The 144,179-nt window shown below is 47.0% G+C and overlaps 2 protein-coding genes and 1 pseudogene across 2 annotated transcripts in view; 1 reads left to right on the top strand and 2 right to left on the bottom strand.

Annotated features, from left to right (window-relative positions):
* The window catches only part of LOC147725673 (uncharacterized), a 6,807-nt gene extending 6,469 nt beyond the window's left edge, over positions 1-338 (bottom strand). The window contains exon 1 of the mRNA XM_086964478.1: positions 1-338. This exon is cut by the window's left edge and continues 179 nt beyond it. Coding sequence (XP_086820604.1) covers positions 1-338 — 338 coding nt within the window.
* Positions 339-9,039: 8,701 nt separating this feature from the next.
* Positions 9,040-11,447, top strand: LOC147725672 (uncharacterized; annotated as a pseudogene).
* Positions 11,448-42,218: 30,771 nt separating this feature from the next.
* Positions 42,219-120,763, bottom strand: LOC147725671 (uncharacterized). The gene is made up of 4 exons (XM_086964569.1): positions 120,737-120,763; positions 103,586-103,693; positions 63,025-63,773; positions 42,219-42,505 (listed from the first exon to the last, which is right to left on the bottom strand). Exons 2-3 carry the CDS (start codon positions 103,656-103,658, stop codon positions 63,055-63,057), a joined length of 792 nt encoding a protein of 263 aa, XP_086820695.1. The 5' UTR covers positions 103,659-103,693; positions 120,737-120,763; the 3' UTR covers positions 42,219-42,505; positions 63,025-63,054.
* Between the last annotated feature and the right edge of the window lie 23,416 nt (positions 120,764-144,179).

Below are 144,179 nucleotides of genomic sequence, written 5' to 3'. Positions count from 1 at the left end.
GCGCCACCCCGCCCCCTCACCTTCTTTTCCACACCCCGTTTTTCCCCACGTGTCGCTGCATAGGTATGGCCATTAATAGGAAAAACGTCCCCTTGCAACTCCTCCACGTCCTTGCATTGTCCAACGCCTTCTGGGGCCTGTCCTTGCATTTGAGCCATTGCCAGCTCCCAACCTTCCCAATTATTTGCCTTTGCTATTGCCGCAAAGGTGGCCCACAGCTGTTGTGCATCCTGGCCGCCGTGGTATTCCATCCTCGGGACCACCCCGCTAGGTCCAGCCTCCTCGTTTGCTGCTAGTTTCAATGCACCGCTGTGAAATATTCCCTCCTCTCCCATCATTATCCGGTGCGCCTGGAACAATCCCGTTTCTGTAGCTGACCTTCCGTCACGTCACAACCCCTTATGCTCGTTCCTGACCCTTTGCCTAGTCAGCGACCTCTGCCACTACTGGCACCACTCTGTTTGTTGCTCTGCCCTTCACCGTACACTGTATTCGAACCGTGCTCACTCTCGCACTTTGTCGAGCCCGCACCTCTTCTCCTGCCAAAATTTCCCGGAGAAAGAGGGCCTTGTGCCCAGTGCCCACCCTTAAATAGCCCTTATCTCCATACCACATTCCTACCTTAAATTTATGGCTGAGCTGGCCCAGCCCCAATTCTTGGTGGGCCCGCTCTTTCTCTTTCCCTGCCTTTGCTCCCCTTATCTCCCGCCAATCATTGGTGCTCGGGCTCTGCCTCCCGGGGGTGGCCTCCACTGAGACCCCCGGTCCAGCCTCTGTCCCCCTCCCCCTGGGGAGTGGGGGGCCGAACCAAGGGGCATTCCCGGAGGAACGTGGCTTCAACAGATACGTGCTCGTATCAGGGCAGTGTACTCCAAGGAACCCCAGGGCGGGAAGCCATCTAGAAGGGTGGAGGGAGGCACGCAAAAGCAGGGGCGTTGGAGACACTAAAGCTCTGGGGGGCCAGGGACAACCTTGTGGACGTTCCAGTGACCCTATAGAAATCACTGCCCGTTAAACAAATACAATCGCATACTTTCAAAGTGAAATATTGAAAAAAGCAGGCATGGTGTCACAGTTTTCATGTATGCTTTATTGTTATTTACATTCATATAGTAATCAGACCAAATGTTAAAGAACCATGTATATGAATCTTGCTGCACCAAGCAAACATAGGTCGCTGACTTAGGGTGGGGGCGTTGTGTTTGCAAGTGCATTATGATTTGAAAAGTACCTGCTGCTCCATTACTGGTCTCCAGCAATTTTCAGGCAACAAAAAAAATGTGAAGATAACTTTGGTGATTGATGTTCTTTATTGAGAGAGATCGGAGGCTTGTCTAGTGGAAGTTTTGACTCAGGGGCGGCCTTAGGCATGTGCAAGCTGTGCACCTGCACAGGGCCACCAAACCCCAGGGGCCACCACGCCAATATATATCCTTAATATAATAATCCTCTGAGGATGGATACATATTTGCGTGGCGACCCCTGGCAGGGATTTGGCAGCCTCCGGCTCTGTTCCACTTCCAAACACCCTGATCCCCCCCCCTCTTCACTGGCCTCTGCTCTCCGCCCTGCCCGGACCCCCTCTTCCAGGGCCCCCTACCTACGCTCCCTGCCCAGGGCCGCCATGAGCCTAGAGCCGCCCGTGTTTGACTCTTGGTAAGGTAGACACAGTGGGTTAATATGCCTGCTGCAAAGAATGTGTAGCACGCAGATCACAACATGCATATCATGTAAATTGGTCAGGGATTATTTTGGTACTTGTAGTTTATAATTTAAAATCCTAACATTGAACAGTGAGCTATTAACCGTCATCAAAGAGCTGCATGAAAACTTCAAGGTATAGATTAGAACATTATGATTTTTCCCCAGTCTTTCCTTATCCTAAAGTTGGAAAATGGGTTCAATAGGATAGAAATCAATTCCGATTATTAAAGAGAACCCCCAACCATGGTGTTATGTTTTAAATTCTGAGTTTGTGCTTCTTTAGTGTTGCAAAGCCATCCTGTGCCCTGGGCACTCCCCAACGTTTTGCTGACTGGTACTGGTGGTAAATGACTCTGACTGACCCTGGCCTCTGCCTGAACAGGCACAGGGCCAGTGCTATTCTGAAAGAGACACTTAAAGATACTGTGAAACACCTACCTACATACACTAGGGTGCACTATGGATTAGGGTACCCCTATGATTGGCATGGCCTCCCCAATAAGGCCCTAGTTCATAATAGGGCAGGGAGATTAGAACTACCTTTAAGTCCCTAGAATATAATAGGGCACGGCAGTTTAGAGGCCAGCAGCCCTTTCTGTGTTTGCATGTGTGCACTGCTGAAGCATGAGGTCAGTTTAAAAGTAGCCCTGTGTTGTAGGACTGCTTTTAAAATGCAAATTGTGCCCAAACTCGACTTTTGGGTTTGGGGAACTTATAAATTGATCAACTACAATGCTGGGGCAAAATTAATTTCAGTTAAAAAATGTTTTCCACTTAACTATGGCTGTATCAATTTCAAAATGCTTTATTCGGTATGTATGAATACAACCATATAGCAACAACATAAAATAAAATAAAAACATATTTATATCAATTTTGGTTTGCCAAATGCCATGATTACTTAAATACGGTATACATTTAACACCACATATCCAACAGTCTTTAAAGTGTTTTTTAGTGCATTTGTATACTAATGTATGTGCAAATTTAGCAATATTAAAGTGCAAAATTAAATGAATCATCCTTACATATGTACAAATTACATTGGAGCATACTTCTACTAGTACATGTGCAAAGTGGCAAGATAAAGTGCAAAATGGCAATACCGTTCTTTCTGAACACAGTATACAATAGCAGCACATGTCTGCCATTTAAAGTGCCTATTTAGTGCAAACGTCTGGAAGTAGATGTGCAAACTAGCATAATAAAGTGCAAAGTAACTGTGCCATCCTTCCTAAAGTGCAGTATACATTTAGCTGCACAAAACCGGATGCTCTAGAAATGTTTCTCACTACATTCCAGTAACAAGACATGTGGCAAATTCGCAGTATAAAGTGCTATAAGTGATATAAGTATTGGAAATATTCAATTTCTACATATAAAAAGGGGATGCTAAGCTGTCATAAAAATGCATCATTGGTTGAGTTCATACAATAATTGATTTCCGTGCAAAAATACATTTTAAAATATAAGTGGCCACATAAAAACATACATCTGGGGTCTCTAAATTAAACATCAATTGCATCGCTGTTTTTGTACTACGCTTTTTGTATTTTAAAAAGATGGGATTTAGATAAAATTTCCTAAGAGGAGTATAAAAGTTACAAAATAGCGAAAAGTGACAAGTACTCTGTTTGGATTTACCATCACAGGGACATAAACATGTACCGGGTTTCTTAATTGTAGGAAATGCCACAAGATGGTGCGCAATTCCCAACCGCAAACGTGTTAATACAAAACGGTGGGAACTGGTACTAACAATAGTTAGGTAAATTTGGAAGCCTTCATTGTTGTTATATTCCAGATATAGATTAAACGTACTTTGTTTTACATATCTTTCCGTTCTAATCCTATCTGTATGTTTAAGGAATGAAACTTTGAGCTCCCGCTTCGACAACACGGACCCCGTTGTTAAATCTTCAAAGATGTTGTAGCCGTACAGTGTCTTATACCAGTGTTGTATGTGGCATAACCAGGGGATATTTGAGCGGCGATCAAGCTTTAAACAATCAGAAATTACATCCTGAGTAAATTTTGTCTCTTCCTTTGCCCAGATTGAGCGCCATAGGGAGAGGGGTCATAAAGCAATTAGATCATTAACATAATTCATGCCAAGTTCCCTATGTACTATCTCAGTTGAGGCCATAGCTGGGGCACAAATTAATCGTTTTAAAAACACGTTTTCCTCACGCTGAATCAAGTTAGCGCTCTTGGCACTATAGCCCCATATCCCGGCCCCGTATATGGCTGATGTTATACATCTTGAATTATATATTGACAACATTTCATGTATTCTACGACCCCCTAATTTGGCAGCAAATCTAAAAACGCAGCTTGTGTACCTAGCCATTTTAAAAAGGACACTTTCTTGTTCACTAGTCCATTTCCCATCTCCTGAGAAAGTGATGCCTAGGTAACAAAAACTCCTAACGGATTCCAGTCTCTCCCCATCTAAAAAAAAGGACCTACATTTTCTTGGTTTCTTGCCACATTATTATTATTATTATTATTATTATTAATATTATTATTTATTTTTATAGAGCGCATAGTCACCCTGAAGTATCCCAGCGCTAGGGACCCTAACTCTAAAGTACAGCGGGCCAGGGGCAAAACGGGGGGGGGAACAAGGGGGGGCTCGGGGGGGGGGAAAGCAAGACTCAGGATGAGGGGAAGGCATAAAAACTAGGGAAAAAGATGAGTCTTAAGCTGCTTTCTGAAGCGTAGGTATTGAGTTTCAAGACGCAAGTTGCGAGGGAGCGAGTTCCAGAGGCGGGCCTCTTGGACTGAAAAACGTCTTCCTCCTGATCGGACTTTCCTGAATCTGGGGGTGATGATGAAATTTCATCGTCATTGTGACAGTCTTTCCTTTATTTATTTTCAACTTTCTACTTTCGGTAAAAATGTGGAACCTATTGATCAGATGTTGCAATCCGTTTTGGGTTCTGGGAAGAAGGACCGCGTCATCCGCATATAAGAGGATTGGGATTGGGTTACCGTTAATGATAGGTGCATCTGCGTTAGTTTGCCTTAAAATTTGATCTACTTGATTTATAAAAAGGGAGAATAGAAGTGGGGCAAGTATGCATCCTTGTCGGATTCCTCTCTTGATTTTAAAAAAGGGGGTGCACTATCCATCTGTTCCAAATCTAACTTTGCTGGACAGGTTGTCATACAGCCTGGCAAGGAGATGGATAATTTCAACAGGGGCACCCATTGCCAGCAAGATAGGCCAGAGCAGTGCGTGTTCCACCAGATCGAATGCTGAACTCAAGTCAGCAAAGCACAAGAATAGATTACCGTCTTTATCTTTAGTGTACTTGCTGACTATTAGTTCCAGGTTCACGCACTGCTCCATTGTTCCCATCCCCCTGCGGAACCCATACTGCACTGGGGATAAGATTTCATTTTCCTCGACCCAGGCTTCCATCTCACTAATAGGACACGACTAAGGATTTTAACTGTTGAGTCCAAGAGTGAAATGGGGCGATAGTTTCGTGCTTCAGATCTGGAGCCTTTTTTATAAAGCGGCACAATGATGGACTGCCTCCATGTTATAGGTAAACTATCTTCTACGGCCGCATTAAAATAACGTGTTAATATTGGTGCCCATAGAGTCATTTCGTGTTTATAAAAGTCCATGGGCACCCCATCAGGCCCAGGTGCTTTGCCACCCTTACTATTTTTAATTGCCTCTGTAACTTCATTTAAAGTTAAAAATAACTGCATCTTCTGCTATTTGGGGCATGGTACTGTATCATCACTTAAAATGGACCCATCTGGATTAAAATCAGAATTAAAAATCCCAGTAAAGTGGGCAATCCATGCGTGGCAACTAACATGCGAACTAATTTCAGGGATATTATCGTTCTTTAAAAAAGGACCATTTACAGTTTCCCAGAATAGTTTGTGGTCTTTTGTTTCTGCAGCCATGTCCAATTTCAGCCATGCTTCATTTTGCAACTCTTTTTTTCTAGATGCTAAGGCAGTTTTATAGTTAAGTCGCTCTTCTCGGATTTTATCTTTATCTCTCGGCTTAACATTAAGCGCTGTTTTTAGCTTTTTTAGTGACTGGGCACAGTGCTTATCAAACCATGCAGTTTTATTTCTCTTAGGATTTCTATTTCTTACTACCAGGGAATTCTCAATAGTATTAGTAATTTGCAAAAAATTAGAATGTAAAGTGGACGCGATCACAATAGGTGCTAAGCAATAGCCTACCTCTCTATTACATTTGCGGATAATATCTACCATTAATTTATTGGGGTCTAATTTGATCCACTTGATCCTCATGCCATTTGGACTCTCAGCCACAATCCCTTGGACGGGTCTACCATACACATTTGTTTTTGGGCCCCAGCCCATCAATTCCATTGATATACTGTTGTGATCACTCACTGGCTGTTCTATTACCCAGACATTGGAATAGACAGAACCATTAGACACCAAGATATGGTCAATGTTTGAGTGGGCATCTCTCCCTCTAAATGTTGGGCACTTCTCGTTATTTTTATTCTTAGTACAATCTAGTAGTTCCAGGTCTAATTTAGCTACCAGATTGTTCAGTGCACTACCATAGTTATTGTGGGGGAAATGATTAAAGATAATACTATCACCACCAGGGTACTATGGCTGTATCATATTTGCCATATAATACATCATCTGCTGCATAATCTAACAATTTGACCCAAAACAATTTTGTAGCTCAAACGGATCAACAATTACTAAAAGAAATGTGACTTATGTTCTGTGAAATTCATGGCCCTTTACAAAGGTTGACTGGTCACCTTTCCCTCTACTGCTTTTGTATGTTACACAGGTACTAATGAGGCAAAAGCTTTGCAGAGGCTGTTAGTATGTATAAATATGTTAAAATAATAAAGTATCATAAAATGCACCGCATCACACTGCAGCCTTTTTATTGTTGCATCATTTAGTCAACACTGCAACATAATTTTGACCTCCATAGCTGCATAACTCCAGTGGCCCGAAAGAAGGCTGCACATGTTCAAAGTGTTTGTGCATGAAGCAGAGACCATGTCGTTTGCAAACTTAGGGGCTGATTACGAAGGCAGGCGGACTTCAGTCCAGCCGCCATCGAATCGGGGAATGGGACCGCTGGCCTTCAAGATGGCGGCCCCACGATAGGCATTACAATGCGACCGCCACTATGGCGTTCGCGGTGTCTATCTTTTACATTGCAGCAGGTGCTTCTGGCTGCATCATCTGCCGCAATGTAAAAACTGACATGTTACATATATCACTGCACTACGTGGCAGGCACAATGCGGTGCCTGCCACATGGTGCAGTGATATGTAGGGGGGCTTCTTAGATGCCCCCCAGGTCCCATGTCTGGGGGCAAGGGGCCCGCTATGGGCCTCCAATGTCCCTTTCCACCAAAATTTCATGGTGGGTGAACTGCCATAGATAGGCTGGCGGGTAAGGGTATCGTAATCCTTATTGTGGTGCCTGGTAGGTACCACCAGCATTGTAGGAACCACGAGCCCCTCCGCTGCACTGGCGGGCTCAAGGAGCCAGTCGGTGCATGGCGGTTGGTCTTTCCGACCACCAGGGAACCACCCGCAATGGCGGGTGACTGCATCTACGTCAACCATATTACAATGGTAATATGGTTGGCGTAGATGCAGTCACCAATGGCGGTGGGACCGCCACTGATGGGGTGATGTGGCGGTTCCACCTCCATAATAATCACCCCCTAAGTTTGGTGTGCATGCAAATCCTACATTCCCAACCCCTGGTAAGTTGCACCACTACTGCTGAAAAAGGCCAATGGAGGTACCAATGGATGCGGTGGACTGGCCTTAAGGATCTTGTGACCTCAGTGACAGTCACTGGCAATCTAGGGTGTGCTTCTTCGTATGCCTGCTCGCAAGACTGGAGGTGAACTGCAGTATGGATTGTGGTGGACAGGCCTTCAAGGTTAACTCACACTTGCCACCGTTAGGGTCCACCTACGGGTGCTAAGACACCAGGGCTTTGTAGTTCTGAAAATTCTGGACTCCTGCAACAAACTTTGTCGTAGCACGACGATTTTGGTACCAAAAGACCGATAATGGCTAGTACACTATGCATGAGCATTTTCGTCATAATCGAGTAACGATTTCACCTCGAAATCGCCATTTTCGTTTTTGAACCCTTGGGTTCCATTTTACGCTTGGCAGCCATTTTGTGAGTTGCCCTTCATATAGGCTTGTAACCACAGCTGAATTCGATATCAAAGGACACATACACCTTAATTGACTTTTCTGTGACCTGGGCAAGCTGGAACCATTGCCCCAAGCCAAACCTGTTTGGTCAGTTCCTCTCCCAGTGGCCGAACGAGATAGCATCAAAGCACAACAGGCCATAAACTGTTCCCATCGCACACACACCCCCGCCCAAATCTTGCTCACACCTGTCCCTGCTCTTTTGTTTTCTTTTTGCTTTATGATGAGGAGGAGCCCGGTTTTATTGAGGGTACACCGATATCTTATGAAAATGTTGGGCCTTGCCGGGTAATTGATCACGAACTGGACACACTAAATGTGGACTTGTCATCATGACTCTGCTTTTTCTTTGTAATGAAAATATGTGAATAGCTCACTGTAAATACAAGAATGTTTGCACTGTAAATCTAAGAATGTTTGCCTGAAGCCTAAAATTCTGTATAAAAAGAGAAGCCTGGTTCTGTAATTTTGAGCAGTCTCCTGAGAATATACACACCGTGTTGTTGTACTTCTAGGACGCTTGTTACTTGGTTGCAGCCAATAAATTCGATCTTTGACTTCACCTAGAAGACTCGTGTTTCTGTGGTCTGAATCAGGAAAGTACTCGAGGTCTTTGGGTGTTGCCCCTTACACCGCTGGGTTACCGGATCAGTACCGGTTCTGAAAAACCCAGTACCTCAGTTGGCGCCCCACGTGGGGCGGTATCAGCGGTACCGGTCCAAGCCAGAGGTTCGTGAGGAGCTTCGTGTGAAAATTCCGGAGGACGGCCAGCCACTTCAGCAACCCCTGTACGTCGACGTGGTTCCGAAGGCCTTTGCTGCGAGGTTCCCCGCTTCCCGACGGCTACGAAGGACTGCTGCCCTGACTATCGCCCTGATTTGGACCCTTGATGTTTGGTAGAGCGAAACGATAGACGAGTCTTCTGGTGACGTCATCGATACCTCAGTTAAGTATAAGTGGAGCGTCTCCGAGTCCTTAGTTTGTTTGGTGTCCCCTTTTGGGACCGCTTTGATTTGGAACTTGCAAGCGCCAAAGCCGAAGGACTTGTGTATTCACGAGAATATCGTAACCGATAATCCTTTGAAGTTTGAAGCTAGACTAGAGAGCGAAGATGCCTGGCCTTAGCAGACTTGGAAATTTGTTTTGTCTTGGTTGTAATAATAGGGACTCCCGACTGGAGGACTCGTGTCCGGTTCATCCGATTGGAACTCCAACCTATGAATTATGTGTAAAACATGGAGTAGGCCCCATCACATACAATGAAGAGTGGATAAAATACACCAGAAAAGATGGTGTTTTAAAATGGCCCCAATATGGTAGCTTTGATACAGAAATCCTGGATAACCTCGAAGTTAAACTTTTTAAGAAGAAAGCCCGGCCGGCAATGTTTGACTCCTTCCGCCTAGGGCGTAAGGAGGCCAAACAAAAGGAAATTAAATTAGCGAAGAAAAATAAGAGAGAAAGGGGTATCTCGATAATGCAAGCTGCTATGCAGTATAAAGACAATGAAGAAGAACAGATGAGTGAGCAGTTGCACAGGCAACGTAAAATGGTAATAGATAAATGTTATCCAGTCTTGCCGCCTCTTCAGCAGGAGGCAGCAAAAGAGCTTGAAAAAGATCCCCTAATGTCGCATTTGTTAAGTTCACCACCCCCCTATGCCCAAAATGCTACAGCACCTCCACAACCTTTAGTTGTGCAACCCATGGTTGTTATACCTCCTGTTCCTCCACAGCACCCACCAGCTACTCTTCAGCTGGCTCCTGTTCCTCCGGTGCAGCCTTCCCAAGGGCCATCGGCTTTTACACCTACTCTTCCTATACTTCCTACAACTCTAACTACTGTATCGACTACCACTCCTGGTACTCCTCCTGACGCTGCCTCTGCACCTGCCTCATCTCACCCTGCCTTCCCACTTGTCTTTTCCTCGACTTCTCCGTCTGTCCGCCAGAGAGTGGCAAGCACTGTTTCTAGTCTTCTATATCCTTTGTTTGGAGCGACAAGCCCGACTCATGCCCCTGAACACAAGCAGTTGCGCAGCCAACAGCCTGATTCTAGGGAAAAAGAGACGTTAAGCCATTTGGCGCATAGATGGGTGACTAACCCGACAATATATGACCTAGAATCCGTTATGAATGTTTTCCATCAGTGGGAAGCATCAAAGCAGAGGTACGTTTTCGAGAAAATGTGTGTTTTCCTATGCGAAGATTTAGAGGAGAATGATTTGGACTCTAATCCGCCCGAGTTGAACCATAAGCGGTTTGAATTTTCAAAAGGTACAGTTGTGGGTTCAGATGTTAGGAAAGCCGTTGCGACGTTGTTATCACTTAGGACTGAAGATGTTTCCAAGTCATTGTTTGATTATCATTCCTCTGTCAAGAAAAAGGGAAGACAATATCCCATGAGAGAGGTTCCCCCAGTTTGGAGGGAAGGGGACGCAAATGCTGTTCCCGCCGTTTTGCCACATTTTCAGCATGTGTGGGTACACGTCCCATGGAAGCGAGCTGAAGTCTTGGCCCTTAAACAGACATTGCCTGATCCCCGTAAAAACCCTGCAGGATATTATAAGGAGTTATCACAGACTGCAAGCTCCTGTATCATGAATTTAGCTGACGTAGACATGTTGTTTGGAAATGTTGTTCCACAGCCTTTATGGGGAAAGATTCGTCATACGGATCATGACCAAGAGCTAGGCGACACATGGGTGAATATTGCCGCTGCTGATGCTAGACAAGTCGGTGGTGCTAAACCTGAGCCGTTAGTAGCAGAACTTCCTGGTAGATGCCCGAATTGCGTGTAAATTGGGATAAGTTGTCTGCATGTAAGCAGAAGAAAGATGAAACGGTGTCCGATTTCTTCACCAGGTTTGAAGAAACGTTTGTCGACCACAGTGGTCAAGATATGAGCACAGAAGGTGGTCATCGACTGTTCGTCGATAAATTTGTGCACAATCTGCTTCCAGAGTTGTGTAAGAAGTTGAAGGATTCAGAGAGTTCATGGGCAGTTTCCTCTTCAGCACAGATATTGGCTACTGCACAATATTATGAAAATAGAGACAAAGATGAGAAAGATAGAGCAGAAAAGAAAACTAAAGAGTTGAAAACAAAGGTCCTGTTACAGCAAGCATACCCACCACGTGGTGGTAGTGGCCAGAATAATGGCGGTCAGAATAACTATCAGAATAATTATCAGCAACCTCCACAGTTTCAAAAGCCAAGAGTAGAGTATACTCAGCCACGCGTTCCTGTGGGTCCCAATCAGTGTTCGTATTGCAAGGAAGAGGGTCATTTTAAGTATAGTTGCCCTATCCTGTTACAGCACGCAACTGGTGTGTCAAACACAAGAGGTAGAGGTGTCCAGCAAACACCTAGAGGTAGAGGACGAGGAAACGTCCATCAGAATGCACGCTCCTTTCCGCCTCAGGATTCTATGAATAAGTTTGATCAGCAGAATAACGCATCTGGTAGGACAGCTCAGTACTATGCTGATGATTACTATGCAGAAGGTAATGATTGCTAGGACAGCCATAGACAAAGAGAGGGAGTTGTTTCAGTTCCAGTAGACCAGAGTGGACCATACGTTGAGGTGATTACATCAGGTGTGTCAGAACCTTTTCTGTTGGATACTGGTGCCACAAAGAGTTCTATGATGCACTCAAAACTCCCTGGCGCACCTTTGTCTGGCGAAATGAATGTTTCTGTAGGTTTTTCTGGTGCCCCGGTTAGGAACCCGATTTCATGTCCTATGTCCCTGTCTGTTGGTCCTTGTGAATTTGAAGCACCCCTTATTCTAACAACAGGTTGTGGTGAAAACTTGTTGGGATTGGACCTGTTAAAAAGATTGTATGCGACTTTGTACTGTTCTCCTTCGGGAGTACAACTTACACTAGGTAAGAAAGTGGTTTCTCCAATGTATTTGTCGAGAGATAAAATTCCAACAGAATTGCTGTCACTACCTGATCTTCTTTGGGCTACTGGTCCTAACGATGTGGGTCTCTTGGAAATACCACCATATGTTGTGACATTGAAAGCTAATGTTAGGATGCCACGAATTCCCCAATACAAAATTTCTAGTGAAGGTGAAAAAGCGTTATTAGCGATAATTTACGATTTGGTTGAAAAAGATGTGATTGAAGAGACAAGAGGCAACGTTTGCAACAGTCCTGTTCTGCCTGTTTTGAAACGAACTGACCCGTCCCAGCCACCCATGTACAGATTTGTGATTGACCTTAGAGAGGTGAATAAAATAGTAGTGCCACAATTTCCAGTTGTTCCTGACATTACTGCCCTGCTGACTATGATCCCAGCCTCTGCAACCTGGTTTTCGGTGATTGACTTGAAGAATGCTTTCTTCAGCATCCCAATTGCTGAAGAAAGCAGGGATATTTTTGGCTTCAGTTTAGGAGGACGAAGCTTCCGCTTTAAACGCGCTCCCCAGGGCTACTGTGAAAGTCCATCAATATATAGTCAAGCTCTAAAAACGCAGCTTGATACGATTGTTTTACCTGAAGGCGCTACACTCATTCAGTATGTTGATGACTTGCTTATTGCTGCAGATTCTGAGGAAATCTGTAAAGAAGCCACGTTGTCATTGTTACGTCATTTGTGTGATCTGCATCACAAAGTGTCCCTGTCTAAATTACAATATTGTCAACAAGAAGTGACCTACTTAGGTCATCTCTTATCGAAGGAGGGAAGGAAACAGACCCCAGAAAGAATTCAGGCAATAGCAAAATTAAGTGTGCCAAAAACACAGAGAGAAGTGCGTGCTTTCTTGGGTATTACATCGTACTGTAGACAGTGGATTCCAAATTTTTCTTTACTGGCCAAACCATTGGTGGCATTAACATGTAAAGATACACCCAATCCCGTGCCTTGGTCCGAAGAGTGTCAGAAAAGTTTTTCTGAATTGCGCACAGCATTATGTTCGGCTCCTGTGTTGGGTACCCCGAACTACAGTAAGCCCTTTACATTGTATGTCCATGAGCAGGAAGGTTGCGCATTATCAGTGTTTAAACAGTTGTTTGGAGACAATCAGCGTCCATGCGCATATTTTTTGTCAACTTTGGATCCGTTAGCTAGGGCGTTGCCGAGTTGTCTAAGAGCCACAGCCGCAGCAGCTGTTTCTATCCGACAATCTGCTGGTTTAGTGATGAATAACACGCTAGTGGTCATGGTTCCACATGCAGTGGACACGTTATTGAACAGAACCAAGACACAGCACTTAACTAGTGCTCGATTGTCTGGTTACGAACTAACCTTGTTAGCAAGCCATGTGCACATCAAAAGATGTAGCACATTAAACCCAGCCACGTTGTTGCCAATTTCAGTTGAGACAGAGAGTGCTGAAGAACAGCACGATTGTTTTCTTAGAACAGAAGAAGAAACAAAAGGGAGAATAGACCTCCAAGATACCCCTCTCTCTGAATGTGATGGTACCTTATGGGTGGACGGTTCATGCTTCAAGCTTCCGAATGGTGTCACGACTGCAGCATATGCTGTCACCACTTTGCATACAGTCGTTGAAACTGCACGTATTCCACATAACTCAGCTCAAGCAGCAGAATTGATTGCACTTACAAGAGCGTGTGTGTTGTCAAAAGGAATGAAAGTAAATGTGTACACTGACAGTCAGTATGCCTTCGGTGTGGCTCATAGTTTTGGACGTCTGTGGCGTGAACGTGGGTTTCTGACTTCGCATGGAGTCAAGATCCAGCATGGTCAGTTGGTGAATGAGCTTCTTGAATCACTGACTTTGCCTCTACAAGTTGCGATTGTAAAATGTAGTGCCCACAAGAAGGTGACTGATGATGTTGGTCGTGGGAATGCATTTGCTGATGAAGTTGCAAAAGAAACAGCAAGGAATGTGATGAGCCGAATGTATGTTGCAGGTCCTGCAAGATGGGTTGGTGATGTTGGAATGTGTTAGGACAGGATAGAGATTGTGAAATCGATCCAATCTGAGGCTACAGAGAAAGAGATGAGCATGTGGAGAGAAAGTACGGGCAGAATGGATGCAAACGGTTGTTGGGTTGAATTGTCAGAGCATCAGAGATGGTTGCTACCCGATGCGTACGTGCTTGCAGTGGTTACAATGGCTCATGGAATGGCTCATATCAGCGTGAAAGGGATTTGCAAGTTGTTGGCTCCAGTGTGGCAAAATGCTGGAATTCCTAAGTGTACAGAGAACGTGGTTAAAAATTGCTCGGTGTGTCTGAAACACAATCCTGGTAGGGGAACCCCAACTCCAGCTGGTCATTTTGCACCTCCTACGTATCCGTTTGAGGTTTTGCAGCTAGATTTCATACACATGGAGAGGTGCAACAATTTAAAATACGTACTCGTTGTTGTCTGTGCCTTCTCCAGATGGGTAGAAGCATATCCCCTAAAGGACAATACTGCCTTGTCCACAGCGAAAGCCCTTGTTAAAGAATTCTTCCCTAAGTTTGGAATGCCGAGAATGGTCTGGAGTGATAATGGGAGTGAATTTGTGGGACGAGTGATGAAAGAAGTGTGTGAAGGGCTAGGCATCAGACAAAAGTTCCACGCTGCAAATCACCCCCAATCAGCTGGATTAGTAGAATGCTACAACGGCACCCTAAAACTAAAACTAGCCAAGATTTAAGCGAGCACTGGTCTTAAATGGCCTGACGCTCTGCCTTTAGCACTCCTATCCACCAGAATGACCGTGCATTCCAGAGTGAAACTTAGTCCCTATGAAATTGTTTTCGGCCGTCCGGCCAACATATGGGGGGTGCCCAGACCCACAAAGTTTAGTGAAATAGAGCACCCTGTTTTGCTGGACTATTTGTATGATTTGACGGCTAAATTGTGTGTTTTACACCAACAGGTCCACGACGCTCTGCCTCAGGCCTCTGAAACTCCAGGGCATCCTATCGATCCTGGATCCTGGGTACTGGTCAAGAATTTCCAGCGAACAAAGAATGACCAGCCCCGGTGGACCGGCCCTCATCTAGTCCTCCTCTCGACAAGATCTGCCGTTCGAGTGGAGGGTAAAAAACATTGGGTTCACTGCACCCACTGCAAACGGATCCCTCTGCCTCTGCCCTATGACCGGTGGGTCCAGGAGGGTGTCGCCGACTCAGAGACACAATACCGGGAAAACAACGGTATAATCTGAGGCCGAGAAATACGAACTAATAAAAATGGACTAATACATTTTTTTCCCCCTAAGTACTATTTTTGAAAGCGCAGCCCTCCCACCTGAGAAACTTGCTTATTTTTGTTTTTCGAACCGCCATCCGGGTTCCGCTGCTAGGGCCGCGATTGCATAAAGTCTTTGGGGTGCAGCTGGCGACGTTAGGTCGACAGTTCTGGTTGGTCTAAGGGAGTTGCCCTAAATCAACAGAAGCATTCCTTAGCAGAATCAACCTCCCATCGCGGGCAGCATTATAGAGAGGATAGAGTTTTTCAAAATGGAGAGATCTGCCAAAGCTGTGAACTTTAAAACAAGAATATGTGGATTGATGACAAAGAAACGTTTTTTATTATTATGCATTTTCCTGCTATTAAGTGGAATGATGTTTTTAATAGGATATGTACTGTTTTCTTTACAAGTGACCTTTGCACCGACTACATCGCCCATACCTCCTCCTACTATTTCTGCACATTCTTCTCACCCCCTTCCCGAACATGAGTCAGCTAGGAGATTAGAGTTCATTAATAACTCCTTCATTCAGCTCTTGCACAACACCAACTAGTAATGAACATGACTAACTGTTGGGTGTGTGGTCTTATGCCTCACACAACGGATAAGGGTATCCCTTACCTTGTCCTGCCATTCAGCCACAATGGTTCTGTGTGGGCATACAGAACAATGTTCATCTATGCACACAAAGTCTACCCCCTACGTTTTGTAACAGACAATCCTAAGAATAGTGCTCTAGTTAAGGGTATAGTAGATATGATTAAGGAAGATATTTCCTATGAGACTATCCCGAGAGATGAGACGCTAGTATACATAGGATGGAACGTGACCGGATATGGAGCTACTCTGAGTGAGAAACAGCAATCTAAGAGATCTTCCCCGATTTGGATTGTACCCCATCAGGGTCACCTATGTCTGTAAGGTACTGGCAAGAATCCCAGAGCTCAGCTAGGGAAGAGTGTCTGTACTGAAACGTATGTATTCTCATCTCAGACCTCCCCTTCGTTTTTAGCAGCTAAGGGTACCTATTTCATCTGCCATGATAGAGCCTATACATGGTTGCTCCCTGACTTGTCGGGCACATGTTTTGTTTCATTCCTGTTGCCACCCACCTACACGGCCGCAGCAGATTACCATAGGACAAGGACAGTTAGGGGTGTTGTGAGTAAAGACGACACCGCGGAACAGGAGTTTGGGGATTTCGCAAAAGGTTTTCTGCCGTTTTGGGGGCCCATGGTGAACAGCAGGAACATTCGCCAATTGACGAGGGTAGTTGAATCCGCCGTGATCGAAACGGCTGGTGCCCTTAGTAACTTGACTGCTGAGCTCCAATCGGATCGTCTTATGACCCTTCAGAACAGGGTCGCATTAGATCTCATACTTGCAGACCGAGGTGGGGTATGTAAACTGATCCAATCGAGTTGCTGTGTCTTCATTCCAGATAACGCCCAAACTGTATACCAGGCCATCTCCAAACTGCATAAGATTTCCGAATATATTCATGTGGATAAAGGAGATTGGTCTTTCATGGGATGGTTCTGGGAACTGATAACCGGCTGGGGATGGAAAATTCTGATGGTCATTGGGATGGTCTTGGCCATTCTCTTCCTGTTCTGTCTGTGCGTGCAGTGTGCTCCTGCCTCTGTGTTACATCATGTGTAATGAAGCCTGTGTCAAAAAACGAACTAAGTACCAGAATGATGTTACAGCAACATCTCAATGACTTTAGGAATATAGACCTGGATTAGCATGAGATGAGGTTAAATTGCCTATGTAAGGGCAAAAGGAGGGTTTGTAGTTCTGAAAATTCTGGACTCCTGCAACAAACGTTGTCGTAGCACGACGATTTTGGTACCAAAAGACCGATAATGGCTAGTACACTATGCATGAGCATTTTCGTCATAATCGAGTAACGATTTCACCTCGAAATCGCCATTTTCGTTTTTGAACCCTTGGGTTCCATTTTACGCTTGGCAGCCATTTTGTGAGTTGCCCTTCACATAGGCTTGTAACCACAGCTGAATTCGATATCAAAGGACACATACACCTTAATTGACTTTTCTGTGACCTGGGCAAGCTGGAACCATTGCCCCAAGCCAAACCTGTTTGGTCAGTTCCTCTCCCAGTGGCCGAACGAGATTGCATCAAAGCACAACAGGCCATAAACTGTTCCCATCACACACACACCCCCGTCCAAATCTTGCTCACACCTGTCCCTGCTCTTTTGTTTTCTTTTTGCTTTATGATGAGGAGGAGCCCGGTTTTATTGAGGGTACACCGATATCTGATGAAAATGTTGGGCCTTGCCGGGTAATTGATCACGAACTGGACACACTAAATGTGGACTTGTCATCATGACTCTGCTTTTTCTTTGTAATGAAAATATGTGAATAGCCTACTGTAAATCCAAGAATGTTTGCACTGTAAATCTAAGAATGTTTGCCTGAAGCCTAAAATTCTGTATAAAAAGAGAAGCCTGGTTCTATAATTTTGAGCAGTCTCCTGAGAATATACACACCGTGTTGTTGTACTTCTAGGACGCTTGTTACTTGGTTGCAGCCAATAAATTCGATCTTTGACTTCACCTAGAAGACTCGTGTTTCTGTGGTCTGAATCAGGAAAGTACTCGAGGTCTTTGGGTGTTGCCCCTGACACCGCTGGGTTACCGGATGAGTACCGGTTCTGAAAAACCCAGTACCTCAGCTTCTAATGTCTATCGGTCCTTCCAAGGTGTAGCATCGGAATGAGCTCGGTCAGGAGTGCGGTCTGGTGGATTGGTCATGAAGGCTGAAAATGGTGCGCCAGTTCCAAATTCAGCAGCTCCGGCCAGAGTGCCACATCCTCTCCCACACTGAACACCATAGTGCCTCACTGAGAGAAACTTGCACTGCCTTCAGCTACAACTCAATTGCGCTGCAACTAAATTCAAATTATGCACTAGACAACAGTAAAATGCTGCCTGAAATAAAGTGAAGAACACCCTGAAAAAAGCAAACACTCATAAGGAATGCAAGAATAAGCAAATCATGTTAAATGTATTCAGGAACAACCTGGTTACCTTAACAGTTTATACTCATTATTCAGAAATCAGTAAGTGATTTTTCCTGAAAAATTCAGGACATGGCTACAGGAACAGGAAGGGACCCTTTTCAATGTCCATTGCTTATATCCTTTCAAAATGTAAGCAGTTTGGTTTAGAAAAAAAAATCACATCCCCGAACACAGAGCCGCAGTACACATTTTATAAGCTAAAATAATGAACAGTTGAAAACGATTGTATTAAACATTTCCACTTCACCCATCAACCAGGTATTGCAGTCCCTTTAGGAATGGTTCACTTCCCCACCATGGGAAAACAATGTTGTTCAAAGAAAGAAGAAAAAAAGAAAGCGCTTTCACTGGCAAACTCTGTAAAGTGGTTCTAATATGTGTGGATGCAAATAACAATCTGGCCTGTCTGCTGACCACTCTGTATTGCTTAATTTAGGTATTTCATTTTTTTTCTCTCCGTCCCGAGATTTTTCTTTGGAATTATAAAACGGTAAGTAAATGAGGAAATATGCAGCCAAAGTGTCTGCCTATTTTGGATCCATTTCACAGAGGAACAAATAAAGAAAAGGAGATGCAAGAGAGAGTAAATAAGAGCTCTTGAAATCAGAACTTAAGGAGGATAGAGACAGAAATGGGTATGAAGGAAAAGAGACAGGTTTTTTCCCCTTCTCTGCCCTTCCCAGAACGCCGAGCCTTCCTGCAGCATAACAAAGGGCAGAGGGCGGGTGGCCTCTTTGACTCCAGGCAGGTAAAGTGCAGGGCCATTAGGTAGCGCTTTCACGTGCTAATGGCCCTGCCACAGATAGGAGAGCGAGGGGAAATTCTTTTGTCCCCTCGTCCCCCCCACCCTTGTCCCCCGTGTCCCCCCCACTCCAAAATCTGGGGGGATAAATCCCCCGCGTCTCCCACACTTCCTACGCCCATGCGCAAAAGCCCGGCTAGTGCATAGACACTATTCCCGCTGTTGTGCCTCATTGCGCTAAGATACACGGGTGGCGGATGGTGGTGTGCTCTCTTTTTGTTTCCTTCACTCCCCTCCCCACTTCTCGTTCCGTCTGGACGAATTAAGAAGACTGACAAGAGTATTTCTTTTTTTTGGTGCATCCCCTACCCCCCTTCCCTTCTGTAATGTTGATATTTAGCTGAGGACACTAGGACCTCCTCGGCTGAGGAGGTAGGAGGAAGTGGGGACACGGGAAGAGGAGGGGCGTAGACAGGAAAGGGTCAGTAGTGAGTGAGCAGTGGATGGAGAAAGTCGAGAGTAATAAAACACACCAACAAACCTGATCCCGAGTCCGTGTCTTTTGTAGTTAAGACACTACAACTGGCGACGAGGTGGTCACCGCCCATGCGGCGTGGGTTTGTCCTGGCCTGTGAAGTGGTGAAGGCACTGTGCGAGTGCGAGCAGGGTCTGGCGAGGATCGGCGTGTCACGACTCAGGAGCTCGCCCCGACCGTATCCACTGCAGCGCATCGCGATCTGGGTGCCCACCCCAGTCGCGTCTGGCCCGCCGAGGAGTACGGGGTTGTGAGAGCCCCCCCGGTGTGAAAGCTGCGCAAAAAAGCGCGCAGGGCATCTGTGACCCCTCCTGCGGCGTCGAAGCATCGCGGAGGTCCCGTGGTGCTGTGTCTGCAGAAGCAATCTGGGAGCCCACACCAGTCGCGTGTTGCCGAGCCCAATCCCTGGGTGAGTGTCTCCTCTCCGTTTTCGATTTAATGGGAGAGTCTGGTGGCTGGAGGAGCAGCTACAAGTGCAGAATACGCCAAATCTCGTGGTGCGCGAGAGTTCGTGGCGCCCATCTTTGAGTCAGGCGCCTGCACCAATCCCCTGCGAGGAAGTCCCGGCGGCCATTTTAAAGACAGGCGGAGTATCAAAAAGCATCAAGCACTGGTAAATGCACCAGAAAAACTTAAGAAGCTCAACGAGCATTGGCAAATTCAACTGAATGATAAAAAATCATCAAGCATTGGCAAAATCAATGGAAAATATTTTAAAATCATCAAGCATTGTTAAAATTCAACCAAAAAATGATAACATTGTCAAACGTCAGTAAGTCCAGTTCAAGCACGTCCAGCGGGGATTTGGTGTGTGTTGTGACTGAAGCAATAGAGGGAGCTGTCGTCTCGTCAGTGGTCAAACTTGAGAGAAGACCGCCTCATCACTATGTCTAACTCGCCTCATCATCAAGAGGGGCCGGCGCAAGCCAATGCTGGACAGATGGGGGTGTTTGGAGTGTCGTTTCTGCGTCCACCTGAACCACTGGTTCCCGAAACAGGAGGAGGTATCGGTCTTCGCTGGAAGGAGTGGCTTGAAGATTTTGAAGACTTTATGAAAGGTTCGCATGTGACGTACGCCGGTCAACAGTTGATTGCGCTAAGGAATTTAATAGGTAAGAACGTCAGCCAAATTATAAAGGAACTACCCGTAACCGACGTAACATCTTATGCCAACGTGTGTGCAGCGTTGAACCAGAAATTCTTGCACAAAAGAAATATTGACTATGAGAGATACACTTTTAACCTTGCTACTCAAGAAAAAGAGGAGCCCATGTGTGTTTTCATCACACGTCTCAGACGACTGGCACGGTACTGCGAGTTCGACTCGTTCTCGACGGAAGATGCTCTTCGCCTGATGGTCATCGAAGGCTGTCAGTCCGAATCACTGAGGCGGAAGCTGTTAAAGAAAAGCTACTCACTGGATGAAATTGAGGAGATGACTCGAGTGCATGATCAGGCTGAAGAGCATGCCAAAAAGATGGAAGCCGGGAGAAGTGAAAAGCATGACCAAGCTTTCAGGATTCAATCTGGCAACACACGCCAGTATTCTCCTTCGAAATCGAGATCATCTCGGTCCAAACTGCAACGGCAACCTGAAAACCGACGACGTTGCAGCTCCAGTCGAAACAACAGACGATGTGAGCGACAGCTCAAATGCTACCGCTGTGGATATGACTTTCCTCACACAGATGGATGCCCCGCCATGGGTCAGAAATGCAGGAAGTGTGGTGGGGAGAACCATTTTCAGAACGTGTGTGGAACCTACAGGAAGGACAAACTGAGGGATCATGAAAGGTCTTCTCGACCATCGAGCACGCGTCATCATACCAAAGCAGTATGTGATCACAGAGACTCGTCGACGGGATCATCTCGATCTAGGTGCCAGTCTCGCCGGAGCTACTTATCCCGCCGTACATCTTCCACAGAATCAAGGTCACTGTCTCCCATCTCGCAGGACAGTGATGAATACATATGTATGGTTGCTGATCTTGACCGACTGAAAAAGTATCCTAGACTCAGCATTCAAATTGGCAAACATTGGACGAAATTTGTGATGGACAGTGGTGCATCTCTCAATTACATCCCAGTAGCGGAATATAAGAGGATGAAATCATCACCGCAACTAAGCCCTGCTCATGTGAGACTCTACACGTGGATGTCAAAAAAACACTACCTTGTTTGGGAAAGTTTTCAACGCACCTCATATATCAGGGTTGCACCATTCCTGCATACATTCATGTCATTAAAGGGCCTGAGCCCGACTGTCTTCTGAGTCTCCCCACTACTGAACGGCTGAGACTAGTGGACATTCTGTACAAGGTGGAGACGAACTGGATGTGGTTCAGAAATATCCAAAGTTATTTGCGGGCCTGGAAAAGATGGCACGTTGTCAAATTCGATTACACATCAATGAGCAAATAAACCCAGTGGCCCAATACCATAGGCGGATTCCTTTTCATCTACAACAAGCAGGGGAACAGGAAATACAAGATCTGCTCCAAGCTGATATTATTGAACGGACAGATGGACCTACAGCCTTGGTCTCTCCTGTAGTAGTTGTGCCGAAGAAGGGTGAACCTGACAAAGCCCGCCTATGTGTTGACATGAGGGCACCCAACACTGCCATTGAGAGGATAAGACACCCCGGACCACATATCAGTGATATGATTGCGTCACTCAACGGAGCGAAAATATTCTCTAAATTGGATCTCAACAAGGGCTACCACCAACTAGAACTGCACGAGCAGTCCCGTTACATTACGACGTTTTCAACGCATGTTGGTCTCTTCAGGTACAAGCAAATCAGTTTTGGCGTGTCCTCCTCTGCTGGAATTTTTCAAAAAGCCATTCGAAAAACGATCTATCACATCCCCAATGCCCTGAATTATAGCGATGACATCCTGGTGTATGGGTCCACGACACAAGAGCATGACACCGCCCTCGAACAGGTCTGTCATGCACTAATGGAAGCCAACCTCACGTTAAATAAAGCAAAGTGTGCATTCCATAAGTCCACGCTGAAGTTCTTTGGCCATATCTTCTCACAGGTGGGGATGAGACCGGATCCAGACAAAGTGGCTGCCTTGAACGATACTCCCAGCCCTCTGATGCAGGAGATGTTCGCTCTTTTCTAGGGATGGCCAGTTACTGTGCCCGGTACATCCAGGATTATGCAACCATCAGTCATCCCCTGAGACAACTAACAAAGCAAGGTCACCCGTTCCAATGGTCGAAGGACTGTGAACGAGCATTCAACAACATAAAAGCAGCGATGGAGTCAGCTGACAACATGGCATATTTTGATCCTAAGAATAAAACAGAGATCACCGTTGACCCCAGTCCCGTAGGGCTAGGAGCTATTTTAGCTCAATATGACTCTGAAAGTGACCAGCGGTACATAATTGCCTATGCCAGCAGAAGCCTGACTGAGAGGGAGAAAGCATACACGCAGCCCGAGAAGGAAAGCTTGGCTGTTGTGTGGGCACTCCCAAATTTCCATATATGGAAAACATTTCACACTGATCACCGATCATCAGGCCCTCATTACTATCTTCGGCAACCCCAGAGCTAAAATGCCACCGAGAATAGAACGCTGAGGTCTTCGTCTCCAAGAATACACTTATACGATTGTGCACAAGCCTGGAAAAGCAGAAAACCCTGCTGACTACATGCCAAGACACCCCAAAGAGACAACTAAGTGTAGACCGTCCGTGGCAGAGGAATATATATGTTTTGTGGTAGATCAAGCCCGGCCACGAGCTGTCCCGCTAGAAGTCATCCTGGAAGCCACTCTTAAAGATGCCACTCTGCAAGATGTGAAACGCTGAGTATGCCACAATAACTGGAGGCATTTGGATGTCAACCCTCACGCAAGTTCAATTGACAGACAGGAACTTGCAGCTTTCAAGCACGTTAAGGAGGAACTGTCGGTTGCCACCAATGGTTTGCTTTTACGAGACAATCGAATAGTTATTCCAAAACCTTTACGGCAAGGCATCATTAATTTGGCACATGAAGGCCACCGAGGCATCGTAGCGACCAAAAGAGCACTGAGGGAGAGGGTCTGGTTCCCGGTACTAGACCAAATGGTAGAGCTCACATTAAAAGATGGTCTCCAATGTCAACTGGTCAGTCGACCTGATCCTCCCGCACCACTACAAATGTCCCCGCTGCCGGAGGGTGTGTGGCAGCAAGTTGCGGTAGACTACTTTGGGCCATTCAAATCTGGACAATACATCCTGGTCATCATGGATGAGTATTCTCGTTTTCCCATTGCCCATCTCATCGCATCTACAAAAGCATCCAGCACAATACCTGTTTTGGATGAAGTGTTTGCCGCTTGTGGCATTCCCAAAATAGTAAAGACAGACAATGGGCCTCCGTTCAACAGTCAAGACTTCACAGACTTTGCCAAGCATCTCAACTTCAAGCATCGCAAAATTACACCTCTGTGGCCTCAAGCAAATGGAATGGTAGAAAGATTTATGTCGACCTTAAAGAAAGCCATTCACAGGCTGAGCTGTCGCGGAAAGACACTCAAATGGTTTTAAATGAAGTTCTGCGAGCTTACAGGACCACGCCCCATTCCACTACTGGTAAGTGCCCTGCGACCCTAATGTTGGGCAGGCCGGTGCGCACCAGAATACCAATGATTGACTGGCATGAAAGAGCTGTGTCTCAAGACTCTGATCTAGAAGACATAGCTGTTACTGACCGACTAAAAAAGGAAAAAATGAAGACCTATGCAGATTGCCGTCGGCGAGGGGCAACCTCCCTGATTCAAGAAGGTAACTGGGTACTAGTAAAGCAAGAACAACAAAAGAAACAGACTGTCGCTATCACGAAACTCCACTAGTAGTCACCGAACAAAAAGGAACCATGATCACTGCTGAATCGGTGAGAAGAGAATCACCCGAAATGTGGCGCACTTTCAAAAATGCAGTCCTCAAGTTAAAGAACTGCTCACTGGTCCTGTTGATTGTGAAAAAAGACCCAGTCGGACTGAAATCAGTGACCGGATGTCGAGAGCGACCTCTGATGGAAGAGAGTCTGATGGTCTGGATGTCCCTACCCGTCCCCGCCGAACTATCAAGAGACCGAGCCGTCTTATTGAGGAACTGTAACTAATTGATAATTTCTTGGTTATATGACAAAAATAAGTACTGATTAATTCATTTGTTAAGAAAGGGGGAGATGTAATGTTGGTATTTAGCTGAGGACACTTGGACCTCCTCGGCTGAGGAGGTAGGAGGAAGGGGGGACACGGGAAGAGGAGGGGCGTAGACAGGAAAGGGTCAGTAGTGAGTGAGCAGTGGATGGAGAAAGTCAAGAGTAATAAAACACACCAACAAACCTGATCCAGAGTCTGTGTCTTTTGTAGTTAAGACACTACACCTTCCATGACGATCTCGAGCGGTGTGAAGATCCACAACGGGAACACCTGTCCTCGAAGACTCGCTGATGGAAGTGGCAACTCCCTCATTTGTTTTGACTGTTCCAACTGGCATTGGTCTTTATCTAAAATAAAAAGCACTGAAGCACCTATACTTGCGTATCTCTTCTTTGACTGGCCCACAGTCTGATGCACTGTTAGTACTTCAGCTGTGCTGTCTGCCATCTGGAAGCGCTCCTGTCCAAGTCCCACTCCTCAGAAGGATCTATTGCTGTTATTGTATGTTTCTTAGAAAGTCCTGCAACTTTTCCTTTTATATTTAGTTTTTGACCTGAACCTTTCTCTTCCCTCTTCACTCTGATCTCAGTCTCTTGTTCTGTTTCATCATTTTGCTAGCTATATTCTTCTTTTCTTAAGTAGTCTGTCCGATGCCCACTGTTGGACCTAGGGTATCCTAGTCTACATATGGTAGCCTGGCACAGTAGTGGATACAGCTAAACTCAAGGCGTTGGTTAAGTGCTTACAAGTCTCACTCACAGTAACCCAGTGATTAACCACTAAAATAAAAGACACAACACCAGTCTTAGGAAAATACCAGTACCTTTTATAAAAATAATATACTTTCTTGTTCTGGTTTTAAATAGAAGGAGTATATAAATAATGTATACAGTTCTCATGGATCTCAAATCACATTCAATACTTTTCCCGGTCAGAATATAAGAATCAAGGGTACATTACATTTGTGATAAGTTGCTGTCCATGTTACAATACACTTCTCTACTATGTGGTTACAGAAAGGAAATTGCACTCTACCGTTTCAATATGCCATTTAACAACTCTTAGGCAGGTACATTACCCCTCAGCTCTTAGCCTTCTGCTCAACTCAACAGACCTCTACCACAGGTGTGGATCTTCTCAGCATAAACCACCAGTTATGTGGCTAAAAGGAAGACAAAGTAGAATTAACAAGGCTCCCCCCTGGTCAATTCACAGGCTACACCTTACTGGTGGAGGATCTGCTTCCTCAATTAGTAATAGGCTGTAAGGGTTTTTATTAGTGAGCCTTGTTTTTCCCTGCACACCGCTCTCCCCTCTCCTCTTATCTAATTAGGAGATAGACTTAAGTGGTCTGGGCGGTTCTGAAACTCAGTTCCTCGTATTTAGCTTTTTGGCGGCTTTACAGTTAATTGCCTTGTTCTGAGTTCCGCCGCTTTAGTGTCTTTAGACACCCGATGCTGCCGCCTCCCGCTCCCTCTCTACCCGGCTTACTTTTAGATTGAAGGCGAGTTAGCGGGTGTTGCCCTCTTCACGCGGTGTCGATCGAGTCTCCTAGCAGTCGGCGTGGGCGGGAGAAGACAGGGAAGGCTACTCCACCAAGACGTCCGTTGCGGCGCTTCTGCCTCCTTCGGGGTTCCTGCTGACTGGGGCTCCGCCGCGGCGCTCCTCCGGTGACGCGGCCGGCCCTCCCTGGCTCCGCCTTACGCCCGCCTCCTCAGCCGCGCTGGGACCTCCTTGCCGGTTCCGGCTCGGCGCACCTCTTCTGACGCGACGGCGTCCTTCTCCGCTTCCCAGGCGAACAGCTGGGCTCTTCACACACGCCTCACGAGGGATCAGCTGGGCTCTTCACACACGCCTCACGAGGGATCAGCTGGGCTCTCCACACACGCCTCGCGAGTGATCAGCTGGGCTCTCCGCTCGTGTGCTGTCGGCGCTCTCACAGGTAGGAGCGCCTGCTGATTTCACCGCTGGTCACCACAGGTGCTAGGCTACCGCGTAGGTTGTAACAGGGTTGATCCTGGCTCCTCAGGCAACCGGCAGGACCCTGAGTTACTCACAGCCTTCAGGACAGTAGCGCAGGTCACTCACAGGGGTCGCTTGGCTGCAGTTAATAAGGGTCTCCTCATATCACGACCCGGTTCGCAATTTGGTCATCAAGTCTCTGGTCACGCTTTATGGCTGACGTGACAGTGGGGTTTGGTCAGATTGAAAGGGGGCACTTCCCAATAACGCGACCGCCGGCCCACAGGTCGATCTGGTCACCTCTGGTGCGCAATCCTCCTTCGCAAGTCGCCTCTCTCCTCACCGGTCACTCCTGAGACTACTACAAAATGGCTGCTGGTCACTGGCCTTTTATAGGTTGGCCTGAGACCTGCAGAAGTCACTGGATGCTTCTAGAAAGTTCCTTATGTTAGCCTATGGCCTGTTTTCCAGTAGTGTCCGTTATGGCAGTTGGTGGACACCATTTTAGGTTTCTGGTTGTTCCTAGATTTTCGAGGGCTGACTAGGCCTCATAGGTTATGAGGGAGAAATGGCATCATAGCCAAGGAACACCTAGCCCCCTGACAGCACTGAAAAATCCTGGTGGACATATATATAAAAATAAAAATAGAAACTCTGGGAGGCTAAGGGGGACAAAAATAAATAATAATGGTTAGAACATCCCCAGAAGCAGACAGGTCTAACACCCACTCTCTGATCATTTATAGTCAGAGTCCTGAAAAGAACCGGAAGAGCAGCTATCAGTATACTGATGCTGTTCTGTCTTTTTGATTGTATTGTGGTCCCTTAACTACCGTGGCTGGATTCCGGAGTCACCGGAAATCCAATTCTACTTTTCCCTCTCCTCCTTTGTTTAATCTTATCTTCTGTTATAGATTTTTTCCTTGACAGAATCATCAGTGTCTCTTTTAGGTTTTAAATGGGTTTTAATGGCTCATGTACCCAAAGTATCATGTTACACAGAGTTGTAAATTTCAGATATTATTCTTGTTAATGTTGTGTGGTTCCTATAGAATCTGTACAGGATCTGCGCGTTTGGATAACATAAACTGTGGGATTGGTTTGGTGGCAGACTGATTCCGTACACCCCCACCAGATATGTTAGCCTGTCGGTATCAGCTAGCTCACAGTGCCACTAGAATCTCATCTTATCGGGGGAGAATAGTTCTTGGCAACCTCAGAACATGACAACCCTGATCACTCAGAATCGTGGAAACAATGTACTACTTTTCACTCAGTCACTCGTGCTCACTTAGTTGGTCTCAGAGATACACAGAATAAACATACTGGGCTTTTGTCAATACGAATTTATTGAACAGTTGTTATTCTAGTGTAGAAAGGATGAGCTGCAACAACCATAAGACAGTAGCAGATATATATGATTAGAAGCACTATGGAAGTAAAGGGATGGTATAGCTCTTCCATCTTGAAGATGGCAGTCAAGCTCCATATCCTATCCTACCTTCCTTGTCATCTCCATTCTCCCGTTTCCGGACTCAAGACTTTTGGACTCTTCATGGTCTTCTTTCTATCCCGGCGGAGCTCGAGCATCATGTCCGATTCCCGGTGGAGCTGCATCGACAGTTATAGGGTTGATTGGCTCTGGCTCACAACTATAGCCATCACCTACCCAGCAGGACTTCGGCCATAGGTCTCATCGTTTTCTCTGCTGCTGTTCTCCTCCCTATGGACTTCCAGCTCTCTCCGACACTACTTTCAATGGAACTATAACGTTGCCCCCTGGGCTGAATATTCAACTGTTTGACCTTACCGCAGAGCCTGCTTAACATTTGGCTGATACCCGGTGGAGCTATCATACAGAGGAGTTGGGCCCTTGGATTCACCCCCTCGGCCGGCACCTACCCAGCCGGACATCGGACATTGTTTTTCCTTGTCTCCCCGTTATGTTCCCTTCCCTCCCCTGCATCTAGGGGCATGATCACCATGAGGCTCCTCCCCCCCCCCTCTGCCTCTACTGTCCCCTACTGGTCTTCACGCCTTGCCCTTTCTTCTGCCTCCTGATACTCTCCCAGTCCCCTCTACTGTTCCCCCTTTTTCCTCCTTACTCCATCAGTTTAATTTTTCTATGTCATGAATGCACTAGTAACCAATGTAACTGTAAATGATTAACATTGTTTAATCCTCTTGTAAAGCGCTCTGATACCGCCAGGTCTAGCCAGCGCTATATAAAACTCAATAAATAAATCTTCCATAATCATGAATACATACAAATATATAAAACACATGATAAAAGGTGCGTACTCCTACGATGCCTCCCTAACTAGATGTATCTAAATGTACCTAGCATCTATGTAGGTGTTATGCCAAGAATCCCTCTAGGATCTAGTCAACCCCATTTACCTGAAATAGGAGAATGTGGGACCCCGTCCTGGTCTCGAGTTGAACATACCGGGAGGGATGATAGACCACCGCGAGCTGGAGTGTCTGCAGGCAAGAACCTCAGCGTCTCTGGTCAGTGTGTCCGCCGGGAAGTCATTGTCTCCTCTGTCTTTCTAAGCAAAACATGATGTATATATACCCATAGGTCTCCCCAGGGGTCCTACCTTGCTGTGTTATTGTTTCGGCCTAAAGGATGCCGTCTGGCCTGAACTTTATACAGAGATATTATACAGGAGATGTTCGTCCAGCTGTCAGTCCTGCTGAGCTTCCTAGAAGCCTCATGCATAATGTATGAGATTCGAACTATGGAAAAACCTGCGTTCTGAAGGCAGTGTTGTATCTAGGTAAAAGGTCAGTCCCTATTAACTGTTCTGTATGTAATGTAGGGAAGGATATAGGTGAAAGGTTGCAATGTTACCTGCACCTATATAGGGTACCTATAGAGAATATAACACTGTCACAGCCCTGTGCTCATTTTGTACTTATTTTAATACTTCACAAGGGTGTGCTATGTGTGTTAGTGTAAATGCATGCACATTTACTTTCCCAGGTGTTGCACTCCTCTTCGGGTGGCATCTTTCCAAAAGGAAGACACATAGGCCCTGGTTTAGGTCTTGGCGGTAATGGTCCTGCAGCCACCTTTTTGACTGATTCACCGCACGCCTACTTGGCGGCCAGTCTGCTCTATTTCGATGTTGGTGGGTCCATGGGCAAAACATTGGCAGAGTCCCACCAACTTCTCCAGGAATTTTCACCTGCGTCATAGGCAGAAGCGGCTGTCAGTGGGAGTCCAGCCAAGATGACTGCCGTGCTAATCACAATGTGCCCTTCTGTCAAGGCAACTATGGCGAGAATACCTCCTACTTTGAGTTGGTGGAATCGAAGGAAATGAGGTAAAAACGTACCTTTTTCTGTTTTCTACTTCCGTTTCCATCTTGAACCCCATCATTCTGGTCCCTCCTTTGCTGCTCCGACTTCACTATGATGCCAAACTTCTCTGTTGTTTGCGGGATCTAAGGTAAGCTACTTATACAATTGTCTAACTATGAATCGTGTGTTGACAATTGCTATATCCTCATTTATTTTTGCATTGGTCTTACATGCTATTTTTTCATTTTTCAATTTAAAATGAACACACCTGTATTAACACTAAAAAAAATATTGTTGTAGTGGTGCTTAAGGGTTTTGTGCTTGTAGTGCCTGTGGGTGTGCATTTAATATGTGTATGTTGTTTGTGTGGAATGCAATATATAACCAAAAGGGCAAAACACATTACTTACATATGTTTTCAAGCAAACACAAGACTTGTGTATTGACACATCAATAAGTATTAGTCCACCAGGGGCTCACTCTGTCAGCATAGTGCCGCTAGGACAATGCCAGCACAACAGGAACAACTGAATGGGCTCAGAGCAATACCGCCGGCCTAACGGCGACAGAGCACTGGTAAGCTGCAGACGAGATAGCCTCATCTGGGGAGGTGACCCGCTTACGCGACAGTAAACAGTCTGTTAATTTTGACGGTGGTTCAGCCAGCAGACATCTGAATACAGAAGTAGGGACTCCGTCAAGTCGACGGAGTACTTGAGACCACCACCAATTTGGGTATTAAGTGGGACTCTGACCTATCCTTTGTGACGCAAGTCCAGCACATCTCTTCATCTTGCATCGGGAAACTAAGAAGCTTTAGGAAATTCCTGCACCTCCTACCTGAGGAAAGCCACAGGGTCGTAGTCCATGCTAAGGCGACCGCTCAGCTGGACTATGCGACAAATTTGCACCTTGGGCTACCTGCATATCTGATCCACTGACTTCAGATGGCACAACATGTGGCTGCGAGACTCATCAGATGAATGCCATTCTGTCACCACAAATCCTTGGATATTAGGCAACTGCACTGCCACCCAGTTGCAAAAAGGATCAAGTTCAAGTCCTTCGTGCCCTACGTAACAAAGGACCTAGTTATCTCAGACATAGGCTGTGCCCATACCAACCTAAACGCACACTAAGATCAAACTCCCAGCACCTGCTTTGTGTACCTCGCTATGCTAAGTCCCAAATGGGATGAAGATCCTTCACAGTGAGGACCGCCAGGCTATGGAATTCTTTGCCGTCGCAGATGCATTTGGTGGAAACAGAACTTGAGTTCAGGAGGATCTTGAAGACCTGGCTCTGTAGCCAGGGATAGCTCCTGGCCCACTTTCCCTACCTGATCTCCGCTCAGCGCCGGGACACCTCTGCCTGAGGTAGCTGTTGTGCTTTACAAATGCCACTATTATTATGATAAGATCTAAATCTGGCCCATAGTCAGTACTCTATGTTTAGCTTGGGGTGTTGTTTGAGGGTAAACTACTTACAACTGGTAAGTTTTGTGGTCAATCCAGAAGGTCATTTCATCACACGTCTTGTGCATCTTTCTCATAATAGCGTTTATGGTCTGTGGACTGACTGTTTGTACAGCAACCTGCCCCTGTACTTCTGGTCTTGCTGGAGCTGGTCTAGTGCCCATGGTGCGTAGCATATAGTGACTGAAACTGTGTAATTTAAGATCCCTACGACATCAGTGAGTGGTAGGGTCTTACGATGTGGAAAGGGTGCATCTCCACACCCCTTGTAGCCCCCTAGTTACTGATGGGACCCAATCTAACATTCCTACTTGTTTGTGGAAACTCAACAGCAAACCAATCCTGGTGCTCTTGGTAAGTCAAAGGAATCTCCAGGTACTTGTATTGTCGTGAGGTTGCGTGGGCCCCGGGCACAAAATTTCCATTTTACATGCTCACATTTAAGGTTTTAAATATTTTTAAAAAATGACTTTTAGCGCACCTTTGCTTGCGTGGCCTCCTGAGATAATGTACTCAGAAATGGTTTCGCTTCGTTACATTTCTTGGTAGGCACATTATCAGTATTTAGAAAATTTTGTACAATGACTTAGTATACTGCACAAAAAGTTGTTGTTTTTTGTTGTCCGTTAGGCGACAACTCTGGAGGGCTAGAATAAACAACAATAACAGTGCCAGGACTCAGGCACAGAACGAATGAGTACAGATAAGTATATAAAATGTGCTGCAACTTTTTTAGACTGTGGAGCATCTCCATGGATTGTCGAAGGTCGCCCCATGCCTGAATTCTAGCACAACTTGAATTCAGCTAATTCCCAGTTAATAAAAGAATCACCTTCAAGCTCCTCATGCACGCCTACAAAGCTCTACATGATGCAGGGCCTGCTTTTCTTAACCACCGCCTCACATTCCACGCACCCACCAGAGACCTTCGCTCTGTCCAACTGGCCCTGGCTACCATCCCACATATCCACAAGACCACGGCTGAAGGAAGATTCTTCTCCTTCCTCGCAGCAAAGACCTGGAGCACCCTTCCTCTCCACTTCAGGGAATCTCTATCACTGCCTTGATTCAGTAAGGACCTCAAGACCTGACTATTCAACTGAACTGCAGTGCCTTCGACGGACTAGCAGCCCTCCTCCAGTGCCTTCAGACCATTATGGGTGAGTAGATGTGCTTTACAAGTCACCTAATTGACTGAGTTGAATTCCAAACACCACCCTGAGAAGGTCAGCGGCCTGTTACAAGACTAGCTGCCTGATGACATACGTCTGCAGATAAAAGGGGAGTTAGACCACACTAATGGCTCTGGCAGACTAGTACACCCTGTGCTTATAATGATACGAAGCGCTAAGTATGAGTATATAATTATATGTATCATATGATCAATGCAAAAATACAATGGTCGAATCGTTCATATTCTTCACCATCCTTGTAATGCTGGTTACACTATTTTGTTTCCTTCTATTAATCATTGCAGCGCACGTATTTTATACAAGAGCCCAGTTGCTTCAATAAATATTTGAAACGCCAATCCGTGTACCTCTTGTATCCTCCTTTGGGCCTGCCTGAGATACTAACAAAAGGGTAAGATTTGCGTCCAGGATTTCCTTGGGGGAATTAGGGTTGTCACTTTCTGGCGTTGCAGACACCATACGATGCCCCCCTGTCAGGTTAGGGGGCTAGATGGTGCACTGCGAGCTATTCCGGTCCTGCGTCAACATATTCTAATGGTATGCGTGGACTAAGTCCCACGTAGTTTGATGCTTATGTTGCCCAAATAAACAGTCTTAGTAATTAAGTGGGAACCGTATGACAGTATGCCCTAAAATGTGCAGGGGGTGGTGCCAGTTATAAGACTCTAGCTGCCGTGAGGCGGCATTTCTTGCCTCGAACACCACTCACAAGTAAAATGTTTCAAAGACATATGCAGCATGTGCTGCTGTTACAAATGTAACTGTCCCCCCCTACATCTGGGAGACCTCTATTCCTGAGATGTGTACGTGCCTCTTGGCAGTTTTATCCTACCTCAGCAGGACTGGAGCCGCTATTTATGTGAAGTGATTCAGTGAACAAGAGATTCGACAAACACAGTAAACCATAGGTGGGAAACAACTTTTAAAGAGTCAAGCTTGACAAAGTTACAGGGATAGATTGTAGGAAGCTGGCTCTGTATCTTCTATACCAAAGCGAGGTATAGTGTGCAGAGAGTCCAGGTATCCCTTTGCGTTGACAGGGATTACTCTAGCAATCCCAAGGTGCTATTTCCAGGTGTAGCTGCGGTCAAGCAGCCATAAGCTTATCAGAGAAGGGTGTTAGGACATTCACTGCATACACAAAATCAATAAGTGAGACACACACTCAAAAAGGAGACACGCCAATTTAGAAAACTACGGAGTTAATATGTTTGAGCACTCAAGAACTCAGAACAGGTAAGTACTTTGCAATAGAATCACTTTTAAGTATCTTTTGCAGGTTAGAAACACAGTTCTCACTTGTGCACAATGTTATCCTACGGGAGGAAAATGACACAATAGAACACTTATATTTGTTGTGTGTTCTTGGTGGACCTACTTTGGTCTTGTTGTTGAAGAGAGTCAGGGACCATTGCCCTACCTGCAGATTGAACAGTGTTGTGCTTGGAAGTCTCTGTGCAGCAGGGAAGAGGAGCTAGTCATTGTGCAGAAAACTCGCTTGGATGAAGCAGGAGCCATTTTGAAGAGCACGGACAAAGGGGACTCAGAGACAAGTCCGGGAGCTCCCAATGGGAGGCCCAGTGCAGGAGCATCTCAACAACAAGGGGCACCAACTGGAATACGGGCCGGGTGGCTCGGTGTGCAGGGTCTTTGGGGTCGTTAGACACGTGTGTCAAATTGCCTCCTTTGGTCTGGTCAACAGATTGGACAACAGCTGGGTAGTGGAGTCACTCTTGAGGCTATCTCTTCGATGCGATGACCCTTGTCGATTGGCTCTTGTTTAGGTGAGTTGGAGTCCAGGGCTGGACTCAGAACAAGCCTTGGTTGCGGCATGCCGTTGTTACTCTGGGTATTGGCACAGCTGGGCTTAGGCTTGGCAGGAAGACGCTGTGGGCCTCTTGGAGTCTGATGACCTCCTCCTGGGCAGCTGCTGCTGGGCATTTGGTGTAGGCAGAAGGTGCAGTGTACTGGTCATAGTGGTTGGTGCATGCAGTTGCAGGGGAGTCATTCCTTGGCTTCAAAGGAGATCTTTGGGGCTTTTTCTACATGCTGAAGGAACTATGGTTTCTGGAGGCAAATGGAGTCCATTTTTCCAGAATTGTCAGGAGCAGACACCCAGCTGGTGGGGTTGGCGTCAGGTCAGTCTTCTGCTTCTCTGTTCTTCCCTTTTTTGGGTCAGCAGGGCCCTTGTTCTCCCCTTTTTTTCGAATTCCAAAGTTGATCTGAGTTCCTGTGCTCAGGTGACCACCTAAATACTGAATTTTGGGGTATTAAGAGACTGAAGGGCAGTAGCCAACGAGATACTTTCCCCTAAGATCACTACTCCCCCTACATGACCACATCCTGTGGGAAGTGGGCATGACTCTGACCCAGTGTCCTAAATCCTGCCAACACAAAGATGGCGGATTCCTAAAAGTGTGGGTCACATCAAGCAAGACACCTTAGGGTGTGCCTGACTGGTGAAGGTCACCACGCCTATTTTGAATACTAACTTTCGCACATATTCTCGCACCAATGGGTGGCATGACCTGAGGTTTGTATCCAAAACAGTGGTCCCTAGACAGTTAGGGGTACGCATGAGAAAATAAATATAGATCAAATTATTCTATATTCTCTGTCCAGTCGGACAGGTTTTTAATGAATCATATATTGTTGTAGTCAGTTTATCTATACAATATCAAGTGGGACACGGCCTGTGTCCTACTACCACATATAGACAGGTGTGACATACATAAAAGGTTGGTATCAGGCAAGGCGAGACAGTCTGCTTATAATCAAATTTTTGCAGGTTAATGAATCGTAGATACACTATTGTGACATTTCATATGGTATAGTCAAGAACATATAGTGTATATTGTGTCGATGACGTTTTGATCACTGTTTTTAAGATGAAGGGATCATTTTCAGGACATTGTGATTCATGCCTGTATCACATTTATATCAAACATCAAGCCCAAACATAGGTGGAGAACAACACAAACACATTACATGTGGTTTTTCAATTGAGGAGGAAAGGGGAAGGAATTGGGAAGAAAAGGATATATACACATATTAGGTTGGTGTAGTGTACAATTAAAAGACATATATACAAAGTAGGCATGTCTGGCTAAAGAGTTTTATCAATATGACGAGAATTGCCTAATTTCAACACACTGTACTGTTTGTGTAGACCATTCGAAAGTTGTGCAGAATCTTTTCGAGGTGATGTGGAGTCATGCTGGGATCAAAAAAGCCTTGCCGGTTTAACATACCTTGTAGGTTTTGCGGTACCAAACTTTACATTTAGGCTTTGCGGTAACAAACTTGAGAATTTAACACGCTGTAGTTATGCTGCATTTACAAATCTGGACGGGGGCAGCTAAAAATAATAATAATAATAATGTGATTAAAGAGATTTTGGTGCAGTGAGGAGAGCTATGGCTAGTGCCTAAAGTAGGTAAATCCAAGAAAAGAACCGAAGTCGACCAATTTCTAACATCATTCGTGGTGATCCAAGGCCGTTGCTAGTGTCTAGACTTTAAAACCGTGAAAAATTAAGGCGGCCGTCGGTGGCGGTGAACCGCGACGCAGGAAAGAAGTGCCGCTAATAGAGGCAGTTGGCTTACCTAGGAGCGAATAGGGGAGGCAGTGGTCAAAGTTAAAAGTGGACCGTTTAGATGTGAGTGCTGATTAAAACCTGTAAGTGAGAGAAGTATATATTAAGGTCCAGATGCTACGTGGAGCATCCTGTGAATGGTAAAAGCTGGTCAAGACCTTACCGCAATATGATATGCTGCGAGTCCGGTAGTTTTAAGGTAAAATGCCTGGGGGAGAGAAAGGGAGGGGGAGGTAAGGCCCCAATGCATGCATGTAGAATTAAAAATTAGGCAGTGGGAGCCAGCGGTCGTGCTTATCGTCTTATACCGTTGCTGGTCGTCCTACAATGGGGTCCAAGCCTACAGTCGAGCCGATGCTCCGAATGACTGTGCGGCGTGCGGAGATTGGCCTCCATTTTGTTTTGAAATGGTCATGTGACGAAGTGAGTTAATGGGTCGGCCATTTTGTAAGGTGCAAAATAAAACCCGTGTTGCGATCTATGGGAGGTGGATGGGTGAACTGCTATAGCATGCTTAGAGGTTAAGATTAGCATTTCAAGGCAAATTTATAAAAACAACATTGTAGATCATGAATCCGCATAGAGACACCGAATTATTTGAAACAAACATTTTGAAAATTAAACAGTTAGGCAAAGCAGGGTTTAGTCAGTGTAATTTCCGGTGATTTCAGACTAATTTAAAGTTCATAGTAAGGAAGTCCAGTCCTCGAGACAGTTGAGGCCAGTGTGGATGCTTTTACTCTTCAGTATCCATTTTAGTTCTTCTTTGTTCAAGAGGGCGATTAGGTCACCACTTCTTGGTGGGATTTTTATTGCATCAATGATTGTCCATTATAGATCAAGGTCGCTGTGGTCTTTTTCAATGAAGTGGTCCACAAAAGGTGCATTGGGTGTTTTGCACCGAATCCTGCTCTTGTGTTGACAGCTTCTTAGTCGAGCTTTCTGCGTAGTCTCTCCTATATATTTTTTTGACAGGGACAGAAAATTGCATAAATGACATTCATACTAGTACAATTCGTGAAGTATTTCCTCTGGAAGTTGATTTGTTCAAAAATGAAGTCCTTCCCTTCAACTGTACAATCACAGACACTGCATGAACCACATTTCACATGACCTTTTATGTATGTCACACCTGTCTATATGTGTCCCACTTGATATTGTATAGATAAACTGACTACACCAAGATATGATTCATTAAAAACCTGTCCGGCTGGACAGAGAATATAGATATTATTTGATCTACATTAGTTTTCTCATGCGTACCCCTAACTGTCTAGGGACCACTGTTTTTGAAATAGTATATGTACCTAAGGTCCCTAACCAATTGCTTGACTGGGTTTCCCTTGTGTTTTGTAACAAAGACCTGAGGGTTGGCATCTCTCAGGACTGGGGTAGAGACAGGGTTGCATTAAATAGGTGGTATACTTTGAAGCTGCCGGCCCTTGGAATTCTAATTGCTAGCCATCCTGTTTGGAGGAGGTGTAAACACCCCAGTTGGAGCAGGCTTTGTTTCCTGACTTCTGAGGGAGATCCCTCACCTGCTTGGTGGTCAGACACGTGTCTGCGGTGACAGGCTGGTCTGGACCAGACACCCAATACGCTAGAGGAAAGTGGCTTTTCAGGGGGTACCTCTAAGGTACCCTCTGGGTTTAGTTATTAATAAATCCAACACAGGTATCCGTGTGGGTTTCACGTTTGATACCAAAAATTCCATATTTCAGTGAATCCATCATGTAGCTGTGAAACTTGTTTTGACCAGGGTCCACACATAGTTTAAAATGGCTGCACTGAGTACTTGTAACATCTTAAAAGGGTATAGATATTACAGGGCACCTCTGCTCATGCAAAGATGTCCCCTCATGTAGTGTAGAGCACACCCCTTAGGGCTGTAATGGCTGCTCTAGGGGTGACTTACCTATACTGCATGCAGTGTCTGCTAACATGGCACACAGTAGGTGTGTTATGTCGAGTTTGCGTTTTACTCTTCATAGGGCACGCAGCATGCAGTGGCAGTCTGTGTGTTGGTGCTGAGGAGTCCCTTGGGTGGCACAATAAGTGCTGCAGTCCAGGGGACTAAGCATGGGCGGAAAATCCGTTACGCTCGCGGATTTTGCGGATTTTCGGGAAATCCGCAATCCGCGAGATTTGCGAATTTCCCGCAAAATCCGCAAATCCGCGAGCAGCGGATTTTGCTCGCGCTGCTCGCACTGTTCGCGTGAGTTCGCGCCCCGCGAATAAGTGCAAAATTGCAGAAATACGATCTTAGCAAAACTGAAAGTAACTACTTACCAGGTTCAAAAGTTCAGGCACATCATTAGTAGCCATTTCCTGTAGTGCTTCCTGAGGGGCCCCTCCAGAGTTCAGTTGCCAGTTGAAACTATTATGTGACCCTGCTCTGAACCTCAGAATAGTTACACATATGCCACAAAGGTCCTGAATTACAGCTAAGGGAGACAAGCAGGAGCCAGGCTGGAAGTTAAAATCCATTAATCAGCCCCTAATTCATTATTGTCAGTTGGGGCAGGGCAGGTGTTGTAACTAATTTTGCAACAATGAAAGCACTTAGCAAGTGCAAAAGATCACTAATCAGGGCGCACTAAGGAAGCAGGTGCCAGCTAAAAAAATATTCTGTGACACATTAATCAGCCCCAAATTAATTCAGGTCACTTGAGGCAGGGAAGGTGTGCTTTGCCGAAAATAATGTACACTGGACAACCAGAGGGTGTGGTGATGAAACAGAGGGTGGCATGGGTGGGCCAGAGGGTGGCATGAGTAGTCAGAGAGTGGCAGTGGTGACAGAGAGTGGCAGTGATGAAGAAGAGTGTCCCAAACAGGCTGGACACGTAGAAACAACAAGTTCGCAAAACTTGCGACCCGACAGGTAAGTTCGCAAATTGCGAAATTGTAAAAACCCTCGCGAACTGGCAGAAACACGGGCGAACACAAAAAAAAAAAATCTGCAAATTCGCGGGAATTCGCGGATTTTGCAGATTGCGAATCCGCAAATCCGCAAAATTCGCGGATTGCCAATCCGCAAAATCCGCTCATGCTTACAGGGGACCCTCTTTGGTAACCAATGCCCTAGGTTCCATGGGTACCAGTTACGAGTGAGTGCCAAAGTTTTGCCAATTGTGGGAAAAATTGTACAATTTTAGGGAAAGAGATCTGGTGCTGGGGACCTGATCAGCAGGAACCCAGCACGCTTTCAGTCAAAGTTGCACCAATTACAAGACAAACATTGGGGGTTACCATGTCAAAAAGAGCATTTTCCTACATAGGTGCTTCCTTATTCCCTGTAGGAGGTAAAGATGACTGCTATGGTCGCCTCCGTTTTTTAGTAATTCTAGTTCTCTTGTGTGTGCTTATTCAAAGCCTACTCAGAGGTCAGAGACATCCAAATGCCCACATCAGCCATTTTGAGCAAAATATGGCTCTGGCTTAGTTCTTCAAGGTTTGGCCTTCCTACCCAAGGGTGCCTGAACTTGCACTAATGCTGGAGCGTGAAAGTCCAGGTTGTTGTAACTCACACAACCCCACTTGACATACATGCCAGAGCGGTGTCCGTGCTTTCTGGGGTACTAACAGTCTCTTAAAGGGGCGGAGAATGCAGTGGTAATTCAAACCCAAATTCTTGCTTTAGAATATCACACACAATTTACTATACTAACAAAAAGACACAGAGGAGTCTATTTACTGAATTCTTACTCAACACAGGGCAAAATCCAAAAATGCTGTGCTGTGTTGTGTGAGAAGGAGAGAGCAGGGCAGTGCCACATCTGCAGACCGATGGCACTCACCGGTGTGGCTGCGGATTGCACTTTAAACTCCCTGGCACTGAGCCATTCTCTCACGCGTACACAGAGGGGCAGATTTCCAAAAAATACAGGCAAGGCAGAGCAGCAACCAAAGAGAACGTGCTGCATTATTTGACCGGGAGGGAGCAGGAGAGCGCCATATCTACAGGGACATGGCTCTTTCTTCCCCTCTACCTAGTGCCGGCGCTGATATCAGCTGCCAAGTGCTATGCACACAGTTTAGCGTCATAGAGCTAGGGCGTGTGTGTGAGTCTAGCATAGGTTTTGTATAGGAAGAGTACCCTTCCTTGCCTCAGCCACGTTTAAATGGGAGTAAAAGAGGGAAAAGTGTGATAAAAGGAGGAAAATAAACCTCAATTTCACCGCCCTTTTTCACCACCTTCCACTCTGCAGGAGCGCCACTTCTTCGATGGTTTGAATACGAGGATAAAATGCGGAGCCTGAACGCACTTTGGGGCATATTTACAAGCCCCTATCGCCAACTATAATGTCACTCTTTCTGACATTGTGGTGGTGTTAGGGGCTTCGCCTTATTCACAAGGCAGCGTTAAGCCACTTGACGTGGCTTAACGCTGCCTTGTGAATAAGGCTCCCTTTCACGCTATACTTTTTTTAAACAAAAACTTTAACTTGTTTTTATATAATCGCTGCTTTCAATGCCTCCAGAACAAGGACATACATGTACATTTCCAGGTATAATAGCATAATATATATCCAATGCTATCAACATCGTATCCTATGGTGTTGCCCGGACTCACTACTTGTGAGCCGAGCTACTCTCCTTTGTATTAGCAGTACAATTTTTTAAACAATATACCCAGTATCTTGAACGACATAGGCTTTCACACTATACTTAACGTGAGAGGGGTGGACAATGGGTGTTGCGGTGACCGTTGCACAGCAACACCCATTGATTATGATGCTGCCCCATATTTACAAGGGCAGCGTAAAGATGGGGCAGCTCCAAAATTAAGACCAGGGAAAACATGGTCTTAAACAGGCGCAACAAGGAGACATGTTTAATTCCTCCTTGTCTTTGCTGTTTTTTATGTGTGCTGCGTTGTGCAGCACTCATAGAAACAGAAAAAGGCCATTGGTTGTTTATGGGCAGGAAGGTGACCACATAAACAATCAATAAAAGAGATAACGTTTGGCAACTTGTATGTGCGTTGCAATAAGCAGCACTCACAGAAGTTTCAAAATGCCATTTCAGATTGTTTATGTGCAGGAAGGGACAACGCAGGCACCCTTGCAAAACGGTGCAAGAGTGTCTGGTAAAAGTAGCACCAGCGCACGGAGAAATGCAGGGCTGCACTGTATCCTTGTAAATACGGTGCAGCCCTGCGTTTTGTAAGTGGCGGAGTGCGGCGTTACGCGAAGGTGGCTAACGCCACGCTCCACCACTTGCTAGTAAATATGCCCCTTTTACCTATGTTTTCCGTTTTGTCTGCGCTTCAGCGAAGTATAAATGAGGGTGCGAGTAATCACCGAGTGCAGTAAACACCCCACCATTCATAACTCCGAACATTTCACAAACTGTGGTTTGTGAGCAATCAGAGATTCCGACCAGTCAGTGCATGATTTCCTCGGTTTGAATTGTGCATTTAAAACTAGCTGAGATGAAATGTGTACCTCAGGATATTGCAGGGTTTAAACCGCCTGTGATCAGAAACAGAGTGCAGACCTCCAGATACACATGTCCATGGCAGAGACTGTGCCCTGGAATCTTTAGCAAGCACGTGTTATACATGGTACAGGACATGCTAAGTACAGGGGTAAAATGTGAACAAGCAGTGGTAATGCCAGTAGGTCTGGCTTTAAAGTAATGTTGTACGGATATATGAAGCACCACTAGTAAGTTGCATAGAGATAGAAATGTATGTGTGTGGAAGCAAAGACAGCTGCAGTGTCAAGCCAGACCTAAAAATCCATGTAGGTTAATTACTGCCCCCTCCCATCTGTGCTGCTGCCAGAGAAAAACAACATAAATTATTTAGTTATTTAAGACAATTTCATAACATTCCAGTGTCGTGTGTATGCATTAAAGTTTCAAGCTCAAGCAGCGGGAAACAAAAACAAAATGATCACAGCTGCGTGGACGGCAAGCACTTTTTTTGTGGAAGCACACAACTTCTGCCCAATGAAAACATGTCCTCCTGGTTCACAACATGTGGGCGGAGCCAAAGCCACTCTCTAGTGATGCTCACATAATTATCTGGTGACAGCTGCACTTTCAAGACAGAACACAAATAAGAAAGAATTGGGGAGGGAAAATGTTGACACTTCAATCACCCTTTATTTGAAATGGGAAAAAAAACATAAGGAAGGTTATGCATAGGTTGTACAGCTGCAGAATAATCATGCATATAAAGTGAGCAACAGAAGAACATGATCTTTCTCCCAGAGGGTCTCAGCAGGTTTGTAAAAACCAGTCATCCAATCAGGAACCAGATGTCTTAGATGGTCTTTAACATTTCAGGATATAGTGGTGTCCAGCGTTGAACTTCCTGTGGCTTGTCTTTCCTCCAGACCCTTAAAACATCTGTCTTATTGTTGTGTCATTCTAGTCAAATGAATAAAAGAAACATGTGTGAGCAGGAAGCTAACTTTAAGGCCCCAGTCAGTCAGCAGATAAAACAAACCAAAACACAAAAACACGTTAATATATTTCATTGACCTTCCCAAAGTCAAACATGCAACATAGATAAGCTGCTCCCCCTGAGCAGAGCTCCCTGATTATGAAGACGTCTTACATGGAGTAGTAACGAAGAAACATCATATAATGTGTTTTTCTTGTTATTAAAAGAGTCACCCAGCAAAGAGGAAGGAAAGAGTTCTCTTTGCTCAGTCCCCCATCTCTAACAATGACCAAAAAGAGACATGAATTAATGTTTCTTTGATGACATCACCTGGGATTTTGGGCTGATCTGTATTCCTGGATAGTCCCTTTTAAACAATGCAAGCTCTAACCCTCAACAAATTGTAATCCATAACACGAATCCTGAGATACCTATATAAATAAAGGGGTGACCCAGAGAAAGATGTCACAATGCACCTCAAAACCCTAGCTTACATCATCATAGAAAGGGACAGTCTAAAAAAAATAGTTTCTTAACTGTAACTCCAGTTCTCTTGCAAGGGAATTTCCATGTATAGTCATAAGCACTGAATAGTCCCGTCCACGCGCCGAGACCACGGAGCACTTTTTCACAATATGTCTTCTTAAGTGTAAATGATTGGCTTTCTTCAGGAAGGCCAACAGAGTCACTTAAGAAAGACAAACATTATGCAGCCAATAGGACTAGGCTACAATAGCCCAGTTCTTGATCTTGCACTTAAAAATGGGCCAGGAGAATTATATAAGTGCATAATTTCATGATGTTTTAATTCAACAGCATAAATCTCTTTCACAAACCTTTTTTTGATAGCACATACACATGAAGGAAGCAGGGCAGAGTAGTCTCATTGTCTGTAATTATTGAGTTAAAAATAGAAGCTGCACCTTTAAGAACCCAGAGCCTACCAGTAACCCATCATGCTCAGCAGGTGAACTGGAGTTACAGGTGAGAAATTATTCCTTCTCTGATAGGGGATTTCCTTTTATAGACATGAGCACTAAATAAAGTAGCAAGCCACCCCCACAGAACGCGGTGGCGAAGACAGAGTGAACTATGGTAGCCAGTTAAGTAAATAGAATTCTAAGAGAGGCCTGTTCTATTTGAGTGTCCGCTCTAGCTTCCAAGTCTAGACAGTAATGTTTGGGAAATGTATGGACAGATCTCCATGTGACTGCTATGCAAATATCTGGAATAGGGATATTCCTCAATAAAGCAGCAGTAGCCACTTTCACTCTAGTGGAGTGAGCTTTCTGTTTAGCTGATATTGTCTTGTTATTTTATTGGTAGCACAAAAGATGTGGGAAACTATCCATCAGGACATGGATTGTGTGGAAGTGGCTAAACCTGTGTGGTCAGGATCATAGTTGATTAACAATTGGTTTGATCTGCGGATGTCCCTTGCCTTATCGAAACAGAATGTCAAAACTCTCCTCCGATTCCGAAAATGATGAGATATTTCAGCTACAGCATTATTATTATGTTGACAACACTTATGTGACCTATGTATATTTCTTTTGGAGTAACAGTTTATTTTACAAAAATCAATTTTTATCCTTTCAATTTTAATTATGTGTATCAATGAATATATTCATATCGATTTTTTATCAATGTAATTAAACTTTGTACCTTACCATATATTTTTTCTTTTGAGTATCTTTTCTCCTTATGGTGTGTCCTTTTTTCCTGTTTTTGTCAGACCTTGTACTTTTTTGCCTGGGCCTTTACCCTTACATATGTTTGCTTAACTCTGACCCAGGAAATGTATCCCTTTCAGGGGGTCCCTGTTACCTCACCCGATCTTTCTGATCACTACATTAGCACTTGGAAAATATTTTCAACACTATTGCGTCGAAGCAACTCAAAAGGATTTCAGTTAAACAATCCAAACCTGGGTTTAATGGTCCCCTAAATGATGAACGTTGCAAACGTAGGCTTTCAGTGAGGCTTTGGAGAAACTCTCCCTCCAAATAAAGCCTCATACCATTAAAGAAGATTAGAAGCACCTACAACAAACACATTCGCAATGCTAAAACCGACCATTTCAGGGCTCAGCTTGACGGTGCCATAAAAATAACCCAATAAGCTCTTCAGAATTCTCAAGCAACAAACTGTTCACTCTTCCAACCATATCTCAACACCCATGACCTCCCTTCCTAGTGGGGAGGTCTTCTCAGCACATTACTCTGAAAAGGCAAGAAAAATTTAACTGGAGCTGCAATCTGCCATTCCAATTTTGCGACCTCTGAACTCCTCTGCATCATCGGATGAATTTACGGAACCGTCGGCAGGGTCTTCAAAGTTCTTCACATAGGTTGTGCTCCCAAAAACAACACCTCTTGGAATTCTTTTCTTCTTCCAGCCGACAAAGAGCTGCTCCACTCTATGGCGTCCTAAAAACCTTCCAATCACTTCAGCGATCCACTACCTGCTAAGTTTTTTAAAGATCTCAATTCGTCCATTCTCCCTCTTTGGTCCTGCATCATTCGTGAATCCCTCTTGCAGGGTAGGATCCCTGACTGCCTCAAAAGGGGTCAAGTCACTCCCATCCCTCAGACGCCTAACACCAATCTAGCTGATCCTAACAACTTACGGCCTATCACCAACATGATGACTCTAGCTAAGTTGCTCGAGAAATGTGTCTGCATGCAGCTTTGCAAACACATAGAGAAATGTCAACTCCTTGACCACTACAAGTCGGGTTTCACAGCAGTATAGAAAAACAGTGGTCCTCAAACCAATCAATCCTAGTCGCAAAATGAATTCACAAATTCCCAGTTTCTGAGCTAAAGTGAATTCACGCTCTTCATAAGAAACAATGTTTCAACAAAAGAATCTTCACAATGAAAGAAATTTTAACTATGAAAAATGGATATGTGGAAAACGAAATTCATATGAAACAAACTCGATTTCTTTTCATCAATAGTGTTTTATCACTGGAAATTTTATGAGGGCTGCTCCAGGGGGAACGTGCAAAGAAGTAGTGCTCGAAAGTAGGTGAGTGGGGAAATGATTCCCAGAGTGAAGAAGGATGGAAAGAAGTTCAATGTGGTATTGATCAAACATATAAATCTTAGTGTCCTGTCCCTACAATATTTTACATGGTCTATTTACATCAATTTGTACAGTCACAGATTGTAATCATCTGTGGCACGTAATAGGGAAAGGCTGGATGGGTCCAGGTACATGGGTGTATGATCGTCGACATTTCGACTCGACTTGTGACATGTAGGACGGTTGAGCCGTTGCCTGCGAGTCTTCCTCAGGACGGGATATATGGGGATAATAGGAGGCAACCAACATGTGGTTTTAGCACCTCATCTGGTGGGGAGAAATGGCGGCTATCAGTAATATTCAAAGTAGCACATCCTATATAGCACATCCTATGACTATCATTGTGTGTGAGCTTACCCGCACGCAAACCACTGCAGGAAAGTTGGCAGTTTCCTGGCATGAATTCAGTTCAGTCGGACGCCCCTCCAGGGTCAGTCCGGTGGGCAACATAACTGCACAGGTTATGCATGAAATAAGAATCTTAATGTATAATTCTGATGTTAGTGCAACCAACCCTCTATGTATGGTAGCGCCCTTATAGGGGGCCTAATGCACAATAACAAGGATTATTCAAGGAATCTCACCCGGTGCTATACGTGAGGATCATGGTCTGCACGATGCGAGAAACCTATGCGTATAATTCTGTCTTAGGTCTAACTGGCCCAATATATTAAATTGAGCCCATATAGGAGGCCTACTGCCCAATACATAATTAATTCAAAACACTCAATAGGTACTGTCCGTTAGGATACAGCGTGGGTCTGTATAGGCAATTAGGGCTAGAGCAATCTCTGTGGTGGCTAGGGAGTAGTGCTATAGAGATGAATCATGGTAGAGAAATTTAGGGGACCTCATCTGTGTAATTACGTGGGTAGCCCGCATGATTCAGTTACAGTGGTGAGCTACAAGGATCCACCCGGACCAGGGCAATGCCCTCATGCGATTCCCAATAGTCGGACTTAAAAACAACCAACAGCCTTTTTCACTTCCCTTCACCTCGCTTAAATGGGACCGTGCAGCTACAGGGTGCCCAAACTAAGTCAAATTAAAATTAAGGTCGGGCTGGAGGTGGGAGCGAAAGGCGTCTGCTCACCTCTAGGTTGTTGGTGCGTCCTTGCAGTAGTAGAAACAGCGTCCGATTGACGCGTCTCTAGGTATACGAGCCTGTGTTAATCTCCCACGTGACGTATAGAGAGTAAACATAGAAGTCAGACTTCCTAAGGGGTGCTCCGAGCAGCTCTACGCATGATGCGGTACCGATAGGTGGCAATCTGTATCTCCTTGTTGACGGTCAATATACAAGGGACCTAATTACACATGCATGTTCGTCCATTCAAGGGTACAGTAAATGATTAGCATAGGGAACAATAAATATTTAATACCTCAATACGTGTAATAGAAGCCTGTAAACAATAGTGACTCGTAATATGTAATTAAATGTACAGTGACATGTTAAACGATTGATAAAAATTAGATTGACATACGTGATCCACTCTATGCAATGCATTGTATAGTGAATTAAAAAACAGTGAATAATAAAAACAGTATAAACAACTACTTGCAGCCATATAGAGGTAAGCCTTCCACTCTGAATATTAAATTAAAACATATGCAGTTGAACCCTGTATCACAGAGCACTAAGTGTTAGGAACCCGCTCGGAGGCGTGGTTCAATTTAGTACTGGAAGGTACATTAATACTCCATGTGGTGTGCTCAGTGTAAAACCATCATGTGAATACCGTACCCTATGGACTGTCCTTGTGGTGTGTTGTTGTGTTAGAAACTGTCTGATGTAACATGAGAGTCATATTCTCAGAAGGGTAGACTGCCCATGCTGACACTGGCGGTCAGGTAGTATGGAATGTGCCCTCGATGATCAGCTTTATCACATCGAAGAGATTACGTTCTTGTCACCCTGTTGATTGTATTGACCATTTTCACTCACATATTACTTTCCAGGCAACACGCTGCTCCTAATGTTCGCTATCTTAGCATGTTCCAATTTTGAGTATGTGTGTGTAGTTTAAGGTACGAATTTGGGTTATTGTTTCCCGTGTGACAATCACTTACTCCTTGTTATAGTATCAAACGTGAAACACTGCATCTGTCCATTTCTTATTTATTTACCGCTTTCACGCACATTGCGGCGTAATATTTCCCTCTTAATTTGTTTACCGCTTTCACGCATGGCTGTTTTTATCTCGGGTGGCACCATCTTCTTTCAGGTACCACCATCGCTTTCCATTATAGTGCACCTTGGGAGATAAGGTTTGCTCACTCAAATAAACCCTTTGAAAAATGTTTTAAACTGTGATTTATAACAGTATTTTATTTATTGTTCATTACAATGCTGTGTATGTTCTTGTTTGGCAGAACGCATAGCCCCTGATGAAGGGCAAGTGCCCGAAATGCATTGGGCAAGGGCTTTACACTTGTGAAAAAAGTTATTTATGTGTGAACAACACCATGAGAGACTGAAAAAATTCAAGACAATTTTAATAAAACTTTATTTAAAAGAACTTTAAGAAACTGTCAACAAATAGTTTTTGAAATTATATTCCTGAGTGCATTTGGGGACGTTTTCCACTTCTGGGACAACGCAACAGAATATATTAATTTTCACTCTCACTCAGGAGGAATTACCAAATATCACCTACCTACCTTGTAAAAATTTGACTTCACCATCCTTAGAAAAAACAGAGTGCGATCGTTCTTTGCCAAGGAGTCATTTATAGTTTTCTGAGTAAAAAGAACTATGCACCCATAATCAAAATGCAATACGAAGAGGTTATGAATCTAACTGAACAAAGAGCAGAAACATTCAGGTATTCTGAAGAGGATACACAGCGAATATACTCACTAATTGAAGAAACTGAAAATTTAACAGCTAATACTGGGTCAAAACAGAGCAACATCAAGCTACTGCTCTACATGTCAAAGAAAATAGTTAACCAACGTTTACATGCCAATATATGACTGAATTTCAGAAGACCATGAGGCATATCCAAGGTTGGATGAATGATAACCACCTTAAGCTGAACCCTGGCAAGACGGAACTACTCTTGCCCGGGAAAAGCGAACCCAGCTGGGGCCCCCATTTTTGGCCCACCGATATGGGAACTCCTCCTGTTAGCTCCGCCTCAGTAAAAAGCTTGGGGGTCACTTTAAGATCAGATTTGTCGCGGCACTCTCAGGTAGGTGCAGTGGTGTCAGCAAGTTTTTTTCAGCTCCGCAAAATAAAAAAAATTGCTCAGTTCCTTACACACTCTGCCCTCATTCAAGTCACTATAGCCCTGGTGCTGTCCCCTCTAGACTTTTCAAACAGCATTTATTTAGGCTTACCATTGGGACTTTTGAAAAGACTCCAATTGGTCCAGAACCAAGCAGCCAGACTCATAACTAAACAACCCAAGAGGCACTCAATCAAATTAGGCATGAAGGAGCTACACTGGTTACCTGTGGCCCAGAGAATAGCTTTTAAAACCTGCTGTATAACCTTCAGAGCCTTAAATAATTGTGGACCAATTTTTATTAAAAACCTAGTGACAAAATATGTCCCCACACGACACCTCCGATCTGCCCAGAAAACACTAGTGGTGGTGTCTCGATTCAAAAGGAAACGACAAGGGGGCAGCTGCTTTCACCACCTCGCTGCCACCCTTTGGAATTCGTTACCTCTACCACTCAGACATAGTAAAGATCTGCTCACGTTTAGACATGCCTTGAAGACCTGGCTGTTTGAGCAAGCCTATTTATAGTAGTTTTCACAGCAACATGTATCATTTCTTCCTTCCGACAGGGCCATGAAGCCCACGGGCGTACGAGCGCTTTAAAAATGGCATATAACATAACATAACAATACGCTCATAAAATATCACAAAGTTCAAAGGATTCCTCGAGGGTCACGTATCTCACTCAAAATAACCTTATTTAAAAATAATTCATGATTCACTGAAAAGTGCCAAGCAATACTCAATAAATGGTCTCTAGATCTCATATTATTCATAATAGAGGAACTGGCAAAACGAATAGAGGACCTCACAAAAGAATCACAACAGCTTAAACAAGAATTGAGCCAAATGCTCAGTACGGAGGAATTAAATGAAACATTGGATGACATTAATAAACAACTTGATACATACACAAAGGAGATCAATGAACGGAAAATCAGGAAATTTAAAAGAGACACCCAGGACTATAAGTTAGGGGAAGTGTATAATTGGGCAGATATTTATGCCAGACGCAGACAGCAAAAACCTAACTCTGGCAGATCTGCAGATGAAACATCATCATCAGACGAATCACAATACTGGAGGCATCCTCCATTTGGAAGACAAGATCAAAGTAAGACCAGTGAAAAACGATCCACGTCCAGTGGAGGATCATTATCAACTACCTCCAACTTAGCTTTTTTAGAAATAGGTCAGACCCCATTAGAAGAACCTGGAGGAGCCACAGAAAAAACAATATCAGAAGAGGATTCAATAGTAAAAAACACGAGGAGTCAAAAACCCTAGTTATCAATCTTTCAAACTTAAATATTACCCGCTTTGAATCTCAAGTGCTACAGAAAGGTACATCATATGTATCCACTTACCATTCTAATCTACTAGACACTGAAGTGTGCACCTACAAATTCATGAGATCTCTAAGACTAAAACATTTCTTTTCCAATGTCATTCCAACAACAGAACAACCACCGAAGGACACCCTTATGGGATTACGGAACAAGAGTAAGTTCATACCACCCATCAGCCACAAGGTTCTCAATGCTTTCGAAAAGTTAATTTCAAAAGACATTGAACAGATTTACAAACAACCTAAATCAAAACACACAACTCTTTCAACAAAAGAACAGCAAACTGTAAAACATCTGGCCAGCAACCCCAACATTACAATTTGGCAGGCGGATAAGGGTGGTGCCCTTGTTATCATGGACACGGAGTTTATGTGGACTGTGTAAATGAACATGTTCATGACACCAATACGTATACAAAATTGACTTGGATCCAACTAAGGAATTTATCAGAATCCTAACTACCATCATTGACCAAGCCATAAGTTGTGGAGTTATAGGAAGCAAAGAAAAGGAATTTTTAATTAAACAAAATCCAGTAATACCATATATCTATATGATCCCTAAGGTGCATAAACATCCTACTCATCCACCGTGCAGACCTATAGTGTCTACCATTAATTAGATTCATGAGCCTGTTGGAGAGTATTTGGATAAACATTTACAACCAATTGTTCAAACAATGTCCACGTACATGAAGGATACAACCAACTTTTTAACCATCTTGGAGGAGCATGCAGCCATGTACACCAAAGAGATGATTTTATGTACAATTGACGTAAAATGTTTATACACTTCAATCCCCCATGATCTTGGATTGGAAGCGGTAGCATCATTTTTAATGTTGGCAGAAACAGATGAGAAGCTAAAAATATTTCTTATGGATCTTCTCCACTTCACCCTTTACCATAGCTACTTCAAGTGGAATAATTAATTTTTTATCCAAACCTCTGGAACATCCATGGGAAATTGTGCAGCTCCCGCGTATGCAAACATTATCATGCACCAGTTTGAACTCGACAATATCTTGAATGGTCTGCTAATCTCATCTTATATAAGAGATACATTGATGACATATTCATTCTATGGAAGGGATCTGAACAGAATTTACTTCAAGCCATAACCAAATTGAACCAGGTAAACAACAGGATCAGTTTCACCCACACTATTCATAAAGAACAGATTATGTTTTTGGATGGTATGATACGCATAATAAATGAAAAATTAGAAACCACCGTGTATACTAAGACCACAGACAGAAACAATCTTTTACATTTCAAAAGTTTTCATCAATATTCTCCTAAGAAACATTTGCCATACTCTCAAATGTTAAGATTGAAAATAATTTCTTCAACAGAGAAATCATTTAATGAAAGCATGCAAAATACCTTCATAAAATTCAGAGAGCGAGGTTACCCAACTGGAATCCTAGAAGAAGAAGCAGCATCTAAAGTACAGATATTGGAGTGCGCCACTCTACTAAAACCACAAGCCAAGTCAAAAGAGGATAGCAGAATGGAATGGTTTTTGTCTCCAAATATTCTACTGAAAGCCAACACATCAAAAGAATTATTCTAAAACATTGGCCCTTACTAACCTTAGAGGATGATTTTAATCGAATATTTTCCAATCCACCGAGGTTTGCATATCAGCGCAGCAAAAACATTAAGGAATTACTAAATCAAAAAAAGGATCAAAAACAGCTTTCATATAAGGGCACTTTACCTTGCCACAACTGTGGAAATTGCAACGCCATAATAAAAGGAGAAGAATTTCACCATCCCAATTGAGGAAACAAAATAAAATTAAGAGTGACTGCGACGTGCGATAGTATCAACCTGATCTATATGATTAAATGCCCATGTGGCTTAGCCTATGTGGGAAAAACAGAACGGAAAATCAAAACAAGGCTAATTGAGCATAAAAGTAACATTTGCACTTGAAGCTCCAAATCACCATTGGCCGCACATTGCAATATCCACAATCATAAGCCAAGCCAATTACGGTTCTTAGTGCTGGAACAAACTCAGATCCTCCCAGGAAGGGACAATAGGCAACACCTTCTATGCCGAGAAATATTTTGGATTAATTTCCTAAACACTGTTTATCCAAAAGGACTTAACAATCGTATGGATCTAAATTGTTTTTTATAACTCGTATTACATGACAAGGACTTCGTATATAAACCACAAAGTAACTTCTACAACCATTGTGATATTATTTCTATTTTTATGACCCTTGTGACAATATGTAGTGTATGTTCAAATTTCAACTGTTTAATTGTATCTTTGACATGTGCAGCGCTTGTTTCTTTACAAGCCTTATTTCATGCACTTCTTTCGTTTTTACATATCACTACGCATCACAGTTTGGGAAACACACATCATATACAAGGCAATCACTGTTTATATTTTCTCGGGGGTCTTTCTTTTTCCTCGATGAGCAGCCTCTATAGTATTTCTTCACTTGTGCCTGGTGATCACGTGGCTTTACCGTGCCGATTTAGATTGTGGTAAACCTCTGCTTCCGGAGATTGAACGGAAGCGCCTGAGGAGGTTCACGTTTGTGTACTCGGGATAAGAAGTGTTTTGAACGTTTGCGGTCACGCTGTGCACAAGTTTAAAGAATCTAAATGGATGGATTTACATATTGATTCATATCTTGTCATTGTTTCAGCGGAAGAAAGTTTCCACTTTGGGATATAAATATCGAACACGCATATTCGTGAGTCTTTTTGCACGCTTTATCACATCGAAGAGATTACGTGCTTGTCACCCTGTTGATTGTATTGACCATTTTCACTTGCATATTACTTTCCAGGCAACACGCTGCTCCTAATGTTCGCTATCTCAGCGTGTTTCAATTTTGAGTATGTGTGTATGGTACTTGCACGTTTAAGGTATGAATGTGGGTTATTGTTTCCCGTGTGACAATTACTTACACCTTGTTATAGCACCCAGTCTGTCCATTTATTATTTATTTACCGCTTTCACGCACATTGCGGCTTAATATTTCACTCTTAATTTGTTTACCGCTTTCACGCATGGCTATTTTTATCTCGGGTGGCACCTACTTCATTCAGGTACTACCATCGCTTTCCGTTATAGTGCACCTTGGGAGATAAGAATTGCTCACTCAAATAAACCCTTTGAATTTTTTTTAAACTGTGATTTATAACTGTATTTTGTATATTGTTCATTACAATGCTGTGTATGTTCTTTTTTGGCAGAAAGCATAGCCTCTGATGAAGGGCAAGTGCCCGAAATGCATTGGGCAAGGGCTTTACACTTGTGAAAAAAGTTATTTATGTGTGAACACCATGAGAGACTGAACAAAATCAAGAAAATTTGAATAAAACTTTATTTAAAAGAACTTTAAGAAACTGTCAACAAATTGTTTTTGAAATTATATTCCTGAGTGCATTTGGGGACATTTTCCACTTCTGGGACAACTCAACAGAATTTATTCTAGTGGCATGCCCATGCGTAGGAATGGGCCTTTTATGGACAAGGTTAGCCTCCACTTTTTACCTGGAAAATGATGCGATTTCTACTTGAAGTGCACAGGGTCTCTACCTACCAGCCCCCCTGTGCCTGAGCTCCTTCCTTAAACTGTATCTTTTGTTTCTTTGGCACCACTTCAGTACCCCTTGTAAGTCCCTAGTAAATGGTACCCCTAGTACCTAGGACATTAGTACTGAAGAGGGACCCCAAGGGTAGCAGCACAAATTGTGCCAACCGATGGTCCCCTCACCAAGTATACAGATAATTCCATTTCAGACTGCGTGCAGACAAAACTGAAGAGTCGACATGGGACTCATCCCTGTACGCCATGCCCACGAACACTGCATGGGATATGGGTAAGTCACCTCTCTAGCAGGGTGCACTATATCCCTGTGAGGACATATCAGCATGAGCAGATAGACCCCTGCAGTAGCCATGTTGAATCTCAGATATTGTAAGTGAACAGGGAAGCCATAGAGAGTACATGGGCTGGACACCCATCATTACGAGTTACCCAGCTCTACTCTATCAAGGCTTCACTGTATTAAGAGATGTTTGGTACCAAACATCTCATCTTAATAAACCTGCACTGGTTCCAGTGTCAGATTTAATAATAATTGCACCCTGAAGACCCTTTAGAAGTGTCCCTTAAAACCTACCGATGTCTAGTGTGTTCCTGACTGATCTCCACCAGCCTGCCACTACTAAACATGTTTCTGGACCCATGGGGGCCAGAAACAATGCCTGCGCTGCTTCACACCTCCTCCAGGCAGGAACAGCATTCCAGGGCGGAAAGCTTTAAAGTGATGCCACCTTTTAACTCCTCTCCACATTCCCCTGCTAGTAGCAGATGCCTACCCCCCCGTCCTCCTTACCTCACTTTTGGTAGAAACATTAGTTAGACGAGGAGAAGGGTCCCCAGCCAACCTGCACCACCCCTAAGGTAGGGCAGGCAATGTAAACACCAAGCTCACTTTCCACCAGCTTGCAGATGGGGATAATAGCCTATCAGGGTCAGGGTCATGCCCCCTCCCCACTTGAGCTGAGCATTTAGAGGGTGTAGTCACCCCAAAGGTAGGTAGCCCATAGGCTACCACCTGGCACTCCCTGTAACACCCCTACATTTAGTATTTAGGTGGCAGCCCTGAACCATGAGATTCAGATGTGACGGACACATGAGAATCAAGGACAAAGAAGAGCAGCTGACCTCGAGGTCAGAGAGCCTGAACTGAATTTTGGCATGGAACCCTGCCAGCAGCCCAAAGACTTGACAATCGCAGAACACTGTCTCGTCCTGCCACTGGGAGACTTCTAAAAAATAAAGGGGCCCTCCAGCACTTTTCCAAATTACCTAAGAACTCCCTTGGAGTAAAGGAGCTACTTCCCTGAATTGCAGACACTGAAACCACAGAGTCTGAACTCATGACTTGCAGTTCCCTGCCCTGATGATGCTGCAACTGCACAATAGAAGGTACCACAGCCCAGAAGGATCAAATCTGCCTCCTCACCAAGTTTGGAGGTACTAGAATCCTCCAGAGCTAAGCAGCACTAACCCCGGGGTACTAGATGCCCTGCAACCCAAGACCGACTACAAGAGTCCAAGCTGGACTCCAACTGCCTGAGGACCTAGCACCCATCAAGGGATGTCAGCAGCCCTGAGACTGCCTCTCTGAGTGGCCCAGCCATCCTGCACCAGCCTCTCTGAGGTGTTTGCCCCTGACCAACAAGGTGCACTTTGCGCATCAGAACTTGGATCATCTGTTTCATCTGTACCCAGCCCCACTGGCTGGGGAATCTTCAAAACCTCTGTGCTCCCATGGTCACCAGGCCCTTGTGACCTCTTCACTCTTTTGAGTGCCTCTGGACTTGCCTACAAGTCCCCCTGTACAGCCTACTTTTAGGTGGCCCGCTTCTCAATAGCACACCAGCTACTTACCCTGCTCCCAGCTGAATCCGGGACACTCCCGAGAAACTGCTGGCTGAAGTTTAGATCCTGGCTCTCTAGCATTCGAATTCTAGAAGGTGAAGCCCCAAGTCCAGCTGCTCTGGGATTTATTGCATTCTATGTTTTTCTCCATAGGATAACATTGTGCATAATAGCACACAACTTTATATTATCTGTACATACCTTGCTTTTTGCTGAAACACATTACATGTTTACCTGTAACTAAAGCTCTTGGTTCAAAATATATATAGACACTATTTTTTTAAATACATTTGTCTTGACTTTATTCTTGAGTGTATGATCTTATTTATTGCCTCTGTGAGTACAACAAATGCTTAGCACTACCCTCTGATAAGCCTAACTGCTCACCCACACTACCACAAATAAAGCACAAGTATTATCTACTTTTGCCTCTGTAAACCAATAAGCGTCTCTCTGAACTCTCTGCACAGTGTACCCCATTGTGTCACACTATATAGAGAGATGGGTTTCCTACACCATGGTTTAGGACGGTCACTGGGGAATTAACAAAAGTGCTCCCCTGACCCGTGTGTCCATTGGAGCCAGCCACCACTGCACACAAGCTTCTTGGAGCATAGAAATATCCATATTCTATAAGTGGCATTTCTACGTGAGTTATACCAAAACCACCTTTACCACTGGAAAGGGTGTGGCATGGCGAAGCCATTGATATGAAACATCACAAGGCTGCTCCCTTGGAATCCACTATTGCAGCTGAGATAATATCAACCACTTTCCCATGTTAACCTATGGGAATAGCATGCCTCACAGGTAGTGAAAACAAAGCCTGTGCGTAGTTCGTAGGGTTCCGCTCTACGAAATTCAGCGAAGTGACAAAAAAACTTCACTGCACTACTTGGAGTTCCACCCAGCGTTAGGAGGATCATGCCGTTCACGGTGATTTTCAGTGCCAGGTGTTTATCCCGTGCTGGAAAATCATTGTGAATGGCACCATGTGCAACGCAAGAGGGCTAGCAAGGAAAAAACTCTGCTCAGAGCTCAGCGTAACGCAGAGTGCGTAAAACTCTGCAAACTCCCAGAGCGGGGTGGAGTTCACTGCCCAGGCTTAGTGAAAACACACATAGGTATTCCTCACTACCTGGGCGCATGTGTGGTAGTGTGCACACAGACCTGCGAGGGCAGGTTGAACACAGAGTCCCAAACACCAGGGGTGCAAGTGTGCCCACCTGAGGCTGCAGCAGGAGACTGCACATAGGCTTCCTAATACGGGTGTCTGTGCGCATAGACAGTCCTCCGATGGCAGGCTGCAGATGCAATCACGGGCATCGTAGGTGCGGGTGCACACATACAGCGGCCTGCAATGGCAGGCTGCTCATGAGTTCAATCACCATAGGTGCCAGTGCACACACACTGGTCTGCGATGGCCGACCGGCCCATGTTTCAGAACATCGAGTCAGTGCCACTTCCTTACAAGAGTAGGAAGGGCACATGGAATGCATACTGTATTTACAGTGCGAAAGTGCCCAGAGGCCACACAAAAGAATCAGCAAAACACAGGCGGAGAAAGCAAAAAGTTTAGGGAAGCCCTAAATGATGAGTATCAGGTCCAACACGGTTCACCCAGTTGCCTTTGTGCAGCATGCCATCTTGGAATCTGGGTGCGGCATGATCACGATCACTGGACACTGATACTACGATGTGGGTGTCATCAGCATACGATATTACCAAAAAACCTAAAGATTTTAGAAGCCTGGCCAAAGGAGTGAAATATAAGTTAAAAACAATGGGAATCAGGGAAGACCCCTGCAGCACTCCACATGGAAGGTAAAAAGGATAAGACAGAAATTCGTCCAAAGCAACTGTTGGACCTGATACTTGTCAGTTATCGTTTCCCTAAACATAGCTTTTTCCTTTTATGTTTTTCTGACTATCAGGTGGAGCCCTAGGGCTCTGGGCCCTTTCCCACTGTACTGCAATGTGAAAGTGTGTGCACCCTTCCAACGCATGTCGAGGAAGTGGTGCGGACATGATGTTTGTAAACGTGGTCAGACCTGCCATTTGAAGCCTGGGTGTGCACTTACACCGCTGGGGTGGTTTACCTACATGTCTGACCTGCTGTTGAAAGCCGGTGTGCGCACTTGCACGGAGTACGCAGTTAAACATGTGTCTGACCTGCCACAGCATGTCTGTGAGAGCGCACATGCATGTATAACGTGTGCACATACATCGCTGGCGCCTAGCAAAAATGGTCCATCTAGAGGAGGTCTTTGGCCTCCACTAGAATGGGACCAATCCCGTTCCAGTGGTAATGGTGGGCTTGACATATCTCACGTGTGAATGCGACTTATGGAAAGTGGACACTTTATGCATCAAACTCTTTGTGTGCCATGGTGCTTGGCGCTGGTCAACACTGACGGCCGAGGGAGGGCATCTGGGCATTCCCCAGCGACAGTCATAAACCATTGGGCAGGCGATTGAGATAGCCAACCTCTGCCATTTGTGGGTCTGGCGGAATAAATGGGGGCAGAGATTGTGACACCTGGCCTCTGGGGCCAGAGGACGGCCCCATAAAGATAGAGATCTACTTTCTGCAGCCACATGGCAGACAGGATAGAAAATTAGGGAACACATCTGAGGTTCAATGGAATACCCTTTGAACTTCCCACCAACTTCAAAGGCCCAATAGGGTATAACTACCCAGTCCCACCCGACATAGAGGGGAGATCCACTTGTGGGGACGCAGGGCCGGAGAACCTAGTCTGTGTGGTGCACATTGCCAGAGGGCTCTGTGCTGCATATGGAGGATAACTGCCCGTGGAAAGAACTGCATGCCTTTCTGAAAAGTTGGCTGGCATGGTCTAACGTCCTGCTGATGTTTGGAACCCTGAAGTTGCCCAAGGACCAGTTGGCTGGTGTTGTGTTCTCTTGGAGGTCTCAGGGATATCAAAGATGTCCTATGAGAGGCCCACACTATCTACCGGTGACATCTGGAGAGCGGGGCCCTCTAAGTGCCAACAACGCCTGGTGAAAGCTGGGCAGCATGGTGTGTGCTTGTAACTACAGAATCATGCCTGTGTTACATGGCTGCTAGGGACATTGTAGACCTCGCTAAGTTAGCATGAGCCCAGAAGCCATGATGCTGCTTTTGTGCACGTTACTACAAGCCTTTATTTTTGCAAGACTCTGTTTCTGCCTTTCACATGAGAATTTTCTGCTGTGCTCATTCTCTGCCTGTTCCAGGAGTTTAGTCTGAATATTGTGAGCACAATAGATAAACAATGACCCTTGTTATTCTGTTCTGGGCAGGCCCTTGCACCTAGACAAAACATACCAATGCAGCTGTTTTTGCTGGAGACTTGTACTTTGATATTATGGGGATGGATGCTTACGTAACACACACTTGGAGAGGGACCTTTCCAAGGAGAAGAGCAACACGCACCTGTGATGTAGAAATACAATCCATGTACTACGGTATGGGGTCTGCTGACAAAGCCCAGAGATCTTCTATTATATATTAATACTCATTCTAACCAAGTTGAGGGAGCCTAGGCATTATAGTCCTTTATCCAAAGACTTTTTTTAATGATGTCTCCATTATTATGTGTGGCATTGCTGCAATGCTAACTGTATTCGTGTTATGCATTTTTACACTTGTTGTGGCATGTATACTGTATTTTAGAGCATGTTAGTTAACATAAATATTTTAAACTATCTTCGTGACTCTGTCAGATCTTGTTGTGGACAGGTACGAGAGTGTGAGCGAAAAGGTGTGCCTTGTTACCGTGATTCCTGAGAGATCTGGGAGAGTTGAGTTCTGGGGTGACTAATCATTGGTTTCTCCATATGTGAGGAGGGGAGCGAATGAGACACTATAGCTAGTGGGTCCTGGGCTCATGTGCACTAAGGTGGTAGGAAGGCATAGCCCCTCAGCACTGATGCCCCATAATCCGGCACATAGTTCTGTGTATGTGCAGAATCCCTGAAACACCTGGAGTCCGGAGTGCCCAGTGCTGAACTCAAGAAGTTGCCCACATTTGCAGCGAAGTGGTTCCTGTACTGCAGGGACCTCGGCACGCATCAGTGTCTTGTTGTTGGTGAGTGGAATCACCAGTTGTGGGAGCCAAAGTGGCCCACTTCGTCGACTGTGCTGCATTTCCCTCAAGCACATCACCAACTGCATACTCACTGCGTGAGGTGTCTTATTCACATGTTGCGATCCTCGTAGGTGGCAAATGCACCCATTGCACAGACTCATTCTACCTTGGGAGGCTTTGCGCAACTTACACCTATGTCTGTGACTGGAACCAGCTGGTGCAACCGACATCAAGGTGCGCCAGACGTAGAGCTTCATTTCCAGGGAGGAACGGAATTGCAACTCTATTTTGTGTAACCTGAAGTCTCTGGTGTGACTCATCTCGGCATGTGCCAGACCCTGTGTACAGATTGCCAGGGCATAGCCTGAATCAACTTGTAACTGCCACACAGGGAAGCCTCCTCAAGCCCAGTGGCTACCCTGTGTGTTGTTCCACATTCACTGCTTGCTCCCTCACTGGCCCCATCATGGTGGCCCAACGATCCTCTCCCCATCTGGCCCTTTTGAAGACTTCATGGCACAAGGCAGGAGAGAAGGGAATTTACTAGGCAAAGGGACACTTCCAAGAAGGTTTGGGAGCAGGTCAAGAGACTGCATGACCCCCTCTACGCTTCATAGCACTGGGCTTGTACCAGTAGGACCTGCTGGACCCCTGTGTGTAACTGACTTTTGCTCTTAGCCTGTTTCTGCTTCACAACATGTTGAAGAACTGCCTGAGACCCCCATTGTTTGCATCTGCCTCTTGTTTATGCTTACTGTCTATCCCCACCTGCTTTCCGGAGACACAGACGAGGGGTGACCTCAGCCAGGAGTTGCCTTGTGTCTGGAGGGAGGGGCTGGTGAACTTCCATCCGGGGTGTTGGGGACATTGAGGGTGAACTGGAGGGGGCAGGGGACTTGGAGCAACGGGGTTTGCAGAGTGATATCTATTGACCTGCTTGGTATCAGTGGCACCGCATTAGGGTGTCCGGTGCGTATGTGAGTGAAAGTGCCCATACGGACCGGGCTGGTACCTGTTGCATTGCGTAGCGGTGCAAAGTGAGTGTCAGTGTGTGGGAGTGACCGTCTGTGAACTGCCTGTGCTTCATAACACAAGTCGGCGGTGTATATTTGTACATGGTTCTCGTGCCAAAAACACTTTACCTCTCAACATTGGGTTTCCCTGCGTGGCTGCGTCTGGCATTTCTGCTAAAAGTGTCATAATTCTGTGTATGTACATATTACTGATATCGTTATAGCCAATGGTGGACCCTATAGCTGTGTGAAATTACATTATTAGGATTGTGAGGGTGGGCCAGGGGCGGACAACGTGTCGCATTGCATACGGGTGCAGTTGGGAATTAGAATAGGACTTTTCTCATGTGTGCACACTATCGAGATCTGATCAACCAGAACTAGGCCTAGTGCTGCTAGTAATATTGCCAAGTGTGATTTATGCCCCACATTCCATGATATTCATGTTGCATTGTTTAACGTGTGTTGAATATAAACAGCATTTCTCGATGCCAAGTGTGAAGTCTCTCTTTTGTGTTGTGTGAAACATTTATTGTGTGTGTGTGCTGTGCTCTTGCTTTACACATTGCTTCTGAAGGACCCCTGACTGCTCAGTGCCAAGCTACTCAAGGGCGAGCATGGGTTGTGCAGTGTGTATATTCGCCTGCCCTTGACGGAAGCAGTAACTTCTGCCTGGCAGGGGCATCCATTCGGCCATCCAGACAGTGCTGGTTCCATCTGCGATGAATTGGTCTTTGTCTAGGGTAGATCTAATGTCCTCAGATGCCACACTCTGGGCATTTTTGTACTTTGCTCGCTCCTAAACCCGAACTGAGTTTGGTCGAGAAAGTTGTTGGTGTTTATGAAAGAGGCCAGCTCCAGATGCATGGCTTTTTGAACTATCCTGGAAGGGAAAGGCAGGCGTGATATGAGTGGATGGTTGCTAGAGTCCGTAAGGGTAGGGTTGGACTTTTTTACTAGAAGCATGATTTAAGCTTTTTCCACGCCTTTGTAAAGTAGCCAGAGTGGAATATTCCATTCCATTAAAGATATCGGCCAGATGCACCAATATAGTTTAAGGAACCAAGGGTCACATGTACGACAATCAGGTTTTCTGCGATTCCCAAATTGCGATTTTTTGTGACTCACAATTTGCGAGTTGCAAAACTTGATGTACAAAAGTGTCTCAGACACCGTTTGTGATTCCCCCGCCCCCCCCCCCCCATTCACAAAGGGGAAGGTTTTCCTTGGGGACCTCTTCCCTTTTGCGTATGGAATAACACCAATTTATAATGATTGGTAATCGGCAAATGTTTTATGACCGCATTGTCGGCCGCAAAACATCATATATACCAGTGCGACTCTCTACTAGGAAGGGACACCCTTTACATGCCCCATCCAAATAGCGTCTCGCAAACTCTATTTTGCGAGTGGGTAATTCGTTGGCAACTCACAAAATAAGGTTGGTACATAGGAAAGAGCATTTTACCAGTCGGGCAGTTTGCGACCGGTAAAATGCATCGCACAGCTGGCCCGGCTGTATTTGTAGAGGACAGGGGTCCAAAGGGGGGGCCCAATTTAATGGAAGTGATGAAGCTGAGCATCAGTGGGGAGAAAGAAGCTATTGGGCTTTTTTACAAGCCCCTTGCGCCGCCTGTGCGTCACTTTTTCCTATATAAAAAGTGACGCACCGGTGGTGCAAGGGCCTTGTAAATAATCCCTAATATTTCTAGATGAGAGGGTGACTTGCTGTGCTGCGCTGAGTGATTATTTGTTAAAAATGCCCCTCAGTGTTTTGTTGACTGCAGCAATGGGAATGGACAGTATTTAAACTTGATATTTTAACATACAGGGTTGGGTGTTTCCACTCAAAACAAAGGGCTTTATTTGAGGTGGGGTGGTAACAGAAAGCTCCACTCATGGTTTTTCACCTAGAAGGCTGCTCAATTTCTGGCAGCGCAGCCGTTACTGGCTCCGTTGTTGGAAATCTTGCGCTAGTTTTTTTAGCTCCTAGAAGACCGGCTCCTCCAAACTTAGGGAGGTTCTTCCACCCATGATTGTGCCTTATATGTCCATCATGCAAGGCTTAGCGGTAGCAAACAGGAACCCTGCAGGAAACCCCAACACATCCAGGACATTATTAACTGGTGTTTCAAAAGTAAACCTATTTTTGTGTTTTATTTCTGAAAATCAAAAAAAGACTGTGGCATTTCGAAAACTCCCTGTAGGAATGTTGACTTAAAAACTCAAAGGCAAAGTTTAACTAAGAGCTATTGTGGAAAGTGTGTTAGAGATGGGCGAGGACATGACGTCATACTTACGTAGACAAGGGTGTTGGGCTCTTCTTCTCTTCACTGAGTGGTGAAGGCCATGAATGTAAAGAAGTAACTGTGACCCAGATTTCGGGCTCTTCCAATCCAGTTGTCGTTCACGCTGGTTGGCGGAGAGGCCCTGTAGATCTTCCCATCTGACTTGGAGACACACCAAAGGTTGCCATCAGGAGTAAAAGACATGAAGTGGCTTAAATCGCTCCATCCACCTCCTCCGATGGTCTGGCTTCTTCCAATCCAGTTGTCAGCTATACTCAGTGGAGGTCTTCCCTTTAAAAGCTTACCTCCAGTCACTGCGTACAGGATCCCCCGGGGGTCAAAGAAGAGGGCGGAAAATTGACCCCATCCGCCACCACCAACTTTGATACCTTGTGTGCCCATCCAATTCTGATTTTCATTGGTCGGCGGGGGACCTGCGTAGAGCTCACCCTCATTAGTGACGGCATAAAGATCTCCATTGGGGTGGAAGAAAAAGCGCTTGAATCCTGCCCAGCCTCCTTTCCCTATGCGCCTTCCAGGACTTTGGAACCAGTTCCTGGATGGGTTTGAAGGCATGGGACCGCTATATAGCTCATAGCCCTTCACGACATACAGAAGACCCCGTGGGCTGAAAAGCACATGGCTTACACCGCTCAGCTTCCCCAGAACACGAGCTCTGGACATGAAATCGTAGTTGTAAGCAGGTGGAGGCTGGCCAGCCCTGATGACGCCCTGATTGTCCACAGTGAACAAGGTCACACCTGAAAAGCAACAGAAAGAGAGTTATTTGCACCTGATATGCGCTCTCAGAAGGATAACAAGTCAGCACAGTATACTCTCAATAGTATTGCATCATAGATGGCAATTGCGCGTCACCAGGGGTGGCAGGTTAAACCCATGCCTTACCCCTTGGTTCTCCTGAAACGGATCAACTTACTATAGAAAAGGCATATTTTTCTCCCTCTACAGAAAAAAAAGTTAAGAGGATGCACAGAGATATGTTCTACATTGTAGAGGAGGAATATATTCTCTTGTTTAGAGACAGCAACTCTCACACATGTTTGAGGTGTTGTTTATGTGAGCGTGCAGAGCTGCGATAGATCAATACTGGAAACATGGGGCATATTTATAAAAGAGAGGCGTTGCCCCTGCGACACGCAACAGGGCGCAAGAGCAACACAACTCTTAAGTTGATTCATCAAGCCACGCAGGGTCCCCTTGCATGGCTCTGCATGGCTTGATAAATCTGGAGAAACGCAAAATAGTGCAAATCCCAGGGAAGCGTTCCATGGTGGAGCACGGCTGTTTCCACGCATCCACCCGCAGATTTTGGCACATTCCCAGACTTACCAATACTGGTAGACCTGTAAATACATCTAAATGCTACACAATCCCGCGCAAGGCGTAGCAAGAACTATCTGGGGGGCCGATTACGATGGCGGGCGGACAAAGTCCGCCCGCCATCGTTGGTGCAAAAGGGACCGCCTGCCAAAGGGGCGGCGGTCCCGCAAAACAAATTAGGATGCGCCCGCCACACAGGCAGGCGCATCCTGGCCCCTTTACATTGGTGGTGGATCTGCTGGGTGCAGACCCACTCGCAGTGTAAATGGACTGTGCATGGCATTGCCGTGCACTACATAGCAGGCACCATGTGGTGCCTGCCACGTAGAACATGGCAATGAGGGGGGTTCCATAGGTACCCCCCATCTGCACCCCCAAAGGCATTCTCCGCCTGTCTTTTTGCGGTGGAAACGCCGATATAAAAGTCAGGCATTATAATGCCCAAGGCAGTGCCTGCATGGCACCGCCTCCATAGACCCCTTGTACCTGGTCCCACAAGGCGGGCGGAAAAGGCACGCCTTGCGGGACCACGGCGGACGGTCTTTCCGTTCGCCGAGGTACCTTTTCCCTTCCCATCGTCATCCTAATTTAACAGTGGGAATTTTAAGGGTGATGGTGGTAAATCCGCGACCGCCGGGCCGGAGGGCTTCACCGCCGGCCCGGCGGTTGCAGATTTACCGCCATCGTAATCTGCCCCTGTATTTCTTCTTGTTAGTTCCTCTTTCTATGTATGCTGCGATCTGCAGTGCGCATAGAATGAGGAAATGCTGTTCAGGATTGTTTTTGTACAGGAAAATGTCCTTTCTGCACCAAAAAACCCTGCTTGCAATGCAGGCCACCTTGCACCATCGTAAAAGGGCGCCTGTGTTGGTGCTAGGCAGCACATTGTGCTCCTGCGCTGGGAAAAGACAGCAATGCGCTATATTATGTTAAATACAGCGCATTCCTGCCCTTTCCCTATCATGCAGCGCAGCAAGATTAGTTCATAAATATGTGAAATGAGCTCCAAATACATATGCAGGACGTGGTTAGGATCTGCAGCAGAAAATTGTAATGAGGTTAGAAGTTATCATTCACCCAAGTAGTCATGTATGTATGCATGCATGTAATGACCATTCAGCTGTGAACCTGGTATGGTAAGAAGTGTATGTGGTTTTATCTGTAGTGATGAGAAACACTCTTCCCTTGTGCACCAGCTTCGGAGGAGCACCTTCTTAAGAAGGCCTGTTTACATATGTATGAATGTATGTATGCATATATGTATGCATGTGGGTTTGCTTGATTGTGTGTATGTATGCTAGTATGTATGTGTGCATGTATGTATATATATATGTGTATATGCATTTATGTATGTGTACTTGTTGATATGCATGAATGTCTGTATGTATGTATGCATGCATGCATGTTTGTATATGGTACATAATGACCATTCAGCTGTTGACCTGTGACAGTAACGAGTGTGTATGACGTTATTTGTACTGTTTATACATGCAAAGAGCTGTCTGATCTCAGGTGTGGACCAGCTTCGTAGGTGTGTCTTAGGAAGGCCTGTTTACTTATGTAAGTATGTATGCAGGTATGTACACAGGTATGTATGTATGCATGTATATATGCAACTATGTATCTTTGCATGTATCCATGTATGTAAGTATGCATGTACGTATGCAGGCATTCAATTATGTATATATTCATATAAGTATGTATTGATGTAAATATGCATGTGTATAGGTATTTATGTATGTATGCCTATATGTATATCTTGCATGTATTTATAAATGTATGCATATATGTATATTATGCATGTATTTATACTAGCATGCATGTATGCATATAAATATGCATACATGTATGTATATACGTATGTCGATGGTGTATAATGGCCATTCAGCTGTGAACCTGTATTGGTAACAAGTCCATATGCTTTCATTTGTACTATACCATCAGTACAAATGAAAGAGCTGTCCAACCTCACATATGTTCCAGTTACGAAGGAGCGTTTTCGGAACACCTGTTCACCTATTGTTGCAGGGATTCTTCAAAAACACAGAACTATGCACAGAATTATGGTAACATAGTGCATAGGGACTGGGTCATCCTACCACCTTAGTACACATGAGACCAGGAGCGACTAGCTAAGAACACAACACTATCGACTCTCTCAGGAATCGCGGTTGCAAGACTCATCCTTTTGCTCACACACTTGTACTTGTCCACAATAAGTTCTGACAGAGATACAAACACGTTTAAAATATTTATTTTAACTAACTTGCTGTAGTATGCAGTATATGTGCCACAACAAGCAGAAAAATGCATATTACAAATATGGTCAGCATAGCATTTAGTCCGTAAATCATGAAAGTGGATATAGCCTAACCTCCCTTCCCTTGCTTAGAAGTTCTATTAATTATAGATTCGAAGATCTCTGGGCTTTATCTGCAGACCCCATACCTTAGGCTATAGATGATAGATCTACATCATAGGTACTGTCTCACTCTTCTCCCTGGAAAGGTCCCTCTCCAAGTGTGTGTTTCCTATTCGAGTATTCCAATTAGACCAAAGTACGCTATCCCAAACCACAGCTGCATCAGTATGTTTTGTCTAGGTGCTAAGGCCTGGCCAAAACAGAATAACAAGGGGCATTGTTGTTCGACTTTGCTCACAATGTGCAGACTAAATCCCAGACAGAATATGGAGTTGGAAATGTCGACTTACGCAAATATCGAGTTGGAGAAATCGTGACACAGAAATATAGACAGCAAGAATGTCAAGAATATCGAATTTAAGGTAGGAAATATTGTTTAAAAAAATATAGAAGTCATTAATATTGTTTTTAAAAGTATAGTTTTTTAAAATATCGATTAATTAGTGTTTGCATTTCAGTTTTTTTTTTAAATGTATGTGATGTATGCTTTTGTATAAGTATTGTTTATGTTTTTAATATATGTGTTACATTTATAGTAGTCATCAATTTTATTTTAAGTAAATTTTGCGTTTTTCAGTTCCGTAGTGGGTTGTAGGTTTATAGTCGAATAGGGTGGGAAGTAATTTATTCATTATAAATTCATGATTATATATTATTTATTAATATTTATTTAATCGAGATTTCATAGTATTAAGTGTGGGAAGTCTGGCTCTTCGAACAGTAGCAGCTCCCCCCTCCCCCAGTGCCTTGAGAGTGAGACCCTCACGGGTAGGTAGTGCGCTTTAAAAATGCTATGATTGATTGAATAAACATTAATTAATTAATTGGTTATTAAGTATGTTAATTGTGTAATTTGTTTTAGGTGCAGATTGTGGGGTTTATAAAGGTAACGGGTGGGAAGTAATTTCTGATTAATTAATAATTAGTTGTTCATTTATATTCATCGAATGAAAAGTAATTATGGAAGTTGTGTAAATAGTTTTAGGTGTGGGTTGTGGGGTTTATAGGGGTAGAGGGTGGGAAGTAATTTATGTGTAATTTATATTTAGTTAATTCATATTAATTAATTAATTAATTGAACATTAAATATGGAAATTGTGAATTGAAATTGATTAATAATTAGTTGATCATTAATAATAATTAATTAATTGATATTTAATAAGGGTATTTGTCTATATTTTTTTGTGTGTGAGTTTTCTTTTATAGGGGTACAGTGTGGGGAGAAAATTCATTTTACTTACTTTATAATTAGTTGTTAAATACTATTAGTTTGTTAATTGAAAATAAGTTTTAATTGTGTAATTAATTTTAGCTGTTAGCTGTGGGTTTGGGAATTATAGTGGTAAAATGTGAAGTCAATTAATTTTTATGAATTTTAATTAGTTTTTTATTAATAATATTTCTTTAATTGGTAATTAATTATGTTAGTTAAGAAAGTACATTTAAAAAAATATATAGATGTGGGTTGTGAAGTGTGTGGTGTTACATCGTAGGAAATAAAAAAAGGTACATTTATGTAATAATGTTTTTGTTTCTAAATAATTTCTAATTATAAATATTTATTTTTTTGGGGATTATTTTTTATTTTTCTAATATGATATTTATAGGTATTTGCCATATGTATTTTAGATTATAATATTTTTTTTAACCTTATTAAATATATTTGTATTTTCATTTTAACATAAACTTTGTAATTTCTTTTGGTTTTTCAAATATTTTTGTGTTGTTAATATTTTGTTTGTTTTTAATTTTGAACTGACTGGAGTGAGAATAATATTTGTTTCCCCTCCGGAATCCAACACTTTCCCTACAGTTGCAATCACTGGAGTAGGAATACTAATTTTTACCCCACTTCTATCCAACACTCTCTCTACTGTTGCACTCATTGATGTGGGAATAGTAATTTTTACCCCTTCACTATTGAACCCTTTCCCTACTGTTGCACTGATCGGAGTGGGAATAGTACATTTTATCCCGCCACTATCCAACACTTTCCCCCACTGTTGCATTCACTGGAGTGAGAATAGTAATATTTACCCCTCCGCTGTCCAACACTTTCCCTGCTATTGCACTGACTGGAGTGGAAAATGTAAGTTTGAAGATTTTTAAAATAGTTTAATGTTTTAATTTATAATAGAATGTTTTTTTATTAGATTTTTTAATTGTCATTGGTACATATATATAAATTTGTAAATGTTTATATAATTTAAAAATGATAAAGTAAATAAAAATGAATAGTTTATTATTTGTTTGAAAGTAGATATATATTAATTATTATGTATGTGCGTTATTTTTGTATGTTTATTTTATTATTTAACATATTTAATATTTATTATTTTATTATATGTCTGAAGGTCCTCCTTTGAAGAAGGCCAAAGGTTGGCGGAAATGCATCAAGATTATTGGAGCTTGAACTACTTACAATTATTCTTAAAAGCCACTGCAATGTGTGCGGTTCATTCTTTCCCGTGTGGAGAGGTTTTTTGAAATACAATGGTGCATGGTCCAGCCGCAGAGCAACGCACCACCTGAATAAGCTCGCCACAATTACCCGCGAAGGGACCACTGTGTGTTTTTCTGGTGAAGGCAATATGGGTAGAGGAAGCCACCAGGGACTGACCCCTGGTTAGGCCCTCAGCATACTCGAAAATTGTGTGGAAATCGATCGCGGCATATCAACACCGGCTGATTGCAACAGACATCAAACACTGAAGAATAGGAATTGCAAAGCTGACCACAGGGACCAGAATGCTTCATACCGCAGTCCACCCCGGCGCCCACTAGAGGGAAGTCTCTATGAAATAAAAAGAGCAAGCACCTGGTTTCTGCGTGCACGGCCCCCGGATGTCTGAAACCCTCCTTTGAAGAAGGCCAAAGGTTGGCCGGAATGCATCAGAATTATTGGAGCTTGAACTACTTAAAATAAATCTTAAAAGCTGCTGCGATGTGTGCGGCTCATTCTTTCCCATGTGGAGAGGTTTTATATATATATATAAATATATATATATATATACATATATATATATACACATTCAAAAGAGTGTCCCCCTGCGTGGCCGAATTACATATTCAAAAGAGTGTCCCCTGCACTGAAAATACAGGATTCACCTGCTTGTCAATTGCATTTTCGCAGAGTGACACTCTTTTGAGAATATATATTTTGTGATCAAGCCTCTCCTTGAAGCGTAACGCGTCATGGTAGATGCGCTGGCACAAATTTAATAAAAGCACTTTTCTTGCACCAGCAATTGAAGTTTTCCACTCCTTGTCATTTTGATTTTGGCAGCGGCAGTTTGCAGTGTGGTGATCTTTCATATATATATATACATATATATGTATATATATATATAAGTCAAACACTCCTAGTATGGTGCAAAAACAGAGAAACTTATACTTTTTTTCTTCTTCTTGAAGTGGCAGGTATTTATTCAAGATTTTATGCTATGTTATTATATAGTTAGGACCTAGCTACCATAGGAAATCCGCAACATTCTATTGGGATTAACTTTGGCGCCGGTTGAGGAATTTGCGCGTATTTTCCAAAATTTTGGCCAGCTCCGCTCCGCTCCTTCCCTGAAAGTTTCGGGGGGATTCGTGAAGTGGGGGCTGAGAAAAAAGGGGGGTCCCAAAACGTGTTTTCCCCATGTTAATTTCCATACGGCGGTCTGACAAGTCTACAGCCCGAACCGCTGAACGGAATAACGCCAAACTTTGCAAAATTGTAGGGACTGGTACGCAGATCTGCCTTTGCTATGTTTGGTGAAAATTTCTCCAGTAGTTTTTATGAAAATTAGGTTCAAAAACACATATATATCTATATGAGCTTACGGGTCCGCGCACCGTACGCGTACCATACGTGTACCGTACGCGTACGTGCGCGTACCCTTACGTGCACAAGCGTGATCCTGATTGGCTGGCAGTCGACTGTCAACATTCCAAACTGTCCAAACCAGAAAGAGTTTGCCACCATCTTGTTTCTCAGGAGAACTGAGGCACAAGAGAGCCCAAAACAAGAGTGGAAAACACGAAAAGGGGGCAGGGTAGAGACCCCCCAACCCCCTTGCCCTTCTCAGGGGGTCTCAGAAGGACCCCCAAGGGCAAAAAAAAAATAAAAAATCGCGGGGTATGCGCACAGTACGCGTACAGGCGTGCGTACTGTGCGCGTACCGTGCACGGACCCCATTATTTTATTAAAAAATAATTTTGCCCTTGGGGGTCCTTCTGGGACAACCTGAGAAGGGCTAGGGGGTCCGGGGGTCTCTACCCTGCCCCCTTTTTGCGTTTTACACTCTTGTTTTGTGCTCTCTTGTGCCTCAGTTCTTCTGAGAAATGAGATGGCTGCTCAGGTGGTACCAGAAGGATATTAACATATAAAAACGTTATTCACTAATAGAATTTGCATTTACAAAACCTTTGAAGTGTTTTGAAAAAAATGTAGGTTTCACGCTAGATATAGTTAGGAATTAGCATTTAAAAAACCTTGCAAATTCACTTAAAAAACCATAGGTTTCAGGCCTTATATAGTTAGGAATTAGCATTTAAAAAACCTTGCAAATTCACTTAAAAAACCATAGGTTTCAGGCTATATATAGTTAGGAATTAGCATTTAAAAAACCTTTGAAATTCACTGAAAAATCCATAGGTTTCAGGCCATATATAGTTAGGAATTAGCATTTAAAAAACTTTGCAAATTCACCTAACAAACCATAGGCTTCAGGCCTTATATAGTTAGGGATTAGCTTTAAAAAAAAATTTGAAATTCACTCGAAAAAAGTTTTAGGGGTGTTATAGTTTGCTGGACATTTCACTCATACAAAACCATTGAAATTGCTCCTATATAGTTAGTTGGACTAACTATATTTCGCGCACCCGCAATGCACTGCTGATGATGTCACATATTAGATCATTCATGACATGGTCAGTGACATCACTGAAGACATCTCAAATGACATCACGGATGACATCACTGATGACATCATCCACGTGACAATCACATACACCTTTTCATACACAAGTAAAATCTTTCATCACTCTTTGTAAAATACAGAGTATCATATTTGAATCCATTGTCACAGCAATACAAGTATCTAAAAACCCACTCAGTGATTCATAGATGTATGCACACATCTAATCACTTACCTGTAGATTCACTCATAGAACAATAGAACACTATCAAAAATACTTATACACCTATATCAACATTACACAGCAGCACACATCTTATTCACATATGAAGTCATCCTACTCACTTAGGCAAACAATGGATCATACTTATATACTTACTTAACTACACACTTATACAAACACCACTTCATCTATTCATTTAGATAGTAAGTCATACTTAGTGAATTATAAAATCATTATTACAAGTATATAGTTATCAATACAGTCACTCACACAATCATTGAGTCTTATGGATACTTATTTATATACAACAACTGACACATACACTGCCTTTTATTTTTCTAGTTTGTTGGCCATGTACCATTGAGAAATATATTTGCTCATCACCACACCCTTAAAGAGATTCACTCACCCAAAGTGTTAGAACATGTAATTTTAACTTCATATATCTACTGAATCAACTATTCACACATCTTTGGGAAGTCACACACCCCCCACCGAACCACACACACTTTCACTCTCCCATACAAATACTCAGTTATCTAATCAATAACTAATATAGACTTTCACATAGCTAGTAACCAACTGGAGAACCAGTTTACACAACAACTGACAAAGTGATACAGATATTCGCACAGTTTAGTCCCTATCCACTATATTTAGTGAGACACTATAAGTTGGTCAAGTAAACAGTCAATTACACTGCTACTAAATCCTCCATCCAAATATTTAATTATGTATATCCACTCATTCCTCAATGCAAATTGCTATATATATAATGCATATTTAAATAAAGAAGCAAACCAAATTCACTGGATGATGTACTACAGTACTATCCCCCGCTTTATCCTGTCTCCCAAGCCATTGACATTCCAACCTAAAACTCGCGGCCCCCTACCCCCCATCCCCGGAACGCTGGCGGAATCTCCCAAACAGTGAGAAGGACACAAAAGTCAAATTGTACAACGATATGTAGCCTCTGTAGCGAAACAAAATGAAAAAAGAAGAACCCCCCCATCCCCAGAAACCCAGAACCCACATCCCCCTTCCCTGCACCCCTGCGTTAAACCAAAAAACCACCCCAACTGCAGTGTGCCTGTCGCCCTACCCCAAAACTAATCTACAAAAAGAAAGAGGAACACCCCGGGAGGAGGAAGAGTCCCAATCACCCTGCCGCCTCTGGGTGTATAATCATTGTATTTACGTTAAACCAAAATTTCAACAAACCACTGCTGCAAAGTCCATGAACCACACACGCCGATTCCGCTCACTCCTTCTGTTCCTTTAGGCCACCTTCCGCACCTCGAGGTCGTTCCGTGTGGTCTCCATGCGTAGATAAAGTGTCTAGTCAGTCACTAACTACCTCAGGCCGATCTAAAAAGAGCACACGTTTGTTATGTTCAACCCGTAGCCGGGCAGGGAAGAGCATGGCGTACTTCAAGCCCAAGTCTCTGAGTCTCCGTTTCACCCCGGTAAATCCCATTCTCTGCTTCTGTACCGATTGGGTGAAGTCCGGGTAGAAACTGATGGACGCGTTCTCGAATTTCGTGGGGCCGTTAGTCCTCGATGCCTGCAGGATGGCATCTCTGTCCCTGAAATTAAAGATCCTGGCAATTATGGGGCGTGGTGGGGCGCCTGGTTTGTGTCTTCCGCCTGGAACTCTGTGGGCACGCTCCACTGCAAAGAAGTTGCTGAGGCCCTTGGGGGCGAGATGATTTAGTATCAGATCTTCCACAAGGAGATCCGTGGTTTGTACAGCAGACTTCTCCGGAACTCCGATAAATGCGTACGTTGTTGCGCCTCGCACGACTTTCGAAGTCATCAAGTCGGCGGGCGAACTGATCGTTCGAAGTTCTCAAATTCCGGACCTCAGCCTGGAGATCAGACACGTCGGTTGTAAGACTGGCAGTCTTGATGTCCAACGACTTGACCCGTTCATTAGTTTTAGCCAGGTCCGTCCTAATTAAATTGACATCAATAGCCACTGTGTCGATCTTGGAGGCCAGTGTCTCATATTGCTGGCCCATGGAAGTTTTCATGCTCGCAATGGCGCCCATGATGTCCCGCAGTGTCAACTCTTCCGTGTCTGGGGGGCCACCTCCAAGGTCCTCTGGTGTTTTACCAGTACCGCTGGGGGAACCTTTAGGGCGAGTGTATCGATCCATGTTGTTGGATTGGGTGGCGCCTCCTCGGGACGTGATCTTGACCGTCCATCTCTCGCTTTCAAGCTTGCCCGCCATGTTGAGATGTGCGCCCCAAAGGGGCTTTTGGGACCTGGTGTGAATGGCTCCCCACGGACAAAGCTGTGAAAAATCAAAAGACAGGGCGCCCTGTAGAAGCGGTCGATCAAGTTGGTCCATGGGCTGACAAGAACAAAGGGCAGCCGTCTTTCGGTAGACAAGAGCAGTAAAAACGAAACCGAAAGTACACCAGGGGTACCAGTTGCCTTCCACTAGCCGATGTTGTTCAACTGTCCCCTGGGTGTTTCGGAGGCTCGAGTCCCGGGCTGTCTCTCGATGTAGGCCTTCAGGCTTCAGAACGGAGTAACTCTGGTTCTCGGCATCCAATTTGATTTTTGGAAAAAGCAGTTAGATCAGCAGGGTTATGTCCGCAATAACCCGTCGTTCATATCTGTGACAGGATATATGTAGAAGGCGGCGAGGGTCTCGGGAGCCCTTTGCTCACGCGACCATCTTGGATGCGCGCTAAGCTCCTCCCAATCTTATCCACTTTAACTTGTACATATTGGTTGTCCCTTCTGCTCTAGACTTAAAAAGAATATCTCTGGATTCTTGAGTGATATTAAAGTTCTGAAACTCATAGAATTTATGAGCCATGAATGCAAGTGGAGAGAGGATGGCTCCGGGTGGCATATCTGACCTTGGCTCCATGTTGGAAGAGATGGCACTGATGTAAAATGAATGGGATTGGACTCTGACAAGAGGATGAGCTCTGAAAACCAGTGCTGTCTGGGTCCCTTAGGAACGATCAAAAGGAGATGGCAGCGTTCCGTCTTCATCTTTGTGAGGACCGTGGGAATCGATAGGAAGGGGGAACAAGTGTACGCGTAAATCCCGGACCAGCGCTTCGAAAGGGCATTCTCCCACGACCCTGGAAGATCGAATCGAGTGGCGTAGAACTGCTATTTGTCATTGCTGTCTGTCACAAAGAGGTCCATTGCTGGTTTCCCCCACAATGAGAATATTTTGTTCAACTGCTGTTGGTCCAGTTCCCACTCATGGAAATTGTCCTTGGTCCTGCTGAGGGCTTCCACTAGCATGTTGTCAAAGCCAGACACATGCTCGGCCTTTAAGGATCTTCCGTGGGCTGTGAGCCAACCCCACATATCTTCAGCTTTTTGAGATAGTGATGGAGATGGAGTCCCTCCCTGTTTGTTGATATAATACATGCTGGTCGTATTGTCGGTACTATGGACCAGCACAAAGGATTTTGCCATTTTGGGAGAAAAGCCTGCTGGGAGAGAAAAATGACCTTTAGCTCCAAGCTGTAATGTGGAGAGACCTTTGACATGTCAACCACCTTCCTTTGATCTAAATGTCTTGTAAATGGCCTCCCCAGACCTCCATGAAAACATCTGTGTTGATGATGAAATCCGGTACTAGTGGTAGGAACACGAGGCCTTGAAAGAGATGTGGTTTGTGAGACCACCATGCAAGCATGGGTACCATTCAAGAAGTAATCAATATCAAGAGGGTCATTAGGAAGGCGGAGGGACAAAGTCCCCCGCCATCCTGACGGTAAAAGGGACTGCCCGCCATATGTGCGGGGGTCCCGTGGGTGACATTAGGATGCACCCACCACACTGGCGGGCGCATCCTGCACTTTTAAGATTGCGGCGGGCGGTGCTTTCAGCACCCCCCACCGCAATGCCAAAAATGCATGTGCATGCACCGCGCAGTTGGGAAAGTGTTGGATAGCGGAGGGGTAAAAATTACTATCCCACTCCAAACATTTTTAACAGTAGGGAGGGCTAAACATTACTTTTCCCACTCCAATGACTGCAACAGGAGGGGAAGTGTTGGATTGGGGAGGGGTAACAATTAATATTCTCACTCCAATCAGTTCAAAATTAAAAACAAACAAAATATTAACAACAACAAAAATATTTTAAAAACAAGGTAAATAAAAACATATAAATATGTTACAAATTAAAATATAAATATATTTAATTGTAAAAATAACTTAAAATATTATATCAAATAAAAAAAAAAATAATTTTCCAACACATAAATATTTTTTATTAGAAATTATTTAGAAACAAAAACATGAATTATTACAAAAGTTAACTTTTTTTTATTTCCTACTATATAACACCACACAATTCACAACCCATATCGAAATGTTAAAAGAAATGTACTTTAATTAACATAAATAATCACCAATTAAAGAAATAATATTTAAAAAATAAATTAAAACTCCCCACACTATACTCCTATAATCCCCACAACCCATAGATACAATTAAACTGTAAAAAAATGAGTTACTCAATTAAAACTTATTTACTATAAAAAAATAGCATTTAACAACTAATTATAAAGTCAGTAAAATTAATTTACTCCCCACACTTTACCCCTATAAAAGGAAAAGCCACACACAAACAAAAATATAAATAATTTCCCGAATTAAATATCAACAAATTAATATTAATGATCAACTAATTATTAATGTCTTAAAAATTAAATCATTCATTTATTATAAATAAATTACTTCCCGCCCTATTCCCCTACAAACCCACAACCCGCTACAGAACAAAAAAGCGCAAAATTAAATTGATAACTACTAAAAATGTAACACATATATTAAAAACATAAACAATACTTCACATACATTTAAAATATAAAATAAAATTCATAACACATAAAAAAATCGGTATTTTAAACAACTTTGGGGCCCATTACGATGCAAGGGAGCCAGGAACTGACCGCCGAAGTGGGGGGTGCATTATAATGCCACTGGCGGGCAAATCCTGCATTTTTTACATTGCATGCACCCGCCGCAATGAAAAAAAAGCATGTTGTGCATTTGAATGCACAACATGACAGGCACCGCGCGGTGCCTGCCACCTTGTGCATGCAAATGTAGGGAGGTACCATGGGTACCCCCCAAGTGCATCCAACACCTCTCCAACACCCCGGGTGCCGAAACGGGCCGCCAACCCAAAAGACTGCATGCCTTTCCATGAAAGGCGAATTGCCACCTGCATCATAATATGGATGGCGGTATCGACCGTCGCTAAGGCGGCGGACGGTCTTTCCATCCGCCGCGGACCCCCAGCCATACTAATATGGCGGGGGGTCTTTCAGGTATGGATGGCGGGCGCCCCTATATTTTTGCAAATGATATTAGTGACTTCTATATTTTTTTTAACAATATTTCATACCTTAAATTTAATATTCTTTTTTTTGATTTTTAATTCTCTTTTTATTGAACAGTTGTGATGGTATAGTGACAGGCCACATGGCCACACAGCAATGACACATAATAAAAAGGCCACATGAACTTGTTTACAAATTGCATCGTAATATGACATTAGGCATCAAGTGACTCAAGAACTCCCTCATTTTCCCCGCATGTCAAGGAGAGATACAAAGTTCACTACGAAATTTGTTCCACTTCGCCCATTTGTGATCCCACTTCGCGGGCAACCTCTATGTTTTGAACACGTCCTTCTCAGCAATCATGGTGTTGCCCATATCGCTGACCCATTTTGAATATTTAGGTGGAACTCCAGTCCCCCACCCCTGAGCCACGTTTCTCGTAGCCAGGACAAATCCCAAGGATGCCAATGTGCGTTCTGTTTGAGTCAGGTCTGTGGCTTCCCACACATTCAGTAAACACAGTCGCAAGGAATGGACAATAGCTTTACCATTAACCCTCGGCAGAATTAAAAAAAATTCTCCCAATATGGCTGTAGCTTTGAACATTCCCAGGTTATATGAAAGAAAGTACCCTTGAATGAGCACCCTCTAAGGCAGCTCAGATCCGGATGACTACCCATCCTGACCAGTATGTGTTCAGAGAGATATGTTCTGTGTACAATTATGAGCTGAATGAGTCGGAGATGCATTGGGATAGCAACTTCACTCAGGGAGGAAAGGGATTCCTGCCAATCATCATCTTCTAAATGTCCCAGGTCCGTCTCCCACAGCGGATCAGGCCTGTTGTTTATAAGTTTATGGTAAGTGAGCGAGATCGCTTTACGTGGTAGGGGATCTGTCAGTAGTCTATCCTGTAGTGGGGAGGCCTCAGGCAAAGCCCCGCCACCAGTGACAACAGTAGTGACTACGAGCCAGATCTGGAGATAGCTAAACGTCTCAGACTCAGCCAACTGGTACTCTTTTTGGATGTCAGCGAATGAGACCATAGAATTGCGCTTCCAGAGGTTGATATTCTTGATCACGATATTCTTGCTGTGGATATTTCTGTGTCACGATACTTTGATATTAGTGTAAGTCGACATATCCAACTCGATATTCTGTCTGAATACCTTTTGAGATGAATAGGGATTTGGAAGTAAGCGTTTTTTAGGTCTAGAGATGTCATGAAATCTGCGTTGTTGGGACGATGAAAAATGTTGGAGAGAGTTATCATCCAGAAAGATTGCTTGAAGAGTTTTTGTTGAGCTTCCTGAGATCTAAGATAGGTCGCCACTCTCCTGGTTTCCTGCATATATGGAAAAAAATGGATTCGAATCATTTCCCTTTTTGAGCAACTGGGACTTTCTCTATTACTCCATCGCTAAGCATTAGGAAAGTTTATTTCCATAGTAAATGAAGACAAGGGGGTTGCGTTCCTCTTGGTGTAGTGGTTGGAAGTTTTCCTTCAACTCCAGCGTATGGCCATAGGTGACTAGGTACAATACCCATCTGTCTGAGGTAAAGGTTTGCCAAAGATGGAGGTAAAGGGATATCTTTTCACTTACAGGATGAACAGGTGGCGTGGCTAGTATATGAACAAGGTCACTGCTTGAGGCTTGGGTTGCGGCTCTGAGGTGGTGTTCTTCTGTGAGGCTCTTGTTTAGAGAAACCCGATGTGGAGGATTGATGTTATGACTGTTGGTGAAATCCGTGCCTGTATTTGGACTGGTAGGACTGATACTGATGGGAGCACTAGATTCCACCCCTTAAGAAGAGAAGCCAAGGCCATACCTTCCTCGAAAGTGCACATTGTGAAATTGAGGATGCCGAGGGATTTGGTGTTATCAGTGTTTGTTTTAATGGCAAGATGAGCATTGTCAGTATTCTTGCTAAACAGCGTGTTTTCACCAAATGCCATGTCCAATATTTTAGGTTCTACCTCAGGTCTAAAGGAGGTTGCTCTGAGCCATCCTTAGTGCCTTAACAAAGCTGCTCCGAGTAGTTGACGGAAGCCTGTAGAGGTGATGTCCATCACGCAACCCATGATTTCTGATGAAGTGCGCTTGCCCTCCAGTATGATCTTCATGGCTTCCCACCATCTATCCTCTGAGATGAGGTTGATGATGAAGCCAGCATCAGACCACATTTGTTGGTCATAACAGCCTAGAATCACAAGGGAGTTGACTGTGCGCACTGTAATTGCTGATATGGTGGAAAACCTTTTGCCAATATTGTCTGAACATCATTCTTCCTTGCCAGGTGGCGCTGAAATAGAAGTAGATGGGTTCTTAGACCTATGTTGTGTGTCTGAGGGATCACTGGGTCAGACTTGGGGTGTCCTGTCAAACATGAAGGGAAATCCTCTGGCCCTGAATTTTCAATGTGATGGAGGACAGCCTATGGTGAGGCACTGTGCACACAACCCTTAGTGATAGTGTTTATACTCACCTGGTGGTCTTCTTTCTTGTGTGAAGAGTGTACTGACTGACTAAAGTGGTAAATGACACCTCCTGAATAAGCTTTAGTTTCTCTCCACAGCCATCCCTTCACCAGGACCCTGGTGCAAAGTAATGAAGTGGTGTCGGAACCACCCGTAGACGCCAATGGAGGTTTGTCAAAGATCTGCAGCAACAGGGACTCATGGACCAGACTAGTGGTTCCAGGATGTGGAATCCAGATGAGAAGAACCTGAAAGCGGGGGTGGGGGGGAGGGGAAAGTCCAAACCGCCCGAAGGTGGTGGCCAGGAGGCACACGAGCACAATATCAGCCTTTCTCATTTGTTCTTACTGCAGCACGGTGAGGTTGAAGCAGCAGCTGTGGAAGCCAGGTGACAATATAGGAGCCTTCCACAAGCTGTCCCACGCCAGTCGACGAGTATAGGAGGATTAGTATCAGGTAGGACCACCAACAAGTCGTGGCAAACGCAAACACCGGTTCGCAGGAGAAAATGCTGTGTTGCCGGCCAACAAGGTCTGAGGGACTAACACAGCAAATGTAAGTCTGGGCTGGCTCTCAGCATGCAGGAAAGCCAGCAGAAATCAATGGAGCCCCCTCGAAGACTCTCTGGCAGCAGGCACAGGGAGTTGCAGGAGAGCCTTAGCAGAACACAGTAGATGAAGGCCCACAATGCAGAGAATGCAGGCAGGACTTGGTTCTTAGAGCTGTGCAATGCTGGAAGCTGAAGCTTCTTGGAGCTTCAAGATATTTAGCAAATAGAGACAACAAGCCTTGACAACATCCAACAGATGAGGTGCAATGGGAGGTGGTTCACGTCAGCTGGAGGGGGATTACAGTCACCCCAGTTGCAGGGAAGACTGTTCAGGTCTCTGGAGCACCAGCAAACCACGACTTGTGTTGCAGAGCTGTGCGATGTCGATGGGACAACAGGATCAGCAAATTGGTCATCATCGTAGAGATGGCTGCGGATGCAGGGAAGTATCTCATTCACTTCAAGGGAGATTCCCTCTGGCTTTGATGCAGGCTGAGTCCTTGGTGATTCAGAGAATGCATGGCCATGGAGTTGCAGAACTTGACGATGCACATGGCCGAAGATGCAGCAGGAATCTTCCCACCGAAGCAGGCTTCTCTTTGGTCCTGGCTTGAAGAACAGCAAAGTTCCAGTGTCCACCAGCAGAAAACGCTTTGGGCAGTCTTCATATGACAGGCAGTCGGATCTTGAAGTTGTTTTCAGGACGAATCTGAGGACCTACCCTCAGGGGAGCCCTTAAGTAACCCTAAAGAGAGAAAGTACTCTTCTGTGGTGACCTGTCTATCAGAGGGTGGCAGGAATGCTACACAGCAGCCAAGCCAGTCATATGTTCCCAAGGGCCAAGATTCAACATAGCAGAATCAAGTGGCCACTTTGAGAACCTTCATAGTGTGCAGGTGGACACTCCCCTGTCTGTAATTCGTGCCAGAGCGGGAGCCAAGGGCTTCTGAACTGAGCAAAACTGTTTTATGCAAGGAGGGCACCAAATGTGTCCTTCAATGCAGTCTTTTGGTACTCAGAGGCGCCCCCACCCTACCTAATACTATAGGAGAGATGTTCATGCCTTTCCTTCGCAGGAAATTCGTTTTTCCCTATTAGGAAATGGAACTCCTTAAAAGTTTGGGATTTTCACCCTTCATTTGTTTTAGCCATAAGAGAGGCCTATGGTCTGTCTGAACAATAAAGTAAATGTCAAACAGGTATGGCCTCAAATTCTTCAAGACCCAGACCACAGCAAAGGCCTCCCTCTCAATAGCTGACCCCGTTTCTCTCTTGGGGTCAAACATCTGCTGATAAAAGCCCCAGACGTAGCCTTCCTCACAGAAACCTGGATGAACGCCTCCTCAGTGCCCGACATCGCCATCGCCATCCCGGACGGGTACAAGATCATCCAGAGGGACCGCGTCAACCAGACAGGAGGAGGCATCGCCATCATCCACAGGAACTCCATCCGCATCACAACCAACACCGACGACACCCTCGCACCCGCCGAGCACCTGCACTTCCAGATCCACATCAACCCCAAGACCACCCTCAGAGGCACGCTCATCTACAGACCCCCGGGACCACGCACACAATTCAGCGAAGACATCGCCGACTTCGTCAGCCCGCATGCCCTCCCCTCCACTGACTACATCCTCCTCGGGGACCTCAACTTCCACCTTGAGAACAACAACGACCGCAACACCACCACCCTGCTGGACAACCTCGCTAACCTCGGACTCAAGCAACTGGTGACCAACCCCACCCACTACGCCGGACACACACTCGACCCCGTCTTCTCCTCCAGCAAGGACATCCCCTTCAGCCACGCCACCGGACTCCACTGGACGGACCACAGCTGCGCCCACTTCAGCTTCAAAAGGACCACGATCCACCACCAACAGCAACAGGTAGCACGCAGAAGCTGGAACAAGATCACAGCCGACCAGCTCGCAACCTCCCTGAGCAAGAACCCACCCACCAGCGCTACGAACCCCAGCCAAGCGGCCACCAACCTCACGAAGTGGATCAGCGACTGCGCAGACGACCTCGCCCCCCTGAGGACCCCGCCTAGCAGATCCGGCAGCAAGAAAGCCCCATGGTTTACCGACGAACTCAAGAACTCGAAAAAGAACTGCAGAGCCCTTGAGAAAGCCTGGCGCAGAGACCCAACACCGGACAACATGACTGCCCTCAAGCTCGCCACCCGAAAACACCACCAACTGATACACACCACCAAGAAAACTGCATTCAAGGAACGACTGGACAACAACGCACACAACAGCAAGGAACTCTTCAACATCGTTAAAGAGCTCTCCAACCCCAACGCCGGAAACAACGACATCACCCCTTCGCAAGACCTCTGCAACTCCCTCGCCTCCTACTTCCACAACAAGATCGCGGACATACACAACAGCTTCAGCACTCAACCGACGCACGCCACCACCGAACCACCGCCCCCCACCACCACCCTCCGCGCCTGGACCCCGATCAGCACCGAAGACACAGTCCGCACGATGAACTCCATCCACTCCGGATCTCCGACCGACCCTTGCCCTCACCACGTCTTCAACAAGGCCGACGCTGTCATCGCACCCCACCTGCGGGACATCATCAACACCTCCTTCAACACCGCTACCTTCCCGGAGAACTGGAAGCATGCCGAACTCAGCGCCCTACTAAAGAAGCCATCAGCCGACCCCACCGACCTCAAGAACTACCGACCCATCTCTCTGCTCCCGATCCCCGCCAAAGTCATCGAGAAGACCGTCAACAAGCAGCTGGCCGCCTTCCTCGAGACAAATGGATCCCTCGACCTCTCGCAGTCTGGCTTCTGGACCAACCACAGCACCGAGACCGCCCTGATCGCAGCCACCGATGACATCCGAGCTCTGCTCGACAACGGAGAAACAGCGGCCCTCATCCTCCTAGACCTCTCCGCGGCCTTCGACACTGTCTGCCACCGTACCCTAGTACAGCGCCTCACCAACATCGGAATCCAGGAGAAGGCACTGGAATGGACCATCTCCTTCCTCGCCGGAAGGACACAGAGAGTCCGCCACCCCGTTTAGATCAGAAGCCACCGAAGTCATCTGCGGCGTTCCTCAAGGCTCCTCACTCAGCCCAACCCTCTTCAACGTCTACATGAGTCCCCTCGTAGCCATCGCACGCCAGCACAACCTCAACATCATCTCCTACGCCGACGACACCAAGCTGATCCTCTCCTTCACCAATGACCCCGCCGCCGCCAGAGCCAACCTACACAAAGAGATGAAAGAGGTAGCCGAATGGATGAAGAACAGCCGCCTGAAACTGAACTCGGACAAGACGGAAGACCTCATCCTGGGATCCTCGCCTTCCGCCTGGGACGACTCCTGGTGGCCCCCCGCACTAGGCAGCGCACCCAAACCAACAGACCACGCACGCAACCTGGGCTTCATCCTGGACGCCTCCCTCTCCATGACCAGACAAGTCAACGCCGTCTCCTCGTCATGCTTCAACATCTTACGCATGCTACGCAAGATCTTCCGGTGGATCCCCACTGAGACCAGGAAGACGGTCACCCAGGCCCTCGTCACCAGCCGACTGGACTACGGCAACTCCCTCTACGCCGGAACCACCGCCAAACTCCAGAAGAGACTCCAACGGATCCAGAACGCCTCAGCACGACTCATCCTGGACATCCCCCGTCGCAACCACATCTCCGGACACCTGAGAGACCTGCACTGGCTCCCAGTCAACAAGAGAATCACCTTCCGTCTCCTCACCCACGCACACAAAGCCCTGCACAACCAAGGCCCAGGATACCTCAACAGCCGTCTCAACTTCTACGCTCCCAAAGCTTCAATCGACCGGCCACGCCCTCGCCGCCGTCCCCCGCATCCGAAGAGCCACCTCAGGGGGAAGGTCCTTCTCCTACCTTGCCGCCAAGACCTGGAACTCCCTCCCGACCCACCTCCGCCTGACCCAGGACCACCTCGCCTTCAGGAAGCAGCTCAAGACCTGGCTGTTCGAGCAGTAGCGGACCCCCCCTTCCCAAGCGCCTTGAGACCCTCCGGGTGAGTAGCGCGCTATGCAAATGCTTTGATTGATTGATTGATTGATTGGTTGATCCTGGCCCTCTTCATTAAGTTGTGACAACATTGCTCCTATCCCTGTCTCAGAAGCATCTGCCTGGGCAATAAATTGTATGGAGTAGTTAGGGATCTGCAGATTGGGGGCTGAGCACATGACCTTCTTCAGGGCATCAAAAGCTCTTGACAGCTAACTGTTCAATTCACCTTCTTAGGCATATTCTTAGATGTGAGGTCATTAAAGGGAGTCATAATGGACCCAGACCCCCTTAATAAATCTTATGCAGGCCCTGAAAAACACTGACCTGAGTCTGTGAAGTGTGAGAAACCCAATGCTTTGAATGTTGCTCTCCTATGGTTGAACTTGGCCTCCACCTACCAGGTGGTGCAAGCATACAACCTTACTCTGCCCTATCTGGCACTTACTCGCCTTGAAAGGGAGGCCTGCCTTCTGCAGGACCCCAAGTACATTACTGAGGTGGACCAGGTGATTTTGCCAGGTGGAGCTAAAGACAGCTATATCATCAAGATATGCTGCACTAAAATATTCCAGACCTGCCAGAACTTGATTCTCCAACCTCTGAAATGTGGCAGGTGCATTTTTCAAATCAAAGGGCATTAAATTAAACTGAAAGTGCTCTCCAGGGGTTGAAAATGCTGTATTAGGATTTTCCTGCAGTCAGGTCAAAGATGCTGAGGTACTTGCCGGAAGCCAGAGTGTCTATCAACGCATTTGCCCTGGGGGTAGGATGGGCATCAGTTTTAGTGACTGCATTGAGACCTCTATAGTCTACACAAAACTTAATTTGTCTCTTTCTGCCCTGTGAGTGAGGTTTTGGCACAAGGACTACTGGACTAGCCCAGGGACTATCCGAAGGCTCAATGACCCCCAACTCCATCATCTTCAGGACTTCTGTCCTGATGCAATCCCTGACATGGTCAGAATGCCTGTAGATTTTACTGTAGACAGGCAGACTGTCACCTGTGTCCACCTCATGTGCACACCAGGTAGTCTGAGTGGTTGTCAGGGAGAAGAGGTTTGAGAACTGACTAAGAACCAGTCTGCAGTCAGCTTGTTGTTTGACAGTGAGGCTGTCTGCCAAGACTTAGTCCATCAGCTCAGCCATCAACAGGATTTTATAGGAGGCGATCAGGGAGAGGGTCACACTCTTCTTCCTGTCCCTCATCAGTAGCCATGAGCAAGCTCATGGCAGCCCTGTTTTAGTAAGGCTTTAGGTTGTTCACTCTAGGAGTACCTAGGTCCACCAGATAGGTGGCCTCATATGTCTTCTCCAGGATGATATGGAGGCCACTCCACTTGTCTTGGAGTGCTCTTAGAGCCACAGGGCCCTAGACCCTCACTTTCTGCCCTGGCTGGTAACCAGTCAGAACAGCCGTTTGGTCATGCCAAAACCTCTAAAATTGTTGGCTGGGCTCCAGATTTTTGCTGGCTTTTCTCATGTACCCAGCCATGCATGAACAAAGGCCTTGCACTTTTGTCCACAATGTCCTGCTTAGGAGATTTGAGAGGCTGCTCCCATCATTCCTTCGCTAGATAAAGTGGACCCTGAACTGGATGTTCAAATAGAAGTTTAAATGGACTCCCTTCCGTGGCACCTCTCTTTGGGCCAAAAGAAGGCACAGTAATAGGACATCACATCTTCTCCTGAGCACGTCAGATAGTCCCATACTCATACCTTTATGACACCAAATGTGCCCTTCTTTTTTAAAAATTATTTTATTTTTATTGATTACCTGGTAAAAACCATTGAAAATTGAAAATAGAATACGATTACAATAAGACCACTATACACGTATCACATAGTTAAAAACAAGACAGATATAAATAGGTTCATAAACCACAAAATACATATACATACGCAATACAACAGTGTGTCTAAGTCAGAAGTAAAAACCATAAGATCGAGTAAGAGATCCTAGAATTCCAATTCAAATTATAAGCAAGATTCTCTCCAGATTTTTAACGGGGCCCATAGGCTTTGCCCTAGCTCTCTCATTCTCCTACCTCTTCCCCTATATAGGGCTGTCTCGATAATATGGACCCCTAGCAGGCGGGAGAACCACATCTGAAAGGAGGGGGCCGCGATATCCTTCCAGCCTGCTGCCAGCATAATCCGGAGGATCGCCAGAGACATAAACACACACGCTTCTTCCTCCTTATTCAGACTTAGTTTACTGTCATGCCCTAGGATCAAAAGGGAAGGGGATAGGATGATCAGCCCCTCCCAGAATTTCTGGATATTAATAAAAATCTCTGATAGTTTTTTACAGTAGTAAAACATATTGGCAAGATCAGCTGGCCCCTCAGAGCATCTAGGACACTTATCGTCTTCCCTCTTACCCCACCCAAATAACTTAGCCGGGGTAAAATATAGGTTGAATACCGTCTTATAATGCTGGACTCTCAAATTCGTAGAGCGGAACCATTTCCCAGCTAATTCTGAGCCTTATCTAGATCAACATCTGGATCCCCTAATTTCACTATCCAGACTGTTTCCATTTTATTCACATCATCTTGGAGAGTTGAAATCAAAACTTTGTAGATCGGGTTAATTTTGACACCCCCACACAATACATAATCCACCACCTTGTTTTTACCACCTGGGGTGATGTGTAGTCTAATCCTTAATAACGTTTGATGTATCTGCAAGAATTTAAAATCTTGCGAAGCGGGATTTGATATTTTCTCTGAATCTCATTAAAACTCAACATCATGTTTCCACCAAACAAATTTCCCAATCTTCTGATTTCTTGGCCCTCCCACAATCTCCAAAGTCTATCCATACTAAGATAAGGAAACAAGCTAGAAATCCAGAGTAGGGTATAATAATTAATTTTCGAGATTCCCAGATGCTTCTGGATGGATTTCCAGACCTTCCAAGCACTTTCCAATGTCTTGTATCGTTTTTTATTATAATAACGTGTTTCCGTTTTACACAGCAAGACACAGGTAGTTTCTTTACCTAGCAGGAGCTCAAAAATAGAAGGGAGGTATTTTAACCCTAAAGAAGAGTCAGACCTATTTGATATGCCATCTAATAAGTTTGCCATCTGACTAAAAAGACAGCTCAACATATAAAATCTTATATTAGGAGCCTAAAGACAATTACGGCAGAGTTAAAAAGAATCAATTGTATACACCTGTCTACAATAGGCAGAGTTAATGTTATTAAAATGACCATGTTCCCCAAGATACTGTACCTTTTTCTTACTGTCCCATTGGTGGTCGGGGAGGAAGTGCTAAAATCTATAGGGCAACCTTTACGGATGATTTTATCTGGCAATACGGTAAAATTATATGGTCTATGAAGTGTCTCTCACTCCCATTGGATAAGGGGGGTTAGCGGCTCCAAATGTGCCCTTCAATGCAGTCTGGTGCCCCAGCCCTACCTAATTCTACAGGAGAGTTTGTCACACCTTTCATTTGCAGGCAATCCTTTGTTCAGCTTCCCCTGCCAGAGCTAAGCTCATCAGCAGGGGGAAGAACAATATCTTGGGTCAGCAGCAGAGAGGGTATGCAGACGGACCCTGTAAAGTTAGACAGGTAGGCATTGGGGTGTCCTCTAAGGAGCCCCCCAGTACATGGTATATAGTGCTTGAGGTAATCCTATGTTTCAAAACCATGTGATGACCTTTGACTACCATTGTTTTAATTGACTTTTGGTGTAGCCTGAATGTATGACATAATTTTTCGAGGAATGTGCCTTATTTCCTTCAAGATTTCTTTCGTATCTCTTTGTAGTTTTAGCAGAGTGTCACAGAGTAGAACAGCCTTGCCAGGAACAGAACATGTGGGATGTGCATTTGAAAGCATGAGAGAGAAATGTGGAATGTGCTTCTTGGTCTTGAAGTGCAGTGTTATAAGCAGTGGTGTTCAAAAGTGCATCATGTTTAACATTGGGAGTTGAAGTGTGTGATGCTGTAAGGAGTGGTGCACAAATGTGCATTATGATGTACATTGGGAAGTAATATGAAGTTCTTACTATTGGCTTTGACATGCCCTCATATCATCTTGAATTCTGACTCTGTCTTGCTTGAGCTTTTTGCGTGCATTGGCAGGCCCCCAGATTACTCAAGTTGTTTAGGTTGCTCACGTTCAAGGTTGTTTTGTTGACTGTGCTGCCGGAGACTTTCTTAAGCTTCGTTAAGATGAAGGCTAGAACACATGAGAATACAGAAGGAACGTGAGTACTCCTTTGCCTTTGGAATGCTTGCATGGAAAGTGGCCCACTCCAGTATGTTTCCTTGGCACAGGGGAGGGCCTCTTGGAACCTTCTAGTGTGTTTTGAGATTATAAAGCTGGGGTTTGTTGACTTAGAAACTCGGATTTGTTTTGGAGTCTGTTTGGGGACGCGGCACGTCTACTTCGGTAAAGCAGAGCCCCGGTTTACTGAGGCTCTTAACCCCGGATGTGAATCCCCCAGTCTGGAGTGGGCTAAGATGCAGTCTTTGCAGCCGGTGAGGTGATTTGTTTTTGAGTATTGACTTTCTGATGTGTGAGTGAGTTTGAGTGCACATCCAAATCTCCAGTGGCTATAATCATCTGAGGTGTTTTTATTGTGATGTGTGAGTACCTGTGTTCACATCCAAGTAAAGTGATTATAACATCTGAAGTATTTAGTGTATATATCTTTATGATTTCTTGCAGGACGTCCAGCATTATTTGCTTGTGTTTCTTTTTATTATTATTATCTTCTTGTGTATCATTTCACATTATACAGTTGCATTTGCATGCTTGTACATATATATTCATATATATATATATATATACATATATATATATATACTAGTAGCCCGTCCCAACGTTGTCCGGGTATGAATTGCTGCCGGCCAGTAGTATATTGTTTTGTAGGATTTCGTTAAGATCGCATTTCTTATCTGTAACAGGCCTGTGAAACGCTCAGATTCACAGTGCACTGCTGATGCACTTAAGAGTGCGCGTTCAGTAGTGTGTGAACTCGAGTTTCCCTACTTTATTTTTCCTTGCAATATTATATAGCGCGAACTCGACAACATTGCATGAGCACAATTTACATTACAGAAGAACACATTCATTTGTGGTAGGCACAGGGAGACAAAGCGATTTGCTTGGAATCACAGGATGTTGAGCTGATGCCGAGATTCGAACGTAGCTCCCCAGCTCTAAAGTCCGCAATTCTAGAACGTGTGGCATGAGGTGTGTCTAAAAGTGTATGTCAGTGCTGGCCATCAATGAGAGAGACCTGCGCATTTTTCAAATGGGTGATGAAAAAATATAAGTATGTTGCTGGAGATGTGGGCCGCCGAGCCAGCAATGTACTTACCGGGTAAACACCCATTATTCCGCAACTTACTTTCCGCATACCATCACTCCGCATACTTTCATTATGAAAGTACCATGACTCCGCATTGCCATTATAACGCATGGCATTACATTTTATATGCTTTAACCACGCATACATTTACAACGAAATTCTTTGTAAATGCATGAATGGTAAAAGCATGTTTTATTTTAATGTTTGGATAAGGTAAGTATGGGTATAGGGGTATATGCTTTGGAGTACTGAGGTATATGTTTTGGGGTGTTTGGGTATTTTAAGGGTTCAGATATAGTTTTGGGTTATGGGGTACAGGGGTAGTTTTAGGGTTTAGGGATAGGTATGGGCTTTGGGGTACAGGGGTATTTTTAGGGTTCAGGGGTAGGTTTGGGTTTTGGGGTATAGGGGTATTTTTAGGGTTCAGGGGTAGGTTTGGGTTTTGGGGTACAGAGATATTTTTAGGGCTCAGGGCTAGGTTTGGGGGTACAGGGGTATTTTTAGGGTTCAGGGGTAGGTTTGGATGTGGGGTACAGGGGTATTTTAAGGGTTCAGGGCTAGGTTTGGGTTTTGGGGTACAGGGGCATTTTACGGTTCAGGGGTAGGTTTGGGTTTTGGGGTACAGTGGTATTTTTAGGGTTCAGGGCTAGGTTTGGGTTTTGGGGTACAGGGGTATTTTTAGGGTTCAGGGGTAGATTTGAGTTTTGAGGTAAAGGGGTATTTACAGGGTTCAGGGCATGGTTTGGGTTTTGAGGTACAGGGGTATTTTTAGGGTTTAGGGATAGGTTTGGGTTTTGGGGTACAGGGTATATTTATAGGGTTAAGATGGGTTAGTGTTTAAGGGTGTTGGGGTATTTTAAGGAGTAAGTGTGGGTTATGATTATGGGGTGCAGGGGTATTTAAAGAGAGCAGGGTGGGATTAGCACACAATATGAGACATGGCATGAAGGGCGGAACATACCACACGCCCCCAGCGTTTGTCACTCCCCCAGCACACGCCCACAGCACAATGCAGACACGCTCACAAGGGACTACTTTGCTGGCACAGTTCTTTTACCTTTTAAATGTATATGGTGGGCATCTGCATAGCCTATGTCCTTCTGCTGCAAATGCCTTTTCCAACCCTGTATTGGGTGTTGTGATTGGTGCTGTGGTCCTGAGATTACCCACCTCACAAGTTTGGGCTCTCTCTTTATTATATTAGTATGGATTTCTCTATATGCATTTGAATGTTGTTTATTTGACATCTGGGAAAGCCTTTCTGTTAGAAAACATTTCATAAATAAAACCCCCAGCCTTATGCTTTGATGTGTTTTATTTTAGAAAGTGAAATCTCTTTCCAGGTGGTGGTGTATTGATTTCATTGCTTCGTCATGTTTGAGCCTCCGTGTGGGAGGGCGGTATTTTCTATTATCTGGGACTGCGAAGCAATACAATGGTATTATGCAACTAACACTGTAATCTTTGTAGTTGCATGCTTTCAACATGTTCGATAGCAAACATGACTAGGTCTGGAAGCCTTGCACACCTAACGAGATATTCTCTATTGGGGAAAATCTGCACTCAAAACTTAGGGGCTTATTTATCAAATTTTCCCACAGCGCAGCGAGCCACCTTGCTGTGCTGTGCTGTGCTGCGTGAAAGGACAGGAATGTGCTCTGTTTAATATTATACAGCACACTCCTGTCCTTTCCTTGCACTGGCGCCCTTTTGGCTGCCTAGTGCCAACGAAAGGACCCTTGCACCCTGGTACAAGGGTGCCTGCGATGTAGGTAGGATTGTTTTTGTGTAGGAAGGGACACCTACATGCACTAAAAGAATCCTCGGCGGCATTTACCTCTTTCAATGTATGCTGCAGAGTGCAGCACACTTAGGAAGAGGAAACAATGAGGAACAATAAAGATATTTCTCATCATTGTGCTCTCTTGGGTAGGCCCGGGTGTGAAATTCTGCTCCACTCACAGACATTAAGTTGGCGAGCGTGTGCAAAGAGGATCTTACTCCAGACCACCTCCTGGCAAGATTGCTCAACGTGGTGGTCACAGATGGTTGCTACCAGTCGCGTTGAGAAATCTTCCGCTCGCGTTGAGGAAGCTGCCGCTCGAGTAGAACATATATTCGAATGGCAGAAAGAGGCCGTGCCCTCTTGAGCTGCATGTGGTGCCGTTCATGCTGATTTTACAGTGTGGGACAAACTCCTGGTGCAAAACATTAGCTCTAACGGCACCACGCAACGATTTCCGGCACTTATGGAACTCTGCATAGTGGACTTTTGAGTCACTTTGCATAGTTTCGCTCGGTGGAACTCTGCAAATTCATCCCAGAACTGCTCCTGGGAGGCAGAGTATTTCGATGCATTCCCAGATTTACCCGTGTTGATAAGTCTGTGAATGCACCAACATCCATGGGTGCCAGGGAGGGAACCCCCACGCTCGTCCCATGGAACGCCTCTGAGGAAGAGCACCACGACGCAGCCATTGGCACTGGGGTCTGTTTCTCCATATTCATCAAGTCATGCAGGGCCACGCAAGGTGGGCTTGCGTTGCACGAGGACTCTTACTTTCGTGATGCGTTGCCCTTGCGCCTCCCTTGAGTGGCACAAGGGTTGATGCAACACATTGATTAATGGGCATTTGAATATATAGTGCGTGTTTCAGTTCTGGATGAATCAGATCCAGGTTGGACTTCCAGCCAGGATCAGCTCTACACACAAGGAGGTCCCTCAACATACTGCCTGGTCTTGTCGCAACAAATTTTGTTCCCTAACTAAATTTGTAGTAGTCTTCTTTCACAAATTGTATAGTGTTCCACCCTACTTTACTTGGGTCTATCTATAAACCCCCCCATTACAATTCAATTAGCAAGTTCCTCAAGTACCCCCGCCAGTTACCTTGACCTGGACCGCCACATCTATAGGCATCTTCCAGTGAAAGCAAATATACTGCAGCCTTCTGGGTCCTTACTAGCCTGGTCTAATACAGGCACAGGTTTTGTTGCTGCCAGATCAGAGATAGGCATTACGCTGAGTTCCATATACAGTGATAACAAGGGTGTACATGGTCCCAACCTTAACACTGCCCTCCAAAAATGATTTTCTGACACTTGAAGTCGGTTTAGGTTACCATACCGCTAGAGCTCAGCCCCATAAAGCACAGCCGCTACCGCTTTGAGTTTATGTATCTGGAGTACGGTATTAATAGTTTGGGCAGCTGCGTTTTGCCTAAATTTTAATACCGTCCCAGCAGACGGGAGTAAGACTGTTCTGACCTTCAATATCTGGGCCTTCCAAATAAGGGGCATATGTACAAAGACTTAACACCGCCATGGTATCAATTTCTTGATGTTGCAGCAGCTATTTTTTTATCACCTTATTTACAAGTTGTCACTAACCTGTTAGCAGCAGTTTCCTGGCGAAAACATGCCTTTTTGAAATCGCCACTTCTGTTAGCGGGAGTTAACGAAAATAAGATGCAAGGTAGGCGTTCCCGTGCAAAAGCTGCTACTAACCCCACTTTGCGATATTTACAAGAAATTCCTTGTATGGCGCAGAACAAAAAAAACTGCCTCTGACTCCAGTTAGAGGCAGTTTTTTAAGACCAGGAAATAGCTGGCCATAAAATTGGTGCAAACATTCATTTCAGAAGGCTTTGGTGCTGGACAGCACTGCAAGGAATGTTGCTGCACTGCCCTGCAACAAAACTACAGGGAAGGAATGCGCACCATCAATAAGATAGGGCACATTCCAGGACTTAATTCATGAAAAGTGTTGCATTGCTGCGCCAAAACAGCATTGCAGCACTTTTCACTACGCCCTTCTTGTGGCATCATGGATGCGCTGTATTCACTGTATGGCGCTCCATGTCGCAATAAATGACATGAATACAAAAAATTGCCGGCAAAGGAATTTGATTTAGAACAATTTACAGAAATCGAATTTGATTGTTACTTATATTAGAGAATTCGACCCAATTCAATTGGTATCTGAAGACAGTTTCAATTTGTTATACCTCTGAGACAGAGCGTAATGATACCACACTATTGTGAAAAAGAGAGAAGCAACACAGGGAATCTTTTTATTAAAAGGTTATTATTTTCTTATTGTACAAAATTTATCAGGGTACATATCAATCATGACAGTTAATCAAAAATGCATTCAGATGAAAAAGGAGTAAAACAATTTCTCCTGCAGTACATCAGAATAGAAAGTCCAAACCACAATATATAATACAATGACTTCTGATTTTACTAAAAGTAAGTCACTTGTGTCAACAATCTTAGAAGGAAAATTGGACTTAGAAGTCGATGTTTCGGTCTTTTATGTTTACTCCACAAGACCTTCTTCAGGACAGTGAGAATTTGCATCTAACGATGACCCCCTTAAAAGTTGAATCCTACAGGAGATTCCAAAGAGAGCGCCTGTGTGACAGTCCTGATTTCCTGGACATATGTCACAAACACTAATCCGCGTTTGAGTGCGTATTCTTCCTCAATGGGAGTATTTCTTTGGCACTTTGATCCTTTCATATAAGAATTTGAGAAAAGTTGTGTCTTGGCGTTCAAACAGGGATTTCTGAAAGGCTCTTCAACGGCGTAGTCACGTGAGAGAATGCAATGAATGACAGACACATCTGAAATCCTGACGTATCTGTCAGCGCTAAAGTCAAGCATTGCTGCAGTTGTGTCACAAGCATGATGAAACTCTAGCTATGCATGGGGCCAGCCTATCCCTGTGGCACTGCGTCACCCTTACACCTGCCATGAGGCAGGCGTAAGATATTGACGCAGTGGCGTCCTAGAATTGTCGCAGTGAATTATGATGGATTTTACTGTGCCACTCCTATGAAGCTTTGTTGGGTGGGAACACCCAACCTGCATACATCCAACATGATTCAGGTATAATGTGGCACAGGGCTTTACAATGTCATGCATATGCCTAGAAACGTCACTTTGGAAATACGGCGCAATGTGGTGCAAGAATCATGCTGCAAGTACGTGAAGAAAATTAGGCCCTGGCGGGGTGAAACTGCCAGAAGGGGATCATGAATAAACCCCCCTGTCTTTTTCCCCTACCTTGGCGCACAATGGTTGCCATGCATCAATGTAGGCACCCTTGCGCCATGGTGCAAGGATGACTGTGTTGCAGAGTTGATTGATGTTGTGGCTCCATCACTTCTCAAGATGTCTGCAGGGCAAAGGGACATCTTAAGAATTTTGGGGCTTTGGGCCAAACGTATTTTGGGGGCCCCTTTTTGGAATGGCTTATAATTCTTGATCCAATTTCAGCTATTTCATGCCCTCTTTAGCCCGTTCACTGACGGGCACACTGGTCCTAATTTTGAATGTGTTTCCATCTAATATTCAGGGATAGTGAGGTGTTTTTTCAATATTGTAATACAGCAGCAGTTCACTAATATTACTGCAAACAATCTCTGTGACGCCTTCCATTTCTCATATATAATGTCCTGTTTTGATCTAATAAAAACTTTTTCATGGATGTTGCATGGAACATAAAGAAAACATTTCTCTTCAAAATGTCTATATTCGACTCTCACACATTACCCACAATAAAAATAAATTAAAAGAAACTGTATTTAAAACAATCTATATGAGAATTATTCAAGGTCAACAGTGCAAGGCTCTCTGCAGAACAGAGCTGGCTCTATCAGGGGCCCCTGAAACGCTAGGGCCCTGGGCCAGAACCCTTTTGCCCATGCCTTAAAATGTCTCTGGCAGGGCATCTGGACTAGTGGATGGCGGGAGTGAACCAGTTGGCCTTCTTGGCGTGTTGTTTGCCTGGTCTTTTCTTGAGGGGTGCCAGGGTGTCGGCGCAGTTGGAGATCCCTTGGTGAACGCTGCGCGTTGCGTTGTTGTCATCTGTAAGCATTGGCGGATTGGTGGTGCTGAGGGAGGTGACGAAAAGTTCTTTGGTGGCTTTGGTCCAGCTGCGAGGGGGGCTATAATGGCAGTGGTGTATGGTGGGCATGGTGAAGACGTGATGTATACACTGATGGTCGGTACAGTGGAGTTAGGTGGTGTGGCTGTAGTTGAAGTTCCCGCTGGTGGAGAAGATATGATCAAGCGTGTGTCCGGCTATGTGGGTTGGTGTGGTGACTAGCTGCTTGAGTCCGATGTTGGCGAGGTTCTCCAGGAGGGGGGTGGTGTTTTGGTTACTATGGTTGTCCAGGTGGAACTTGAGGTCTCCGAGTAGGATGTAGTCGGTGGATAGGAGAGCCAGGGGTGCAAGGAGGTCTGCAATGGCATTGGTGAATGGGGGTCCATGCCCTGGGGGCCTGTAGATGAGGGTACCGCAGAGGATGACGTTATGGTTTGGATCGGGAAGTGGAGGTGTTTCATGGTCACCATTGGGTCATTAGAGTGCGTGGTCAGTCAGAGTGTGCTTTTGTAGACAATGGCAATGTCTCCTCCTGGACGGTCAGGGTGGTCCTTGCTTTTGATTAAGTAGCCGTCGGGGATGGAGATTGCGATGTCCAGTCCAGAGCAGAGGTTGGTCCAAGTTTCCCTGATAAAGGTGACATCTGAAGAGGTGGCTTCGAGGAGGTCCCAGATTTCAGTTGCGTGTTCGTGGTGGGATGCTCGTTGAGGAGGATGCAGTTGAGCTGGTCGGGTGCGCTGTTGGTCGGCTGGGCGGAAGGAGGCACTGGTGTGCTGATGTGGCAGAAGGTGCATTTGTAATTTTGAAAGGCGCAGAGTTAAAGTTAATTCTACAGTGTTGCTTGATGGCAGGCGGTGTGGCATCCAGGATTGATGGCAAGGAAGGTGCTGGCCTCGTAGTGGTCGGGTGTCCGAGAGGAAGGATCCTTGGTGCTCGGCGCAGTCCAAGGGTGGATGGACGCAGACGGTCTTGCCTATGGCTTGCCTTTGGCACACCAATGGTACGCCCGCTGTGCATGGCCGCACAGCGGCCCCACTGAGTAGTGCTGCAGGGGGGACTGGACAGCTGGGATGTGGGAAACACGGGAAAGGACAGTAGAGGGAGTGTGGACACGGGTGGGATGAGTGGGGTTGTAAATTCTTACCTCGAGGCCGGATCCCGCATCTTTTGTGCTCCTGCTCTCCTGAGTCTCCTTCCATGAACAGGAAGCAGGCAGCCAAGCTCCCAACCCTAAGCCAATCACAATGCTGCAATGTGGCATTGTGATTGTTCTTGAGTGTCGTGACAAGGCTGGAGGGGGGGGTCTTGTTCTCCATGCAGGCTGTAATGCAGCCCGCATTGCGAACAGGAAAATGTGCATGACTGCTTTGGGCAGCCAGAGAGGGCTGACCAGTCATTGAGCACTTGAGTGGGCATACCATTCCACTCCACCCCTGCCCTACTCCGTGTATAGAGCAGTGCCCGCCCGCAAAGGAAACATAGCAGGAGTACTTCAGAAAGTTATCATCATGTTATTATTTGTCCTCCTCTTGCACTGCTTGAAAGCAGTGGGGCGATGCTCTTCGACCATAGCAGAAGAGCTGCCACTGGGGGGGTGCATCACCCACAGGTGCTACGCCTGGGCGACTCGTTCCCTGGGCCTTCTCTGCTGAGTGTCCCACCTAATCCTCATGTAAGGGCAATCGCTGCACCTCAATGTCTACTGCCATGTCTCAGCAACTCCACAGCACCTCTGCATCCCACTCCACGTCCCATACGGAAGCCCAGCGAGGCCTACAGGCCCCCGGGACAGTCTGCGCTTTCAATGTTTTGGATGCCATGGTGTTGCAAGGAGTGATAAGTGATGCATCACTAGTTTTGCACAGCGCTGCACCTCTTTTCATGATTGTAGCCCTGGATTTCCTCTTTCCCTGGGACTCTTGCTGGTCATCCTGCCTGTTGTGGGGTTTGTTGATCTGTGCTGCACTTGGCCCTGGATGCTCCAATCTGCATTCCATTGGTTTTGTTTCTTATTTTTCACTGGGGTGAACTTATTGGTTATTTTTGCCGCTACAGGCAAAAAAAGTCACAATGGGCTGACTAACATTAGTTTTTTGCCCGCAAATTGTCCTTTCCTCAGTTTTCTCCCGCTAACACCAGAATTTGTATCGCCTTCACATTAGTGTTAACAGCAGTTTTCACCACAGCTACCTGGAACTATTGCCATGTAGCGACGTACTGTAAATACATCGCTAACAGGGCAATAGTTTTTTTCCGCGTTAAGAATACTGCCGCTAACTAGCGTTAACATTAGTGAGCGGCAGTTCTTGTACATATGCCCCTAAGTTGTTCTGTAATTTGTATCCCCCAGTAATCAGAGAACTCTACACTCTCAATGTGATTATCATTTATCAGTAGCTTCCTCCAGGTCTGTTGACGAACCTTGTGCCATAACCTTAGTCTTACTACAATTAATGGTGACGGCTTTCTTATTACAATAGTCAGCAAAACTATTCACCAATCCATGCGTTGCATTCTCCGTTCAGAATAGCAACTTTCCTCCAGCAATTACGGGAACATCAATGGGGTTCCGCAATGGATGCTCACCAGCATCCTATAAGAAGAGGTTAAAAGTGCCTAACAACAATGAATGTGTGTCCTCATGTAACATAACTGGTGCTATGTAAAGCTCTTTGATACCTGATTCAGTTCGGGTCAAGTTTGCGCTAAATAAAACTCTGAAAAAAAAGAGCAGAGGCGCCAGCACACAACCCTGTCGTACACATTCATCTATAGGGAACGATTCACTACATTCAACTGATGGTCCATTCCTAACTTTGGCAGTGTCGCCGGTGTGAAGAGTTGTTGTTACTCATAAAACAGCGCCATCTACCCCCTCCCTCACCAGCTACTGCAATAACCTTGTACAATCAACAAGGTCGAATGCTGACTTCAAATCCATGAAAGTTGGATACCATGATGCTGTTTTATTCCAGCATATTTGTAGCATCTCATGTGAAACCAAATGGTTTGATAGAAGCCAGTCTGCACCTTGGTTAGAATAGTGTCTTGTCCACCTTGCCTTGGAGTCAATTTGTTAACATTTTACTGAGACTTTTTCCTGCTCCCTCGAACGAGACATAGGCCTTAGTTGATGGACAACTACGGTCCCCTTTCTTACAAATGGGTACCAGGGTCGCAGATCACCAGGAATGGGGAATAACATTGCTAGCTGTGGATGCATGAAATACCTTTGTAAGCCCTCTGGCCCCAGCTGCAGATCTTCCTGAAAGAGATCAGTGGCCCTAAACCTGGCCTGGTGCTTTACGTTTGTTCTTACTGACCCGCGCCCTTTGTACTTCCGGTGGAAAAGTGCCCATCGAGGGATAGTTGTATGCTGTCACTCATTCAAAGAGGGCAAATTACTTGCCCTTAAAATGGCCCCCACTCCCTGGGACCTATATGACCCCCACTCCCTGGGAGCTCTATGGCCCCCACTCCCTGGGACCTATATGACCCTCACTCCCTGGGACTTATATGTCCCCCACTCCCTGGGACCCATATGGCCCCCACTCCCAGGGACCCATATGGTCCCCACTCCCTGGGACCTATATGACCCCCACTCCCTGGGACCTATATGGCCCCCACTCCCTGGGCCCACTATGGCCCCCACTCCAGGGACCTATGTGGCCTCCACTCCCTGGGCCCTCTATGGCTCCCATGTAGGAAGGTGGAATCTGACTATATGGTTACCCCAACTTTTTTCCTGGTGTTTTGCTGGTTTTTGACTTAGTTGGCCTGGGAACATGCTATTCAGGGCCCCAGACTATCTGCTTTCTCTATAAAATTGACTCAATGTACTTTAGGTACATACCAGATTGGTTACTGGGTCACACTTGTGAGCCCCTATATAGTGTACCTTAGGTACCCAGGGCATAGGTGCACCCTAGGCCTACCAGGGGCTACAGCATCTATTGTGCCACCCCTGGTTTGCCTTCCAAACTGACACCACAGGTCTGTTCACACAGCCTGGGTAAGGTGGTGTAATCACCCCTTACTTAGATATAGTATACCTATATCTACCTTTACATATCGACACATATACACCTATAAGCCACTCCTATGGTAGGCCTCGACAATCCTGGAGGCAGAGTGATTGGTTTTATGTGAGAGGGTGCCCTAGCATGAGCTGAGACCCTCTGCAGATTTCGGAACCATGTCCTTATAGCTGTTCTATGATATAGCCATACCATATACTCTTAAGTGCATTAGAATCCTTGCGGTAAATGCTAACTTTGGTTTGACTTCATCAAAACATGTTGTGTAAGGTGTCAAACATTTCGGAATACTACCCCCTGCCAATTCTGGTGGGGATGGTAGTATTCCACCCTTCTAGAGGGAAAAGACATGCAAGTTACTGCTTTACCCGGTTAAAGTTAAACAGAGCCCCAGCATCAAAAAATGGATGCTGCTGCCAGAGACACGAGTCTGACCTCCTGCTGCTGGACAAAACTCCAGCAAGGGAGGCCTGGACAATAGGTTTCATGTCCAGGGAGGTGCTGGCGCCTCCCCAGACAGGGGTTTTGTGTATTGGGGCAGGGAGGTCTGCATTCACTGAATGCAGCTAGACACTGCCTGGGGCACACAAGGTCCTCCATGCATAACCCGGTTCAAACCAGTGCTAGGGCACTCCAGCCCCAGCTCTGGCATGAAACTGGACAAAGGGAAAGGGGTGTAACCACCGCCTTCTCAGGTCCACCCATTGGAGGGACCTAGTCAGGTAATCTAGCCCCCTTTCTTAGTATAAGTATAGGAGCTGTGTCCCCAGTACTTTAGATTATCCTGGACGAATCTTTGTAAGACATATCTTGGACCTTTGACATTCCATTCTGATTGGAAGAACAAAGATATCTCCCTTGTGGTCAAGGAGTGACCACCCTGTGCAAACAGGCACCAACAGCTACTTCGCCTGTCCGTAGTTTCAAAGCTCCCATCGAGACCCGAAGGCTCTGCGACTCAAGAACTGGACTTCCAGACTTTCCTGACCCCGACCCACATCCACAGCAAAGCAGAGACACGTGGCGGACGCGAGAGACACGGGACCGGACATCTTGGACATCCTGTATTTTGCTACCTGCACTCCTTTTCTGAAGCCTCTGGAAGTTGTGCATTGGGGTACGAGAAGCCCCAGCCCCGAGCACCATTTGCACCAAAGCTCAGGCCCCACACACGTCTTCTAGGTTCCTTGCCTGTTGGCTAGTGAGCCCCCTGAAGACGCCATCTTGAATTTAACTTGCTATCCTGATTGCTCCAGACTTGCTCCTGCTTCCCTGAAAAGGAGAAGCACCACAGACCTTGCTGGTCTGCAACAGAGCCAATCTCGACATACTGCATGGGCTGTGGTTGCCAAGGCTTGTTGGGTCCAATCTGGATACCGATACTGCTATCATCTAGATCCATTGTGGGACAGCTCGAACCCAGCTCCTCGTTATCGTCGATGCCTCCTGGACCTCGTGGCTGAAGAGACAAGCTCACCTTCTTCACCTTAAAGCACCCGACATCGCCTGGTTCCTTCCTGGATCCTTCCTGGATCCTTCCTGGTCGCTGGCTAGTGACCCAGACTCTGTCCCCTATGCTTTCAGGTTCTTCACATCTCTGATCCACCCGTGGATCCACCCGGACACTTTTCCTCTGGTCGCCTGCAGCGCGTCTTTGCAGCTCTCCATAGAAAATGACGACGAAACCCGACACAAAAAGACACCTATGCACCTAGCTTCCCTGGGTGAGGTAACACGGGTACTCCGGGGCTCTCATGGGTCTTGACTCTCAAAGTGTCCTAGTTTAAAAGTGTTCCATCCTAGTCCATCCGGAAGTGTCCTTAAACTGTAACTTTGTACCTTTTACGAACTCCATAGAAAGTCAATGGAAACCCGCGCCTGTGTTTAGACACTGCACGCCGCTCCCGTGGGTCTCCTACTTCCTAACATTTGGTTGTTTAGTGTAGCCCCAGCGATTCTACAGGCCCTAGGCCTGCTTTCTAACTCTCACATAGTACTTATACCACTTTCTTAGTATATGGTTTGTGAGGCCCTCAGGGCATAACGTATACTGTGCAACTTATCGTATATTAACTGTGTGACTTGTATTTTATTTTTACCTCTGACCTCATAAAGAGTGCAGATGGGTTGTGTTTAGATTAAATGCATATATATTTGATATAGACCGAGGGCCTCATTTATGAAAAGTGACGCATCGCTGCGTGAAAACAGCGATGCGTCACTTTTCACTGCGCACTCCTTGGGACACCAATGATGCGTCATATTTAATGTATGCCGCATCATGTCGCAAGGACTTACAGATACGTCAGTATTTCTGACGCATCTGTAAGCGCAAAAGTGACGCATTGCTGGAGTGTGTCACAAAAGTGACGCAGCTCCAGCAATGCGTCCTTTCACTTGGGGAAAGCCCCAGGCGTAAGATTTTGACGCAACAGCGTCCTAAAAGTGACGCAGTGAAATCTCATAGATTTCACTGCGTCACTATTACGAGGCTTTTTGCGGGGGAACGCCCCCTCTGCATACATTATACCTGACGCAGGTATAATGTGGCGCAGGGGTTTAAAAAGTGACGCATCAGGGGTGTCCCTGAAATGGAAATTTACACAGGTGTTGTGCACACACATGTCCAAAGAACGTGTGCGTGTAACATGCAACAGAGAAAAATGCACTAAAGTGCTTTTTTCTATTTTTTCGCAATTTACCACGAAGTCAGACTTTGTGGTAAATAGCGACCAAATATTGCGAATTTGCAATTTCAAATTGGTTGATGAATTGCATTTAAGGAATCTCTAATAGAGATTCCTTAAATCCAATTCCTCGCAAATATGCGATTTCGCAAATAGCGATTTTTGCATTTGGGATGATGAATCCCAAATGCAAAAATTGCACTTGCAAAGGGCCAGATTCTCAGAATCTGGCCCTTTGCAAGCGCAATTTAACTTGATGAATCTACCTGCAAGTCCCTATTAGCGATAATGCTTGAATATCTCTGGATTTCCAGCGATATTCACGCATTTCGCCGGAAATGTTATCGCTTTAGAGATAAACGTTGCTAATAGCATGTTATCTCTGCGATAAAATCCGGCGATGCGCAGCGATAAACAAAATGTTGCTAGGCTTATTTTGCGATAAATATCGCTAGTTGTTGATAATATACCCCTTAGTTTTTGGGGAAAACTGCGGTTTTCGCCAAAAACTAACGTCTGCTAAAATGCTGACTTAGGTATACTTACCATTGGGGGCGGATTATGCTGATACGACCACAGGGTTGTATCAGCAAGGTTATCGCCATTTTCCATTGAACATCGCTGAAAAACCAGCGATGTTCCATGGAAAACATCGCATTCGCTGGAATAATTATCGCCATTGTGCTATGTGTTGTTAATGCAGCGCTAGCATGGTGATAATTATCAGCTGTAGCCGGCGATAAACATTTTCACGCTGAGGGCGGCCGGCGATAAGTATCGCTGCCGCTTGAGGATTTGCCCCCCTGATAGTTCTCTTTGTATACGTCACTTCTTTGACCTCTGCCCATAGTTCATCCTGTGCTGTCTATAGTGTCTCCTATAGGCTCCAGGAGCCATTCACTGCCACGACCTGGTGGCGCTGGGTACAAGCCTGTAAAACTTTGTGACTTGTGTTATAACATTCCTTATTGTCCCAGCGGGGGCAACTGTGCGTCCTTGCCCCCCCCCCCCTCACTGTTAATACTGGCAGCGACCACAGGAGTTTCAATCCACGACCCATAACATCCTACATAATCAATACATTCAGGGCAGCATCCCCTGGGGCATTAAGGGCTCAGGGCCCATATATTGTCATGACTGCATTTAATAGAGGGATTTCATTCAGATATGTCTCTTCACTCCATCCAGCACTTCTCCTGTTATGTAGGGGTCTCCTACTGCTCCCCACAGTGACACTACATCACAAATGTGCTGATCAGTAACTCCCACCATGGCCCCCCCGGATCATGCCCCCCCCCCCCTTCCGTTGGCCTTTGTAGCAGGTCACTTACTGCGGCCGGAACTGGCGCTTTCCAAGATGGCGACCATGATGCCAAGGGTGAGATGGAGTGCCCTGAAGCCCATGATGCTCTGGGGTGCTCCGCTATAGCGTCTTCTTTCTGTGGGGAAAAGGGCAGAGAAATGTCTGTCACTCACTGACGTCAACACACAGGAGTCCAAAGGTGGGGTTCTGTGAGGCGGTGTCACTGGGGCACCCCCTCCCCCCCGTGGAGAGTGCTGATGGCAGCGCTGAACATGCTTCTGTCTGTCACGTGTGTTCCCTTACATGGCGTGTGTCACTTTCATCAAATGACATCATAGTATCTAGTTTTGGAGGAAAAATATGCAGATTTTGGTGTTTAATGCATAAAATCCTCACAGTCTGGCACGAGGAGCTACACTGCTGACAGAAACAGGAGCAGACAGAGCCACGAGGAGCTATACTACAGCAGAATTACTGAAACAGTACTAGACATAGCCACAAGGAGCTACACTGCCGCAGAATGACAGATACCAGAGCAGATATAGCCACGAGGAGCTACACTGCTGACAGAACCAGGAGCAGCCGTTGCCACGAGGAGCTACACTGCTGACAGAACCAGGAGCAGCCGTTGCCACGAGGAGCTACACTGCTGACAGGACCAGGAGCAGCCGTTGCCACGAGGAGCTACACTGCTGACAGGACCAGGAGCAGCCGTTGCCACGAGGAGCTACACTGCTGACAGAAACAGGAGCAGACACAGCCACGAGGAGCAATACTACAGCAGAATTACTGAAACAGTACTAGACATAGCCACAAGGAGCTACACTGCCACAGGATGACGGATACCAGAGCAGACATGGCCACGAGGAGCTACACCGCAGCAGAATGACAGACACAGGAGCAGACATAGGCACGAGAAACGACTCTGCAGCAGAACAGCAGAAGCAGACATAGCCATGAGGAGCTAGAAACAGAGGAAGACATAGCCAGGAGGAGCTATACTGCAGCAGAATGACAGAAACAGAAGCAGACATAGCCATGAGGAGCTACAAACAGAAGAAGATATAGCCAGTGTGAGCTATACTGCAGCAGAATGACAGAAACAGTAGCAGAAATAGCCACAAGGAGCTACACTCACCGAAGAAGAATGACAGAAACAGGAGCAGACACAGTACCAGGAGCTACACTGCAGCAGAATGCCAGAAGCAGGCGCAAACACAGCCAGGGGGAGCTACATTATAGTAGCATCTCCAACACAGATGCAGCCATAGCCACTGGGAGCTACACTGCTGACAGAACCAGGAGCAGCCATAGCCATGAGGACCTACACTGCTGACAGAACCAGGAGCAGCCGTTGCCACGAGGAGCTACACTGCTGACAGGACCAGGAGCAGCCGACAGGACCAGGAGCAGCCGTTGCCACGAGGAGCTACACTGCTGACAGGACCAGGAGCAGCCGTTGCCACGAGGAGAGGAGCTACACTGCTGACAGGACCAGGAGCAGCCGTTGCCACGAGGAGCTACACTGCTGACAGGACCAGGAGCAGCCATTGCCACGAGGAGCTACACTGCTGACAGGACCAGGAGCGAGGAGCTACACTGCTGACAGGACCAGGAGCAGCCGTTGCCACGAGGAGCTACACTGCTGACAGGACCAGGAGCAGCCGTTGCCACGAGGAGCTACACTGCTGACAGGACCAGGAGCAGTCATTGCCACGAGGAGCTACACTGCTGACAGGACCAGGAGCAGCCATTGCCACGAGAAGCTACACTGCTGACAGGACCAGGAGCAGCCGTTGCCACGAGGAGCTACACTGCTGACAGGACCAGGAGCAGCCGTTGCCACGAGGAGAGGAGCTACCTACACTGCTGACAGGACCAGGAGCAGCCATTGCCACGAGGAGCTACACTGCTGACAGGACCAGGAGCAGCCATTGCCACGAGGAGCTACACTGCTGACAGGACCAGGAGCAGCCATTGCCACGAGGAGCTACTCTGCTGACAGAACCAGGAGCAGCCGTTGCCACGAGGAGCTACACTGCTGACAGGACCAGGAGCAGCCATTGCCACGAGGAGCTACACTGCTGACAGAACCAGGAGCAGCCGTTGCCACGAGGAGCTACACTGCTGACAGGACCAGGAGCAGCCATTGCCACGAGGAGCTACTCTGCTGACAGAACCAGGAGCAGCCGTTGCCACGAGGAGCTACACTGCTGACAGGACCAGGAGCAGCCATTGCCACGAGGAGCTACACTGCTGACAGGACCAGGAGCAGCCATTGCCACTAGGAGCTACACTGCTGACAGGACCAGGAGCAGCCGTTGCCACGAGGAGCTACACTGCTGACAGAACCAGGAGCAGCCATTGCCACGAGGAGCTACACTGCAATCCCAAAGATGCAACCAGGAGCAGCGGTAACCCATAGCATAAAAAGGAACAATAACAGTGGGAGACTCTGAGCTCCTCTGTAGGTGAAACTTGCAGGAAAACCGGGCCGGCATTAATATCGCGATAGGAGATGCTCGAAGCAGAAACAGCGGCCTCTGTCACTCAAGGATGCAAGCCTCCTCTGTGCCTCACTGCTTGAAGGCAGTCACAAGATCCTACCCAGACTAGTAACAGCTGTTCATGGCCAGCACTGCAATTATGGACTCCTGCCAATGGCTGGGGCGTATAAGGGAATGGTGTATTAACAGCAGTTATTGCCTGACAGTCAATGGTTAATAAGTAGCCTTACTTATTTAAATCCTAAAACTTGGAATTATTGAAGACCAAGGACATCAACCACTGGAAAAGAGTTGCTTCAAGTAGAGTTCTAGTTTTGGAAAAATGTTCCAAACACAGGCTGCAGCTGAGGTCAGAGAAAAAACTCTGGTGTGACAATTCACTTGCAAACCTGAACCTCTTAACAGGAAACATGATGTCCTGAGCAGGGCCGGTCCTAGAACTTCTGGGGCCCCGGGCGAAAGGGAAGATGTGAGGTCCCTCTAATTTGCATGTAATATCCAGTCGCGGCTAGCATGACTCGCGGGTGGGAGGTCTCGCATGGGTTATTCAAAAAATAAAATAAACTTACCTTCCCAGGTCTCACGTCATCTCTGCTCCTGACCTGCTCTCTTTCTTTCCTGCCTCTGGCAGGAACAGGAAGCAGGCAGCCTCCCTCTCCAATGGCAGCATTGTGATTGGTTGGGACGCCGACCAGCCAGGCGCCTATGGGGAGGCCGTTTTCTCCATGTAGGTTGCAATGGTGCCTACATGGAGAAAGGGCAGAGTGTGCATGACTGGTTAGGTCGGTCCCGGAGGGCCGACCAAACAGTCAGGGCCCTTAGCACGGGGCAAGGCACTCCTCCCCTGCCCTAAAGCAGACCCGCCGCCCCCAACCAAACACTTCTGCTTTCTCGCAGTGTGAGTAGCAGAAACATAAAATGGTAGTTTTTGCATTTTATATTTCTACTTCTCGCTCTGCGAGAAAGCAGTGGGGGTGACGCGCCTCTGCCCTAGTGGAGGAGCCGCCTTTGGTAACATCACAAGAAGTGGCATAACAGAAAGTTACACCGCAGGACTATTGATCTTATTTGGCATCCCCGAAGAGACCTAACATAGATATCAGTAACATGGACAAAAAGATAAATATACATATAAAATAAGTCCATATATTTTAAAACTGTATTAAATGGATTACATTTGTCACATTGGATGGAAAAGCTAGGTGCAGGTCTCACAAAAATGTATATTATTTACTCCTTGTTAACTGATTGTTTCCAGATGAGTACATGATACAATTTCCAGTTCTGCCTCATAAAGGGGGGCAATCCTGTAAGGTAATGAGGGGCGGTATCGGCTGACTAGGTGAAATAAAATGGCACAAGGGCCACAATACCCGATTTGGCTAGGGTTGCCACCTGGCTGATTTTTTTACTGACATGACCTGTATTTTAATATCCTGGCCGGTGTGAAAATTAAGAAAAATGCGGAAGTCTCTATTTTTTTCTCTGATCAGTATGTAAACAGTCAACGTAAGTTGAACACACTTTAAAATATGTTCCTAAGCCGCTTTACGTAACTATGACTAATAGTTAAACTAAAGAAAGACAGATAGGACATGTTAGAAATAATATGGATATTTATATATAAATAGTGCTCTCTAATTATCATGCTTTGGCCGTTGCAGAATCTTATAACATAAATAAGTTGCCGTTTTATTTTCTCTTTGCTTTGAACGCTTTGCAGCATTCTCTTCATAGACAGTTTCTGTTCCTACACTGTCTCACGCAAAAACAACCGTTTATTTTACTCATACGCAACAAACATGCAAAGTAAAGAACAAGCATTCCGACTTTTTGTTCACGTTTTATTTTTGTTAAAATACATAGTTGGAGGGGGGGCGTGGCTAGCAGCCAAGCATGGCGGCCGCATAGAGTGAGAGCTCCCGAGGGCACTGTAGCCTTCTAATATATCCGTCACACTTATCCGCTACCTAGCACGCCTGAAGCGGCGGCGTTCGAGTCCGGGACCAAAGCGGTGTCACCGGTCCAAGTTTCGGAGAAATCGGTGCACCGGAGCCTGATTTACGTCGTGTGGCGAGTCGGGGCCTACAGCCGGAGGAACAGCACCGGCCTTGCGTGCCATCCAGGCCCCGGCGGAAGTGCGGCCGAGCCGGCCGAGAGAAGTGAACGCACCCCGGTACCTGCCGGACAGCACAGAACCAGCCTGACACTCCTGGCGACATCATCCGGCGGCACACGGACTGCCGCAACCACCAAGCGGGACTGGAGCAGCGCGAAGGTCAGTGCGACCCCAGCCTTGGCCGCGCGGAGCGGAGCCGACATCTTGAACTCCCCCCCCCCCCCACGAGAGCCTAGCGGGCGGCAAAACACTACGGAGGACATCATCGGACCCCGCGTAACTGCGGGGTAGCAGTGGACAATAGTACCGCCCCAGACCTGAGGTTAGAAACGTCGGTGCCCCAGGGGGACGGCGCCATACCGGCCATATACGCGGGAGCTCAGGGGGGACCCTCAGGACCCGCGTCCTACCGGACGAAACCAGCAGCACCGACACAGAGGCAGAGACCCGACACACGGCGGCCTGTCCGGTGTACGGGGGGGCGGCTGCCCGGGCCCGGAACCTAAACTATCCGCTGTGACCGAGAGAGGCAGAACGGCACGAGAGAACAAGAGTGGGGGTCGCAGTGGCCGTTCCAGCCCTGAGGGAGAGTATCGGGGGCAACAACACGGAATATACCAGCGGCTCACCGAAACCCACGCAAACGACCAGTGAGGCTTACGCAGACAGCAGAGGGGGACACTCTGTCCAACACCCACCGACCTGCTATTCTCTGGCTGATACCTACTAACGGCGACTTCAGACGGCACGCAGGTCACGATTACGCAAGGCAAATCTCTGGACCTCGCAGACCCCAGCACCATGGCGGGTAAAGGCCTCAGGAGTGGGTCCACGCAGGCTAAATTGGATAAATTCGCCTATGGACACCAGGGTCAACAACAAACTACAGGGCGATCCTCCACAGGACATGCCCAGGAAGCAGAAAAAACGACAAAAATAACGCTGGAAGACATCATGAGAACACTCTCAGAGGTGAAAACTACAGTGGGCGCCATCTCCTCGGAAGTCTCCCTGCTGCGAGCAGACTTTCACAAAATGGCGGAGAGGGTATCGCAGATGGAAGTGGTCACAAAGTCACTCGTGGAAGACACCTCAGAGCTCCAAGTGGCCATGGAAAGGATGCAGAAAGTGACCAAGCTCCTGCACGACAAGCTGGACGACCAGGAAGGGCGTTCGCGACGCAACAACGTACGTATCCTTGGGCTTCCAGAGACGGAGGGGAAAGGGGCCATGGACCTCTATATAGAGGACGTCATCAAAAGCAAACTCCAGCCCAAAGGCCTATCTCACTTCTTCTCGGTGGAGAGAGCGCACAGAGTCCCGGGGGGCCCGCCCAAGACGGGGGCAGCACCAAGACCGGTGCTAGCCCGGCTCTTTAATTTCAGAGACAGGGACGCAATTCTGCAGGCGGCAAGAAACTCACCACCAGTGCGGATTCAAAATGCAACCTTAGCGTTTTTCCCAGACTACACGGCAGAAGTGGCCAGGCGACGCAAGTCCTTCACGGAGGTTAAAAAGGCACTACGCGTCAGGGAACTACCGTACTCCATGATGTTCCCTGCTAAACTACGGATAGTGGCCGAGGGAAAGGCTTGGTTCTTTGACACGCCAGAGGTGGCTCAAGAATGGCTGGAGGGCTGGAGACCAACAGGGCAGCGACACCGTTCACAGCGAGACCGACCGCGACACCGTACTGAAAAAACAACACCCAGTCAGTCCTCCCAACTGCCACATCAGGGAGGCGAGGAAGAAATAGAATCGGACCTTGAGAGAGACCCGCTAGACTCTGGACAATTGGCTCCGGTATGAAGCTGGACTATATTGATTTCGGGACTGTGTGAGCCGCGGGTGCCGTGGTTCGGACGCGGCTGAGTAAGGTGGGCACAGGCAGTGCCCAAAGGGGACTCACCAACCCCACAAGCAAGTAAGATGACTAGGGGAGGACTAAAGCACTCTGCACAGTTGGGGAAGCGGGCGGGGGTTTGTCCGTGGAGCAGGGTAGCAGGGAGGGGGGATGGGATTGAAGTTTTCAGGTTGGGATGTTTAATTTTGTTTGTAGTCATCGTTCAACACCTACATTGCACTATCACCCTGACATCTGTATGTCTCCTACGCAGCACGACACGAATCGGCACATGGGTTACGCCACAGCACACGTTGTGTGCAAGACTCCCTCATCAGCTTAATGGCCAGGCCACTTAATCACACGCCCGCCGAGGGCTCCTCCATAGCCGGGGGGATACCCCCACTACGCATGCTAACATGGAATGTCGGGGGCCTGGGTGATAAAATCAAGAGAGGCTTGGTCCTACAGGCCATAAAACGACAGAACCCAGATATGGTCCTCCTACAAGAAACCCACCTCACGGGGTCCACCTGCAAAGCCCTTGACAGACGTGGCTACACAATGGCGGTACACGCAGACTTCACTACTGGCTCCAGGGGAACAGGCATACTAGTGAGAAAATCTTCCCCCTTTATTGTAACCCGCCGTGTGGCGGATGACCAGGGTCGCTTTGCCGCGGTCCATGGGCAGTGGGAGGGCAGGGCTCTAAATGTGATATCAGTATATATTCCCCCAGCCCTACACTCTGTGGCCCTACCAGCACTGGGCAAATTCCTTCTTGATCTCCCCGATGGCGACACGATTGTTGGGGGGGACTTTAACGCAATCATGGATCCACTTCAGGACACCTTTCCCTCTAGAACCCGGCTGCGAGGTACTGCACCACTGTCGGACTTTGTGGAAGCCCTAGGCCTTATAGACATCTGGCGACAGTTAAACACCGAGGCCACCCAATACACTTACTACTCAGCGGTACATAATAGCTTATCTCGTATAGATTACTTCATGGCACTGGGATTGGGGCTAGACATGGTGGACAAGGTGGACACACTACCCAGGGGGATCTCAGATCATTCTCCAATTGTCCTATCGCTTACCACCGGGGGAAAACGAAATGCTCGAATCTACCCAATCTACCCCAATTTTTTAAAAATCCCCAAGATTCGAAAGAAACTAAAACTTGTGACAACGCAGTATTTTGCTGAAAACACAGGCACAGTGGTGTCACCTTCCACCCTATGGGAGGCATACAAAACAGTCCTCAGGGGGGCGGCCATTGCAGCGATTACGGGACACAAACGGGACTCACGAAAGGAACTCACAGACTTGGAACTTGCACTCGACACGGCCAACAATGCACATATGACAGACCCCTCCCCGTCCACGGCACACACCCTCATGGTTCGGCAACAACAATACCTAGCTCACCTCAAAACGACTGAGAAAGGATATATCGCAAACACTCGACATAGAATTTACGATGTGGGCGACAAAGCAGGTCGTATGCTGGCATGGCTAGATAAGAGAGGGAATGGAGCGAGAGGTATTCAGAGGCTTAACACAGAGGAGGGGCGGACACTGGTACACCCAGAAGAAATAGTTTGCGAATTAGCACAACACTATCGGGCAATATACACACCAGAACGGAGGGTCACACAACAAATGGCAACGGTAACACTCGCGGACATTACCATCCCCAGCATTGCACAAGAAGATAGGGACACCCTAGAACTAGACCCGACGGAGGAAGAAATCCAGCTGGCGATCCAGGCGTTACAGTCCGGTAAAGCACTGGGCCCTAACGGGATACCGGTAGAGTGGTACAAGTCCATGGCTCCAGACCTCAGTGCCCCATTACTGGCCATGTATTTAGAGAGCAGGGACAGACTAGAGCTGCTGCTGGATCAACGCACGGCCACGATTGTAACGATACCCAAACCGGGGAAACCCCGACAGAGTGTACCTCGTACCGCCCGATATCATTATTGAACATCGAGGCCAAGATACTAGCTAAACTTCTAGCTACCCGCTTGCTGCCCCACCTCAGTACCTTGATCCACCCTGACCAGTCGGGCTTTATGCCCCACCGGAGCACTGCGACTAATCTCAGAAGAGTCCCCGGAGTGTTAGCCCGAGCGCACCTCCTCACGGAGCAGGCTGTGATTCTCTCTCTCGACGCTAAAATGGCGTTCGACCTGGTAGAGTGGGAATATCTCTTCGTGGTACTGGAACGCATGGGATTTGGGCCGAAATACATAACATGGGTACGGCTGCTTTATACGAAGCCTGTCGCACAGGTGGTAGCCAATGGCCACATATCGCCGAGATTCCCACTGGGCAGGGGGACTAGACAGGGCTGCCCCCTGTCCCCCCTGCTCTTCGCACTGGTGCTTGAACCTCTGGCCATCCAGATCAGATCCACACCCCTGTCCGCAGGCATCAAATGGGAGGAGGGGTGGGAGGACAAAGTCTCGCTATACGCAGACGACATGCTCATCTACATGACCGCACCTGATACCGGCATCCCAGCCCTGCTAGACCTATGTGACACGCACGGGCGCGCATCGGGCTACACTCTCAACTGGTCGAAATCCACCTTCTATACGTTAAAAGGCCCGGCGCCGAGACTACAGGGGAACTGTCCACTGCTTACGACATCGGCCTCTTTCAAATACTTAGGTATTGTCATCACGAGCGTGGAAGCAGACTTTTTTGTTAGCAACCTAAAACCACCCATAGATCGCCTGCGAGCAGATGTTAAACATTGGGCGGCCCTGCCCCTGACCCTACTGGGTAGGGCGGCATTGTACAAGATGATGGCCCTCCCGAGGCTCCTCTATGTCCTGGAAAATACTCCACACCTGGTACCACCGCGTTACTTCAAACAGATTGTGGCGCTGGTTACTGTCCTGCTCTGGAATACAGGCCCGGCGCGTATAGCGTACGACAAGCTGGTAAAAAGCTGGTACGAGGGGGGCATAGCGCTCCCCAACATTCAGCTATATTACTGGGCGGCCCAACTCAAAATTATAAACTACTGGATCCACGCCCCGAAAGACGACCCGGCCTATCGGGCGGATTGGTCACAACTTGGGACGGACTGTATGCTGTCCGTGCTCTACAACAAGTCACAACTGAAGACCCTAATTGGTCCGACCAAACACACGGCGGCCCTATGGCACATGGCACAGGCCCGTCTGGGATGGGCAGGTCGAATCACCAAAATGACGCCCTTGTGGGACACGAAGGCATTGGGGAACCTGAGAGGCTGTAAGAGGTTTGAGCGGTGGGATTCCATAGGCATCTCTACAGTAGGGGACCTCTGGGACAATGACACAGTAATACCGTTTCCGCACCTACAACAGCAGTACAACCTTGGACCCACAGAGACATTTAGATATGTCCAAATTAGACATGCATTACTGCAGGCAATCCCTACAGGCACCACTCTCCCGGACTCCTCTCCGTTGGAGGATAGACTGCTAACGGAATTCATGCTCCAAAGCGCCACCTCCCTTACATATAAAAAACTGATCAACAATCTCAAAGACCCAACACTAAAACTTAAAGAAAAATGGGAAAGGGAACTAGGTGAGACAGACGAATTCGAATGGAATGAGGCGCTGGCCTCCCCGAAGGAGGTTGGAATCTCTAGTAAGCTCAGACTGGTACAACTTAAAATCCTACACCGCATCTACTACACCAGGACACTGTTGCATAAAATACAGAGAGCACTACACCCCTTCTGTTTGAGAGGCTGCAGGGAGGAAGGGACACTGATACACACACTATGGGAATGCCCACAAATACGCGAATTCTGGAGACAGATACTCCGCTCAATCTCCCAGGCCCTTAAACTTTCCATATTACCTGAACCACGCAAATGCCTTTTGAACATCTGGGACCCCAATGATCTGGGTAGATACGAACTGATTTGGGCATCATTGGCTATGACAGTGGCTAAGCGGGATATAGCACAGAAATGGGGGGCGCCAGACGTACCCACCGCCAGTAGATGGGCTAAAAACATGGACATCCTAATGGTGACAGAGAGAGCAGTTTACGTACTTCGGGCAGCGCCCCGGAAGTGGAACAAACTTTGGGCGGCGTGGAACATATACAGAGGGGAAATCTGTGAACCCTTACCAGAGGGAGAGGACTTAGACTCGGAGGGGGAGGAGGAGTAACTGAACGGATGCAGGGCAGTTACCTCAATAACTGGACAACGAGACATTGGCGGCACTAACCTGGCCATATACCAAAGTGCAAGTGGAGACACAGGCTACTACGAGATGTGGGTGAAACAAAAGGGTTACGATGACACATGGTTGGGGGGGTAAGTTGGGAAGTTTGTTGATAATGTTTTAAATAAAAAGAGATGTTGCCATTGCTGATATATGAGGGAGGGATTATCAGAGGATTGCAATTTACACAATGTAACAGACGATTGATGTATATACAAGACTCGGGAAGCCGCAGGCGACACAGTCCTTGTTACGAAAATGTCGCTCATCAAATATAGAAATGATAATTTATACGATATGTAACGATTGCCGAAAGAATGTATGCAACTGATTAACCACTATTCCTTCCTGCCAATAAAGTTTAAAAAATAAAAATAAAAAAAAAATAAAAAAAAAAATACATAGTTGGAGAACAGCAAAGGCCAGTGAGGATAATGCATGGAGTGCTATGGGCCAGGTGTATATGCAAATCTACATACGGTGCTATATGCATACATCGACACATTGAGCACAAAACAAACTCAAGCAAACTCAAGGCAAGTGGAAACTATGGCTTGGGGATTAAACTCCTTGTTGTTGCAGTGTGAGCCGATCAGAAAGTTAGTGTGCATTAAAATAGCTGGAATTAAGTAAAAGAAAAATGGCTTTTTGCGATCGGTCCGTGATTTTTATAGTTTACATAAGGTGAACTCGTTGCTAGGGCATTGGGGTAATTTACATGGCAACAGTTACACTGCACAAGATCAAATGTATTTTTACTTTAATATTTGGTGAGATTAAGTGATTTGCCCAGAATGACAGGATGTTGAGCTGATGCTGGGACTAGAACCTGGTCTCAGACTGCCAATGTAGGCAGCTTAGGACACAACGCCACATCCTCTCTAGTTTGATAATAGCCTAACAAAGGTTATCTCACTGCAAGGCCCATGTAAATACACCCACACCCTCCAGGAAGGCCTATCATAGTTCACTCCTTCCCCAGCCCTCCATTTCTTCAGGGTGATGACCTTGCAGGGGAGGGGGTCAAGAAAAAGGACACAGCTACTGCTGCTACCATGGAGGATAAGGTGTCAATTGCCCATAGCCAAAATCCGGCTCCCTCAGTGACGGCCCGACATACTCCCACCTGCCCCCACCCACCATTGCCTGGCAGGGGAGCGGTCTGGGGCAAGACACTTCTTTGCGGACCCAATGGGGGGCTGAGGGGAGAATGACACAACACTTAGAGCAACACCTGGTCACAATTAAGGCTGATTGCCACACTTAACACCTTTGCCCCGCACACCAGAGCCAGAAGTGTGATGGCCTGGGAGGCAGGAATGAAGCTAAGGCCCTTTAACAACCGGCCCACATGTCACACCTTTCAGCACTGGCCCATCAGCCAATGCTCTACTGCTTGCCTTCGCAATCCGACCCTGTCCCCAATTACAGGTCAAAGCTGCAAATGCAGACAGGCCTCGCACTACATGTGGGCTGCACGGCCCTGGGGAAAAGGGGTCCCCTCCCTGGGGGTTAACAGCCATTAACCAGTGCTGCGAGGCACAGGGGAGGGGGGCCTCTTCTCCTATTCTTACACATGCTTGCGAAGCCCAGAGGAGAGGCAGCCCTTCCCTGGGCCACGCAGTGCTCACCACAGGCGCGAGGCTGGTGGGGAAACACTTTTGCGAGGCCCCCTGTTGAGGGGCTGAGCTCGGGGCCCTGGGCAGCCGCCCATGCTGCCCATGCCTTGCGCCGGCCCTGGTCCTGAGTGGCTTGAAAACAGCAGATAGCCTAAGAAAAATGTGGAAAGTTTACCATATGGCACACACTTTAATTACGCACTTCGCGGAGCATCCTTCCACCCCTGGACATTGTCGCTGCTCCTGTGCCTGCTGCTTTAGCCTGTGGGTGCTGCCCTGGCCCTCCATTTACATGGCCCCAGCTTGAGCCCCCGCAACTGACCTAGCAATTGTCTGTGCCCCGTAAATTAGCTGCTGTTCACCATTTTTTTGTTGTTGCCCGTAATTTACTTGTGCGTCCCCATTTGTTTCTGTTCCCCTTAACCTTTTGTTGGGTGTGCCTGACTGGCGTGCTCGCCCATGTATTGCTCCCTGGGTTCTGACCAGCCCCATCTGTGCTGTCCTTTGCCACAGAACCCCCCACAGCTCCTCCCAGGGCAATCTAATGTAGGCCACAGCATGGCTGCGCAGTGGGCATGCTGCCGGCGCACCAAAGGCCATAGGATAAACTGTCTGCGCCCATCCGCACTTGGACCACGCCCAGAGCCACAAACTCTGGTCCTCCGATATCGTACAGGTACTCAACCACAGAGCTCCGGACCCTGGACCCTTCACTCATCAAAAACTGCTGCATCGTCTCACCATGCTTCTCAGCGGAATCTTTCATCTGCATCCACTGTCGCTTCTGCGCAATCATCCCCTAGCTGAACTACACCACGCCCGCCACCAAAGGCGACCGCCCCAAGTTCAACCCAACTGTCTCCTGATCAACGCCAGATCACTCTGCAAACACCGTCTGGGACAGCATCTCCACCCTCGCCCCAGATATCACATTCATCACCGAGACATGTCTCTACCCCACGTCAGCCCCCAACATCGTCATCGCAACCTCCTCCGGGTACAAAATGAAACACCGGGACTGCACCAACAAAGACAGCAGAGGCACCTCCAAACATAAAGAATTCGTCAATGCCCCATCACTAACGATGACCACATGCCCATCATGGAACTCATGAATTTCCAGCTCCACTCAGACACTAGAACCACCATCAGAGGCACCCTTGCTCACAGAGCACTAGGACCATGAACCGGCATCAGCCACACCATTGCAGAACTCATTCACCCTAGCTGTCTAATACTAACACTACATCCTCTGAGTCCTGGGGGCCCTCAATTTTCACCTAGACGACCCCACTTACACCAACACCACCGACCTGCTGGAAAGACTAGACAACATCGGCCTCAAGCAGATCATCAGCGACCCCATGCACAGAGGTAGACACACGCTGGACACCATCTTAAGGTCTAGTCACAGAAACAAATACACCCACACTTCAGAACTCACCTAGACGGACCGAACCATCATACACTTCACCCTCGTCTGCCCTCCGCACACCACCCCCATCTGAGGCAGCGCTCCCCACCCCATCCGGCCCAGCAACAATAGACAGACGCCCTCTGCACCACCCAGCCCAACATCATTGCAAACTCCTGGACCAATCAGTAAAGAAATGCAATGCCTCAATCACCAGCACTGCCAACCAAAACGCCCCATCCAAACCACCCCAACATCTTCCAGTTCATGCGAATAGCACAGAGTTGAGGACTTCTTTTACCACAAGGAGTGGTACCTGCCCACACCTTAACAAAGACTTCTTTTACCACAGAGAGCGGTACTCAATTACACCTTCACAAAGATTTCTTTTATCACAGAGGGCGGTACTCACCTACACCTTAACAAAGACTTCTTTTACCACAGAGAGCAGTACTCACCCGCACCTTAACAATGTCTTCTGTTATCACAGAGAGCGGTACTTACGCACACCTTAACTAAGACTTATTTTGCCATAGAGCTGTACTCACTAACACCTTAACAAAGACTTCTTTCACTACAGAGAGCGGTACTCACCCACTCCTAATCAAAGACTACTTCACTACAGAGAGTGGTACTCACTCACCCCTTATCAAAGACTTCTTTCACTACAGAGAGCGGTACTCACTCACACCTTAACAAAGACTTCTTTAACCAAAGAGAGCAGTACTCACCCACACCTTCACAAAGACTTCTTTAACCACAGAGAGCAGTACTCACCCACACCTTATCAAAGACTTCTTTCACTACAGAGAGCGGTACTCACTCACCCCTTATCAAAGACTTCTTTCACTACAGAGAGCGGTACTCACTCAAACCTTAACAAAGACTTCTTTAACCACAGAGTGCGGTACTCACTCACAACTTAAAGACTTCTTTAACCACAGAGAGTGGTACTCACCCACACCTTAACAAAGACTTCTTTTACCACAGAGAGCGGTACTCAATTACACCTTCACAAAGATTTCTTTTATCACAGAGGGCGGTACTCACCTGCACCTTAACAAAGACTTCTTTAACCACAGAGAGCAGTACTCACCCACACCTTATCAAAGACTTCTTTCACTACAGAGAGCGGTACTCACTCACCCCTTATCAAAGACTTCTTTCACTACAGAGAGCGGTACTCACTCAAACCTTAACAAAGACTTCTTTAACCACAGAGTGCGGTACTCACTCACAACCTAAAGACTTCTTTAACCACAGAGAGTGGTACTCACCCACACCTTAACAAAGACTTCTTTCTCTACAGAGAGCGGTACTCACTCACACCTTAACAAAGACTTCTTTAACCACTGAGAGCTGTACTCACCCCTCCTTCACAAAGACTTCTTTCACTACAGAGAACAGTACTCACTCACCCCTTATCAAAGACTTCTTTCACTACAGAGAGCGGTACTCAACCACTCCTTAACAAAGACTTCTTTCACTACAGAGAGCGGTACTCACTCACCCCTTATCAAAGACTTCTTTCACTACAGAGAGCGGTACTCACCCACTCCTTAACAAAGACTTCTTTTACCACAGGGAGTGGTACTCACTCACACCTTAACAAAGACTTCTTTACCCACAAAGAGCGGTACTCACCCACACCTTAACAAAGACTTCTTTAACCACAGAGAGTGGTACTCACCCACACCTTAACAAAGACTTCTTTTACCACAGAGAGCGGTACTCAATTACACCTTCACAAAGATTTCTTTTATCACAGAGGGCGGTACTCACCTGCACCTTAACAAAGACTTCTTTAACCACAGAGAGCAGTACTCACCCACACCTTATCAAAGACTTCTTTCACTACAGAGAGCGGTACTCACTCACCCCTTATCAAAGACTTCTTTCACTACAGAGAGCGGTACTCACTCAAACCTTAACAAAGACTTCTTTAACCACAGAGTGCGGTACTCACTCACAACCTAAAGACTTCTTTAACCACAGAGAGTGGTACTCACCCACACCTTAACAAAGACTTCTTTCTCTACAGAGAGCGGTACTCACTCACACCTTAACAAAGACTTCTTTAACCACTGAGAGCTGTACTCACCCCTCCTTCACAAAGACTTCTTTCACTACAGAGAACAGTACTCACTCACCCCTTATCAAAGACTTCTTTCACTACAGAGAGCGGTACTCAACCACTCCTTAACAAAGACTTCTTTCACTACAGAGAGCGGTACTCACTCACCCCTTATCAAAGACTTCTTTCACTACAGAGAGCGGTACTCACCCACTCCTTAACAAAGACTTCTTTTACCACAGGGAGTGGTACTCACTCACACCTTAACAAAGACTTCTTTACCCACAAAGAGCGGTACTCACCCACACCTTAACAAAGACTTCTTTAACCACAGAGAGTGGTACTCACCCACACCTTAACAAAGACTTCTTTTACCACAGAGAGCGGTACTCAATTACACCTTCACAAAGATTTCTTTTATCACAGAGGGCGGTACTCACCTGCACCTTAACAAAGACTTCTTTAACCACAGAGAGCAGTACTCACCCACACCTTATCAAAGACTTCTTTCACTACAGAGAGCGGTACTCACTCACCCCTTATCAAAGACTTCTTTCACTACAGAGAGCGGTACTCACTCAAACCTTAACAAAGACTTCTTTAACCACAGAGTGCGGTACTCACTCACAACCTAAAGACTTCTTTAACCACAGAGAGTGGTACTCACCCACACCTTAACAAAGACTTCTTTCTCTACAGAGAGCGGTACTCACTCACACCTTAACAAAGACTTCTTTAACCACTGAGAGCTGTACTCACCCCTCCTTCACAAAGACTTCTTTCACTACAGAGAACAGTACTCACTCACCCCTTATCAAAGACTTCTTTCACTACAGAGAGCGGTACTCAACCACTCCTTAACAAAGACTTCTTTCACTACAGAGAGCGGTACTCACTCACCCCTTATCAAAGACTTCTTTCACTACAGAGAGCGGTACTCACCCACTCCTTAACAAAGACTTCTTTTACCACAGGGAGTGGTACTCACTCACACCTTAACAAAGACTTCTTTACCCACAAAGAGCGGTACTCACCCACACCTTAACAAAGACTTCTTTAACCACAGAGAGTGGTACTCACCCACACCTTAACAAAGACTTCTTTTACCACAGAGAGCGGTACTCAATTACACCTTCACAAAGACTTCTTTAACCACAGAGAGCGGTCCTCACCCACACCTTAACAAAGACTTCTTTACCCACAAAGAGCGGTACTCACCCACACCTTAACAAAGACTTCTTTACCCACAAAGAGCGGTACTCACCCACACCTTAACAAAGACGTCTTTAACCACAGAGCGCGGTACTCACCCACACCATAACAAAGACTCCTTTCACTACATAGAGCGATACTCACCCACTCCTTCTGTGTCTCTAAGTGAAGCTGATGCCGGAGTGTCTGAAGTTACTGTATTTAAACGCTGCCATATCTGAGCCCATCCCTACACAAACACGCCCGGGCTGCCTGGGCGATGAAAGAGTCTTGCTTATCACCAGATAACCCTTCCTAATACCTCTTATCTGTCTTTCTTTCATCTTTGCTTTTGATCCATGTATCTACTGCTTTCATCAAGTGTGCTTTGTTTCTTAGCAATGAGCAGTTCACTGCTTCCTACCTAAGCACTATGTTTGCTTTTCATCGGTGTCCCTATATGCATTACTATCAGTCCTGGTGGAAGCGTTATGCATCCTAGTTCCAGCAGGATAGTCAACAAATTACTTCATCTGATGCTTAACAACCGTGGCCACCATCTCCACATCTTTATAGGAGAGTCCCCACTACCTCCTGTATTTCGTTTTCACTGCACACTTCACAGTATAGCGTCCATAGATGTGTGCTTCCAATTACCTCTGACCTGCTTTACACATTATACCCCTTTGCCATACAAAAGGACATACATAACCTGAATATCTTTCGCACCACCAGCTTCCCTACAACATTATTTTTTCTCTGTCCCGTGCCCACTCTTGTCCTTCTCTGCACAGCTATTAATAGTGAAACAAATGCAAAGGCATCAGGTCCTAGGTGCCTGAAGGGCCCTTTTGGTCCTATTTAGTGTATTCTTTTTACTATCAAGCCATGGGATGGAGACCACTTTCCTTGCTTGCTTTAGGGGCCGCTAACTACACCGCTGATTCTGCTTTCCCGGCATTAATGCGGAGTGTCCCATATTTGTTTATGGTCCCTTCTGAATGTTCTGTGCCCCCTAAAATATATTCCCACCAATACCCTACATAATAGAAGTTTCTGCAGTGCCACTTTAAAAGGCACAATTCATGATACCCTTGGTTGTCTTGTCTCGGGGAAGGTGCCCTTGGGATTTTCTCTTATCGCTTGTTTTAACATCCACTGTTTCCTGTTTTCCCAGAGCCATGAATGAACTCAGGGTAATTCAAAGTTCAGCTTGCCCTCTTTGTTGTTCCTTGATTGTACTGTATTTTCCATTTGTTATTCTTCATCCTGCTCATTCCTGAGAAAGATTAATTATGGTAAGAGAAAGTATAATACATCTGGATTTTAAAATAAAATCAGGAGGTTGCATCCCATATTTTATTAGGAAAGACTAAAGGATGTTGCTCTAGGTAACCACAGAAGAGGTCACAGGTACAAGACTCAGCTAATCACAGATAGTACAATTTTTCCTAATAAATCCAACATGCTGAGAAACCATTGAGGAGTTGGTACCACCCATTATATGCTTCCACTGCTGTCCCACCTCTCCACAACTCCTCCACTGGGAATGTTACTCGGCAACGGATAAGGCCCTCACGAGCTGTACATCACTGTACCCTACAGTTTTTGTTTTAGAATAAATCCTCCAGGCTCTACAAACTGGTGGATAAAGTTTACAGGAACCCTAGAACTTAGGAGCGGGCGGAACCTGCTGAATTTTACTCAATGGATTCTTGTGGAGTTATACAAACACTCTGCAAGATTCCACGGAGTTCCGCCAACGGGCGGAAATGGGCAGGTTGCACTGCTCGCATTGTGATTTAGCGCTGGTCTCACGATTCGCATTGAAACTTTTTTCAGTGCGAAAAGCACCATGTGGTGCCCCAGGGGGCGCAGCTACTGTGGTAGATTTTCTACTTGAGTGACAGCATCCTGGCCGCAAACGCTCACCACCATCTGCGACTCCCTTCTATAGGAAGACCTCAGCGGTTACTGGAAACTGTGCTGCGGGATGCCTAATCTCGCTCGCGCTCCCCAATTTATTTTTCTGGAGTCTCACTCAAGAAAAAAATCAGCCATCCGGCTATTGGAGGAATTTGGACGGAAATCTGTTACAAGAGTAAGTAGATCTGTCAGTTTCACGGGTGGAATGGAATATTCCACCCATCCCTCGGGACCACAAGCACATGGTCCTCAACCAAGCAGCCACTGTGCTGCATTTGAAATATTCAGAACATTATGTGTCCTTTAAAAACAAATAAGAACTGACAAACCCACTATGAACAGCTGCCACCTGACAACATGGAAAAGCCTAGGCACTTAGGGCCCAATTCACAGAACTAACTTAAGACAACATCCTAAACTTACTACTTTTGGTATTCACAGAATGCACTTACTACTTTTAGTAGTATCAGAATGGATTTACGACTACTAACTTTACGTCCAAACTCGGGCTGGAGATTTCGGCCCCGTGGCGGACATTCCGGCCCGGAGGTGGAGATTCCAACCCGGAGGTGGAGATTCTGGCCCGGAGGTGGAAATTACGGCCGGTGGCGGAGACTAAGCCACGGCCGGAATCTCCACCTCCGGCCGGATTGTCCACCTCCGGCCGGAATCTCTGGCCGGAGTGCGGATGTAAAGTTAGTAGTCGTAAATCCATTCTGTGAATGCCAAAGGTAATAAGTACGTTCTTTAAATACCAAACATAGTAAGTTTAGGATTTTGTCTTAAGTTAGTTCTGTGAATCAGGCCCTTAAAAAATACGGGCATTGCAAAAGATTTTCCTTTGGGGGAATAGAATGTGAGCTTTTAGGATTAGGCTAAAGCTGCAACAAGAAAATACAGATTATGCAGAGAATCATTTTGGCTCAATAAATAGTGAAAACATCCCTTTGTGTATTCTTTGTATAACCAGTGACTGAGAAAAAAGTTCTAGATCTGTCACCATGATTCCTGAGGGACCGAGTCGTCATGTTCAGTGGTTGCCAGAACTCTTCGCTCTCTGCCTCAGTTTAAGGGGGGCTAATGGTGACACTGTGAATTGCGGGTCCAAAGGACAACATATCCTGCGAGGATGCACAGAATCAGTCTGCCACCATCCTAAGTTTATCAGTTCCTACTGATTAGTGGAAAATACACAACAGTACCCAGGACAAAGACGTGGAGGCGGACCTCCTCTTCAAGCTACATAATAACAAAAGCCTACAGGAGGCGTTCTTGCAACTGCCCAGCTGATTGGTAGCAACTAGACCCAGCTGTTGGCTTCTGCCTGACACCCAGTGAGTCTCTAAGAGCCTCCTCCGAGGTGCTAGAGGGCCTTATAATTGTACTCCTGCAATGGATTGTGACTTAAAGAACTAAGGGTCCGATTTAGAGACTGAAGCCAAACTGAAGGTCTGCCCACTTGATGCAGAGTCAGGCAGACCTTTACTATGCTGACAGTGGAGACTACGTCATCTTCCCCCAACATATTATAATTATTATTATTGAATTCTGGCATAGCGTTTAACTACCCTCAGGGGTTTTCCAGCGCTTTGAGAGCAGGTAGGACAGCTTTGACATGAGAGCTAAAATAGCCAAGATTTTAATTCTGTACGGAAGGTAGTTAGGGAAGCACAGCTTCCCAGTGAGGGTGTTACATAGTTTAGGGTCCAGGAAGGAAAAAGGAGCGGCCACATATTCAGGTGCGTCTGACTCTGGCAACTATATAAAGGGATTGGTTGCTCAAGCGCAGAGTGCGAGGAGATGATAGGAGTTTTTGCAGATTCCGAGGTCTAAAATGTAAAAAAGTGTCCCTTATTTACATGGCCACCCCACTTTTTGCCTGGTATTCGATGCACATTTGACTGGAAGTGCACTGGGTTCCTGCTAACCAGGTCCCAAGTGTCAGATATAATTCCCTAAAACTGTGCAATTGTATCCCAATTGGAAAAACCTTTAGCTCCCTCTGGAAGTCCTTAGTAAATGGTACCCTGGTAACTAGGACAAGAAGTACTAAAGAGGGTTCCTAAGGGCTGCAACAGGGGGAGTAAAAGTACCATGGATAAAACCCAGATCTGTGACTGGGGGTGAGTGGTTGAAATGTTTCTGCACTCCTTCCATCATCTTGTTGTGTTTGCTATGTTCGCCCCAAGGGTATGCCTAGACAGGGGTCCCTTGCTCACTGTGCCACTAGATTCAAGTAAGCTTGGCTGCTGAGGGGTAATACCACAAAACCGTCCTCAGGATGCTTGTTTCTGGTTCAGGGAGGACCTGGTCTGGCAGTTAGAGCTGGACTGTTCCCATGAGGAACAAGGTCAAGACTGATTTGCATGCGAGCATGACCAAAATGGCGGCGAGGTTGGACGTTTAGCTGGGAGCTCCGGAGTGGGTCCGCAAATTATTTGGCAAACATCCTCCTCTTCGACAACCAACACATCTTTCCTTTGCTGGCGGATGCACTGACTACCCCCTGCAGCCCCACTGAGGGATTGAGATCCAGTTGGCGGTGGCTCTCAACGGGGACTCTGACCAACTGGCATCGAACTTTGCGGATGGTTTGAGGGCTGTTGCTAGTTGGCTTACGGCCAACTGCTTACAACTCAACGCCCTCAAAACTGAGGTGATGGTATTGGAGAAACATCCTGATCTGTGGGGTGCTAGCTGGTGGCCTAAGGAGCTGGGACCTCCCCCAAAACCTGTTTCCGAACTTAAAAATCTTGGCGTCTGGTTGGATTCCAAACTAACCTTCTCGTTCCATACTAAGAAGGTGGCATCCATGTGCTTCAGCATTTTGCGTGGTTTGAGGCCTATCCTCAAATTTTTTGATGCCCCCACTCGCCAGATGGTGATTCAAGCTAGCGTATTATCGAGGCTCGATTACGCGAGCTCACTGTTTTTGGGCGCCAACCAGGCGGAAGTCCTGCGACTCCAACGGGTGCAGAATGCGGCAGCCAGGGCCCTGGTGGGCTTGCCGCGTTTCTGCTCAGCCCGCAGTACAATCTTCAAATTGCACTGGCTGCCTGTAATTAGACGCATAGAGTTTAAGACCCTTTGTTTTGCGTTTAAAATTCTTAAAACTGACACTCCCACCATCCTCCTGCACCTCTTGACTCTGTACACCCCTGCGCGCAGCCTTCGTTCTGCCGGCCAAAATCTGGCACTTGTTCCTAGTTTCCAAAAATGTAGACTAGGTGGCCGATCGTTTACGGTGCTGGCCTCCAAACTGTGGAACGCACTCCCTGTCTACATTCGCTCTTTAGAAGACCTTTTGGCCTTCAGGAAAGCTGTTAAAACTTATTTTTTTCCTCTGTCTTATTAATTATCCCCTACTTTGTCTGTGTTGTTAGTTATGTTATCTTTCCAGATATAGCGCCGGGACGCCCCTTTGCTGGGGCAGCTGTGCGCTCAAAAAATTCAATTAACATAACATAACATAACACGCTGTGTGCTGAGGCCCAGACAGCTCATTGAGGGCACCTTCGGAGTGCAGAGAGAGTGGAGACCTGGCAAGGGTGCACGGAGCATGGAGGCTTGTATCTGCAGCCACCCCCACTTGGCGCCCTGCTACAGAGATATTATGGCGCCTGGCCCCCCGACGGCGCTGAGGACTGGTGCGGCCTACCTGGTGGCTGCGGGTGGTTCACCGGCACCCTTCCCCGAGTTGCAACCTTATTCCCCGTTGGACGCCCATGACCAGCGGACCCTTTCCTTGCCTGATGAGTCCCAAGCCTTACCCCTGCTGCTTCCTGAGCGCTGCTGTGGTGACCCCCAGATGCGAGTCAGCGCTACACCTGGGGGACAGCTTGTGAGCCGCGGGCACCCGCCTTGGCCGGCCCTTGGCCGCTGCAAGACTCTGAAAGCTGCGGAGGGCCGGATGCTCCTCCCTCCTTCTTGGAGCTGCTGAAGGGAGCTGCGCAGGGTGACTCCCGCCTCTTTTGCCGAGGGTGATCACACAAAGGCACCTGGATGGGTCGGCTTCACTTTCTCTTCCAACAACAGTGGAGAAACTGCGCTGCTCATGTAGACCACAAGAGCAATGCTTCCGAACTTAGCTGCTGCACGCTCCCTGATTTTGGTCTCACTCTGGCCCATTCTCTGCACCGGGCCATCTACTCCACTACCGAGGGGGGCTCCTTCACTCTTCTGTGGCCTTAGGCCAACTCTGCACCTGGGCGCTGCGAGTGACCTTGCCCCCACTACCTGGCCCGATGCTCCTGGGCACTAGCACGCTGTGATCCTGCCCCCACAGTGCTGCCCCTACGGGGTGGATGTACCTGTAGGTGCTACTTCAACCTCTCTACCGTCATGCAGGCCCCTGCTGCTGTTGTGCAGCAGGCAAACCAAACCTGTGGACGCTTTGCGGTTGGGCTGACCATGAATGGGCGACACCGGCCCACTTGCCGAACCCACACAAGGGGAAGACAACATCCTTGGTTGCCTGCCTGCACATGGGGCAGAATACTCTCAGATATCCACTGCCAATTTCCTGCCTGTGTTGCATCATCCTGGTTCTCATCCTCACCCGCTGGTCAGGCCTTCTTCCTACTCCCCTCCTCCCCTCGAGACACAGGCTGATCCACCATAGTGGGTACAATCCTCCGAGGCTTCAATGGGTGGCTTTTACTGGCTCAAAGACAAAATGAAGCCCAAGGGCCCCAAAACGCAGCACGCAAAGGGTGGCGCCCCCAAACTAGCCTTGACACATGGAGACAAAACTCTCAACAGCCAGCAACACCTGGAAGAGACCCTCCAAATGCACTCGGTGCAGTTAGACAAAGTACTCCAAGCCATCTTAGACACTAAAACCTCTCAGGAAGCCTCAATTGACTCAGTCTCAGTAGAAGTCAACTTACTGCATGCCGATTATCTCAAGTTGGCGGATCGGGTGGCTGAAATTGAATACGCATCTGCAGTCTTACACCCCTCAATCAAAGACATGCAAAGTCTGTGAAAGTGGAGTCAGAGGTCGCCATCCTGCACCGTATTGTGGAGGATGCTGAGGGCAGATCCAGGTGCAACAACATCACCTGATGGGCTTCCTTGAACGTTCTGAGGGCACGAACGTGGACCTGTTCTTTGAGGACTGGATAGTCCAGAATGTCCTTGATGGAAAGGCCCTGAACCTCTCCTCGATTGAGAGGGGCCCCCGTGCTCTGGCCACCCCCCGCCCGGGAACTCCTCCACGCCCCATCATAGCACGTCTCCTCAACTACTGTGACTGCGACCTGCTCCTGCAGCGATTTTGCACCAAAGGCACATGGTCTTAAGAGAAAGTTCAGATAACAGTGCATCCGAATTACACCGTGGAAGTACAACATTGATGTGGATCATTCTTATGAGTCAAACAGCGCCTCTGGGATCTGAACCTTAAATATGCACTCTTATTCCCTGCTAAATTGTGTGTTGGGGATGGTGACACGATTCACATTTTTCAATCACTGGAGGATGCCTGGACGTGGCTCCACGCCAGGGGCCTACTGAAATCGACATCCCTGGAGCGATCCGAGGATGCTTGGCTGACACCCAAACCACGGCAGAGGGGGTGACGGCCCCCAGTACTGCGATCCACCAGGGACCAAACGGCGGAAAAACATGCACGGGCAGTGGCAGAGGCATCCCTCCATAATATGAATGATTTCACTCCCCTCCAGGTTGAGCACCTTTCGGAGTCGGGAATCGGACTCATGCGGCTTACATTCATCACCAGTGGGAGATCACTGTGGACCAAAAGTCACACCGAAGTTTGCTGATGATCTTTAGTCATTGGACTGCAGTCCTGTTGATGGCCCGGTACTGGAGGGTATCTGTATGACACTTGTTGCTACCTCGACGGTAAGACCGCATGGGCATGAAGTGGTGAGGAGGTTCTTCTGGGCAGGGCACACTCCACTGGCCTGCTAGACTTTTCTACATTAGTCCGAGTCCCATACTCTGTCTCCAAAGCCAATGCCACGCCACCCATAAACTCCTAAGTGGATTTTGTGCTCTTTTGCTTTTATATTTGCCTTTTTGTTTTCACTGTTTTATGAGCTGCTTCCATACAATCTGAGATGATGCTCGATGTTCATCATATTGCCGAGGCCTACCCAATACTGCTTGGATCCCCCAGGGATGACTGGGAAGTGGGAAAGTGTATTGGGCACCCACTCCTCTCACTGCATGGCATGAGCGCAATGGCTAACTTAAAGACCCACACACAGGTTCCTCAATATCATGATATCATGATATGTCATGGAGTGTGCGCGGCTAGTCTTCACCATCGAAGCACTACCGAATATACACTTATCTTAAGAGATGTCATGTCCACATAGCAATGCTCGAAGAAACTCATCTCACTGCCCCTGAACTTGGCAAATTGCGCACCAAGTGGCGTGGCCAGGCCCATGCCACTGTTGTCTCCTCCTTTTCCCGAGGGTCCTAATGTGGCTCGCGCCTGGAACACCGTATGCGGTGTCCTCTCTGAGGATAGACCTCGGGGCAGATTTGCGGCATTAGGGGGTCTGCTTGATGGTTCGCCTCTGGAGGTGGTGGCAGTATATGCTCCCAACACCCACAAGTGTGAATTTCTTGACGCCCTCACCCAGCACTATTTCACGACCCATCCTCCCCCCGCTCTATGGGGCGGTGACTTCAACTGCGTCCCTGATGTGATATTAGATCGCTCTGTGCCCCCTCCTCGGACAACATCAGCTGTCCGCACTGCTACCACCAATGGTTGACCCACATGCATATTCACGACATCTGGTAACGCACACATTGGCAGGTCGCGAATACTCTTTCTATTCTCCTGTGCATGACATCCACACCAGAATTGGCCTATTACTTTGCACACCAGATCTTTGCCCAAAGTTGACGGAGTGAAATACTTAGCACGCACCTTCTCTGACCATTCCCCAGTGATGTTAACTGCTGGATGGGGACTCTGACGACTGCTCATACCCACATGGCGCGTCCAAGCTGAGGCACTGACGAACCCCCCCCCCCACCCTTTTGGGCAGAACTGGCCCAATGCACAGACAACTATTTTATGCTTAACACAGGCAACGAGTACTCCCATGCCGTTGAATGGGATGCTCACAAAGTGGTGGTGCGCGGCCATTGCTTTTCGACTTCCTGGGGGATACGCAGGAGTCTCAAAGAAGACCATCTGGCCATTGAACGTGACCTCTGTTCTTCGGAGATTCGGGCTACCATCCAGCGAACCACATTGAGCAACTACAGCGAGGATCAGCAGTGCATACCTATTGTTGCGATACACTCGCCTAATGGTGCACTGTGACCACGAAACTGGACATCAATGGAGCCTTTCAGGACTACTACTGCATGTTCCGCTCAGCTAGCCACATCGAACCACATCATGCAAGAATATTTTTACGCCCTACACTTGACGCAATTGAATGACATGCAGCGGGCGGAACTAGATGGACCTCTGCAACTGGAAGAGGCATGCACGGCTGTATCTCTGGCTGCCCGAGGTAAGACTCTAGGCACCGATAGCTTGCCCTTCGAGTACTATGCCACCTTCCCCACTCAGACCCCACAATGCCTCCTAGACTTCTTTAATGAAACCAGAGAACGGGGTTGCATGCCGTATACATTCCTCAGAGCACTTATAGTACTCTAGCCCAAGCCTGGCAGGGATCCTTTGGACGTCCTTTCATTTCGGTCCTTATCCCTGCTCAACTAAGTTTGTAAGATCCTGAAAAAGGTCCTGATAAATCGCTTCCTCCCCCTGGCCCAGTCCTGGTCCGCCCAGTGTAATGTTCGAGACCGCAGGTTAGCGGTCTAGTCTCCCGCACACCAGAAGGTGCGCATACGGGAGCGCATGACGTAACGCGTGAGGGTATATAATAAAGGAGGCGTGGCTGGCGAAGGCAGTCCGGACCACGCGGAAACCAAATAGCGTGTCCCGTGTGTTCTTTATGCCGCAGCACCAGAATCACCATGCGCCTGCGGCCTAAGAGCACCACACTGGCGACGAGGGGTCGTGAACCCATGCTGTGTCCCCGGTGCACGCCGCGTCCCTCGAGCACGAGTGACAGCGCCCTTCACAGAGTCCGGAGGGTTTTGCTCATGCCGCGCCATGTGGGGACGACCCGGCGGCGAGGCACAGATGCACCGCCCCAAACACCTCGTGCCTGGAGGAGTGACCACCAGTACGGCGGAGGCGCCGCGGAAGTGGCCAGGAGCACCCGGGAGTGCCAGCACCTCCACCTAGGCCTGAGAGGTCGGCGTTCCGACCGGAGGGGGACCCGGCAGAGCAGAGGTGTGCGCAGCCCGGCTGGCACCACAGGCCTGATCAAGGCAGCAGGACTACGCGCTGAAGGGGAAAAGTCAGTGCTAGCACGGTTAGAGCCCCAGCAGGCCGACACAGCGCCACCTAAGCCTGACCACGTCCCTGCGCACAACGCTGCCCAGAACAGGGCCACGCTCATCAAGACACTTTGCTGAGGAAGACACGGGCTGAGAGCCAAGCCCCACTTCGTGCCTACATGGCGTCCATACCTGCAATTGAACCGTTTGTTGTGGACGGTGCCCCAGCGTCCCTTGCACCTCGGTGGAAGGACTGGACGGATCGGTTGCAGATATATTTTGAGGGAGCAGGCACAGCCAGGGACCGCCGCAGAGCCTTACTTTTGCATTTGGGTGGGAAGGACATCCACAGGATCTACAAAACTATTGTGGAGGCCACCCCAAAGACTTACCTCACGCTCCTCAATGCTCTCAATGCACATTTCGAGCCCATGGCCAGCAAAGACTATGAAAGGTTCATTTTCCGTCAAGCAAGGCAAGAAGCAGAAGAGTCGCTGGACGCATTCCAAGGTAGGCTGAAAGAACTAGCCAGCACGTGTGGCTTCCGCGACGAACAAGAGGAGATACGTGGACAGATAATTCAGGGGTGCTACTCCTCTAAGCTGAGAGTCACAATCCTACAAGAAGATGGCAAGCCTTTGGCGGACATCCTCAAGCTGGGGCGCTTCAAAGAACTGACGCAGGCCAGAGCCTCGCACATGGAGGCTGCTCTCCACCGACCCATCAAGGCGGAGCAGGTTAACACGGCGGAACAAGTCAACGTTGTCAAACCGAAAGCATGCCAGTACGGCGGGAAGAAGCAGCAAGAAAAACGCAGAGAATGCAGATACTGCGGAGCCCAGCCCCACCGCGCCCAGGACTGCCCAGCACGAGGGAAAAGATGCAGTTCATGTGGATGGATGAACCACTTCGCAGCCGTATGCAGGTCGACCAAGTCAAAGAAAGAGGCGGCCCATGCCATAGTGAAGGATCGAGACAGCGAAGACATGGACGACGACACCAGTGAATATCCCGTCCATTACGTATTTGCCATCGACCAACCACAGCGGAAGAAGCGGCGTCTCCCAAAGTGTCGCATTAAGATCCACCAACAAGAGGTGAGGGCCACAATTGACACAGGAGCATCCATCGAATTAATGGCGGCAAACGTATACAACCAGCTAAGCGCCAAGCCACCGTTGCGAGCGGCGAAGATTAGTGTGTTTGCATATGGGCAGAAAACGCCGATTCTACTAATAGAATGTTTCCAGACTGAACTCCAGCACCAGGACCTGAAAGTCCCGACGACTGTCTATGTTACTAAAGAGGACAGTGGCATGCTGATCAGTGGGCAGGCCACAGAAGAACTCAGACTGATATCATTTGCCATGGCCGTGCTGACAGAAGAGTTAGACACCATACTGGAAGAATTTGAGGATACATTCCGAGGCATTGGGTGCCTGAAAGGGAAGGAGGTGTCCCTCCACATCGATCAGTCGATCCAACCAGTGGCCCTCAGGCATAGAAGAATAGCATTCCACCTTAGGAAGAAAATTGAGGAAGAACTGGAAGCCCTTGAGCGGCTAGGCATCATCGAAAAGGTCAGCGGGCCCACCCCGTGGGTATCTCCAATCGTGGGAGCGCGCAAACCGAAGCAGCCTGGCCAAGTCCGCATATGCGTGGATATGCGCTTACCCAACGCAGCAGTCAAGAGGGAGAGGCATTTGACCCCCATGATCGACGACATCTTAGGAGAATTAAACGGAGCCCGGTGGTTCTCAAAGATGGACTTCCGCTCGGGCTATCATCAGCTGCCCCTCCATCCGGATTCCCGCTATATAACTACGTTCTCCACCCACGTAGGCCTCAGACGCTACCGACGTCTCAACTTCGGCATCTCAAGTGCTGCCGAAGTCTTTCAGAACACTATCAGGAAGGTTCTCAGTGGACTCCCGGGTGTCTTAAACGTCAGTGACGACCTGCTGATCTATGCCAACTCCATCTAAGAACATCACCAAAGACTGAGAGGCGTACTGCAGACAATCAAGAATGCAGGCCTGACATTGCACCGTGAGAAGTGCCAATTCCTACAAAACAAAATGAGTTTCTTCGGCTATACCTTTTCAGATCAAGGGATAGCCCCGGACCCAGACAAAGTAAGGGATGCACAAGATGCACCTGCCCCCTCCAACATATCCGAGATAAGGAGTTTCCTGGGCATGGTGAACTTCTGTGGGAGGTTCGTGCCAGACCTATCGAACCTCACCAGGCCTCTCCGAGAGCTGACCAAAACAGCTACCCCCTGGCAGTGGGGCGAGGAGCAAGAGAAGGCGTTCCGAGACACCAAAGCAGCCCTATCCACGGACAGGACACTGTCATACTTCGACCCAGCTAAGTCCACAAACATAGCAGTTGATGCCAGCCCGTATGTAAAATGTAAATTGTAAATTGATACTTGTATAGCGCACTACTCACCCGCAAGGGTCTCAAGGCGCTTTTACGAATACCGCTGTGGAACCCATCCTGGCTTTCCCTGTGAGGCGTCCACTCCTGGGCACCCCCAAGGTGGAGGCCAGGTATCCTTAGCGTTGTGGGGGCCGTTGTGGAGATTAAGCAAGCTATTGCCCAGAGTTGCAGAGTGGGACTCCATGATTGGAATAGGCACCGAGGCGAAAATTATCAGGTCCGTAGAATTTTGAGCCCAAGACCCGCCGAGGCAGGGAATTGAACCCTGGTCCCTGGCTAGACCTCTGCATCAGGGTCTGCCGCTCTAACCATGGAGCCACACTTCTCCGGGGGCCATGCTAACCCAACATCAGGGTAATGACGAGTGGGCCCCCATCACTTACGCCAGTCGCTCCCTAACAGACACAGAGCAAAGTTACTCACAGATAGAGCAGGAGGCAATTACGATTCACTGGGCATGCAGACACTTCCATGTCTATGTGTACTGACACCCTTCCACGGTGTCGACGGATCACAAGCCCCTGATCCCCCTATTCCGGGGATCAGTGTCAAAACCACCTCCAAGGATCGAAAAGTGGATCCTCCAACTACAAGAGTACGATTACCAAGTAGAATACAGGCCGGGGGCGACAAACCCAGCAGACTATCTCTCCAGGCACCCCTGTGCTGCCACCAAGGTGGAGAAGGAAGACGCCGAGGAGACCGAGGAGTACGTGAAGGTCATGCTGGGAAGGTCGAGACCCCTACCCATTAGTCTGGAGATGATCATCGAGGCCACACGGAATGACGAGGTGTTACAACTGGTGGCGAGTGCCCTACGATCCAACGACTGGCGGCCGATTCAAGCCTCATTGAGCAAACGAACACCGCAAGCCAAAGCCTCACTAGAGACACTTCTGAGGGTAAAAGAGGAATTGTCTTTTGACAACTGAGGATGCCTACTGAGAGGCCCTCGGATAGTGATGCCGGCAAGCCTGACCCAGCAAGCCGTGGATCTAGCTCACCGAGGACACCAGGGCATGGTCAAGAGCAAGAGTAGACTCCGAGCCAAGGTATGGTTCCCGGAAATGGACACCATGGTGGAGCAGGTAGTCAGGACGTGCAGATGGTGCCAAGCCGCTGGACAACCAGAGCGCCCACCCCCGGTCATCACAGAAGATAGCCCGCAGAGACCGTGGTAGTGTGTCAGTGCAGATTTCGGGCACCTACCAGATGGAAGATACGTACTCGTCATCATTGACGATATCACCAAATACCCAGAAGTTGAAGTCGTAGAAACTCAAACAGCCAAGGAAGTCATTGCAAAATTCGAAAAGACAATAGCTACTCATGGCATCTTTGAGATCGTCAAAACTGACAATGGACCCCCTTTTCAGGGACAAGAGTTTGCTGAATACCTCCAAAGCTGGGGAATCCATCACCGGAAAGTACCCCCTCGCTGGCCTCAAGCCAACGGGGAGGGTCAGAGATTCATGCGCACCTTGAACAAGTTCATAAGGATAGCCCATGCTGAGGAAGCCCCCCTGGAAAGGGCGATCTACAGTTTCTTGTGAGAATATCGCTTAACCCCGCACCGAACCACGGAAGCAGCGCCAGGTCCCTCTGCCATAGGACGAGTGGTCAGGGACACCATCCCCAGTCACTCCGACTGGGCTCTGAACCGTGTGGACCCGCAGAGGACCCTCTCCAACAGAGCCAGGTCCAACAACTATGCCAGCTTCCGGCGCAGGGCCAAAGAATCGGAAATCCAGGAAAGGGACCGAGTGTATGTGAAGGACAGATATGCGGGAAGCAAATTTCGACTCCCATTCGAGCCCAGGCCATGGACGGTCCTGCGCCGTCCTGGCACCATGGTGACCGCCCAACGAGGACCTGAAACGGTCACCCGCAATGTGTCCTTCTTCAAGAAGGCTCACCCCGACACCGTTTGTCCATAGGAACTGGAGTGTGGTGAGGAAGACTCAAGCCAACCAGGGGGACCGGACCTACCGGAGGGAGATGATCGAGATGTCCAGGGCGAGAACGCTGAGGCGAGTCCCACGACATCCGGGATCCCCAGACTCAGCACCCCCCGACCTCCGGACGCTCGCCAAGACACCCGAGCTTCCCCACAGGTGACCCCGCTGAGAGCCCCCGCCAGAGGAGAAACGGTGGGGCACAGTCTGCGGAGGAATCCAGCTCCGTCCTCCCAGTTAGCGGACTTCGCGGTGGGTTGAACCTGAACTACCTACCCATCGGACTGGTAACCGGCCGGATGGCCCTGTTTCAATTACTATGATTCTTTGGGATTTTTGTTTGTGTTTTTGATTAAACAAAGGTTAGAAGGAATGTAATGTTCGAGACCACAGGTTAGCGGTCTAGTCTCCCGCACACCAGAAGGTGCGCATATGCGAGCTCGTGACGTAACGCGTGAGGGTATATAATAAAGAGGCGTGGCCAGCGAAGGCAGTCCGGACCACGCGGAAACCAAATAGTGTGTCCTGTGTGTTCTTTATGCCGCAGCGCCAGAGTCACCGCGTGCCTGCGGCACAAGAGCACCACACCCAGATCAATCTGGGTCACCCCAGGCTGCAGTACTTTGATGAATGTGTGTCTTCTCTGCGCCTCTTGCACATCACACCAGAAGGTGACCCAGACTGGATTGTGGTGTCGCTGGACATAGAGAAAGCTTTCAACACCCTAGGCTGGGAAGTACTTCATTTCAGCTCCTGCTAATATTGGGTTCGGTCCGGCATTCTTAAGCCGGGTGTGCACACTTTATGCCAAGCCTGAGGCACGTGTTAAAACAGGACAGGTGATCTTGGACGAATTCCCTATATGTAGAGGTATGAGCCAGGCTGACCCCGTCCTCTCTCATTTTCATCCTCACCATGGAACCCCTGGCCTGTCAGCTCCACCATTGAGCTGACGAATGGGGCATACGCGAGTGTGATATGCACCATGTCATTTCACTATATGCTGATGATGCCCTGATCTTTCTGCGGGATGTGAACGCATCTTTGCCAGACCTGATGCAAATTTTAGACAATTTTGGCACAATCTCTGGCCTACAGGTGAGCTGGTCAAAATCGTGCATGTTCCCCCTAGTATGTGTGCTGCCCAAGGATTGCGTGGTATGCACAGGCTCATGTTGGCAAAGGCGCTATGACACATTCAAGTACTTAGGCGTACAGATATATCCCTCTGAATGGGACCTCAAGGAGGGCAACCTTGATAAGGCGGTTGGGTTTATTCGCCGATCTCTTCCTTTTTGGTGCTCTCTTCCACTATCCCCGCTAGGTCGTGTTGCCATCTCCAAAATGTTGGGACTCCCCCGCTTTCTGTACTATTTTGTGACCCTTCTCATTGTGCTCCCCAAGGGCTTTTTCTTGGACCTTAATAGGTTGTTACCTGAACTGATTTGGGGAACGGGCCATCGCCGAGTTGCGCCGCCTGTCTTGCTGCACCCGCTTCTTGAGGGTGGGTTGAGAGTACCCAATTTGAAGTTGTACTATGCCTCGGCACAGCTGCAGTGGCCTCTGGCTTGGTTGTGCATGCGGTCCCATCCTTAGTCCCTCCTGTGCAGGCCTGTCTTCAAGTACTTATAAGATGGACCAGGACGGAGACACACACTCTAAGATCGCTACGCATCAGGGGTGACTTTCACACAGGTGGCGAGAAATGGGAGACATATTTGCAGCAGTTGAAGCCAAAACTGACGACCACCCGCCGTGAGCGCACAAAACAATAGGTGCGCTCACCCATGACGCATTTACAGACGACGCCATGCGGCTCATGTCACCACCTCATTTTGCTCCCACCACTACCCACCCCTGCCCCTTACTCATGGCCACCCCCCTAGGAAGGGTTCCCCCCTTGCCTACGCATGATTGCTCACTTATACACACTCACACCATCAGCTCAATCAATCATTCGCCCCCCCCCCCTTGTGTCTCTACACGCACTCAGCGAACAATGCCTGTTAATTCTACAAGTGACTTGTATCCTAATGACTCCACTCACATGTATGTGCTGCTGCATTGGGTGCTTAAATTCACATCTGTCCAAACTCCAATCTACTGAAGAAGGGGATAAACCAAAATTGGCATCTAGTAAAAAATCTCAATCAGAAACTACAAGACAAACCACTTTTTGCCTTTAAAATCAAATAGCACGTGCAGCATTGCCTCAAACGAAACATATGACAGTAAGAAGGTATGTAGGCCGTCCTCAATTCAAGGACTTCATAAATGTGGGACGTGTATTTGTTGTGCCACCACAGAGGAAGGATCAGTGTTTACTCACAACAGCATCCATCGGAAGCACGAGGCATTCACGAACTGTAAAACACAGAATGTAGTGTATGCAATAAAATGCCCATGCAATATGCTGTACATAGGCAAACAATTCAAGAAGCTAGATTGAGAATTCCACAACACAAGTCAAGAATTAAAAAGAACGGTCTAACTGCACCACTGGTAACCCATTGGAGACTGAATAACCATACAGAAAAAGATCTGATTTGGACAATCATATCTAAAGTAGAAGAAGATCCCAGTGGAGGACATATGGAAAACAGACTATCTATGAGGGAGGCCATGACAAGAGTGGATGGACCTTAAGGAGCGGTCAGAAATGTATAAACTAAGCTGACACCTGAAAATAGAAACATGAGAGCACTCCAGCCAGGTGACAACGATAGACTTTAATCAAGTGGGCAAATTATCTGTTGCGAACTGATTTGGAAGCCTTACCTTGAATTAAAGGATCTTTTTGGAAGACATATGAAGAAATGATTTCAACCGAAAGAGGCTAAATTCCATAAAAATGTGGCATCAACTTAGAAACTGAGGGTGAGAAATGAAAGGAGGCATCATCATGATTTCACGGATTTTATATGGAACGAAGCAGCAGGAAGAGGCATCAATAGGCCGGATCAACACAAAATAAGAAGGCATACATTCCATAAAGTTTTATTTGAATAAAGAAAAATGAAAAATAGATCCACCGTAATGGCGAGAAGGGGGGACCCAGGGAGAGCCAGGCGCGAGCCGGTCTCTTCCTGGGTAGGTTCGCGCGAGAATCAGGAAATCAGGTGGGGACTGATTAGTGAACAGATATAAGGGAGTCAGGCTGGCGGTTGGGAACTGCGTAGCGGGTGGCTAGTAGGGAGGTTTGTTTTGCGGCGCTCGTGGTTTACCTTGTATCCTGGGTCATGGAGGCAGCGGCTGAGGTCCGGAGGGCGGTGCAAATCCTTTGTGAGGCGGGGCGCGAAGACCTGCTGCGGCCAGGTGTCCCGGCGGAGGCATGGGTCGGCATGGCTCGCCCCCCTCGCAAGGCGTCTGAGGGCGTATCCAGGGCGGTGGAGGCCTGTTTATCGCAGGGCCTGGAGGAGGAGGAAGACGGAGAGGCGGCTATGCCGGCAGACGGGCCTGGGCTGGTGTTGCCCGCCGTTGATGTGGAACCCCCGCCGGATGCCCCGGGCGCCTTCCAGCAGGTATGTGATTTACCATTTTTTAGTGCTGGCACCCGTGGGGCGCCCGGGGGGAGGAGGGGTCGTTCGGCGGGCCGGCAGGCTCCGAGCCCCAGCGGGCTGGTACGGGGGAAGTCGGGGAAGCCTCCGGCGGGCCCTAAACCCAAGCGTGGGCGGAGCCTGGATGTGCCTGGGCGTGTGCAATTCCCCCCCCCTGCAGTGGTGCCCCCTGTCCCCTCCTCCGCGGTTCCCCAATTGCCGGACGGGGCCTCGCCTTACCTGTGGCTGAACGGGCAATGTTTCCTGCTCTCTCCCGCCGTGCCGGGGCCTGGTACTGCTCCTCACCCCTCTTTTGGCCCCCCACCCCAGGGTGGGGCTGATGTCCGGCCCCTGTCGGACGAGTTGCCGGCCTGCCCCCCCCTGAAGTCCCGCCCCCTGCTGATGTTGTTCTTTCTGCGGGTGCTGCACCCATTGGGCTGCCACCCCCGGCTGCCCAGTCCACGGACACCGGTGTGCCTGGCCTGGGGTCTGCCACTTCCACTCCCTTGGCTCCGAGTGGGAGGGGTTCGTTGCAAAAGGGGGCGCCCACGGGCACTGGTCCTTCCCTGTTCCCGGTCCCCAGGGGTCGGCCGGGTGGCCGTTTGGGTGGCCCTGCGCCTGGGACGGTGGGTGACCATGGTTTGGCGTCGGCGGCTCGTTCCTCGGGGGGTGATTGCGTTTTCGTTTTCGGGGACCCGGTTCCGGGGTCCTCTTCTTTGTCTGGCTTGAGCGGCCGCAGTTTTCATGCGGCGCCTTCGGCTGGGCGGCTGTCGGCTGTTTCTACGGGCCCGGGAACTGTCCACACGGCTGTTTCCAGTGGTGGGCTTCACGGGGGGCTATCTGGAGCGGATAGCTCTTCTACAGCTTTCAATGTACACAGCTTTCAGCCTATTGATTGGCAGTATTATGATGGGGGTATTGGTGATGGGGCTATGCCCAGTGGCAGTGACCAAGTTTTATTTTCTGATGAAGCTTTCTGTGGGAATTTTCGTGAGGAGGATTTGGAGGAGGGGGAATTGAGAGAATCAAATGTTGGGCTTTTGGCAGCACGGGCCCAGGGGGGTGGGTTGGGGCAACCCACTGTTTCTCGTGTTTTGCAGGAGTCTCGAGCGGACCATGCAGGTGTACGAGGGGCAGTGAGGGCTGGACCTTCGCAGAAGGATCATGGGGCTGTCACACTGCAGTCGGAGCAGTTGCCAAGAGGTAAGGATGGGTGGTGGTCTGTGTGGCAACCTAGGGAGAGTCTCCCTGTGAAGAGTACAAGATCTATTGGTACGGGAGATGGGGTTGTGGTTGAGCGAGTCGCTCTGGCACCGAGGCTTGAGCGGCCTGTACTTTCGAATGTTTCTACAGGGGATGGGGTTGTGGCTGAGCGAGTCGCTCTTGCACCGAGGCTTGAGCGGCCGGTATTTTCGAATGTTTCTACGGGGCAAGTTGCCAAAGAGGTTTCTACTGCAGGGAATGGTGGAATGGTTGCCCCACTGGTTGCGGAGGATAGTATCCTACCGAAAAAGTTGCCTTATTCTGGGGTGGGGATGCCTTTGGGGTCTCATTTGTCCGAAAAAACGAAGAATCTGATATGGTCCGGGGCCTTTGTGAATGTTTTTCGACTTCTCCATAGAGATGTTCAGGCGAAAGAGGGGTCGAAGGAGGAGGAGTTAGAACTGGCTCGGAGGCCTCGTGTTCCGAAGTCTATAGAGAATTGGACTTCGGCTTTTTTGATTTATGCCAGTGTTTATTGTCAACGTCATCCTGAGAAGGCAATTGATATGTTTAAATATGCTGATATCGTCCGCAAGGCTCACAGTTATTTTGGTGGCTTTGCCTGGTTGTCCTATGATGACGAATTCAGGGCCCGCATGAGCGCTTTCCCCGAGCGTTCGTGGGGTGAGGTTGATTCTGAATTATGGTTACAGTGGATGGCATCGGCTAATCCGCCTGCTACGACCCACACGGCTAGCGGGCAGCCGGTGTATTATCGGCCCTTTTCAGCTCGCCCCGCTCAGTCTGGGGCGGGGGTTTGGGGCAGAGGTCAATCGGCCGCCACTGGCACTTGCTGGCACTTTAACCGGGGTTCCTGTAACAGGCCGGCTTGTAGGTACAAGCATGAGTGTTCCCAGTGTGGAGGAAAGCACCCCCTCACCCACTGTTTTCCTGGACAACGGTTGGGCGATCAGGGACGAGGTTCCGGGGGTAGGGGACAGCAGCAACAGTCTGTTCACAAGGGCTCCTACTCCTATTAGGCAGAAGGTTCTCGATCTCTGGCTGGTGGATTATCCGGACTTTGAAGCCGCTAAGATTTTATCTTGGGGTTTCAAAATTGGTTTTCGGATTGGGTATCAGGGACCCAGGGTGGGTAGGTGGTCGGACAATTTGAAGTCTGTGAAGGAGAGTCCCCATGTTGTGAGGAAAAAGCTGGATGCCGAGCTTGCGGCTGGTAGGATTGCTGGTCCTTTTGTGTCTTGTCCTTTGCCTGACTTGATTGTTTCACCCCTGGGCGTGGTGCCCAAGAAGGCGGCAGGGGAGTTTCGTCTTATCCACCATCTGTCCTGGCCAGAGGGTACATCCATTAATGACTTCATCGATCCAGCCGACTCAACCGTTACGTATGCCTCGGTGGACGATGCCTTACGGCTCGTGCGCATGGCAGGTGTTGGGGCTTTGCTGGCGAAGAGCGACATTCAGTCGGCTTTCCGGCTCTTGCCCATCCATCCTTGGGATTTCAGTCTGTTGGGAATGCAGTTTGATGGTTGTTTCTACGTGGATCGAGTGTTGCCATGGGCTGTTCAGTGTCCTGCTCCCTTTTTGAAACTTTCAGTACCTTCCTGCAGTGGAGATTCACTTTTGTTACTGGCCACATCCTGGTCTGTCATTACCTGGATGATTTTCTTTTCATTGGGGAAGGTCGCTCCGGGCAGTGTCAGTCGGCTTTGAACAGCTTTCAGGCCCTGGCGGAGGAATTGGGTGTTCCTTTGGCGCCGGACAAGACTGAGGGCCCCTGTACGTCCCTGATTTTCTTGGGGATTGAAATTGACACGCTGTCTATGATGGCGAGATTGCCTGCGGCTAAAGTGACGGAAATGTCTGCTTTCATACAACTGGTTTTGGGGGAACGGAAAGTCGTTTTGAAAACTGTCCAGAAGCTGTTGGGGTACCTCAATTTTGCTTGTCGGGTTGTGCGGGCGGGTAGGACTTTCTGCAGGCGTCTGGGTCTGTCCATGTCCGGTGCGAGCCTCCCCCATCATCGGGTCCGCATTACTGCCGCTGTCCGTGCCGATCTGACAGTCTGGCTTCGCTTTCTGCAGGAGTTCAATGGCGTGTCCTTGTTTTTTGCGGATGAGGACATGGTGTGGCAGGTACAGTTGTTCACTGATGCTTCAGGGGCTCACGGCTTCGGGATCTTTTGGGAAGGTCGGTGGTGTGCGGCCGGCTGGCCGGCGCACTGGCAGGAACAAGGTCGTAGCATAGCCTTTCTGGAGCTCTTCCCACTGCTGGTTGCTTTGTATCTGTGGGGGGATGAGTTTCGGAATCGATCAGTTTTGTTTCATGTGGACAACTTGGCAGTTGTACATCTTGTCAATCACCAGAAGGCTCGTGATTTGCGGGTGTTGCGGCTCCTGCGCGCATTCATGCTGCGGTGTCTGCAATTGAATATTGTGTTTAAAGCACGGCATGTTCCTGGTACTTCTAACTGCATCGCTGACTCTTTGTCTCGATTTCAGTGGGCCGAGTTCCGCAAGTTAGCTCCTGGGGCGGACCTGGAACCAACAGCGATCCCACAGTACGTATGGGACCTGGGGGATTGAGGGTTCACCACTTAGTCGAAAATTCGGTGGCTGCCTCCACAAGGCGGGGGTATGTGAAGGCTTGGAGTGAATTTCTGCATTTCGGTAAGGATTTGGTGGGACCATCTGGGGCTGGTTGGTCTGATGAACATGGCATCTTGCAGTTTGTGTTGCATTTGGCTGACAAAGGTCTATCGCCCACTACCATTTCGGGCAAGTTGGCTGGGATTTCTTTTTATGGGCAACTTTGGTGGGGAAGGGATCCGGTTGGGGGGGTGTTGGTTCGTAAAATGTTGAAAGGTTTGGCCAGGCTGCGGGCTGGTGGTCCACAGCTCCGGCAGCCAGTGACTTTTGAGTTGCTTCAGTTGTTGTTACCGGAGTTGGAGGTGTGTTGTCATGATGCCTTTGAGTGTGCCAAATTTCGTTTGTGTTTCATTTGGTTGTTCTTTGGGGCATTTCGGGCATCTGAATTGTTGGGGTTACGGGGTAGGGTAGGCATGACTAGTAGTGAGGTAGTGTTGGAGAGTGACAGGGTGCGGCTGTGGCTGCGGGCATCCAAAACCGACCAGTTGGGGAGGGGTAAGTGGGTGTTCCTTGGCAGGAGTGGTGTTTCTGCATGTTGCCCGGTTGGGGAATGGGAAGTGTTTGTATCCTCTCCACATTTTCTCCAGGGGTCTATATTTTGTCATGTGGATGGTAGTCCCATAGTGGCATCCCAATTGTTGGCTGTATTGCGCAAAGTGTTGTTGCGCTTGGGGAAGGATCCGGTTCAGTTTGGTACCCATTTGTTCCGCATTGGTGCGGCGACGGAGGCCGCTCGTTTGGGGTGGGACTGGTCCCAGATCCGACGCATTGGGCGTTGGCGTTCCAAGTGTTGTGAGAAATATGTGAGAAAGTAGTGCATTTTTGGATTGTCTAACATTTCTTTTTCTCCTAGGTCCTTGGCCGTCGGTCGCCGGAGGCAAACGGAGGGTGTGGATACTGGGGCACTCTTTTATTAAACGTGCAGCTTTAGCCGCTGCCACTCAGCTCTGTGGGAGATCGCTGGGTCTAAACAGCACGTCACACGAAGTCTCTTGGCATGGAACAGGGGGCATGCGCTGGGGTGGGCTTTTTCCCGCCTTGGCTGCTTTGGTTTCCCAGTGTTTGGGGGGCCCTCCGGATCTCCTGGTGCTACATCTGGGTGAGAATGACTTGGTTTCTCTCTCTGGGTTGACTTTGTTGAAACTCATGAAGCAAGATCTGGAAATTATAAAAACCACATGGGTGAACACCATGCTGATATGGACTGAATTTGTGCCTCGTCTGCAATGGCGTGGAGCGAGGAACCATTCCGCTCTTGAAAAGGCCAGGAGAAAAGTGAACAGGACAATGCGACCTTTTTGCCATAATTTGGGTATCTACTGTTTGAATCATTATCATTTACAGGTCTCTGAACATCATTTATTTTGTGAGGACGGTGTGCATCTCTCAGCTTTGGGTATTTCTTTTTACCTTTTAGAGCTCAGGGATTTGATTAGTAAGGTTCTTCAAGTTCAATTATGGTGTGCCCCTTCCTGTCCTTTTGGTGGGGCAGGAAAACACTAAAGGTTTTCCTGGGTGGCGGGTTTTT

Source organism: Lissotriton vulgaris, chromosome 3_2 (assembly GCF_964263255.1).
Source record: "Lissotriton vulgaris chromosome 3_2, aLisVul1.2, whole genome shotgun sequence".
In the NCBI taxonomy this organism is placed as follows: Eukaryota; Metazoa; Chordata; class Amphibia; order Caudata; family Salamandridae; genus Lissotriton; species Lissotriton vulgaris.
Note: the sequence above shows the minus strand (reverse complement) of the source record. Positions and strands in the feature narration are given on the sequence as shown.

Bases quoted from the DNA above. Each gene is read 5' to 3' on its own strand.
- LOC147725671 (XM_086964569.1), bottom strand. From the start codon at position 103,658: ATGGGCTTCAGGGCACTCCATCTCACCCTTGGCATCATGGTCGCCATC. The intron at 63,774-103,585 runs GTAAGTGACCTG...GTTGCTTTTCAG, and splicing joins AAGCGCCAGTTCCGGCCGCA to GTGTGACCTTGTTCACTGTG.